Consider the following 103,069-nt stretch of genomic DNA (forward strand, 5'->3'; position numbering starts at 1 on the left):
CTCTACTGACCGGGCCAATTTGGCCTGTGCCCAGGGGCCTCTGACCGCTGAGACCTTGGCCCCGGTTCACCTGAGGGGTGAGGCCCCTGATGGTCAGAGGTCTGTCAGCTCGGGGGGGGGGGGGGGGGGGGGATTCACACATCTCATCTGCGTGTGTAAATCTGTAAGTGGGATTCTGAGTGGATTCAAAAGCTAATATCACAATATGAAGTCTCTCCTGAAACAAGTGGATTCATTGATTTCTGTACGATGGATTAATCTGCAGCAATTTTGACATGCCATTAATTGTTAAGGCATTTTAATAATATAAAAATAACTCTCAAATGTGAATATTTAACTTAACATCTTTGTATTTTGACTGATGGTTGGACAAAACAAGACATTTGAAGACGTCACCTTGGGCTTTGGGATCTCATAATAAGCATTTTTCACATTTTATTGACCAAATAATCAAATCTTTAATCATGAAGATAATCTGCAGATGATGAACTCTAATGGAAAAATGGTGTCTTGCATAGAAATAACTGAACAGAAGTATTAAGATATGTAATCAGAGCTGGTTACAAGCAGTCATGTCCGTTATTTAATTTAAAAGCTACTCTGCCAATTTGGTAAATCCATAAATATGTTTATAATTTTATATTCTTTTTTCTAATCCTTATTTTCCCCTTAAGACGTTTGGCACAACATCAGGAGCACACCACATTGAATTTCATAACAAAATAAGTTGATGACAAGTAAACCTTTGAGTCCTCCTGATTTGTTCAGTCATTTGTATTAATGGGTGATATCTGCTCTATAGCCGCACATCAAGGCACAAACCCACAAATGCAAAAGAAGCAAGAAAAGCAATTACGATAAAGAGACTTGGAAACAGCAGTTGACAAAAAACAAAGTCAGCAGAAGATCCGCTCAGTCACATGATCTGCCTCAGCAGATGGAGCCGTCCAGCTGCCGACATGTTTACGTTCAAATTAAACATTTTTATAAACAGTTCAAAACAATTTCATCTATGATGGCTTCAAAGTTTTTAACAAGCAAGAGTTGACACTTTCTCTCGTAAAGACAGATATTACACTGTTCAGAAAACAACACACCCGGAATGGAAGTTTGTAATGTTTCAAGAAAGGCACTCATAAATATATAGAAAAGACACATTTCTTACTATCCTTTGACTGCTCTGCTGCTTTCCTGTCAATAAAGCTAATTTGAATTAGTTTTTGACGAAGAGAAAAAGTGACAAAGAGAGAGAGAGAGAGAGAGAGAGAGAGAGAGAGAGAGAGAGAGAGAGAGAGAGAGAGAGAGAGAGAGAGAGAGAGGCTTCACCTCCCTCCACATACTGAGAGTGTGAGTACGTGTTTCTTACTTTATCTGTCTGGACCAGATGTCACCAGATGCCTGCTGCTGCCAGCCTATCTCCGCCCACACACACACACACACACACACACACACACACACACACACACACACACACACACACATGCACCAGTAAAACACATAGACCTTCTGCCACTTATGACATGCTATACCTCCTACACGTCGTCCAATCTGCAAACTAATCTCACTGCAGACACAGGTAGTTGAAAATAGCCTATATATACATGAATGTGGAATATCATTGATTGCACCAGGGAAAGAGGAGACCAGATCTGCTGTTTACGCCACAGCAAATCGAGGATTGACAGACTTAGATATACTTTGACAATGACAGAGAGAAAGAGGGTGAAAACAAGAGTCAGAAAGCGATGGAGGGAGAAGCGAAACGACAGAGAGAGAAAAGAAGGGTAATGCATCGACGAGAAAAAAGGTCACCCCCATGTGAAGGATTTAGATGTAACAATAGGAGATAACTATCAAACAGAAGAGTGGAGATTATAGGGATGTCACACTAAACCAGGCTTAAACATTATTTGAATGCATTTTAAATTACATTTCTTGAAAATTTTGACGCAGTGGAGACACTCTGTGACAACTCAACGGTGACATAACGCCACCTTTTAAGTCGAAAATGTTGAACTCAGCAAACATTTGCATTTACACATCCAGCAGACTTGCAGCAACATTAGCATTCATCTGGCCACCAAATAAAAGTTCAATGCTCACTCTCCTGTTAGCTCTATGTTGGTCTCCACCGGCCCTGAGGGCTCTTTAGCTGCTAAAAGCGTCACTAAAAGTTCGCTCCACTAGCTAGCAGCCGTTTGGTGCCGGTGCCGGTTGTGGACGATGGGTCCATCAGAGCTTTTAACAGAATACAACTGGGCGTTGCGCTGATGAGAGTTTTGGGGCGTAAAAACAAAACAATAAGCTGAAAGGAGCTTAAACACTCAATAGAGCTGAAGAGAAGGCTGAACATTTTCTCTCAGAGCATTCACAAAGCAACGTGACCCACTGTTACTATATGAATCATATTCTTTTTACTATTTCAAAATGCAAAAGTGTCTCTACTCAAAAGTGGACTATTTTGAATACCAATTGCATATAGTGAAGTCCAAATGGTACATTGTGACTGTGGCCACTTCTGTACGCCATCGACTCCCCTTTTTAATACACCGATGCTCTCCAGAGTAATAAGAAAGAGATTGCTTTATGCCAAGAAAAAAAAAAAATAGGGTCCAGAGCATTTAAGTCCTGCTGACTTGCTACAAGACTCCAGGAAGTTAATGTGTCCAGCCGCAAAAACAGTAATGGTCGTTTTTTAGGATAGTTCAACATCTTTGCGATATATTTGTCATGGTATTGGGTTTTGATTAGTTTATTTTCTGTTTTGTTTTGAAGTGACTGTGAGGAATTTAAGTTTAGAAGTACAATAGTTTGATTTAAAGCACACCTAAAGAAAGTATAAAATATCATATGTTCACAAAATATTCACTTATGAAATGTATAATAGGTTTACAGTATATTCACTTGTAAAGGATAGTACAAGTGTAACATATATTACTTACAAAAGTGTTAAACCACACAATCTTAATCAATTGAATGTATTAGACTAGAAGTATAGTAGTTGACTGTTTAGAGTAGAGAGAGGGCAAGGAGAGGAAGGGCGAGAGTTTCAGAGTTTTTCATGACCATATATGGAGATGTGATGGGTCGGAGGTGAATCGGCGCCGCGGGAGACAGGACGGTGGTCAAGCGGGGGTCGGATGGACGGAGCTTTTACGAGGAGGTGGACCAACGGACATTACCAGGATCATCATATGGACCAATGGAGAGCATTGTCTGAGGCCAGGAGGAGACAATTGAATTTTAGCCAGCCACTGAAGTTGTTACTAGATTTTGAATGTAAACCGTTGACTTTTGGGTATTAAAAACATTGTTCGGAGAGACGCTATTCAGTTCTTGGCGATCTTCTTTACTGTAAACTGGCGTTTGTTGGCCGGTTAGGGGGGGAGAGTGTTTGAACTCGGTTTCGCGATTCCTTACTGTCGACAGTGTAATTCAGTTTGTAATTGTCTTTTTAGCATTTGTGAATTATAAATACTTTTTCATTGTAAGCCGGATCCAGCTGATTTTTCTTAGCGTGACTTCGTTGCTCAAACAACAACGAAAGAGCGAGAGGTCCGCGGCCTCCTGCAAGGAGAGGTCCCACTCCATTACATGACCCGCCTCTTGTGTGCTGTGTTTGGTTGTACTTCCTGTCTTTTGTCTTTTTCCCGCCTGTGTTCCACCACACCTGAGTGTCATTGGTTGATTGGCCCCTTGTCTATTTAGTCCTCATGTCAGTGGCAGGTGGTCTACAGTCCTGCATCCGGCCCTCATCTTCCTCGTTTGGTGTTCCTGCCTTTTACTGGTTTACCAGCTTTTGTTATTAAAGCTATATCTTTCTGTTCACTTCAACCTGCCCGCCTCAAGTCCTGCATCTGGCTCCTCCTGTGTTAAGACTTTATCTGACAATATTTGGATTGCTGGCATTGACTCCCGCTGACACTATGTATTCCCAACCTAAGCTTGTTAGGTCGGGACATACATAGTGAAGACGTGCCGTGGAGAGCTTCGTTGTTTGCAGCTAAGTGTCTGCAAGACGAAGGATAATACTTCAGACAGATGCAGACACCTGTCACCGTCTGGGGTGAGGAGGTGGAGATGGCGCAGTCACACGCATTTTTTTTTTGTAGCTTCACATCAACAGTTTGGACAGATCTGACAACACAGATTCACTCTAAAAGAAAGAAGACAGACAAGTGGCCGTGTGGAGTTCAGCTGACATCAGTATAGATTCATTTAACTAGCATTATTATGAAGCCCTGGACCAAAACTGACCAACGTCTTGGCGAACAACTCCCAATGTCTTGATGCGCTTGTGCAGCAAGAGAGCAGCTTTTAGCCGATGGCTCAGCACGCGAGGCGGTTCGTAAAGGCGCTGGATTTTCAGCACCACTGTCTTCTTTTTTTTGAAGAAAGTTGTGCCACCGACAGCCTTGATGTTTTCAGACAAGAAACCCACCGACAATGGAACCAGATGCAAAGCATCAACAACAATGCGGCTGTTAGGAATTCAAAGGTTTCTTCGACACCGCTCACCATGAGCAGACGCACATTTACTGACCACGTGTGCCCTTGGGACGGAAGAGAATTCAAAGATTCTATTCACAGCTGCCAGTTCATAAGATGCCAATTTCACAGAAGCTTTTCGGTGTCATCCATGAAAATTGAACAAGGTCAAATAAAACTTCTCAACATCACTCTCTTTCTCATGCATCAAGTGTGTTACCAAATGGGGGGAAAAAACAAACATATAATGGTTAGGAGGTGAAATCCTCTTTAATGCAAGCAACACACTGCACATCTTTACTCCCCCCCCCCCCCCCCCCCCCCCCTCCCCCATCTTTGATTTACACTGAAATGATAATGCAGTCTCATTAGCATCCCTTTTATGGTGTCATTTTAAGGAATTTAATCTATAATCATTGTGATGCATTGCTTCAGGCTTCTTGAAATGATAGCAATTAATTTCACAATTTGAATTATTTCATATGCCTTCAAGAGAGCCAACAGCCAAGGTGTCTTTACCCCTATAATTATCATGGCTCAGCGTGATTACAGTGAGCATCCTATGTTTTACGCTGCTGCCAACCATGTTTAAAAGACTTCATGAGGTAAATGGTCCTTTTCCTTTTTCTTTCCAGGAATCCAAAAAGTTTCTGTTTTTATTGAATTATTTATTTATATATTTGACTTTGCAAATTGTGCAGAGTGAAAGAATTTAGTCCACTTAAATAAACGTCCCTGAACATTTTATTCAGTTCACCTTCTTTAAGGTAAACAAGGACGTGTAAATACGACAGAAAACACAACGCAAGCAGCAGCAGCAGCAGCAGCAGCAGCAGCAGCACTAAACACAACCGCTTCCTCAAGAAATCCATTTGAATCTTAATCTCAGCAAGTATACAACAAAACATCATGGGTAAATAGAGTGCTTCTAAAGGTTTCCATGCTAAATCAAAGGCAGAGCCAGAGTGTGTGTGTGTGTGTGTGTGTGTGTGTGTGTGTGTGTGTGTGTGTGTTTTGTCTCTACCGTGCGGATATAGACATTTATGCAATGAATCACACACTAAATCATTTTTATTTGTGCTCCTTGTCTCAGAAAGCGTTTTTTACTTTTTAATAGGCTGACTTCAAGTGTGTGTGTGTGTGTGTGTGTGTGTGTGTGTGTGTGTGTGTGTGTGTGTGTGTGTGTGTGTGTGTGCACGTGCGCGTGCGTGCCAGGGCTCATGTGAGTGCATGTACTCAGTCATGTGTGTGTGGCTGGAGGCAGAACTGTGAGTGCTATTAGACCTGGATATTGCAGCGGTAGCTCATGGGAGCTCAATACACTTCAATGCGTTTGTCATATATTTATCAAAAACGGAGCCTAAACGTAAAATGTAAATCACAAAAAAAGCTTTAAAGTGCCATTATCGAATCCAGCCCTGGGTCAATTTATATGCTATACATTAAATTCTGCAGCTTCAGTGTTTTTATTTTTTTCCTAACGACTCTCAAGGACAGAGTTCTTTCTTACATCCACATTTGTTACCTGTATCTCCACTTATACACAGAGCAGAAATACTTCTCACACTCCTATCCAAACATGCACTGTATGGTTTCCTCTATGGATCAGCATTGATTCCACATCTTGTTAAAAACACTGTCCGATTTCCATTCAAACTCATTGTGTTGTTGGTTAATTTCTTTAAAAGAAAAAATAAGTTACATGAAATCTAAAGTAAAGAAGTGAAAATGAAACACCAATGTATGGTTTACATTTTGTACTAGCGTGTCATTTGCAAGTGCCATCCTCGTTTCAAGTGTGAACTGAATAAAAGAAATGCTATTTTCAGCCATAATTATCTGTATCATGCTTCCACCCCTGCTTCTGTGAATTGTTAGACAGAGACTCATAGTTCATAGCAGCCAGGAAGTTATCCCCAAGTGGATATTTGCCACTGTATCAATGAATCACAGGTTGATTTCACCTCTCACAAGTTTCCCCTCTGAGACGACAAGTACATCCTTTAAAGGCACACACACACACACACACACACACACACACACTGTGCTACAATATGTTTAAACAGGGTAGAGTCAACCGAATCTCTTAGTGGTATATGCAGATTGGCTTCTGCTTCACTTTTAAAGGTTTTGAAATATTGGTCTTTTGTTATTTCTGCCGCCATCACAAAATGATTGAGGTGGATGGAATGTAATGCGTGGTGCCCAGCAGTGAGCCACCGAGGGACGGAGACCTCGTCAACGGTTAAAGTTACAGACAAATAGAAATCCAGAGTGAGACCATCCAAAATGTGATCAATCATGATTTCTGGGAGCTCATGTCTTATTAAGTTTGCACCTTGCTGCCTGCTTATAAACTCCTTTGTTTGCTTATTGTTATTGCTTTAACTGTCTCTGTTTTTACCATGTAAAGTGCCTTTGAGTACCAAAATAAATATGTCATTATTATCATTATTAATAACTATTGCTCTAGAAGTAGTCGTGGTATCTCCAATATAAACTGTTCCCAGTGTGGTCTGTGTGGGCAGATCGATCTGAAAAGTATCAATACCACAGATGCAAAGTCATGTTTTGAGTAACAACCATTTGGTATTCACCATTAGAAGCTGTCTCACATTTTAAGTGAAGAAGAAATGCCTCATGCTCAACAAACTGTTCAGTGGTATTTCAAATATATTCAGAAATGCAGATATTTATTTCTCTGCTTTTCATAATAAAATGCAGTGAACTGATTATTTTTAATATTCTTTGTATAAATGCCTTTGTTTGAAATCATAGCTGTGTGACTCTCTGCATGTCTACATGTCTCACTCTGAAGTCTGTGCTGTGACGCTCAGACAGACTATGTTCATCCATATTCTAATTAAGACAAAGTAAACCGGGACATCTCCAAAAAAAAGTCCAAATAGGGCAGGCCGTTTACAACCCCAGTCTTTCATGTTGTAATGAAGGAGACGAGACAGGACGTATATGAAGACAGAGAGAAGAAAATAAATAAATAAATAAAGAGCACCAGAGAGAGAAAGAGCGGAGGACGGACCACAGATGAGAGAGATATCGGGGCTGGAGATGGACAGAGAGTACAGACGGAGTGAGACGAGCCAGAGCAGACGAATGAATAAACTTAGCAGCAGTTAAAGGATAAAAGGCAACAGAGAGAGAAGAAGAAAACAATTACAGTACTTAACAGAGGAGAGAAATGGAGTGAGGAAAAAGAAGCAAAAAAAAAAAAGAAAAGAAAACAGATGCAGAGGAGGAAAACGGAGAGTCAGACAGAGAAAGAGAAGGGAAAGAGATGTAGAAACGAGGATATTGATTGGTTAAAAATGCATGAGGTGTCTGGTACACAGCGCCCCATTGCTAATGCCCTGTGACCAGACAGTCTGAAGCAGAAGCATCATCTCTCTGAATAACTGTACATGTTTTTATATCACGCTGTCAGTCGGTGAGTCAGTCGGGCAATTGGAAACACGGCGAGTGATGGTGTTAGTTAGATAGTCAGTAGATAAATTAGTCACACCATATGATACGTGAAAAATGAATCACCAATTGAAACCAACGCTCTTTCTGCTCCCCGCTGTTTTAAGGCCTATTTTGTATTTCTCTCAGCTTTGCTATTAGTGTCACTGTTACCCAGCTTTATTGGCTTTTGTCTCTGTCTCTCTGACTTTAAGGCTTTTACTTTTGTGTTTTATAACGTAGTTTAAGCAAGATTAAGAGTCGACAGCCATGCTAGCTGCTCTACGAGGCTGCGCTCCAATGACGCGGTGAGGCGTCAACCAATCGTATGATTTAGTTTCACCCTGTTCCGTTCAATTTTGATAAAATGCTCTAACCAATTCCCCAGTGCTATTTAACGGCATGACGACGCCAACGAGCGCTCGAGCAACACATTCAACGGCTAGTTGTCGACGATGTTTCATGTTTTCATGCACACGTTGAAGTATGAAAGCTGAATGGACACGGCAAAATAAAAACAATACATTCTCAGTTGCAAAAAAAAAGGTTTTAAATGCGAATTGTTCCTTCAATCTTACTGACGCCTGCTTAATGTCGCTGACGTTAATTGGCGGAAGAATTGGTAGAATAATTTCACCAAAGATTGGTGAAATGATTGCTTTTTCTGCGTTTATTTTATGAAACCATGCCCGGTATATGTAACTGTTTTATAAAAGCAATCAGCAACTTAAGGCTGTGATTAATGGGGTTTATTAATTGCTTGAGTCTAACATAATAAATAAAAATTACTGAATAATGTTAAAAAGACAACTGACCTTTCTCTGGGTAATAGTGAGTCAGTTTACAGGTATTATTAATCCCTGAGCTCTAATTGTTCTTCCTGACACTGTGACTTTAATTTCCACTTCCTTCCTGCTCTCTGCTGTCTTTCCATCTGTCCGGCCTGCCTTTGCCAATTCTGTGTTTACAAGTGTGTGTGTATGTGTGTGTGTGTGTGTGTGTGTGTGTGTGTGTGTGTGTGTGTGTGTGTGTGTGTGCATGTCTGTTTACTGTATACTCTCCAGTTTGTTTCCAGGTCTGTGAACTTGCATCGAGACAGCGTGGTTTGGCGACCAGCGACCGGCGACCATAGTGAGTGCCAATGTGACAGAGAGAACCGCACGACCGGCAGACCAGAGTCAAGATGAGAGCAATATCCCTTCCTAACCGAGCCACAAAGCCAACATCACTGCAGAGGGCACACGGGCCACTCAGGTGCGTGTTGGATACATCCACCTGGCCTGCATTCCCATCAGTGTGTTTCCTGTGAAGAGTTGTTCACAGCCAAATATGTTTGTTAAAGCTGGCTTTGAAAACAAAATGAAGAGCCAACACAAAATTAATTTGTGGTTGGAAATGTCAAAATGTGTGAATGAAATCTTGGAAAACAGTTTCTATAAAGTCTGATGTAATAGAAACACATTTGTTAGAATAAAACTTTCAAATGGCAGACATTTTTCGCTCAAAGCAACTGCAGTGTCTTGCCCAAGGACACTAAGAAATGTGGACACGCAGAGACAAACCACCAGAATAAAATGGTAAAAATGTGACAGATTCAGATTCAGTCATTTTCTATTCTATTCTATTGTATTCTATAAATAAACTGTTGTTGTAAAAAAGCCTGCAGGCCCGTTGGATTTAGCAGATTTCGTGTTAATACACACATCAACTCCACCGGTTGACATAATTATCTGAAACAAGAATTTTTTTTCTTACCAGCACAGGCAGACTACAAACAGTGTGTGTGTGTGTGTGTGTGTGTGTGTGTGTGTGTGTGTGTGTGTGTGTGTGTGTGTGTCTTATCCCATCAGTAGTATAGCTGTGGGCTGGTTTACATTTGCATAATGAAGTCAATAACACTGGCCTCCTGGGAGGGAGAATGGTGACATTATTACTAATTTAATAAGAAGAATTGAGTGAGTGTGTGTGTGTGTGTGTGTGTGTGTGTGTGTGTGTGTGTGTGTGTGTGTGTGTGTGTGTGTGTGTGTGTGTGTGTGTGTTTGGGGAGGGAGGGAAACAAAGATGGCGCAGGACAGCGTGTGGTAGAGAGAGAGATAGAGAGAGGGGAGGGAGGAAGTGAAAGGAGAACAGGAGGTTAAGGGAAAGAAAGAGGGAGATGGAGATAGAGAAGACCAAGAGGTGAGAGTGGAAGGAGGACAGAAAGTTAGAGAAGCAGAGCGGGCGAGGTGCAAGGGGAGAGAGAGAGCAGGGAGACGAAACACAAGGACAGGTGAAGGAGTCATTAATGAAGAAGCAGAGAGTCTTACGGAGAGACAGAGATGTACGGTTGATGTGTGACTGTTTAGTTCTTCACCTCTGTTGTAATCACAGACTCGGTGTCCTCTGGTAGCTGCAGCCCTGGGGCAGCATCACTAACACAGAGCGTGAGTCTGGACCCAAAAAACATGTGTGGTTGAAAACCACGCAGAATTTGTATTCATTTATTGAAATCATTTTTTGCAGCCTGTGGTGGAAGAAGTATTCAGATTTTTACTCAAAGGAATACTTCACCAACAAAATGACCTTATGTATATTATTCACCCCGTGTTACCTTGAATTCTTGATAAAAAAAAACAAAAAAATAAAAGAACTGAGATGAATTTAAGTAAATACTGGCCACAAAACAACTCATGCAGTTTAAGTCTCATCTATTCAGTCGGATGCTCACACATGCATCTTACCTAAAACCTTACTATTCAAAACATTTCAGACATTTCTGTTTATACGACAGGGTTTTAAACGAGGCCCCCGTTTACTTTCATTCTCAATTTAAAGTTGATCGAGGCTTTTATTGATTCTCTGTTCACCGTGGAGCCGTGCACAAAGTTCCTTGCAGTAACTTAAAAGGCCGTTTTCTTAGGGTCTCCACTTCAGCAGCACTGACATACACCACACTTTCTGATTTCGTTCATATCTATATTCTGAAGATTTTTACCGACGGGTTTGCTCATATATCATTCATAGCCTGATTAATAGAACATTCGATTCCTAAAAACATGGCGAAATTTTTTTTTTTTTTTACGGCTGTAGACAGCCTTTTCTAATGTATGGAGTGATAAAAAGAGATATCCATAATCCCCTCTGTGAAAACCTTTGACTCTAATATGTCGAACCAAATGAAACAAGAATTTTTAACCTGGATTTACCATATTTATTCCCTTCTGGTGTTACCGTGAAAATGACACCTGTAGATGCACATCCCAGTGTTTAATACCTCTTCTGTCAGGTTGGGTGTAGAGCTGTGCGTTAAGGGTGTTAACGAACTTCATGAGCCGATAACTATAGAGGTGTAACGTCTCCCACCCTGAGAGCTGCAACGAAACCTTTTGTCACTGTTTGTTGTCTCTCATCACAGAAGATACAACCATCTCGTTGATTTACACTTTAGATCAAATTTCACTTGACGGAAACTACAAATGCTTTCTTTCTGCACATTTTTATTCAGTCCAAATATCGTTTCGTCTTCACAATATTTTTTTTATGGCTCGTCAAGCGGATTATTACATGGAGTTTTCAGTTTTGCTGCTTGAATCCAAGAATATCTGCATGTAACTCATCCAATCACTTGAATAAATAGACATAATGTATTGTCCTCAGCTTATTGTATAAGTTATCATAGATACCGTAATTGCCTCAGTGGAAATATATGTTTATTGTTAGGAATAAACAGGAACTTTCAGTGTTTTATGAATCGTAACTTCAACAATAGGAAACCACATCATGACATTAAAGACTAAAGACATTAAAGATTTGGTTAATAACTGAAATTGAGAAATAGTCTGATGCTGATGTTTTGCTGCAGAGATCACGTATTTTTGGAGGCCAACCCGGAAGTAAGCGTTGCACTGGTTCCCTCAACGACAGTATTTTGGATTATTGGAGAAAATAATCTCTGTGACAAACTCAAGTTTATGATGTTTGCAAGTTTTGTTGAGCAAAATAATCTTCACAAATTAACCCCATTTTTATGATTCGCGAAGCATGAAGGCAAAAGTCTAACACTAGGCTATGGGAGATAAGGATGTCAATTTCAAACTAGTCTTCATGATGACGTTCTCATTTAGCCACTTGTTAACAACCGCCATTTTTAAGACATGTAAAAATTCTCGAGAGGGGTATTTACTGACGCATTTTACATCGTAGAACAAAACTTTAAAATCTCTTCATCTCGTGTTCAGCACAGACCTTATATCAAACATTTGACCAAAGACCCATCCAAAAAAACTCACTGACTATGAGACGAGGGAACCAGAAGTGCAAAAATACCAATTTGCAGGTTTTCGGTCTCATTCCTGCAGCACTCTAGAGTAGATCTAAATGTAGGTGCACCATTTTAAGTTCTTCATCCTTTTCCTCTTTGAGTTGTTGATGGTGAAACGAGTTGTACTAATTCTGTTATATTATATACATTTATTAAGAGTATCATAAAATGTACAGATATGGGTTTGTTTTTCTCAATAGGATGGTAGAAAGAAACTATCAATAATACTGAGGAGGGCCTTGTTTTTGCATGTGTGTGTGTGTGTGTGTGTGTGTGTGTGTGTGTGTGTGTGTGTGTGTTACGTCCTCAAACCCTCAGCCCCCTTCTCTGCGCCCTAAATATAAAGCGGTCCAGTCCACCAGCTGCTGTCTGTATCTCTAATTATAGCCTCTGCAGCGCAGGCTCCCAGGGCAAGACTGGGGGTCAGGTTTCTCCTTCCCACTGCACACACACACACACACACACACACACACACACACACCCGTTTAAACTGGGCCTCAGAAACAGGTTCTGACAGGACTTAAGAACTCGCATGGGGCTCAACTAGTTTTTAATCCACTTATTTACTCTTCACTATGACCTCTGTTTGACAACGCAGGGTGCTTCAGAGGAAATATGTGTCCACTGGATGAAGTGCAAGAAGAGGAAGTTTAAAGATCTTCATTTTTCAAGTTGTTGCCAAGGGCACAAAGTGAGGACATTTGGGTTTTCTGTCGCCTTAAAACTACTGGTGCTGTTGTTGTTGGACGACAAACCAATTGTTTAATACTGTCAAATCATGCCATGACATTTAATGAATGAAAGAAAGTCATGATGGCACTTACGCACAGGTGTACGAGACTTTATTTTAACAGTGGACAGGTCAGGAGGTGAGGTCAGGAATGGAGTAATGGGCCTCTCAGAGGAGGACAACTGATGTAGCATCAGCTGTTAGCTGCCTCCATCATTATACCATGTTCAATAAGCTCTGTGTTTCCAAGACACACAGCACAGGAGACTTGTAGACCTTTTTCTCTTCACTTCATTCTTTTCTTCTCTCCATCCCTTGATCTTTTGCTCTCACGCACCCAGTTTTCTTCCTCTCCACGTCTCTGCCCTCTCTTCCTCCCCTCCCTTCACTTCCACTATCTCTCTATTTTGGACTCTCGGAGGGGGCAGGGTGACTCTCAGTAGGTCACTTCTCCCTGCCCGTCTCTCTCTCTGTCTCACTCTCTCCAGCAGCTAAACCAGCTAGAAACCCAATCATCTGAAACTTTCACTCAAGAATTTCCTGGATAAATTTTCAAGACTTTAATTATTAACAATAACAATAGAACATTCCAAAGAGCTCTTTACTGGACTTCCTTACATTTTCTCCCATGGGGAAGGTTTTAGTGTATTTTTAGAACTCGCTGTGCTCCAGCTTTATTACAATTGCTGTGTGCGCTTTGCGCGTCGCCTCCGTCGTCTTTTTCCTCACAATCAGCCGGGGCCAAAGAGGATTTAACGAAGGAGTTGCATGCGCGTTTCCATGGTGACGGTGCATTTCCCAGAGCCTTTGAAGGACTGAAGGTTATCACTGAACATCCGGCAAACTCAAAGCCCAAGGTACTGTAAAAATCCATGTCGCTCTGGCTGAACTTTATAATAATGATCTGATACTGACGGCACTGAATGCTGGCGGTCTGCACACAATTATTCTTTCTTATTGCCATTTACAATATCTATTAAAAGTTAGCTGCTACTAAGAGCATACTCCCAAACTTTAAAAAGCATGCGCTAATGACCATTGGTGTTATAATCTGTGAGCTGCAATATGAATATTTGCTCCTGCTATTATTTGTGCTGTTACACATTAACTTAAGTCACGTTCAGTTATCTTCATATTGTGTTTTTTATAACTTTGTAAAGGGAAATAAACTTTAAAATCACATTGTTTCCTTCATGACTAAGAGACTGTAGCCTGTTGCTCTGTTGCCACTTGCAGATATAATAGTGCATTTCTTACATTAAATATATGATGAACATGTCAAAAATGATTCAATTGACCAGTTAATACGTCCTGCACACTGTCGATACAAAATGTTTTGAAAAAGCAACATTTTGCTCATAGACTTTTGACTAGAACTCCCAGTTCACTCTTCATTCTCCTCACCTGTTAAGCCAGTGGAATGAATCATGTGTACAGTACTCCTTCCTCCTTAACATAGATTAAGGCCTCAGTGTAGATGTGATTTTAAAGGCTTAGAGTTTAGATTTAGATTTAATGAGAAAAGAAATGTCTTTTTCCCCCCTTATGTCTTCTTGGGATCCCTCAGATGTGTCTGGGGATCCCTTGGGGGTCCCGACCTCGAGGATGGTAACAACCGCATTAGAAAATAGTCTCTTTGATGTGATCTTCTAATGATCAACTTACCTTTTTCTTTCTCTCTTTTCTTCTCCTCTGACTGTGCCGTAACGCAATTGCACAAGTATAATCCAGAGGAATGTAAATCCCTGCTTTCATTTTTTTTTATTTGTGCATGTAAGCAGCATTAAAAACAATAAAATGGTGAAGTCTTTCTTCTAGAAATGAATTATTTTATCATCTTATTCTTATTCTCTAACGTAGTATGCTTCTAGCTGTGTACTCTCGGGGAAATAAAGAAGTATTTCTATCCTTAAAAGTACCAATTTCACAAAATACTGCATTACGTGAATGTACTTAAAGTATCAAAAGTAAAATCACTCTTTCAGCTGTGACTGTTGCATTTTAATACAGTTTGTAGTTTAGTCCAGCGGGTTCCCAGCCTAGGGGTCTGGCCCCTCTACAGGGCCGCCAGATGAATCTAAAGGGTCCTGACGCGATTAATGGGAACGGAAAGAAGTAAAAAGCAAAGTTCTGCTACAAACATTTATATTCACTTTTTAGAGCTTTTTCTAATCTTTGATTATTATGAAATATCAGATCAGTTTTCCTCTTTTGGCCTTGAAACTGTTTTTTGGGGAAACTCGACAATTTATAGACATCCGAAACATGACAATGTGTCGTAGTCTATAACCGTATCATATGTTTCAAATGTGAAATATGAATCAGTAACCACAGTGGGAGTAAAAAGTCATAGCAGTAAAATGTAATGCAGTAGAAGCATAAAGTAGCATTTACTCACAATACTTGCTGCACTGAAATGTACTTACTTTCTACCACTGATAACACGATTACTTCATAAGCCGCACCGTGCCTATTTGTCATTAAGTTACCCAGATCAAGGCGATGCATTCACTTACTCACACTCTCTCCATGCCGCCTTTTGGCGCCTTTCATTTGCCCTCAAACACCGGTTAGTCGCCTCCACCCACACCGTTCTAATCCTGTGCATTCCTCTGGTGCGGAGGAGGCGGCGGCAGCAGTTGGTGTCCTTGTGTGTGAAGATCAGCTCAGCACTCTGTGGTGACAACAGGTGGACTGGGTCATCAGGACACACACATACAAGGAGAAATGTTTGCTTGACTGTGACTCACACGTTGACAGAAAACTATAACACACGGGCTATGTAAGAGAACTGTTCTGTGATTAGACGCTTCGAAGAATAGTGGGGAAGTGGGTGATTGCACAGTGCAGCTTTTTCTCTTCTCGAGGGATCAATGTGTTGGCCTGAACGTCCGTCGCCAGGGCCTTACAAGATCAATGGTCAGCTTTTATATCACTCATGGACCGGCACTCTTAGCTCGACTTCTGAAATAACACACACACACACACACACACACACGCGCCGGCTGTTGTTTACCAGATCAATGGTTAGCTTTCTTGAATCACACACGCACACGCAATTGCACATTTGAGTGTGCGTGGGCTGAATTATGTTAAATTGATTTTGTGGATTGTTATAGGTCAACCGAGCAGAGACCAGCTGCTGAATCAAAACACATTGCATCATGCAACCATCCTGGACAGACAGACAGACAGACAGACAGACAGACAGACAGATAGATAGATAGATAGATAGATAGATAGATAGATAGATATATAGATTATTTCAAATTGAATATACTACCTGCTTTGGTTACAGGTATGCTTGGAATACAGTGTAAGGGTCTTCAGGGAATGAAAAGAAAGAGAATTGCATTGTGGTAAATGTAGGATTCAGGATTCTTTTTGAGGATTGAAAGGAATAAATGTTTCGATATTTCGACCCTTGCTGCATTCATTTTGATCATTCTTGCTCCATTCTCTCACAAGCTCTTAACTTTGACAAAGTACAATACTAAATTGCTGCAATAACCCTTGAATTCATCATTAATGTCATCGGATAAAGAATAGAGTGATTACTGAATGGAGTCAGGAGTAATGCTGTAGCAGTGAAGTTTTGTCAAAGTACAAGAATAATCCATTCCTGAATATCCACTACTGTAAATCATTGAACATCATTGGCCCAGCACGGGAGTACTGGTCTCAGGGCATTTAATATAGCTGCCATAGTGTAACGCGTGCTCTGCTACTGATGGGAACTTGGAGGTATACGTGTACGGGAGGCGGGTTGTTGGTTCATGGAGGGTTTACTCGGGGCCCGACATCGATGTTTTGCCCTTGGGACCCCTAACAGGTTAATCTGGATATGCCAAGGTGCTCCGGCTTTTTGTACCGAGCTCTATACATGTTGCTTCATTCACTGTTTAATAGTCTTGTGCAGTCGAGCACGCTGTCTGGGTTTGAGTGCACTGGCTACATTTCAGGCGATGATACGGGCAATTTACTCAAGTGGAAGGCTGCATATTGAGAACAAGCCTGAACTGAGCCTTGAGGTACATATATTACATAATGAGGAGCGAGGGAGACATTGTCGCAAATCTACACTCAGCTTCTATTAACTAACGGTGAAGATGAGAACCATTAGAGTCGAGACCGCCAAACCACCACCTAATTCTATCAACGAGATTGTCATAACGATCTGTGTTAAATGCCTCAGCTGGACCAGCATGGCATGCAGGACTCACGCGGATCTGCACCCTTCAGGGCCTCATTAATACCCTTGAAGAAGGGCATATTTCTTCCCCTATTTGAATTCAAATCTCCACAACGTGTGTAGCTATCGCTTTATACTTGCAGATATGCCTGCCTTTATACCTGCCTGGCTCTCACAAGCTGTGTGAGAGCCAGGCAGGGAAACAGAAGGAAAAATACATCATCTCAGTTCATCGCATTATGCCGCATAATGAACAACAAACAACCTAACGCGGGCACGTAATCGCGTCGTGGCGTCCCGCTGCCATACGATGATGAAAACTTTCTTTACAGAAGTCATTTGTCAGGTGGATCGGATTTTTCAAAGTGTGATGGAATTTAATCTCCTCAACACCTCCCGTAGTCTCGGTCTATTCTCTCTCCTCCTCATGACTCTCATCCTCACACAAAGAAAAACATCGGTGTGAATAAACAGCTGCTGTGGGCGTTAATCAGAAGAAGTGGTATCATGGAATGTAGCAGACTTGCCTGTTGTACATACTGTAGCTATTACTCATGTTAAGCACGCATGCAGGTATCAATACCAGGACATGTGCGTATCAACACCATCATGGGCTACAATCCTGTGTTTGATACCAAAGGATTCAAGGAAAAGACTTTCCACCCCCCACTACTCCCAAGGTTTCTGTATTTTATTTTGAAATTTGGCAACAGGTGTTTTATTTCAATGCTAATCGTCTTTCAATGTGTCCTCATCGAGCACACATCTATACCACCAAAGCCAGACAGCTTGCTGCTGCACGTCTATTTCTAATCCTAATCTTCTAAATCAGATGCTAATTGCATTGCCCTCTAATTACTATCGATGTTTGTACTGACATTTTTAGAGGTGAGATCAGCAATTTTAGAGAACATCAAAAAACTACTGTCTCAGCAAAAAAAAAAGAAAAAAAGGTTACACTGTGGGATATATATGGGACAAGAAACTCATCAAAGCTAAAAGGGCATATTCTGATAAACTGATTTCAAATGTACAGACTCTTACTTACAAATTCAATTACAATATTCAGAGTATTATAGCAGCAAACAGCCATTGTCAGTGTAAAGACATAGTGGATTAATGTCTATCTGAGCAGAGCATCGAGTCGCTCTCCCTCTGTGTGTTGTATTCAGAGCTTGTGGCCACTCTCCGGTTCTCCAGTGTGGTACTAAATTGCAATTTTAAACATGTTTATAACGGCAAGCTTACAAAATAATTCTAATCTCATTACTCTAATTAACTTTAAGCTGTGTTAGCTAATTAGCACATAGGTTTTTTTTTATGTTATCCCACTCTATTTGCAGACCACAGACGTTTTCTTTTGCTCGTGGTTTCATTTTGTTTCCAGGCATTTTTAATTGTTATTTCAAAGTATATCATTTTTTTCGGTCTTTCAGAAACTGAGCCTACCTACACTTTTCTTTTTCCCACTTTTGTTTACTTCTCGAGGTCCATGCCTCACCTCAATCAATCCTCTCAACCAAGCTAAGCGATATTGTTAAGAAAAGCAGTGGGAAACATGATTCTCCTCTTTGCTCTCTTCATTTTGTTCTTTTCTTTTAGTCATCATGTCCGACTGTTTCAAACCCCCTCTGTCTCTTTCTGTCCTCAGCCCTTTTTCAACAATGAGCAGTCAAAACAACGGCGGGGGTGCGGACCCTCCAGCTCGGACCAATCAGAGGACATTTTTGGACGACGTCATTTTGACCTTTAGTTCACCGATGGCCTGGCTGCTGGTTGTGGCGCTGGTCATCACATGGTTCGGAGTCGCCATCGTTCTCTTCGATCTACTCGACAATAAAACTCTGACAGGTAACATTTACACCTTAATCTTTTAATAGAGTGTTTGCATTATAAGTAAAACCATCCGTTTTACCTTTCACCAATGATTATAATTCCATCATAATGTGATTATAATGTGCGTGTAATGACATTTTCCCTTCAACTCATTTATCCCCATTTTTCACGTATAATTTGAGCATCCATTATTTCATCGTCATTTTTTGACAAACCTCTCGGGCATTTTTGAAGCAGACTTCAAAAGTGGACGGCGCTCTCAAGAAGGTCATCATTTTCAACGGCCGTGTGTTGAGTCGGATGAACACGCACTTCTGCGCTGCTTTAACGCTGGTTGTGTTTAAAGTAACACATGGTGTTGAGTGTTTCGCTCCACTTGGCAGACGTTTTGAAAATGTGTGTCATCTCTGAGGAGTGCATTTTCTCACACTCGCATTAGACTCTAACATCAATGAGCCCATCAGTTGACTGGTCTATGTACCAGTGTAGTAATACAGCTGTGTACATACTGCGGTCCATCCACTCCTTCTCATTTTCACTTAAACGTCACACACTGGTAGAGTGGAATGAAAGGGAACTTCCTGTTGCTTCCATACATTGCCTGCCGAGGCAGCTTTACTCCCTCAAATATTTCTAATCCTAACGTCTCCAGCTCAGAACTTGATAACTCCAGTGATCGTCTTTCGTTTTCTGCAATCACACCTTAATTGTCATTAGGGAAAATTAATTTCCCTTAGAATGCACCAGTGCAGCAGTCAAGATCTCCTTCAAACATGTTCAGTTCAGCCTATTCACTGGCACCCTTGATCGGGCTTACAAGGCTCCGCACACCCTTTAATTTACATTTTGGAGATAATGAGAACTGTCTGATTGTAGCAGAACAGGAGAAATCAACAGAGAACGACCGCGCCGCACTCTTCAGCACGTTGCTTTGTTTCGGTAAACACAGAATCTGGGTTGTTAACTACCTCAGAAATCAAAACACTGAACAAAAAAATGTCACGTTGAAGTGATCATTTAGGTAAAACAAACATTTTTACACTTTAGGGAATACTGAACACAGAATTCATTCTCACATCTGTCCACTAAACGTGAAGGTACAGTAAGCCAGAAGTCGGCTAGCTTAGCTTAGCATGATGACTGGAAACAGGAGGAAACATCTAGCTTAGCTTTGTGTGAAGGTAGCAAAATCTGCCAAAAGCCAAAATGACATGTCATGTCTCATTGTTTCATTCGTACACAAAACAAAGTCAATTCGGTCCACAGGAAAACATTCAACATATTCTTTATGGAGAATTACGTTTTCAATAAGAAATTCACATTTATTTTAGTTTAAAAGTACCAAAAGACTTTTCGTATGCACCGTAGCGATCTAAATGGACCCGACCCACAAAAGGTCAAACTGCCTGCAATCTTACAACCACACAACAGGAAATCAATCCCTCTGATGTTCTACTCACATCTGCTCCTTATCACTCCCACCACTACCACACATCGCCATGTTTTTGGACTATCCAGCGTGAGGACATAGGCCTGCCTCGCACATCCAACACACTCATCTTTAACTCCTCTCCTCACTCTCCTCCCTCCTTCACCCCACAACCACCTCGTCACCTCTTCTCCATCCTCATGCTGTCAATCACCTGCCATCCCATCCAAAGAGTACACATCATACTGTGACGACCCCGTGTGTTTATCTTCTGGTAAAAACAACAACAACAACAACAACAACAATAGCAAAACCACTAACAGTTTGACTGCACTGCTTACTAGAGTGTTGCCTGCGACAGGTTGGAGACTATCAGGATGTACATGATCTAACTTATTGTCCCTTTACTCATCACTAAATGGAAGTTTACAAGCTTGTTAGCTCAGTTGCTAACGGGACAATCACGTTAAATGATGTCTTATCTCCAGTTGTAGATACATTTTGTATCTTTAATGTATCTCTCATAAACGTCAATGAGACATCACGGAAAAGGATCCTAATCGTCTTTCTATTGGCGTTGTTTTCATGCTTAGCAACACGGGGAAAAAAAAGCTAAATTTGTGTATTTCTAGATTCCAATTTCCTGACTATTTCACAAACTGCCGTGAGGCGGTTGGTATTCTCAGCACCTGTCTTTAGGTGTGTGACAATTCAAGTTGTGTGCCTGTGTGACTTTGCATGTAGCCTATATCTGTGTTTCCTCTGGACCTGCCAACAGTCATCAATGACTAAGAAGCCTTGTGATACACCGGCTTAAAAATAGACTTAGGTGTTGGGTTACGACTATTGTGTCTAATGATAGCATTACATCTGTCGGCCTGTTGGGAATTTTGAATTAAATCATACGTGCAATTTTGCCCATATAGACATCGATATAAATTACGGATCTTTTCTCTAATTTAAGAAAACGTTTCTCTCAGGTTAGTGAGGAAATACACCTGGAAAGCAAAGCGTTTTCTGAGGTAAATATTTGCAAGTTGACAATGACAAAACGCTGGGCTGCAGTTTTAATCACAAAGCTTTTCTCCCATCATGACATTTCAATAAAGGCCAGCGTGTGTAAATGAAACAGCAAGGAGACATTCTTGGACAATAAAGAAGAAATGCAATCCTCCCTGTCGTGAAAGAGCAGCGATAGAGTCGTGGATGTGTGTGTGTGTGTGTGTGTGTGTGTGTGTGTGTGTGTGTGTGTGTGTGTGTGTGTGTGTGTGTGTGTGTAGAGAGAGAGAGAAAGAAAGAATAGACAAAATAGCAGCAGAAAATTATACAGATATAGAAATGGGGAGACAGGAACACACACTTAGACATACTATATAGAAAAATCCAGTACAGCACAGAGAGAGAGAGACAAAGCTGCAGCACAGATTCATCAGTCATCTTATCAAACCCCTGTTCTTTATCTGACAGAGAGGCAACTTCTTAATGCATGTGATTACTCTTGAAAAGGGAACTTAGATTGAGACGGTTGCAAATGTTACAACCATCGAGCGTTTATTACGAGGGTGTTACACTGCAAAACCTTGAGGTATCCACAAAACACTCTCCTACGTCAGTGTGACAGAAAGAAAGAAAGAAAGAAAGAAAGAAAGAAAGAAAGAAAGGAGGATGCAAAGAAGGAAAGAAGGAAGTATAAATGAAAACAAACAAAGCTCTGAATCATTTAGCTTTCTTTATCAAGCTCAGATGCTCTTCCAGCTACTTTATTCTCTTCTCTTCTGAGAGGTTTTTTCAGAGTCCTCTGGGTCTCTTTTTTTAATTTTTAATTTTTTTTTTTATCTTTGCGGCACAATTTGTATTTCTAATCTCTTTTCTTTGTGCTTTATCATTTTGATGTGGTGGCTAAACTCCACAAAACTAAAGGTAGAGAGAAGCGGGCAGAAGAAAAGAGTCACAGAATGAGAACATGAAAGTAAAATAGATTTATAAAAAAGAAGAGAGAATAACGGAGACATGGAGTGAGTTAGAGAGAGGAACAAAAAGAAAGAGAGGGCAGAGAGGCGTACGGAGGAGAGAGACTGAATGAATAAGTAAAGGCAATAAAAGGACGGGAGAGTTAGCGGGGGGGAAATGCTAGCCTTCTATTCCTGGTGCTTCTGTCTGGAGTGCCAATCAAAGAAATGTCAGTGCATTAATCAGCTGTTTATGAGGATGCATTATACGACTCCTCCACACTTAGCAACAAACAGGCACAAAGCTTCTTCCACCTGGGAGAGGAAATATTTGAGAGATCAATTAATGAGAGCTGCTGCTGGGGCAAAGCAGTGGTGAATAAAGCAACCCCGTCTCCTACAAAATTACTAAAATGCTCATTTACATTTCAAGGGGAACATATTTTCCTCCCAGATAGCCGTCACAGTTTTAAACTCGTGGTTAACGGTGTAAATTGAAACAAAACAAAAAACACAAAACTGCTTCGGTAGGTTTAGGCAACACAACTACTTGGTCAGGGTTTTTTTTTCTTTTAAGAAAAACATCATGGTTCGGCTTAAAATGACTACGAATCTGACACAAATCTACGACTATAGTTGTGTTCAGGCGGCAAAAGTCAGGAGACAGGAACAGTGGTCGCCTGGGTGAGAGTCCTGTGTTTTTTTAACCTTTCCACAAACCCCAATTCTTTCCCTATGTTGAAAATGTGTGATACAGTGAAAGCAAACGTTATCCATGACAAGAAATGCAGTTTAAATAAAGTGTCATTAGTTATTTTTAAAGTATCACATTTAGAAAGCTGGAAGGAAAAGGCTGAATTTAATCAAACTTTTTACACTTGAGTTGGTTTTTGCTTTTGTTAGGAGATGTTAATGGTGTTAATAAGTCGTCAATAAGCACCACAGGCTTCTCACTGTCTAATAAGCCAACAACAGTTGGTTAACATTAGTAATGTCATACGTTAATATTTTTATGATTATGCAGAAAGTCTGCTGTTAATAAATGGATTTTGCTCTGGATTTTCTGCAGCTGTCAACCGCTTTGTCTGATTTATTAAAGAGCTAAAAAAAAAAAAGCTGCAGAGGAGGATACATTCAACTCAGCCTCATTACCGATCTATAAAGCATTAAGTGATCTATTAACCATAAATAAGGGCAGTCGTTGCAATCCTTTACAAAGATTGCTTTGTTAGGAATTTGTTGCAATTGATGACCCCTGGAGTGAAAAATAATAGTTAGCGTGCGACTACTTTATTTGGTGGTGTACTATATTTGGGCAGAAAGAGTCAACAGTGGAAATACTGATAAAAGTGTGTCGGGAATGTTTAAAACTTGGTTGAGTTGTTGCCGTTTCTTGCTGTGGTCTTATCCAGCATGTCGTCAAAGTTCTAACATGTTCCGTAAGATGAAAAGTGTGTTTTGTGTGATGTTTTTTTTTCTTTTCCATTAAAGCAGTAAAACAATATCTCTAGAGCTGTATGTGGCTGTGAATGGTTCGATGACGGCTGTTGATGGATTTTATGGATTCTCTCATTTGGTGTCTTTTTCGCTCTCTGATTCTTTTTCTTTCCGCTCTTCTCATTCTGTGCCTCCTCGTTTCCTCCGTCCTTCTAACTTTGACCCGGAAATCGATCTTTTGAAGGATGTCTAAGTCACTAAAATGCATCAAGAGGAGAGAGGAAGCTATGAGGGAGGCAGGTGTATCTTCGCAGAAGACTTTTTCGGCACTTGTGACGTCTAAAAGAGGCGTGACACACATCTGGAATGTACAAACGTTGCAAATTGAATTAAAAGTAAATATATAAGTTGCCATTAACACTGTTATGCTCATCTGACAGAGAAGATGAAATACAGCTGTAGACTAAAACAACACAATGGACAGAAGATGCTCCTGTGCAACAAGTCATAATTGACATTGCTTTAAAATGCGTCCAGACGTCCCATTTTGTTAATGCCTCGACTTCTCTCTCCTTGTGTGTCTTCCTTGCCTCCTCCGCTCGCATCTTTAGGAGGGAGGGTCTACAGCGCGAGGACAGGAGGTGAGGAAAGGAATCGAGGATGCACAAACTGAGAAACGAGGAGAGCGATTGCTCTCTCTTCAACCTCTATACTCTTCGCTTGCCGTCACGCTGTCTCTGTTAACGCCGTGTCCCTCCCCCTCAGGTCTCCCTCCTCCCTCTGCCGTCGCTAAGAGAGGTTTGAAGGCAAGAGGCAAGCAGAGAGCCGCCATACATATCATTCACTCCTTAGTAGTTAAATATATGCGTCAGTCAATATTTCTCTCACTGCGACCTGCTGTGACCAAACTGTAGCGTATGAACACCTACACAGGCATTTTATACATTCTGTTAAATACTGCACTATCTTTATATCTTGTTCATTTTTCTGTTAAATTGTGTCGTGTGTGAAGTGATTTCAATATGGTAGTTTTTGTGGCTGTACTTTGTAGTTTTACTCGTTAAAATATCTGAAATATTTCACAATATCCTACTGTTCTGTGATTTACATTGTTTTACTGTATTCTCTTTAGGTGGTTTTCTTCGTCCAATAAAATCAAGCCCCGCTGGGGTCCCTGCTGATGTCACATCTCAGGAGAGCACTGATTGGTTGGAGATGGTATGGACTTTTGCAGCCAGTTTGGTAGCTCCTGATGCTGAGGAGGAGGAAGGTATTCACCAGCTAACTGAACCCCTCACATGTAAGAAAACATCACCTCATGCTGAGTAACCATTTACTGACAAAGAGAACTAATATCACGACTGACATCTTATTCAGGATTGACATGCACCGAATCATGAATGAAACATTCTGGTTATAGAATGACTATTAATCAGCATGGAAATGTAATGAAAAGCAAACTATATGCTCAGTGTGTGATAATCCACGCTGTGCAGATAATAGCAATGGTGGAGCTGTCAGAATTTAATCACTCACTGACTAACAGAGCTATAATGAATATGACGCCCTTTTAACCCGCTAAATTGTGGAAATAAATCAGCCATAAAATAAACTTCCCATCGTCTTCTTTGTTCAATTATCAGAACCAGCAGGCCATTTCAAATACCGCTAATTAACTGTAGTGAAAACTTGATCTGGAGTGCTTTTTATTTACCAATACTTCTGTCACAGTTGGAACTGGGACTGGTGCCAAATGCAGACATTAGAACGCAGCAGATGAATCCAGTGATTTATTGTAAATAGCTTACAGGCGGTGAGTCCAAGTGGTAAACAGGGAACAGGCAAACCGAACACAGTCTTGATGACAATCTGAAAATGAAACAAAGAAAGTAGAAGGGTTGACGAATCCAGCGAACGTTTTGTTTCCGTTTGATTCCAATACAGGGCCAGAATCGCCAATACCAATACTTTTTATAATTATAAGCGGCTCAGGCTTATATGTACTTTCATATTGCTTCCAATGTTAATTACTTAATCGCATGCATGTTAAAACACAGGACACTTTTCTTATGATTGTAAATTGAATGTGCAAAGATGAAAATTATAGTTCTTTGGATTTAACAAAGTGCAAATATATATCTAAGTAATTTTTGTGCAAATAAAAGCAGTTAACCAACATTCACAGCTGTGAAATAGATCCAAACAGGCTCCTCCTCCATTCAGACATCATGTGTCAGTGGGAGTAACGCAAATGTGGTTTGAATGCACACAACAGGAAAACAGCATGAAGCAAAGAGTACAACGAAACTTGATTCTCACAGATAGTTCTAGTCTTCAAGTGGGTGTGGAAGAGAGCTCTCTTTTGTGAATCGATCCTCTTGATGCTAGAATCGATCTTTAAACAAGACGTACTGTAGTATCGATAGTTCTTGGATTGATCCTCCCTCCCCTACCAACTAGCTGCCAGGTTGTTTTTATATTCATACGGCTTATGAACAGGTGTGTTAATGGATGTGGGAGTCAAGTGATGGGGAAATGAGGGAAAGTCCATCTGGTGGACGAATGGAAAATGGTTTTGATTTGAGTAACCACAAATGTGTCTTGAGAGGAGACACATTGGGACAACTCCAGTGACGCTTAAAGATGCTCTTATTCAGATTGAGGGGCAGAAATACATTTCAGTCTGAGTTATTGTATTGTAAACATAAGGAGCAGTTAATTTTCAAAGGAAGAGGTTCAAGGCCAAAACAACAGCAGGAAGACAGATGAAAAAATAATGATGTTGTGCCGGTAGCTTAATATTCATTTGTATGGTAATATCAGCCAAGAAACTGCAGTTTGGGGTCTAATATTTATACCTGCAATAACTGCGATTGATGAAGTATACTGGGGCCGATGAACACCTCATTTTCTCCTCTGGCCTTCAGCTTTCCACTCTGAGGAGCTCTGAGCAGGAGGAGCGTGGAGGGAGGACACGAACGGACAAGTATGACGAGCCGGAGAGAGGAAGAAGGGATCTGAGGAGAGGAGGAGGAGAGGACGTAAAGAAACAGGGAGGAGGAGGAGCATGTACAGGTTATTGTTTCTGTCTGGTGTTAACTGGAATTTTAAAATTAAGAAACCATGAAATAGTGCAACAAAAACGCCATTATGGTCTCAACCATATCTGTATTCTGCACATTGTTTTCTGGATTTGCTCTTTAAAAAGTACTCATCTTTTAAAAAACAGTGTGATGATAGACATATCACAAAGATTCTCTGAGTTCTTCATAACTTTTTGCAGGTTGCATCTCGTAAAATGTTAAAGATCATCAGAAGAAAAATGTCAGAACTGTAATTAAACAAGTGAAGACTGTTGTTAGACAATCATGACAATAAAAAAGAAATAGAAATCTTTATATGTGTCTTTTATTTTTTTTCACCATGAATAGAAATGTAAAGCTTGATTTATTTCAGTCTTTTCTTTATTTTAAGGGGCTCATTTTATTTTTTAGAATCCTTTGTTAATTCTATATTTATTCTCCCCATGCTCTTTTTTACACTGACCTCATTTTGGATTCGTCAATTGTTACTGTAGATTTGTCTGCATCTATCTACTACTATGATATTATCTTGAGGAGGGCCTTTTCCACGAAGACCGTTTTTGTGATAGAAATAAAGCACACACACCGTTTAGCATTTCACTTCCTCTCCAGTCTGTACGTCCGTCTGCGTAGGAGGTGGTCTGAATTGGAGATGACCAATGACGAACATTCCCCCCCCGGGTCGACACCAGGTAAGTGATGAGGTACAGTAAGAGCAAGACGAACGGTTGTGCCAGGAGGAAGCAGTCGTGGAAGAGATAAGGATCAACTCGCCTGCAGGGGGCATCGGGCTTGTGACTCCAATACCGAGCTTGAACGTTAGAAGCAGATGATGGCGGGCGACAGAGAGAAAACACGCAACGGCAAATTCATAACTCTTCTTGAAATAAAGAGGGCAGCGTGACCCGCAGTTAAAAGAAAACAGGACTGAATAAAGGAGGTGAGAACATAAGAGAAACGGGCTGCAAGCCTGAGCATGAGATCACCAAGATATAGGAATACCTTTATATGCTGCAACCTCATGAATACTATGAAGACTTAAAATAATGAGAGTGGGGAAGTACTGCATCACAAGAAAACATCTTGGTAAAAGTACAGATGTGCAGTAGTTTCATAATAAAGTAACAATATTCGCTATGCAGTGTAATATATCATTGGATCATTATACTTGATGTATTAATATGTAAGTAGCACTGTTCTACTTTACTACTTCGGTAGTTTGTTCCTTTTTATAGACTGTTCATATGTTTAAATGAACAAAATGTAAATACATTCACGTTCAATTGAAATACAATGAAATGAAATCATAATGAAATCATAACATGATTACAGCTCGAATGGATTGTAACGAACATAACTTTTTACCATTGTGCCTTTCTCTGTTTACTGAAATGTGATTGCTGATGACAAAGAAAAGCGCTGTGTCAGCTCAATCTCTCCCTTTGTGATTACGGTTCGGCATCCATTGTTGTGGTTTTCATATCAAAATGTAAATGGTATTCAATTTCATCAACGAGATAATGTGATGGGATAAGGGCGGTTAATCTTTGAATAATTGACAGAAAATACTGGCACCCACACACACACACACACACACACACACACACACACACACACCTGCCTTTAGATTCCCAGCAGTAAAAACAATGAATAATGGATCTTAGTTTTTTCTGGCCTGAGGGAGAAGCTTTTAAACATAATTTGTTGCTTTAATTTATTTACACAACCTGGCAACCCTGGCCCCTCAGGCTACAGTGGGTGCATTACACAGCATTGAACCACCCAGGTCGGGGTATGGCACACATGTGTGTGCACACACACACACACACACACACACACACACTCACGGAAAAGTGCGTGTGACTCACACATCTTCACCAGGTATGACACATAATCTTGTACGTCTTTTATGCAAATTCCATCTCTGAGACGATCTGTCTGTTTCACACATTCACAAAGAAACATGTTCGTGCTAAACATTTTATGATGGTGCAGACATAAAAGATCACTGTGCTAGCACCCAATCGAAACCACCTGTCTCCAAAAAGTGTTTCGGAACTTCATTTTCACTTTCAAAAACTTTTAACAACATTTTTTCAACAGATCGTTGAGTATTGAGTCGTTCCTTTTCGTAGTAGTAGTTACGTGTCGCTGAGTATCAGAGTTGTGTACATTCACACGCTTCTACAGAGGAACACTAGAAAGCATCCTGGGAACATTACAAGTAGGGATGGTTTGCGCGTGGCACAGAACATCACAGGTACCCATCTACTGGGCATCAGTGATATCAGTGAGGTGGGGTGCCTGCGCAGAGCCCAAATGATATTCAAAGACTAAAACCAACCCAACAACAGCCTGCTGCTGTCTGGCAAGCGATACAGATGTGTCCGCTGTCGTACCATCAGAATACAGAGCAGCTTCTTTCCTCGGGCTTTATGACCATACTCAACTCATCCTCTGTACTCCACCACAGAAAAGATGAGTTTGTTTTTTCTAATGAAGCGCACAGGGACTTGCATTTAGTTGTCCAACCCTGAGTTGTAGAATGACAGTATTTTAACCTTGAATGCTCAAGCGCACATCAACATGAGTTGATTCATGATATCTGAAGTATAAAACCAACAGAATTCTGATTACAAAATCAGGCAAGCTAATGAGACTGCCACTAAAAGCCATTTTAACTATATGTGTAGCATGCAAGCTGTCAGCAATAGTTAGTAAGACGAGGTTTTATCTGGAATGGCAGGTGCTCTTGTGTTTTTTCTTACTGCAAGTGTCAGTTTGGATTTGACAAAATCAAAAAAAAAGTGTTTTATATTAACTGTAGAAAAATGGGTGACGTGTTAATACCTGCTATAAAATGCCGTCAGGGAAAAGTATGTATGACAAGATTATACTTGACAGGGGAAGAGCAAAGAACAAGTTACAAAACTCTGAAGGAAGCTGCACTAATGATCCAGCATACTTCCTCCTCTTCTTCTTCTTCTTCTGGGTTGCCAGATTTAGTTCTTAACCCGTCGCCCGTGCTGACAAGATTAGACAGCAGCAGCTGTGGAGGGCTGGTTGGGATGCCAGGTCCAAACTGTCGCTACAGCAGTGTAACATATGTTCAGTTTCTTTTTTATGTATAAGGAAAAGTGTGTGTGTGTGTGTGTGTGTGTGTGTGTGTGTGTGTGTGTGTGTGTGTGTGTGTGTGTGTGTGTGTGTGTGTGTGTGTGTGTGTGTGTGTGTGCGTCTGCGTGCATCAAGATTTAGCACTTGCCGCGCTCTATGATATGTTATTCAGGATTTTTCATCCTTGCATGTGCAGAAAATAACTATTTAACATCCAGGACATATATCGTGAAACCCCACATGTTTATAGTTATGTTTAGATTTCAGACAGCAGCCTTTTTAATATCTTCCGTCCGGAAATCCAAAACAGATTTTGGGATCAGCAGTGCCACCAACCTTTGATTACACTCACTCCATGATGAGTTTAATGTTGCCAGAAGTCCAGAGTGTGTTTACAGCACCCGCCTGTGATCCCGCTGAGTAGTGATCATAATCACAATAAGCTGTTTACTGTACATGCCTCATCAGATCCCCAACATTAATAATTCTTGAAACCGTATCAGGAATAAAGCACTAAGCACCAAAGCCAACATTTGGTTAGATAATGAGTTTTCAGGAGCCTACAGGCCGGTGTTACAGTAGTTATTACTGTCCCAGTAGGAATTAGGGAGATTTTTGGAAAGCGGGAGTGCCTTGCACAAGGGAACAGTTTGACATATTGGGAAATGTGTTTATTTGCGTTATTGCAGAGTGTTAGCTGAAAAAAACGATGCCACCCTCAGTATGCTTATATAGAACATGAGCTAACAGCTGGTTAGCTTAGCATTGCCTGCCTCTTGATCCAAGGTAACACAATTTACCGACCAGCACCTCTAAAGCTCACTGATGAACATATTGAATGGCTTTTCTTTAATCCCTGTGAAATTGACACTTTGTGGTTTACTGGGAGTTGCTGCTGGACTACTTTTTGGCTGAAGTTCCTGCGCCAGGCCAGGAAATAGTCTGTCGTAAATGTGTTGTTTTGACAACCAGCATTCTTGTAGGTATTGTAATTTTCCTTGTGCTATATCCATAGTTTGGGGATCCTTTTTAAAATCTTCTCAGCTGAATTTAGTGTTGAGGTTCAATCTTTTTAAAAGCACAGCACGGCATGGTATTCTCTACTTTCCAGACATGGAATAATAAGACAGGTACCGTCAAACTATTTAGCATTATACTCACAAACAAATTCAATCCAGCTCCTCATACAACTCCATGCAACCTAGTGGTTGTCGGTGAAATGAGAAGGATATTAAATTCCCTCGTGAGGTTTGTCAACTTGAGAGCGCTTTTTCAGTCACCGCGGCTGCAAAAGGTAATCTGTTTCTCCATGCTGCTGTCGTGATCAAAGGGATCACACTCCCATGACTATCACACGCAACAACCCACACAGACACATGGACACACGCGTGTGCACGCGCCGACACGCACACACCCAGAGGCATGCGCACATCAAACACACATGGACTTTTAACACAAACACCGCGACTTACAGTCACACACACAAAGCAAATCTCACTACCGCTTGATGTTGTGTGTTTTCTTTAAGGAGCTTGTCTCATGCTGGGAAAATGGCAGTGCGGGAATGGACACACACACAATCACACACACCAGTCAAGAACACACATTTGAGCACATTCTCACGCACCAATACTCAGAGCAGCTGCACAGCAGAATCCAACAAGAGAGTGAATGATCAGTCGAAGCTCCCACGCCATCTGAAACTGCATTCAGAGAGAAATTGTTTCATTTTCTTACATGTTTTTGCAACCATCCCACATCTAACACAGTACAAATAGACATGTACAAATAGACATGTAGGGGAAGACTTGTAACTCTGAAGCTGCTTTTAATTTTCCTTTACTTGAAATAAATGAAGACGTGGCTCCAGTGTGTTTTTTTCAAAATGTGCACAGGCTGACAGCCTGAAATATTCAGTATTTCCACAAATGCAGTGAGGACTTGATTCACCAGAGAGGCATTTAAATGAGCCGCAGAAAATACGAGGCGAATACAGAAGGTGGTTGTATGTTGGCGGTTGTTTCATGGATGTTTTCTACCGGCAACCAGGCCGATTGTTGTTCCAAAGATGTGCCACAGTAAATCGTAGATGTGCTGCTGCAGGTTTGCAGTCGACACCATCCACTGTATCAAACCCCCACCCCCTCCCTCCCTCGCAAGGGACTCTACCCAACCCTCCTTTCATGCTTTAGTCATCCCGCCTAGGCTGCTGCAACATCCCTCCTGGCTCGACTCCCAAAGCACTCTTTAGCCCTTACATCCAGAATTCTCCCTCACCCCGACACACACACACACACACACACACATACACACATACACACAACCACACACACACACACACACACACACACACACACACGTCCCACAGTCCCTGCACTGGGCTGTTTGCTTCGAATACAAAACTCTTCTGCTCAAACCTCCAGGCCGCAGTCTAGTCGCGCACGTCGGCCTGTGATCTGCATTCTGTCGTTAGCTGCCACTTAGCTTCACTCTCCCTGCAGCAGGCTGGTTATCGCTCACCCTCCACTGCCCCACTCTTCCTCCTCCTCCTCCTCCTCGTCCTCCTCTCTTAAAGGTGGAATAACTTTACTACAGTCAGATGAGCAGCGACACTCCCTTTCCATCATAACCTCAAAAACTCTCTCTTCAATACATAAATCACCTCACCTCTGACCTACATTTGATGTATATATCTATTTGGATGAGTGGATTGTGTCCAGGGTAGTTTACTTGTAAAAGACAGAAAACAGCGCTGACAGGTAAGGCTACATCCACACTGACACGTTTTTCGTTTAAAACCGGGGTTTTAAAACATCTACACCGTCCACACGGGCGTTTCAGCATCGTTTGTGAAATTATTTCCGTCCATACTGAGCCTGAATATCACATGCTATTCACGTAAACTGGGCATGCGGGTGCCGGTGTAAAGAGGAAGTAGACCGTTTGCTTCGTTACAGAAAATACAACAGTATTATAGTACTCTTTAATAATTAATGGTAGTGCTTGATACTTAAGATCTTCCTCTAAAATCTATAATATAAAGTTTTAGAAGTTTTATTTTTCCAACTTAGTAGCAGGTCTTGCTCTATCTCTCTCTCTCTCTCACACACACACACACACACACACACACACACACACACACACACACACACACACAACTAATTTACTTCAAAATGAACACTTACAAATCAAAGTTTACTAGATTTTGGGTCAATAAATTTGGTCATCACGTCTCTCACTCATTTCCTCTCGGTTTCCTTGTCGCCTGTTCTTACACTCGTAGCTGGTACACTGGTGGCTGAAGTCCCTGTTGTACCGTAGAGCATTTTGTGCTTTTGCTCCTTAACAGTTTCTGTGTGGACTTCACAATAGAACAATATAAGCATTATTAATAAGAAAAGCAAAGGCCTTCGTTTTGTGTCCGGGTGAAGACTGAAGTCATTTAACTCTTCCTCCTCTCCTTCCTCTCCTGGTGACTTCAATCACGAGGAAAAAAAGAGAAGCAGGTGAGCGCATGCTGCAAGATGAGCAAGTGTTACTTCCTGTGTACCCCTAGGCACACCAAATAACACCGTATAACATAACATCAGAGGGAATGAGGAAAAGCATGAGAAAGAGACAGATTGAGACAATAAGTATGATTAATACTGCAGGCAGACCTACAGTTTGAAGCAGTTCATATAGAAGAAAAAAATGTACAAAGCATGTTAACTGTCAGCAGGCTTTTATTGTGAAATTTCAACACCATGATTTATTCAAAAGTTAAGTGATTTATCTTTTATCTTATGAGAACTCGTGTTGAGAATCTTTTAGTGATCCTCTGATTAGTGCTGTTAGCATTTAGCTCAAATCACGCTCAACAAATTCCCCAGTTTATTTGGATCAGAGGCAGAATGAATAATTTAACATAATTAAAAAGTATTACTGTATTGTGTTTCGCCATGTGAACAGATGACAACAGGAAATAAAGAAAACAGAGTGACAATGAGCCACCAGTGTTTCTCTGCTGTTGCCTAATCCACCTCCTCGTTCAGCCTCGACTCAGTAAAGCGAAGGGGAGGGGGTTGCTATTTAATCAAAAAAGTGTCACATTAATTCAGACAAATTCAAGCAATCTAGTTTTCTAATAAAGCTGTCATATTTGCATCCGGTGACTTACACTCACCATCGTTTTAGATTAATTCCCGTCACAACCTTTTGATTTATGAATGCATAATAACTGAGGGCAATGTCTGTGACTGTGAGCAAGAGTGTGTGTTTGAATTTGAGTCTACAAAGCCCTGACTTTTAATCTAACATGTTGCCTCTGCCTCGATGAGAGAAAATCACATTTTGCAATAATTGAGCGTGTTAAGAGGGAAAGATGTGACTCCTGGTGTGAGGGAGCGTGAGTTGCATCATTGCCTCCCTGTTTTACAGCAGCGTCTCATCTTTCCTTATCTCGCTGTGGTTCAAATCAAAGGATCCGAAATGCATGAGAATGTCTTCTTCTTCTTCTTCTTCTTCTTCTTCTTCTTCTTCTTCTTCTTCTTCTTCACTTGACTTTAGCTTTCTATTCCTTGAGTAAAACATCCAAAGGTTAACGTCGGCTCTGTCGATTATGCGCACAAAGCGAGACGCATTGTTTTCTGTCACTGTTGCTAGATAGTATTTAGTCTTTTTTTGCCAGCTGTGGGGTGAAATTGCAATGTAATCCCTAATTTGCATAACTGTAGAGAGTGGCAAAGTTATTCATAAGACACATTTTTGATTCCCTTTTGGATTTCATTGGCTGTGACAGTTGTTGGTTTTTAACCAAATAATTTGGATTTTCTTTGCAATAAATGACAATAAAAGGGAATTCCTCAGCTGGTGTGGTATGGCTCAATATTGCATTTTATCTTCTATCCCTTGAGTTCCTGTTGTTTTGCTTTCTTGCAACTCGATTCCACCTCCCTGAAGGAATATTATTAGATAAACATTTGTCTCCTCCACTTTGTCATCTCAGGAGGTCTCGCCAAACGACTGTATCAGCGACTGCCACAGACAACCACCCACACCTGTTGCGTTATTTGCCTCTACGCTGCTGTTTCCACTTCCCTGCTGTTGTGTTAAGCAACTGAAGTGGACCCGACGGACTTCACAATGTGAAACATAATCTTGTTATCGTGACTCAATTCAAACTAAACAACAATGTCTCTGATCACACACTGTCGAATTCTAAGCTCATCCCCAAACACTTCTGCCAGTGTCAATTTGCTTTGTGTTTACTTTTGTGTTGAAGCATTCACAATCAACTCTGCGCAGCAGAACAGAAGACGGAGCAGGCGGAGGACATGATATTAGCTGAACAAGTAGAAGAGAGATCCAAACAGAAGACGGTGGATCTGCTGTCACTAGTGTGTCGCTGTTTATGTCTCCCTCACAGGAGTCGTGGAGGATTTGACCCAATAAGAGTCTTGACAGGTAATCAGGAACTCAACGGTGAAGCCCCTGAGTACATTTATAATTGCTCTGCCCTAATTCTAAAATTGCTGTCTTTGCTTCACTCCATAATTTGGGGGAGTGGATTTGGAGGGAGGCCTGACGGGACGGGCTGTCAGTGTTGCTGACTTTCTTGCTAGTTGTAGCAACTTTTAGAGTTAATGCTGCTTGCAACTTTCATTGGGAAAGAGTTGGCAACACTGGGCTGGGTTTTCCAGTTGGATCACTTTTAAGATGTGGTGTACTTTTGCTAGTTTATCACGATTACTCCCTCTGCCTTTAAGATCTTAGTTATTGCTTTTAATACTCTTGTTTCTGTTAGTCCCATTCACGTCTGTTCTGGACGAGGGCTGAGTTTCTCAGACCGCCGTCTTTTGTTGTAGAGGCCAGGCTTACATTTTTTCTCCTCTCTTCTTCAAACAAACTTTTATCAGGAAGCTTATCCTGATTTTAAATCAGTTTTTGTTTTTGTTTTTATTTGACCCAATTTCTTTTAAATTGCAATATTGGATTTGGTTTAGTCTGTTTTCACCCGTGATTTTATCATTTGTTGATTGTAATTCGTTGACTTGTGTGAAGCAATTTGTAATTTGGGTTTGGAAAAGCACAATATTATCACTATTAGATCAACTTATTCAAATTCATTTAAAAATAAATCTGACAGATTCAGTCTTTGCTCTTTTCGTTTGATGTCATTTCTCTTTCATTTAATTGTGTTACTCGCATGAACTATCCTGTTCATGTTAGTCTGGAGGCTTTTATTGTGAAGGACATATGTTTAAAAAAAATGCACCATAAATAAACCCTTTAGCCTCTTACTCCGAATGAAACATGTTTGATATAATCTTGATAGTCATAAATGAGATCGGAAAGTAGGACCGAGACATCTGTCTGTGTTAACTGTTGGCTCCGTCCTTAAGTCTGCGGATGCGCTGCTTGATCTGAAAATCAGGCTGGAGGCCAAATCATGCTCCGAAACTTCTCCATTAAGATTCCTTCATTTTCTGAATCACACAGATGGACTTCTGATGTCTGATTACCATATTCTAGCTACTGCTTGTAACACGAATGCCCCTGAACCAACAGATGGTTATACAACTTTTTAGTTATTGATTAAAGCCAAAAAGAGTGAATATGTCACAACACTAGTTTGTGTGTGTCCCATATTGCAGATACACCTTTAACCGGTCTATTGACACGACTCATGTTTATATTCTGTTCAAAGACACCCCTGAACCTCATTTCAAAACCATCTGTAGTCAAGTTTTCCCTTTCTCCAACTGACTTGCATGTTATTACACGGAGAGCGCTATGCTACACTGTCAGATCCGCACAAAACTGTCTTTTATTCCACTGTCATACATGAAGGAGACTAAGCAGAGCCACCAGGAGCCGCCTCGCCTCCCTGCAGAAAGGCACCCGGCGGAGAAAAACACTTCACCTACTGCCAGTGTCTGCCAACAGTGTCTGCTCCGAGACCAGACTCAGCTTCCAACACCTGCACACAAACTGGTGAATGACATTGGACGCAACAGACAAACACAACGTCGGCTTCCGTGTCTTTGCTTTTCGTTGTTTTTCAGCTTTCTACACAGTGGGTGACTGTAAAAAGAGAGCTTGTCTGAGGCCACAACACTGAACTACCATGTTGTTAGTGTCACTCCCTCAGAGGCTCAAGGCTTCTGGAGGGAACATAGCTGTCCAAACCTGCAAACAAGCAACAACAGATTGCATTTTTTATTTATTTCACCTTTTATTTTTCCAAGTTAGATAGATAGATAGATAGATAGATAGATAGATAGATAGATAGATAGATAGATAGATAGATAGAAAGATAGATGAGTGGGTGGGCGGGCGGACGGACAGACAGGCGGGTAGACTTGTAGACGGGTAGATGGGTAGGAGGTAGGTAGATAGATATGTAGGTAAGTGGATAGTTAGTTAGGTAGATAGGTAGATAGATAGATAGACAGAGAGACAGACAGACAGACAGACAGACAGACAGACAGACAGACAGACAGATAGATAGATAGATAGATAGATAGATAGATAGATAGATAGATAGATAGATAGATAGATAGATATACAAATAGAGCTTTGACAGACAAAGCAGCAAAAGAAAGACAATAAAACAACAGAAAGCTCAACAGTGAGGCCCAACAAAGCACAACAACTAAGGTAAGAGTTAAACCGGGATAAAACAGTACAGTAGATGAAAAGAAGAAAAAAAAACAATCAATACGATAAAAATAAACTAAGAAATAAATTGAATAGAATAATTTAGTAAAATCAATAACAAAAATAAAGCAGCGACGACATCACATAAAAGCCGGTCTGTAAAAATGTGTTTTAAGAAGTGATTTAAAAGCCTTATCTCCTCTGGCAGGTCGTTCCAAAGCCGAGGGGCCCTGAAGGCAAAAAGCACGGTCACCTCACATTTTCAGCCTCGACTTCGGAAAAATGACCCCAAATATTCATAAACTGTACAGCTTTTTTTTTTTAAACTGAGGATTGTTGGTGTCTCATGCCATCCACAATATTGATACATCCTTACAGAACATTGAGGATCAGTTTACAAAACGAAACGTAATGTAGCCGAAGATCAAATGACACTGAACCATCTGAGGAGGTTGAGATTGTGCAGAGTGGTAATAAAAAGGTGCAGAGTGCTGCTCCCTGCTGGCTTCGCTGTATACATGAACATGCTGTGAAACGATCTGAGTCAGTGAGTAGAGATGACAGTTTTATTCCAGTAGCTGGCGGTAAAGAGACATTTTGAATGCGCCCATTTAAAAAAAAACAAAGAAGAAGAAGAAGAATCAATCCCTTTAACTTTCACTTTCTTTTCACTGTAAACGGGGATTCTTATGATATACTACATAGACTTCTGATTTTTTATTTGGTTAAATGATTGACAACTAACTCCTAACGCTTGATGATAATTGTCGAAGTCAATCATCTATCGTGTGATCCGATCAGTTTAAAGGTCTCTTTCTCTTTCTCCTCCCAGCGTCTCCTGTCTCGTTCTTTCGGTTTAATTCGTCTACGCAGCAGGTTTGTGTCCCAATCTTTCACAAAACATGTCAGACCAACACCAGAAAAGACAGAAGCGATGTAGTGCAGTATAGAAAGTGAAATCCAGTGTGATGAATGTGCCTTTTCTTTCTGCTTTTCCCACAGGTAAAGTCATGTCGCGTTTACTGGAGGAAATAAAGCAGATCGACCAAAGAGCAGCTGATGCGTTGAAACGTAAGATATCTTTTTATTTATTTTTACACAGAGGATGATTAGATCAAATAAAACACTTTTATAAACACAGCTGACTGTTAAACTGTCACATAGGCCCTTTTAATAGCAGACATTTTTCTTGTCATAACAGGGTTAACACAGGTGTAATTGATCCAATTAATGAAGGCCCCATTCTATTTAGTGTGTCACAGCCAGCATGTACAATACCAGGGCCCTGGCTATAATACATGTTATTAATGCACCTGTGTTTATCCTGTGATGACTTAGATGCTGTGAAAAAGGGCCTATTGGTGCTGGAAACATAAAAACAACTTTGAAAAATGAGGTGAACTGAATTTAAACCAAAATCAGGGTTCCTGAACATTCTCCTATTTTCATTTAGCTGAGAATGAACTTCAGTCTATCTATCTAGTTGTGTTGATCTGTGCTGTTCTTCAGCACTGAAGAGTGGGAACCCTGCAAAGTGTTTCCAGCACTGACCCATCTCCTCACCTTGTTTCTGCAGGGGCAGATTTACACACCGACTCAGACATCCAGGCGCTGACTCGAGAAGAACTAGTTGAGCTGTTTCCTGGAGTTAAGGATATAAAACTGAGAAGGACCATCTTTGACGTAATCCACAAACGGGTGAGCTAACAAGTGGGATTAGAGAGGGATTCAAATAAAGATAAATAACATGGATAGAAACTAGTCACTAGGATTTGTAAAAAGATTGAATGTAATATTATATTTTTGTTTCAGCAGCCAGTTGAACAGCTTCTAAAAAAACTGAAGGGGTTCATCCCAACTGAGTCTTTCAGGGGTATGTACAGCCTTGATAGCAGTTGCTTTCACTTTCACATTATGACAGCTGTTTTGTTTGTTTGGACCATGAGAGTGGAGGCAATAAATGTAACCGTGCTAATATTGTACAGGGACCAAATGTCCCGATTTGTCCGGGATCGTTCTACCAAATCGTATCATTTTTCACCCCAATTAGAATAACATTAATAAAGATTATACTTTATCATGTATCATGTTCAATCACTAGTTTCAGTCTTGAAACTAGTGATTTGAGACCATAAACTCATGTTTCACTCAATATTTACTGAGGGAATACATCAAGTGAAAAGTAGGGCCGTTTTCTCATTGACTTTCATACGATCAGACTTCTTTTTGCATCCGGAGGAGTCGCCCCCTGCTGGTCAGTAGAGGATATAAGTTTTAAGACACTTCCACATCGACTTCGTTCGGTAGAACCGGAGGTGGCCGCCTGATTTGAATATATGGCCACCCTATTATATTGTCATCCAGGTTCTGACACGCACAACCCGGTTCTCTCTCTCCAGCTGCTCTGACTGACAATGGAGTCTTGGTTGATTACCTCCGAATCCTGAAGGACATGAAGACCCAAACGAATAACGTCCAGAGTTTCCTTGAAGCTCACATCAGCCTTCTGGAAGAATTCAGCAAAAATCAGCCAGACCAGGAATCAGCCAACTGTGGTCCAGTTAATCACCACACTGGTAGCCATCCACCAGAATCACAAAGTAAATCTATCTTTCTTTTCATATGTTCATGTCATATAAGATTTTCAAAAAATTCAAAGGTTCACTATCTGGTAAACATCTGGCCACCCTGCTACATATAGGTGTTAAGTTAGTATGATTCATTTACATTTTTGCAGTCAGTAATTGCATTATGCCGTTTTCCTAACAGAGTCTTCATCAGGTCCAAGTGCTTCAGTCCCCGGTGTTGGTGTCCAAAGTCATAGCCGACCTGGAGGAGCACAGGGTGAACCTCCCTCTTTTCTTCACACATTGTGGACCTTTGCACAACAGCTGCTGAATTTTAACATTCAGACACCAAATGTGGTATTTACTTTTGAGTTAGTTTTGGCCCTGAAAAGAAAAATAAGAATTCAGTGATTCAAACTTTCATTTAGTCGATGTTCCCACAGTGTTTTATGACAGGGAGGATACTCTTGGAACCATTTTTCCCCCAAATACTCAGATTTTTTAGTCCAGATAAGCAAAGGTGACCTTGGATCATTATTGAACCATAACGGTGCAATTGGCCTCTAAATATTTTTACATATAGATGTTATTTCTTATTGTTATTATGTTGTATCCTAACAGAGTCTTCGTCAGGTCCAAGGACTTCAGTCACCCGTGGTCCAGTGGAGCTCCACAGTGGCCAAAGTTATTGCCGACCTGGAGGAGCACCAGGTGAGCGCCTCTCTCTCTCTCTCTCGCTCTCTCTCTCTCTCTCTCTCTCTCTCTCTCTCTCTCTCTTCTCTCTCTCTCTCTCTCTTCCTCTCTCTGTCTCTCTCTCGCTCATGTTTCATGAGTAGCATCCAGTTTGAGGTTCCATTACAACTCAACATGATGGTCTCTTTAGGGGTTGAATTTTTGAATTATGTACAATACATTTTGGAGTCAGTAAGTACATTTGCACATTTTATGTTACAGACTCTTTGCTAGGTTCAGGTACCTCAGACGTCGGTGTTCAAGTGGGGCCCCCGATCGGTCCACAAGGAACACAAAGTAAATATAACTTTCTTCCTCTTCACACTTTCATGACGTATAAGATTTGTTCATGTTAATGTGTGTTCATGTCTACAACAGCAGCCCTGTTAATGTGCTTCATTTGGTTGAGTGCTGAGATTGTGTGGCTGAAAATAATTGAGCTTTAAATGTCTTCCATGTCTGCCGGGCCTTCTATCGACACATTTTAAAATACATAATTATCCTTTTGATAAGGAATTACCTTTTAATCCAGTGAACTGTATCATACACAAAGCCCACAGTGGGGTTAAGTTGTGTATTAGGGAATAATATCTGACTGTGGACCTTTGCACAGCAGCTGCTTGAAATACATTTCAAAGGTTTTGAGACTTTTACTAAATATAGAGTACCGGTTAAAAGTTGTGGAATCACCTCTTATACTGATTTTTCTTCTTTCTTTTAATAATTGTTTTTAATTTTAACATTCAGACACCAAATGTGGTATTTACTTTTGAAATAGTTTTGGCCCACGAAAAGAAAAATAAGAATTCAGTGATTCAAACTTTCATTTAGTCGATGTTCCCACAGTGTTTTATGACAGGGAGGATACTCTTTGAACCATTTTTCCCCCAAATACTCAGATTTTTTAGTCCAGATAAGCAAAGGTGACCTTGGATCATTATTGAACCACAACGGTGCAATTGGCCTCTAAATATTTTTACATATAGGTGTTATTTCTTATTGTTATTATGTTGTATCCTAACAGAGTCTTCGTCAGGTCCAAGGACTTCAGTCACCCGTGGTCCAGTGGAGCTCCACAGTGGCCAAAGTTATAGCCGACCTGGAGGAGCACCAGGTGAACCTCTCTCTCTCTCTCTCTCTCTCTCTCTCTCTCTCTCTCTCTCTCTCTCTCTCTCTCTCTCATGTTTCATGCGTAGCATCCTGTTTGTGCAGATTTTGGAATACATTATTAGCCTTATGATACTGAAATACCTTTTAATCCAGTGAATTGAATCATACACAAAGCCCACAGTGCGTTGGGGAATAATATCTGACTTTGGACCTTTGCACAACAGCTGATTTGAAATCTAATTCTTAAGTTTTTGGGACTTTTGATAAACATATGCTGCCGTTCATAAGTTGGGGAATCGCCTGTTATACTGATCGTTTTTGTTCTTACTTACAACAATGTTTTATTTTTTATTTTAACATAGAAAAAAGGGGGCGAACACTATTGGAACCATGTTTTTCCCCAAATCACCCTTTGATTTTGAATGTGTTCTCCGGTCCAGGAAAGCAGAAAAGTGACCGTGGATCATTGTTGAACCACTACAGAGCATTTGCCCGCTAACTATTTTGGGAACTTGTTTTTCTTTTTGCCCTCTGTAGTCTAACTCAGTTGTTTGATTAAATGGATCTAAACTGTGATTCATCAGTCCATAGTACGTTCATCTGATATTCCCTGATCCTACTCCAATAGTGCTAACCCAAGACTAAAACATCACTTTTTTTACAAACTCTTCATACAAAATATCACCTGTTAAGAGGACTGTCTCAAAGGAACAGCCTTTCTAATGTGTTAGTTCTGCAGACTAATGTGTCAGTACAGTGTCCTAAAAAGAAGGGTTAACTAATACCCTTCCTTATTGAGAAACTGTTTATTTCAGCATCATGATAAGTGTTCTTATGAGACATTGTCGCTGTTTGTTTGAAACAGAAGGCATCAATGAACATAAAAGGACCATTCAAAGCTTTATCTATTTGTTTTTGTCAGGATCTTTCTGAATTATCCATCAAAAATATTTTACGAACAATTCTATTCTTGTTCTTTCAAATGTATAAATCTGTGTCACATGCACAACCATTTCTCTTTCTATAGCCACACTGTACAAGATGGTTGTCAGCGGTAAAACCTTTGATACCCACCTGAAGCTGATGGAGAAAGTGGAGAAGCAAGTTCAGAATCAGATCCGGCGTTGTGACGACAGTCAGGATAATAAGGTCACTTTTGTCTTCTGTCCGATCAGTTCACGCATTGCGTCAGATGTTGAGGCAGCCATGACTGATGTTAAAGGTAAGGGAAGGATTTTTCAGCGCGTTCATATTGAAATGGAATTTTGCATATAATCTGTTTTACAATTTGGCTTTTTTCCTTTTAACAGAATTTTGAATTACAAAGTTCTTTCTGACTTAGATAATCAAAGGTTAGTCGTCAACATATTGATGTGATGGACAACAGAGAATCTTTTGGTCACTCTCATTCTCTCTTTGTCCTCAGATGATAAACCTGTCATTCTGGTGTTGATGCACCACACACACCAGGCCAGGCCCACATCTATGAAAACGTGGCAGGATGACAAAAGAGTTGTGTTGCATGTCAACGTTTTCTACCATGAGACGGTTGGATTACTGAGGTGTGAACAAAATGATGCTGCCGTCACTGAGATACAAAACAAATTACTGGAGAGCTTCATCCAGAGAAGTATTGATACCAGTGGAAATGCCCAGGGTGTGGGTGCTGACCAGAGGGGTACTGACCACTGGAGTACTTTTACCAGTTTGTTTTCAGGTAGTAGAAAATAGTTATAATGGTATTCCTTCAGTTCATGTAATGGATTGCATCAACAGCAAAAAATAAAACACATTGAAGAAAACATTATTGTATCATCTAGCCACTGGGGTATGCCCAGTTGGTTTAAAGGTAGTACAAATTAGTTATTGTGATTTTATAGATTTAAGGACAAAAATGTTGAATTGAGTATTTGAGCTGCTATTGATCATCAGACTTATCTTACAATGAAGTTAATTTCCTTAAATCAAATGTCCAGAAAAGAATCAGTTCTCCAGTTGCTACTGTTTCTGTATATATTAGGACAATTTGTTTTCAGGTTTTAAAAAATAGCTATAATGGTATTCCTTCAGTGCATGTAATGGATTGCATCAACAGCAAAAAATAAAACACATTGCAGAAAACATCATTGTATCATCTCAGCTACTGATTATAGTCTAATGATAATTGTATTCTCACGGGTGTAAATAAACAACAATAAACAAAGAGTTCTCTGCACATTTTCTGCTGTTAAATTTTGTAACTTGGGTTTTGTCAATTCTTCAACGCTCAATTATCGGTCAGATTTGATAGATTTAAGGACAAAAATGTTGAATTGAGTATTTGAGCTGCTTTTGATCGTCAGACTTATCTTATAATGAAGTTAATTTCCTTTAATCAAATGTCCAGAAAAGAACAGTTGCTGCTCTTTCTGTATATATTAGGACTTAAATTAAGCGTTAGGAGTTTCACAAAGCTCAGTAACTGGCCAAAGGATGACCTTTGTCTATTTGTCTAGAACAGATACTCTACAACTAATGCAAAAATAAAGATGAAATATAAACATGTTTGCTTCAAAGCATGAATGTGCAATTTTGCTGTCCCTTATATAATCGTGTTGTAGAAAGTGTATGTAAGGTGTGGTGATTAATATAACTTATACTCTCAATAAAATGCAATTATGTGTGTAATCATATAGTCTGCTGTCCTTTTTTTATGGCATCGTAATTGTGATTAACGTATACATATTGCAACAATAGTCTGGATATATGATTTTATAATGAATTACTTCAAACTTAGCACATTTATCAGGAACTCAACGGTGAAGCCCCTGAGTACATTTATAATTGCTCTGCCCTAATTCTAAAATTGCTGTCTTTGCTTCACTCCATAATTTGGGGGAGTGGATTTGGAGGGAGGCCTGACGGGACGGGCTGTCAGTGTTGCTGACTTTCTTGCTAGTTGTAGCAACTTTTAGAGTTAATGCTGCTTGCAACTTTCATTGGGAAAGAGTTGGCAACACTGGGCTGGGTTTTCCAGTTGGATCACTTTTAAGATGTGGTGTACTTTTGCTAGTTTATCACGATTACTCCCTCTGCCTTTAAGATCTTAGTTATTGCTTTTAATACTCTTGTTTCTGTTAGTCCCATTCACGTCTGTTCTGGACGAGGGCTGAGTTTCTCAGACCGCCGTCTTTTGTTGTAGAGGCCAGGCTTACATTTTTTCTCCTCTCTTCTTCAAACAAACTTTTATCAGGAAGCTTATCCTGATTTTAAATCAGTTTTTGTTTTTGTTTTTATTTGACCCAATTTCTTTTAAATTGCAATATTGGATTTGGTTTAGTCTGTTTTCACCCGTGATTTTATCATTTGTTGATTGTAATTCGTTGACTTGTGTGAAGCAATTTGTAATTTGGGTTTGGAAAAGCACAATATTATCACTATTAGATCAACTTATTCAAATTCATTTAAAAATAAATCTGACAGATTCAGTCTTTGCTCTTTTCGTTTGATGTCATTTCTCTTTCATTTAATTGTGTTACTCGCATGAACTATCCTGTTCATGTTAGTCTGGAGGCTTTTATTGTGAAGGACATATGTTTAAAAAAAATGTACCATAAATAAACCCTTTAGCCTCTTACTCCGAATGAAACATGTTTGATATAATCTTGATAGTCATAAATGAGATCGGAAAGTAGGACCGAGACATCTGTCTGTGTTAACTGTTGGCTCCGTCCTTAAGTCTGCGGATGCGCTGCTTGATCTGAAAATCAGGCTGGAGGCCAAATCATGCTCCGAAACTTCTCCATTAAGATTCCTTCATTTTCTGAATCACACAGATGGACTTCTGATATCTGGTTACCATATTCTAGCTACTGCTTGTAACACGAATGCCCCTGAACCAACAGATGGTTATACAACTTTTTAGTTATTGATTAAAGCCGAAAAGAGTGAATATGTCACAACACTAGTTTGTGTGTGTCCCATATTGCAGATACACCTTTAACCGGTCTATTGACACGACTCATGTTTATATTCTGTTCAAAGACACCCCTGAACCTCATTTCAAAACCATCTGTAGTCAAGTTTTCCCTTTCTCCTAACACTGACTTGCATGTTATTACACGGAGAGCGCTATGCTACACTGTCAGATCCGCACAAAACTGTCTTTTATTCCACTGTCATACATGAAGGAGACTAAGCAGAGCCACCAGGAGCCGCCTCGCCTCCCTGCAGAAAGGCACCCGGCGGAGAAAAACACTTCACCTACTGCCAGTGTCTGCCAACAGTGTCTGCTCCGAGACCAGACTCAGCTTCCAACACCTGCACACAAACTGGTGAATGACATTGGACGCAACAGACAAACACAACGTCGGCTTCCGTGTCTTTGCTTTTCGTTGTTTTTCAGCTTTCTACACAGTGGGTGACTGTAAAAAGAGAGCTTGTCTGAGGCCACAACACTGAACTACCATGTTGTTAGTGTCACTCCCTCAGAGGCTCAAGGCTTCTGGAGGGAACATAGCTGTCCAAACCTGCAAACAAGCAACAACAGATTGCATTTTTTATTTATTTCACCTTTTATTTTTCCAAGTTAGATAGATAGATAGATAGATAGATAGATAGATAGATAGATAGATAGATAGATAGATAGATAGATAGATAGATAGATAGATAGATAGAAAGATAGATGAGTGGGTGGGCGGGCGGACGGACAGACAGGCGGGTAGACTTGTAGACGGGTAGATGGGTAGGAGGTAGGTAGATAGATATGTAGGTAAGTGGATAGTTAGTTAGGTAGATAGGTAGATAGATAGATAGACAGAGAGACAGACAGACAGACAGACAGACAGACAGACAGACAGACAGATAGATAGATAGATAGATAGATAGATAGATAGATAGATAGATAGATATACAAATAGAGCTTTGACAGACAAAGCAGCAAAAGAAAGACAATAAAACAACAGAAAGCTCAACAGTGAGGCCCAACAAAGCACAACAACTAAGGTAAGAGTTAAACCGGGATAAAACAGTACAGTAGATGAAAAGAAGAAAAAAAAACAATCAATACGATAAAAATAAACTAAGAAATAAATTGAATAGAATAATTTAGTAAAATCAATAACAAAAATAAAGCAGCGACGACATCACATAAAAGCCGGTCTGTAAAAATGTGTTTTAAGAAGTGATTTAAAAGCCTTATCTCCTCTGGCAGGTCGTTCCAAAGCCGAGGGGCCCTGAAGGCAAAAAGCACGGTCACCTCACATTTTCAGCCTCGACTTCGGAAAAATGACCCCAAATATTCATAAACTGTACAGCTTTTTTTTTTTAAACTGAGGATTGTTGGTGTCTCATGCCATCCACAATATTGATACATCCTTACAGAACATTGAGGATCAGTTTACAAAACGAAACGTAATGTAGCCGAAGATCAAATGACACTGAACCATCTGAGGAGGTTGAGATTGTGCAGAGTGGTAATAAAAAGGTGCAGAGTGCTGCTCCCTGCTGGCTTCGCTGTATACATGAACATGCTGTGAAACGATCTGAGTCAGTGAGTAGAGATGACAGTTTTATTCCAGTAGCTGGCGGTAAAGAGACATTTTGAATGCGCCCATTTAAAAAAAAACAAAGAAGAAGAAGAAGAATCAATCCCTTTAACTTTCACTTTCTTTTCACTGTAAACGGGGATTCTTATGATATACTACATAGACTTCTGATTTTTTATTTGGTTAAATGATTGACAACTAACTCCTAACGCTTGATGATAATTGTCGAAGTCAATCATCTATCGTGTGATCCGATCAGTTTAAAGGTCTCTTTCTCTTTCTCCTCCCAGCGTCTCCTGTCTCGTTCTTTCGGTTTAATTCGTCTACGCAGCAGGTTTGTGTCCCAATCTTTCACAAAACATGTCAGACCAACACCAGAAAAGACAGAAGCGATGTAGTGCAGTATAGAAAGTGAAATCCAGTGTGATGAATGTGCCTTTTCTTTCTGCTTTTCCCACAGGTAAAGTCATGTCGCGTTTACTGGAGGAAATAAAGCAGATCGACCAAAGAGCAGCTGATGCGTTGAAACGTAAGATATCTTTTTATTTATTTTTACACAGAGGATGATTAGATCAAATAAAACACTTTTATAAACACAGCTGACTGTTAAACTGTCACATAGGCCCTTTTAATAGCAGACATTTTTCTTGTCATAACAGGGTTAACACAGGTGTAATTGATCCAATTAATGAAGGCCCCATTCTATTTAGTGTGTCACAGCCAGCATGTACAATACCAGGGCCCTGGCTATAATACATGTTATTAATGCACCTGTGTTTATCCTGTGATGACTTAGATGCTGTGAAAAAGGGCCTATTGGTGCTGGAAACATAAAAACAACTTTGAAAAATGAGGTGAACTGAATTTAAACCAAAATCAGGGTTCCTGAACATTCTCCTATTTTCATTTAGCTGAGAATGAACTTCAGTCTATCTATCTAGTTGTGTTGATCTGTGCTGTTCTTCAGCACTGAAGAGTGGGAACCCTGCAAAGTGTTTCCAGCACTGACCCATCTCCTCACCTTGTTTCTGCAGGGGCAGATTTACACACCGACTCAGACATCCAGGCGCTGACTCGAGAAGAACTAGTTGAGCTGTTTCCTGGAGTTAAGGATATAAAACTGAGAAGGACCATCTTTGACGTAATCCACAAACGGGTGAGCTAACAAGTGGGATTAGAGAGGGATTCAAATAAAGATAAATAACATGGATAGAAACTAGTCACTAGGATTTGTAAAAAGATTGAATGTAATATTATATTTTTGTTTCAGCAGCCAGTTGAACAGCTTCTAAAAAAACTGAAGGGGTTCATCCCAACTGAGTCTTTCAGGGGTATGTACAGCCTTGATAGCAGTTGCTTTCACTTTCACATTATGACAGCTGTTTTGTTTGTTTGGACCATGAGAGTGGAGGCAATAAATGTAACCGTGCTAATATTGTACAGGGACCAAATGTCCCGATTTGTCCGGGATCGTTCTACCAAATCGTATCATTTTTCACCCCAATTAGAATAACATTAATAAAGATTATACTTTATCATGTATCATGTTCAATCACTAGTTTCAGTCTTGAAACTAGTGATTTGAGACCATAAACTCATGTTTCACTCAATATTTACTGAGGGAATACATCAAGTGAAAAGTAGGGCCGTTTTCTCATTGACTTTCATACGATCAGACTTCTTTTTGCATCCGGAGGAGTCGCCCCCTGCTGGTCAGTAGAGGATATAAGTTTTAAGACACTTCCACATCGACTTCGCTCGGTAGAACCGGAGGTGGCCGCCTGATTTGAATATATGGCCACCCTATTATATTGTCATCCAGGTTCTGACACGCACAACCCGGTTCTCTCTCTCCAGCTGCTCTGACTGACAATGGAGTCTTGGTTGATTACCTCCGAATCCTGAAGGACATGAAGACCCAAACGAATAACGTCCAGAGTTTCCTTGAAGCTCACATCAGCCTTCTGGAAGAATTCAGCAAAAATCAGCCAGACCAGGAATCAGCCAACTGTGGTCCAGTTAATCACCACACTGGTAGCCATCCACCAGAATCACAAAGTAAATCTATCTTTCTTTTCATATGTTCATGTCATATAAGATTTTCAAAAAATTCAAAGGTTCACTATCTGGTAAACATCTGGCCACCCTGCTACATATAGGTGTTAAGTTAGTATGATTCATTTACATTTTTGCAGTCAGTAATTGCATTATGCCGTTTTCCTAACAGAGTCTTCATCAGGTCCAAGTGCTTCAGTCCCCGGTGTTGGTGTCCAAAGTCATAGCCGACCTGGAGGAGCACAGGGTGAACCTCCCTCTTTTCTTCACACATTGTGGACCTTTGCACAACAGCTGCTGAATTTTAACATTCAGACACCAAATGTGGTATTTACTTTTGAGTTAGTTTTGGCCCTGAAAAGAAAAATAAGAATTCAGTGATTCAAACTTTCATTTAGTCGATGTTCCCACAGTGTTTTATGACAGGGAGGATACTCTTGGAACCATTTTTCCCCCAAATACTCAGATTTTTTAGTCCAGATAAGCAAAGGTGACCTTGGATCATTATTGAACCATAACGGTGCAATTGGCCTCTAAATATTTTTACATATAGATGTTATTTCTTATTGTTATTATGTTGTATCCTAACAGAGTCTTCGTCAGGTCCAAGGACTTCAGTCACCCGTGGTCCAGTGGAGCTCCACAGTGGCCAAAGTTATTGCCGACCTGGAGGAGCACCAGGTGAATCTCTCTCTCTCTCTCTCTCTCTCTCTCTCTCTCTCTCTCTCTCTCTCTCTCTCTCTCTCTCTCTCTCTCTCTCTCTCTCTCTCTCTCTCTCTTCCTCTCTCTGTCTCTCTCTCGCTCATGTTTCATGAGTAGCATCCAGTTTGAGGTTCCATTACAACTCAACATGATGGTCTCTTTAGGGGTTGAATTTTTGAATTATGTACAATACATTTTGGAGTCAGTAAGTACATTTGCACATTTTATGTTACAGACTCTTTGCTAGGTTCAGGTACCTCAGACGTCGGTGTTCAAGTGGGGCCCCCGATCGGTCCACAAGGAACACAAAGTAAATATAACTTTCTTCCTCTTCACACTTTCATGACGTATAAGATTTGTTCATGTTAATGTGTGTTCATGTCTACAACAGCAGCCCTGTTAATGTGCTTCATTTGGTTGAGTACTGAGATTGTGTGGCTGAAAATAATTGAGCTTTAATTGTCTTCCATGTCTGCCGGGCCTTCTATCGACACATTTTAAAATACATAATTATCCTTTTGATAAGGAATTACCTTTTAATCCAGTGAACTGTATCATACACAAAGCCCACAGTGGGGTTAAGTTGTGTATTAGGGAATAATATCTGACTGTGGACCTTTGCACAGCAGCTGCTTGAAATACATTTCAAAGGTTTTGAGACTTTTACTAAATATAGAGTACCGGTTAAAAGTTGTGGAATCACCTCTTATACAGATTTTTCTTCTTTCTTTTAATAATTGTTTTTAATTTTAACATTCAGACACCAAATGTGGTATTTACTTTTGAAATAGTTTTGGCCCACGAAAAGAAAAATAAGAATTCAGTGATTCAAACTTTCATTTAGTCGATGTTCCCACAGTGTTTTATGACAGGGAGGATACTCTTTGAACCATTTTTCCCCCAAATACTCAGATTTTTTAGTCCAGATAAGCAAAGGTGACCTTGGATCATTATTGAACCATAATGGTGCAATTGGCCTCTAAATATTTTTACATATAGGTGTTATTTCTTATTGTTATTATGTTGTATCCTAACAGAGTCTTCGTCAGGTCCAAGGACTTCAGTCACCCGTGGTCCAGTGGAGCTCCACAGTGGCCAAAGTTATAGCCGACCTGGAGGAGCACCAGGTGAACCTCTCTCTCTCTCTCTCTCTCTCTCTCTCTCTCTCTCTCTCTGTCTCTCTCTCTCTCTCTCTCTCTCTCTGTCTCTCTCTCTCTCTCTCTCTCTCTCTCATGTTTCATGCGTAGCATCCTGTTTGTGCAGATTTTGGAATACATTATCAGCCTTATGATACTGAAATACCTTTTAATCCAGTGAACTGAATCATACACAAAGCCCACAGTGCGTTGGGGAATAAAATCTGACTTTGGACCTTTGCACAACAGCTGATTTGAAGTTTTTGGGACTTTTGATAAACATACGCTGCCGTTCATAAGTTGGGGAATCGCCTGTTATACTGATCGTTTTTGTTCTTACTTACAACAATGTTTTATTTTTTATTTTAACCTAGGAAAAAAGGGGGCGAACACTATTGGAACCATGTTTTTCCCCAAATCACCCTTTGATTTTGAATGTGTTCTCCGGTCCAGGAAAGCAGAAAAGTGACCGTGGATCATTGTTGAACCACTACAGAGCATTTGCTCGCTAACTATTTTGGGAACTTGTTTTTCTTTTTGCCCTCTGTAGTCTAACTCAGTTGTTTGATTAAATGGATCTAAACTGTGATTCATCAGTCCATAGTACGTTCATCTGATATTCCCTGATCCTACTCCAATAGTGCTAACCCAAGACTAAAACATCACTTTTTTTACAAACTCTTCATACAAAATATCACCTGTTAAGAGGACTGTCTCAAAGAAATTCTTCTTTCTCACCTTAAAAGAATGAAAGACCATTGAAAAATATAGAGCAGTCCTCTGTACCCAATCACGCTTTTGTGGCAGGAGATTTTAAACCTTTGAATGATTGTGTAAATAAATCTGACTGATTGATAATGTTGTGTTTCTTATTAGGAGAGTCCTTCACTGATTTGTCTCCACGGGACCTTGTGGAACGTAAGTCAGTGTATGATAATTAGACACAGTTAAAATTGAGGTTGTTGTCTCTCCTGGAGCCTTTCTAATGTGTTAGTTCTGCAGACTAATGTGTCAGTACAGTGTCCTAAAAAGAAGGGTTAACTAATACCCTTCCTTATTGAGAAACTGTCTATTTCAGCATCATGATAAGTGTTCTTATGAGACATTGTCGCTGTTTGTTTGAAACAGAAGGCATCAATGAACATAAAAGGACCATTCAAAGCTTTATCTATTTGTTTTTGTCAGGATCTTTCTGAATTATCCATCAAAAATATTTTACGACCAATTCTATTCTTGTTCTTTCAAATGTATAAATCTGTGTCACATGCACAACCATTTCTCTTTCTATAGCCACACTGTACAAGATGGTTGTCAGCGGTAAAACCTTTGATACCCACCTGAAGCTGATGGAGAAAGTGGAGAAGCAAGTTCAGAATCAGATCCGGCGTTGTGACGACAGTCAGGATAATAAGGTCACTTTTGTCTTCTGTCCGATCAGTTCACGCGTTGCGTCAGATGTTGAGGCAGCCATGACTGATGTTAAAGGTAAGGGAAGGATTTTTCAGCGCATTCATATTGAAATGGAATTTTGCATATAATCTGTTTTACAATTTGGCTTTTTTCCTTTTAACAGAATTTTGAATTACAAAGTTCTTTCTGACTTAGATAATCAAAGTTTAGTCGTCAACATATTGATGTGATGGACAACAGAGAATCTTTTGGTAACTCTCATTCTCTCTTTGTCCTCAGATGATAAACCTGTCATTCTGGTGTTGATGCACCACACACGCCAGGCCAGGCCCACATCTATGAAAACGTGGCAGGATGACGATAGAGTTGTGTTGCATGTCAACGTTTTCTACCATGATACGGTTGGATTACTGAGGTGTGAACAAAATGATGCTGCCGTCACTGAGATACAAAACAAATTACTGGAGAGCTTCATCCAGAGAAGTATTGATACCAGTGGAAATGCCCAGGGTGTGGGTGCTGACCAGAGGGGTACTGACCAGAGGGGTACTGGCCAGAGGGGTGCTGACCAGAGGGGTACTGACCAGAGGGGTACTGGCCAGAGGGGTGCTGACCAGAGGGGTACTGGCCAGAGGGGGTACAGACTACTGGTATACTTGAACCAGTTTGTTAAAAGTTAGTAGAAAACAGTTATAATGGTATTCCTTCAGTTCATGTAATGGATTGCATCAACAGCAAAAAATAAAACACATTGCAGAAAACATTATTGTATCATCTCAGCTACTGATTATAGTCTAATGATAATTGTATTCTCACGGGTGTAAATAAACAACAATAAACAAAGAGTTTTCTGCACATTTTCTGCCGTTAAATTTTGTAACTTGGGTTTTGTCAGTTCTTCAACGCTCAATTATCGGTCAGATTTGATAGATTTTAGGACAAACATGTTGAATTGAGTATTTGAGCTGCTTTTGATTGTCAGACTTATCTTATAATGAAGTTAATTTCCTTTAATCAAATGTCCAGAAAAGAACAGTTGCTGCTCTTTCTGTATATATTAGGACTTAAATTAAGCGTTAGGAGTTTCACAAAGCTCAGTAACTGGCCAAAGGATGACCTTTGTCTATTTGTCTAGAACAGATACTCTACAACTAATGCAAAAATAAAGATGAAATATAAACATGTTTGCTTCAAAGCATGAATGTGCAATTTTGCTGTCCCTTATATAATCGTGTTATAGAAAGTGTATGTAAGGTGTGGTGATTAATATAACTTATACTCTCAATAAAATGCAATTGTGTGTAATCATATAGTCTGCTGTCCTTTTTTTATGGCATCGTAATTATGATTAACGTATACATAGTGCAACAATAGTCTGGATATATGATTTTATAATGAATTACTTAAAACTTAGCACATTTAACCACACCACCCATGTATTTTGTGTCAAAATATTTGTGTACAGTAGCATTCAGACCAATCAACTTCAAGTTAGAAAATTACACAGTTTTTCTGTGCACATTGGTATCTCTTACTCAACTCTGCACCAAAGTGTCTAAAATACAGATGTTTTGACGGACAATATTTCATATGCAGTAATTATAGATGAATATTTTGTGTTGAATTTTTCAAAATAAAATTTCAGTCCAACTAAATGGGTGACATTTTTAGACACCAAAACTTAATTGAATTCCTCCAAGTCAAAAATCACTTTATGTGCTAAACATTCGCTATGTCAAGCGACCGATGCTTTTACTCTGGAAAGAGAAAAGCTATTTTGCTCTGAAAAACCAGGCCGGAAGTTGGACATTGTTTACAAACTGCTTCCAGTCGGCATTCCAAGTTAGCGCGTGCTGTGGAGTTGAATATTATTTCCCGTTATTTGTTTTAACTTTTTTTTTTTTCCTGACAGTCTGCTAACAACGAGCTTTCTGAACCAACAACGCAATGACAAGTCACCAAAAATGATATTCCGGTTAGTGTCGCTAATTTGCTGCACAACAGTTGGCTAACTGTTAGCTTACTGCATGGCTGTGTGATTACTTTAAACAGGTGTTGGCTACAGGGAGGCAAAGAATGCCTGTACTTGGACGCTTCTCGTCGGTAACTACCCCGAAGAGAGTGTTAGGCTACTGTTATCTGTTTTGCGGCCAGGTTAGCTGTAGTTAAGCTAGCTTGTTATGTCTCTGCAACTAGCCAGCTGTTAGCTAAAGTATGTCACACTTCGCTGTGTGTCATGCTCCTCGGTCGCGTTCTGTTGAGACCGATTATTAGATCGACATGTTCAAAAATCGTTCGTTTACAGAGTTAATTTGCTGTCAATGAACTCCCACTCCGGAGGCTGCATCCCACATCCACCAGTCACTACTGTAACGTCACCGCGCTGAAGCTATCTGCACACGTGTTCCGACTAAAGGTAATTCAATGAAAGTAGTTAAAAGAAAGAAACAGTGCAATATGATGATGGTTGTGACCTAGCTTGCATCGGTCCTCTTTGTTTTAGTCCTGTCTGTATCAGCGGACGGTGTGTGACATGCAGCCAGCCAGTGAATCCTATGGCAAAGAGACCACACCTGCCTCAGGTGAGGGTGAGGAGGAGGAGGAGGAGGAGGGTGGTGAAGAAGCTGTGATTAGAAAGGAGAGTGGGACAGAAGATAAGGAGTGGAAGAAGATGAGTCCAGGTCAGGTGGATGCAGTCACCATGGAGGTCCCTCAAGACACCAGAGCCTCCACAGAGCCAGGTGAACACTGCAATTAAAGTCCAAGAAGACTGTGTTTTATTATTACATCTTTAATCCTCCTGTTCAGATTTGCTACATTAGATGGAGATGCAATTGTGCAGTATGTTAAAGTAAAATAATAAATAAATGCATCGTCCAAAAAAAGTCTACATATAAAATATGTTAATGTTCCTCACACATGTGTATGAGTGCTCTCCTATTCATGTTCATACATATACAATATGTGTGTCTGTTATATTGTAATCTACCTCTCAAGCAGGATCAAGCGAGAGGAAGATGAAGAGGAAGATGAGGAGGGTGAGGCAGAAATTGAAGAAGAAACAGCTCAAGTCGGCTGAAACTGTGGATACTTTAATGTCGGAGCTTCCGTTTTCTGTGACCAGCCCCACTACATGGAAAGAGCTTGCATGTATGTATGTTCTTAATATTATGTCTTGATGAACTTTAGAATTTTTTAAATGTAAAGTTTGCTCGCCCCTTTTCCTCTAGTTTCCAGCTCAGAGTCGACCCAGAAAAAGAGGAAGAGGAAGAGAGGAGACAATGGAGGGCGAGTGGACAGTGAGGAGGACGCAGAGAAGAAGAAGAAGACAAAGAAAGACAGCCAACGGCCCAACTACTTTGTCTCCATCCCCATCACCAACACACAGGTGATGAATCACTGGTCTGGTCACTTTGCTGTACTTGTGCACATTGTGTCCCGTTTATTACAAAACTGCAGATACTATATCTAAGCTTTGCCAGTTCATTTTCAGTTGATCAGCCTATCAATGAATCGCGTGATTGTCTCACTTCTAATAAGTAGCTTCCAGATTCCCAATATCGTTAGGATTTGTAGTAAATTGGCCAAAACATACAAAGACGCTGGTGTCGTCCTCCATGAAAAACATCCTTGTGGGTTGCTAAACTCTACTAGAGAAGATAAGAGAACCAGAAACCCTTTAACTTATCTGTTCGTAGAGAAGACTTTGATCTGTTCTCGCCAGTCTTTTGATGCATTTAGTGTTTGACACTTGGTCGTGGTCAGTGAAGCTCGATCTATAATGGGAGAAAAACGTTCAAGAGTCAATTACCTGACAGATGATGACACTGAAGTCCTAATGCTTACTGACTCAAAAGCTCCTCTGAATGAACATTGATGGTCCTCATCTATTGACGCCTCATCTGTGACGTTGAACTGCAGAAGTTGCCCCAGTTCCTCCTCCGTTCAGTTCATGTGTGTGACAGCATCTTCCGGCTGCTGCTAATTAAATGTATCCAATGACAGATCAGTTCAGCTGTGAGCGAGGTCCAGGAGGCGGTGCTTCAGCAGGAGCCCCGATTGGCCAAAGCCATGCTCCCCATTCCAACTCTCCACATCACGCTGTTAGTCACTCATCTCGCCAGTCAGGAGCAAGTAGACCAGTGAGTGGACGCACACGCATGAACACAAACATGTATTGAGCCGTCTAACTGAAGAGGAACATGTGTCCTGTAATTTGCAGAAATCCTACATTCTGAAGAGCTTTCAGTTTGACCGATTTAGTTTTTTTCTTCAGGTCAGCTGAGATGAAACGGTGCACACCAAATTGCTTATAATTAGAGCCATAAATTCACAAGCACAACAACATGAACACGTGTCGTTACTTGAATGCCAAACGGTCCATTAACTGGTGAAGTCTGAGCTGGTTCAAAGTTCAGATAGTCAAACAAAATGTATTCCAATACTGTGTACAGCTCGTGTAATACATGTGATTGCAGACCACCATGTATATATTGCATTATTGATCTGTCCCCCTCTTTATGTACACACGCATGCGTATGATTACTAATACGCTTTTTGACATACACACACACACACACACACACACACACACACACACACACACACACACACACACACACCTCATTACAGATAATCTTATCCCAGTTTATGATGACATTTAGGATTGTCAGTATTACAGAAAATCTCATTTTAGGTAAGAAATGTAGCTTTTACAGAACCGTCCTGATTAAGAGAATCCCAATTTAGGAATCCTAAATTAGGGTGACATAGAGCCTGTCCTTAATTAAAAATAACTGCCAAAAATGGCAGCAGCACTGTTGTGAGGTCCGTATGGCAATGAAGGTGAGGAACAATACAAACACACATAATGATTGGAAGGCTACTAAAACAGTTTAATGACACTTTAAATTATTGTATATATTAAAAAAGGTTTCCTCTCCTCCATCGATATGTTTACATTCAATTAGATAGAGCAGGGGTCACTAATAGGCGGACCGCGGTCCGGATCCGGACCCAGACGCCGTTGTATCCGGACCCTGGACCTAAAACCGTTAGATAATTGAGAATTATTACATTTTGACGGAGCGCCTATATTTTAACCGGCGCAGCTTTTCTAGCCTTTACGGTACTCGGTCAGTGGTCCAGGAAACAAACCGACCAATTATATGCGTTGTAAATCACATCACGTGATGCAGCTCAGTCAATCAAATATGGGCATTCTGACTCGAGTGAGATGTAGACACACGGGGCTGAGACGAGGAAAGAGAACGAAGGGCAGGAGAATAATTACGTGAGACAGAGAAGTTGTTTCACATGAAGTTCTCCAAAGAGAGAGAAGTGGTCAGAGAGACCAGAGAGACCAGAGTCTTTAACCAACAATGAACAGACTCTTTTATATATATTTATATATATATATATATATATATATATATATATATATATATATATGGCACTAAATAGCACAAGTTAGATATTATTGTAATGTTCCAGACCTTTGCATGAGGAGATTTTCTCAATCTGGATCTTTTGGAATTTTAATTGAATACCCCTGAGATAGAGGCATGACAGGACGAGTGCCGATTGAAGAATCATATTTTCAGTTCTAGTTAGGGTTTGAGATAGGATTATTGCAAAAGGCATTGAATTTATGAATCTAAAAATACGGCCTTAATTGGTATCAAAATGTCTTAAAAAATGCTAAGATGTGGGAAGTAGGATTATAACAATGTTTTTTTTTTCCTGACCTAACAATTTAAAATGTGACCGTAACAAAACACCATCCATACAAGTCAAATGAGGGAGTAGGAGACTTATTCCGCACAATGTTGGCGGACTCTGAAACTGCACTCCGTTCCGACAAGACAGCCAAACAGTTAAACTTTGGATTTTGTAAAATTGGTCTTAAATTCTTAAGCGTTAAACTGTAGGAAGGCTGGATAGGAACCGGCAATGAGTTGAGGAAGTGCTTTTATTGTAGGAAGATAGTTTATTTTTTCTTTGAAACTTTAAGATCAGACGAGCCGTTTAAGATGTTTTTCTGTGCTGCACATTCAATTTCTTTGGTGACTAATCGTTATCTGTTCTGTAACTTAGGATAGAGTAGAATTAATTCTCTTTTTTTTTTTTTTTGTCCTGGACTCTCATTTTCCTTATTGCTCCCCCAGAATATAACACACTACAGCTAAAATACTGAACTTCAATTAGTTCACTGCCACAGTCAGATTTCCCATTCAGCCTTTGTGACCATGTACATTATCACAACACCAGATAGCCAAACAAGGCCTTGCTCATGTTTGTGTTGCACAGACATAAATTACTGCTTGAAGACGGGGATGCAGAGTTCTGCAGTGACTAATTACCAACGTGTCACGTTAGTGCTGCTCCTGTCTTATCTCTTCCTCTCAGTGCTTTCAGGAAAACCTGTTTATGCCTGGAAACGTTCTAGGTTTGGATTCCTCTAATGAAACACTGCTGAAGGAGGACGGTGCCTGAGGATAGCATGCAGTTTATAATGAAGTCTGAGGCTTTTATTACAATTAATAATCAGAATAAGACTGCCAACTTTAGACAGTTTGACATACGTTTCATTCCTTTACATTGCAATAAAAAAAAAAAACTAAGTTGTGACGTGAGTGGTCGTATTGTCCCACTTAAGTTAATAGTCTAATTGCTTATATTTGTAATGCTATAATCGCCCATATACAGACAAAAATTACTAACCAAAGTAGTGTCGCCATTGAGGAAAAATACTACCAATTTCTAGTATTTTAGGTAAACTAAAAGAACTGAAATACTAATTCCCATGTTGAATATGTGGTTATAAATAAAAAGTAAATTTCATATTGTTTAATAACACAACTCAATGCAGCTCTGGAACGTGTCGGCCATGTTTATGTGGCGATACTGATGCTTAATCTGCATCACGCAGAAGATTGTGTCATTAGTAATCACTAGATTCACTCGTTATGTAATATGAGAGGGAGGGAGCGAGAGGATTAAGTTGTGAATTTGTGTGTGTGTGTGTGTGTGTGTGTGTGTGTGTGTGTGTGTGTGTGTGTGTGTGTGTGTGTGTGTGTGTGTGTGTGTGTATAAAGTAAATTCACGTGTATGTTTCCTTATAGGGCGGCAGCTGCGCTGGCTCAGTTCGAGCCGTCATTGGCTGAGCTACTGGGTGGGCGGGACCTGGTGCTGCCCTTCTCAGGGATCGGTCACTTCAGGAAGGAGGTGGTGTTTGTTGGGCTGGCCCCCGGACAACACAGACACACACTGGACAGCGTGGCAGGTCAGTGTCACTATATTACATTCAGTTCATCATAGTAGTTTTCTAAGTGCTACTCGTGCTGATTGTTAGAAGAGGAAACATTTCATCGGAGGATGTTAATGTGATACGGTACGTTCTCTTTCGTGTCCCGGTGGACGTCTGAACTCGGGGGTCAGCTGAGGACTACAGCCGGTTGGAGGATTTGTAGTCTTTGTTCCGGATGCTTGCTGACGTGGGGGATTTGCTATGGGGGGGTCACAGATTAGACCGCTTTAAGAGAGCGTGGGGTATATTCTGGGGGTTGTCGGTGGTAAAGTGAGTGAGCTAACTCACATTAAAAGTTCACAGGAGGTCCAAGTCTGCCTTTTTCTTGAGGAGATGCCTTAAGATGATCTTGTGGGGAGCAGGTAGAATGATTTGACCGCACATGTGGCCTTTCAGTCGGGTCCTGCACTATAATATAACTCAGTCAGAACATAATGGATGTCGACGGATGTAAGCTCTACTTCTTGATAGTCAACCACTTGCACTCATTTGATATTGAGTGTAACGACATCCTCTTTGTGTAAGTGGACCTGGACAAATTATATTGTATCTGCATGTGTGTGTGTGTGTGTACCTGCATACTCTATTCACACACACACACACACACACACACACACACACACACACACACACACACACATCTGGGGTTGTGCATGTGACATGCATTCATTCATCTGGTTACATCCGTCATTTTTTATCTGTACAAGTGTGTGGGTGTGTGCAGAAGCGTTTACATGTGTTTTTGTGTTGTGCCTTTGGCAAAAACACTAATCTAGCATTTCTAAGAGGATTCTGTGCTCTTGCAACACCAACACACACACACACACACACACACACACACACACACACACGCACACACGCTCATAATTGCTTAATAAGAAATATGCAGGCAGGGATTTGTAGAAGTAGACACGTGCTTTTCTGTGCACAGGCTCAACAGGAAATTTCCCAGCCGCTCATCCGGTGTATTAACTGCTCAGATCAGAGCAAATACTGCATTTGGCATATTGGTGATGGCCGAGACAAATCCCAAAAGGCATTTCATCTCGAGGCTTGATATGAATAGGAAATGCAGTAAATTAATCTTTTGAAGAGAAAGCGCTACGAAAGGGCCGAGGTTGTATGTAATTACCACAGCTATCAGGTTTAGTTTAAAAGTCTGAACTCATTATGTGAGGCAGTAGTGATGTGCTTTTCATACCAAATGACCAGGTAGTGATAGAGGGTGTGTCTTCTTCTTGTCATAGACATTCAACACGCATCATAAAAAGTGTTAAAGTCTGGATCTGTCCCATCAAACTGTGGCTCTTAGCTGACACAAACACAGGCAGACCCTCCACAACTGACCCAACCGAACACAATCAAGCGTCACCCTTGAGTGATGGAGTGCGAGCTGCAGCAAATGTGAAGTGTGTTGAGAAACTATTAATAGGAACCAGTTTTGCTCAATTGCTGATTTCATCTTGACGTTTGGAGCGGTGACATTTTGCCTTTACGTGGCAGTGGTTGGGCTTTAAAACGGCCCAAAAACACAGCAACACATCTGTATAGTCTCATTCTGAACACCTGTATGACCTGCTAAACAGAGGCAGCATGTCGACATTTTACTTGTCAAACAAAAAGAGCATTCATAAAGAACGGTGCCAAGTAGATTTTTTTTTTCCCCCCGAAGTTTTATTAATATTCCTGACGTGAAAAATGAAACGGCAACATCAGAAGATAAAAGCCCGTATTGTTACCCTTGGAAGAGCAATAAAAGGATAAGGCATGAAATCGGACTCTCCTGTCCTCTCGTCTGCTCCCTCCACCACTCTTATTGATTATCTACTAACCTTTCTCTCCCTGTAGAGCTGCTCTACTAAAAATACCTTCATGGTTTCCCTCCAAACCTCATCAGCTGGTGTGTGTGTGTGCGTCTTTGTTTGTGTGCGTTTGTCCTTGCAGCTCTTCTAGCGTTATGTGTTCATGTGATATGAGAGTAAAAAGCTTCCGACACACATTCTCTGCCGTCTATGTCTGCGCTGACATAATAACTGACGTTCCTCTTTGGCTTTCTCAATGAAAAATGGTTGCTTATATAACTTTTGCTCTTGTGTTTGCAGATTTGTTGCGGAGCCATTTTGAGGAGCAGGGTCTTTTGCAAGAAGGCAATCGTGGGTTTGAACCCCACCTCACCATTATGAAGCTGTCCAGAGCATCAAAACTACGATCCCAGGTGTATAACACACACACACACACACACACACACACACACACACACACACACACACACACACACATACACAGACTGAGCTTATATAGTGAGGGAGACGCTCAGTAAATTAGCATGTTATCAACATTTTACTGCCAATATTTAACAGATTGTAATGTTTTTTCTTCATTATCTTCTACAGGTTTGTAGCTTAATTCTATTTCTTTAGCATAGGCATGTCAGAGAAGTGTAAGAGAAATAGAGTGTGTCGCTCCCCACTGGGGTTCTGGGAAGTTCTGGCGTTGTGCACAGTAGAAAACACTTAATTGATTTTACTATAAACTACTTGAACTGTAAGACCAAGTTGTGATTTTAAGTTATATTCAACAATTTCCGTAGTTGCATAATAAATTAATTTTAATGAATACATAAGAGCATTAAGTTGCTCTGGCACAGCATGGTTTTGTTTTTAATGGATAATGTCCACATAGATTTGCATCGTATCACTTACTCCAATTAAGCGTTCATACGCAGTCACAGTGCCAAATTCAGGAACAACACGCCTGCTGTGGTATTTATAAAAGAAACTGAATGTATACGATTTTATAGTTTTTGAGCCGTTATATTAGGGTGGATTTGGGGGAGAAGTTACACAGAAGTAGGAGAAAGGTATATATGAAGAAGGGAAACAGAAAATGGCGGAGTGATTGAGAGAATGAGTATGAAATGGATGAAGATGTAAATTAGAGGGTCTAGAGGGAGAGGACAGGAAGGAGAGCGTCTATCTTTTGTTTGTGACCTGTTGACATTGTATCCTGACTGGCGTCTGCTGGGCGGCTTCTTGTCCTCCCCAGGCCAATTGTTTATTTTGATGTATATATACTGTATGTGTGTGTATGTGACATTAACAGTATTTTCTCTTTGTCTCTCAGGGTATAAAGCGTGTGGACCCGGCTCTCTACTCCAACTATACAAACAAGTAGGTGCTTGTTCTGTAACCATTCAGACAGCCAAGCACACTGACCAGTGCAGTGGACATTATTTGTCCATTCTGCATGTTTTAGTTGTAATAACGTCAAACAGGAAAGACCTGCCGCACTGTTTGCATGAATCCAATTTGAACTATTTCTTTTAAATCAATTTTGTGACTCACTGGTGTTTAAAAATTCTTCAAGACCCTGTGATTGTCTTTCCACTTTAAATGTTCCTCACTTTTATTTGCGTAACACTAATGCATAATTATTTTTTTTCTCTCTCTCTCAACTTGCAACACTCAGGTTTTTTGGAGACCAGACAGTTGAGCGGGTGGATCTTTGTTCCATGTTGAAAAAGAAGCAGCAAGATGGATATTACCACACTGAGACGACACTACAACTTGGTTAGTACGCACACACACACACACACACACACACACACACACACACACACACACACACACACACACACACACACACAGAGACATGTGTGTGTACGCAGTATTTGGCGCACTGTTGACCCCCAGAGGGCGCTCTCTGCTCACATACAGAACAATGAGTTTCTGTCGCAGTGGGACAAAATTGGCATATTTTGGGGAAATATGTCGCTGTAATTGTTGTTTTTTCTGCCAATGATGTTGGATGATAGATAAGACACTTCTTAAGTTAGTGTAAATTTGTTAATAACTTGCATCCTAGTCAACAAAGGTGTGCTTGTTGTGTGCCTGGGAGGTCAGTTTTAAAGTAAGTATATAAAATAAACTTAATGTGCTTATCAGAAGCTAAAAGAGAAGCAAACTGGCCTAATCACACAACATGGAGATACTCAAGAGCTCATTTCCATTAAATCATGGCTGCCCAGCTCAGACATTACCAGCCTGCCAGTTCTTTCAACAGTTGCCAGTGTTGTTGAATAGCAGCTCTATAGTGGCTGCTGAATGAATGTGATGCTAATGGGCCTGAAGTTGTGGCCATAATGAATTCAAATGAGTGGAACGGGGTTCATGTTCTGATGTGAATTTCCTGAGGTCTAGTGATGAAGCGTGGAGATAATGGTTCACTTTCTGTCACATATTGACGTTGACCCAGTAGACGTTGTTGCTGTGTAGCTCCACATGAACTCCAGATGGCACTGTTGACCACTGTCTGGCTTGGGTTGAAGCCAGACGGGGCGATATCAAAGTGCTCTCTAAAGGAAAGATGATTGATGTTATGAATGTATCAGTCACAATCTGGTTTTAAACGGCATCTCTTCCAGTCTGGCCAAAGCGAAACCAGCAGGGATGTGAGATGCAACAAGTGCTGGTGCTTCGTGACTGTCGTAAGCCAACATCGATTGACAGTGATGATGGCAAATGCAATGTCTACTGTTTCCTAATGACAAGTGTCTGGAAGAGAAGCAAAAATCATTGTTTGTAATCACATTTTAATCATTAAACTGCTTTGTTACGATTCAAATAGGAGCGTGGAAGTAGAATATTGAAAAAGGATGCTTTGTGGCTTTTCTGAGGCTGAACAGTTACATAATCTATTAAAACCTAAAGACTCTCTGCTCACAGTTAAATAGCACATTACTGTGGTGTAACAGTCCCTTAGACTGGAGGCAATAGTGGTGGCTTTCTCAGGGTCTGTAGACCAAGCTAGCTTTTGAACTACTAGCTAGCTTAGTCTGTGGTCAGTCTATCTATGGGTTAAATTCAAATGTACCAACACACAAACCAAAACAAAAAAAATACTTTTATGCTACCTTTAGCCAAAATACACTTTAATGTTGTGATATTATGACTTTAGTACCTTTTTATAATTTTAGTTTTTAAAGGTGCAATATGATAGATCTGGCCATAAAAAAAACGTTATCAACAGAAGCGGTTACAGCGTCGACGTGTTAAAGACGTCTATGTATTGTGTTGCAGAGACATCTACTGAAAGTAGCATGCTAAAGCTAGCCCCAGCCCGTCCCGTTTCGTAATACCACTTGTACCTTGAGAGAGAGAGAGAGTCACTATACATCAGCAAACTTTCTGTTGTAGCCGTTACACAGGTGAGACCCAGAGCTCCACCAGCCAGCTGTGACTTCTGGCGCTGGGGTTCGCATTAGCTCAATGCTAGCTGCTACAGCTAACCGCTAACTGAAGGTCCGTCTCTTAAACACAGAAGTAGCAGTTCTACTTTGACTTAGCTCACAAAGTTTCAGCAATTTGATTGAATTTTGCGTGTCCTTGCCCTGTTGTTAGTAAATACTTGGCTTTACTTTTGTTTTTACAGCTGGTGACTGTAAATTTAGATTATATGTTTCTATTATAGAGTTGACATTCTGACGCCTATTGGTTTTGAGCATGTGTCCAATTCTTAGACATATCGCACCTTTTGAAAAGCGGCAGTGTCAAACATAACAAAAACATCAAAATCATGCTGAGCGTGCCTTTTTTTTTAAATCTTATTTAGGAAAACAGGGTTTATGTGCATCTTTCTGGCTCACCACCAACACCCACAAACACATGAATACATTATCACACTGTAGCGGGATTAGCGTACACCTCCAAGTACGCATAAACCACTTGACGGGGACTCCTAAAATCCCACTGTAAAGGAGCCGCACTGATTGCCGTGAGTGTCTGAGAGAGAGAGAGAGAGAGAGAGAGAGAGACCGACGGAGGCTGTCAGCATGGGTGGAGCTAGGCTGTCACAATGTTTTGTGGATCACTGAGCTGTCTGTGAGAGACAAAGAGCGACAGTGTGTGTGTGGGAGTGAGCGACAGAGCAGGAGGATGTTTACCTCACACGTCTGAAGTGTTTTTCATAACAATATATACATATATACGTTTAAGTGCATGAAAGGTGAAACTGAGCAGTGCATCCAGTTCTCTGATGTTGTAGTGCTCTGTGGAGGGTTTCTTGTGGTTGTAGCAGCACTAGACCACAGAATGTTTGGTTTAAACAGATCTGTGATGGATGTTCTCACCGTTCTCCATTTTGCTGGAATTTATGTAATACGGCGCATTTTCTGTGGAGTGAGCGCAGCACTAGAGACAATTTGGCCTTGTGTGCTCCGATTAATTTGGCTTGCAGTCAACACAGCAGTCATGATTTAGTTTTGATTGAAATATCAACTGTTTGCTCCTGGTGTTCTTCACTGTGAACCGGCTCTAAAACGGACATATTTCCTTTCTAAATGAGTGCCGTGAGGTGTTATGCTAATGCGAAATAGTGCTTTTGTAAAAGTAAATATTTGGACAAGAAGTAACTGATGAATATTTAAAGACATTTTAAACAAACTTCAAAGTGTTACATTAGAGAACCTTGTAGGGCTTTGGTTGTACTGTTCACTAACTTTGTATACAGAGACTGTGTGCGTTTTAGAAGAACTTCTACCACTTTGTTCTGGTACAAATAGCTGCTGATAATTGCTCATGTTTGCCACCTTAGATAGATATTGTTGTGTTAAGAGGCTTTCTAAAGTGAGTCTGGGAGCTGCAGAAAACACTACCGCTGTTGTCCACAGGGGCCGCCAAAATCAACACAAAATGAAACCTTTTTTTTTTTTAATTCAAAAGTAACTTTTGCACCCTTGTTATTGGGGAAAAACTGGCACTGCTGGTTCAGCCAGATGTACGGCACAAGTTAGGCTACCTTCCGTAGTTGTTGACTGAATATGTCCTCAAACTAGCGTGGACAAAACCTACGTTTTAAGAATGACAGAGCTGTAAATGTATGTAGAATAAAGCCGTGATGAGCAGTACTTTAGCCTCACTGCCAATAGGCTTATTGTTGAATGTAGACATTGATGGAGTGGGTAATAAAGAATTATCAAGCTGTGTAAATTCCACCAGAAAAGGTCATATCTCTCGGTTAGTTATTGCAGATTTTATCCTCCTCCACGTCCTTGTTCTTCACACGGAGGTTCAGAGTGCTTTTTTTTCTGGTGGTGCACACTGGTCAGTGTCTGATTATGTGTGTATATGTTAATCCTATAATCCACTGTACAACATAATCCACAACAGGGCCTGTAATACACAACCTAGGGTAGCATTGTGTGGGGATGAGGGGGGGGGGGGGGGGGGGGGCAGAACGTATGGATGGTGAGAGAAGAAAGGGTGAAAGAACAAGACGGGAGGTTTGGGGATTTTCTCATCAAAGTTATAATCATTTAAAGTGTTGACACTAGTGGATTTGGCGACACCTGTGGCTAACGCGTTAACAGCAAGAGCTCATGTTGTTTTAACATGAACAGCAAAGTAGTTAGTGGTAAATCAGTAAAATAGAAGCCTGGATCACATGTTGCATCATGACACCATGACTGTTGTCACATGCTTCGTGCTTTCATGTCTCTCTCTCTCTCTCTCTCTCTCTCTCTCTCTCTCTCTCTCTCTCTCTCTCTCTCTCTCCTCTTAGTACTGAGGAAAGAAGTAGCATGAAATATTGTGCTGCCGCTTCTGTTTAGACAGACGGATGAAAGTTTATACGTCGGAGCAGAAACGCATTTAAGTCTCATCTCATTCTGGTCCCACACGCTGCTCTGTTGGCTGTTTAACGTAAGCAAAAAGAATGGAGGTAATTAAAGGAGCGCGTGTTTGTGAGATGTATAATATATCAGCTGCTGTGATGACAAGTCCCATCACTTGTCATGTCACTTCTAAAGGACTTCTGGGTAATGTTTAAACTCCATTCAGTTAGCAGGAAGACGTTTTCTCTGGAAAGTTGAAAGGCCAAAGACAATTTGGGAGATGGACTCGAAAAATGCCGTGTCACGATGAACTCCTCCTTCCTCGTTTGTGTTCTTACACGCAAACACAAACGGTCGGTGTGACATTTGCAGCTGATCTGCAAAGTGGAGAGAATTATTTTTTTCCGGTAGACCGGTGGGTGCAGCTCCTGTTATGGCCTTTTGGTATTCACACGTATAACGTTAATACATGCATAAATATGTGCACACAAACAACGAGCGAAGGTGGTTTTGTCGCTCTGCGACCGTCTTGGTATTTTTACCGAGATGCGGTCGCTCACTTCTGTGCGGACTGAGCTGCTCGGCTGCTTCCTGTACGACGGTGTCTCTGGCGGCGCTCGTTTTCCAGTCGCCAGCCATGATGATTTGCTAAATTTGCATTTAAGTGGGCTAATTTATTCCTGGAGGAAAAAAATTGAACTGCAGCATTTGGAACACCAATATTCTAGCAGTTAACGGTTGTTGAACCGTGTTTAAGGATTGTTGAGGCCTTCATTGTGACATGTAGCGTGACAACTCGTTGGATTGGTTCAGAGTTGACGCACACCAGACCACCGTAAACAGGCTTTAAGTGCTCGCAGAAATAATGATGACAGTGCTGACGAGGGAAAGCGTCTTGCGTCTCAATTTGAACCATGACCTCTAAACCTGCATGCAGGGTTTTGTAGGGAGCTTCTACTGCAGTACGGAGAACTAAATATACATTTACTCTATTTTTATGATATAAAAAATAATGATGCTCTCGAAATTAAAAGAACCATGGCTGGGGGAACTGGATTAAAAGGATGAAATTGATTTGATTAAAAAAACATCTGCGTGAAAATTGGATTTTAAAATATGATTTCCAGTGCAAGCACCGTAGAGTAACTGCTGATTAATTAATGGGACTTGATGTCATTTCATAGCTTCAAAGGAAAGTACTCTGTAATTTAACAGGCGTAGAGCTATTTTATTTATTTTTATATATATATATATATATATATTTTTTTTTTTTTTTTTGAAGAGGCTTGATTAAATGTTCATTGCAACAATTAGAAGTCTGTGTCATTGGCTGGCCTGATGTAGGGTTAAGTCTTATCATTTAGAATATGATTACGAGAGTCAGAGATTTTTCCCACTTAGTGAAAAAGAACCTAAATGTCAACAAACGGTTGGAAACATCTGCTGCACTAATACGATTGATTCAGCTAATTTAAAATAATCTATGCACAGCTTGTTTGGGTTTGCTGGTTAATAAGCCACTCAAAATACATAACACTGCCAAAGTTACTAATTTAGTTGTTTGTTTTTTTTAAATTATATGATTACGAGGCGGAGAAACGTGTTCCCGCCTTTCCCTTTTTCTGACGGCGTTTAGTGAATGTCGCATTGACTTTAAACACACCTTGACTGCATTGGGCCGGCTGTGTCACACTGTGCTGCAGTCAGAGCTCGCAACATCTGCCCAACAACAGCCCGACAGGTGTGACATTTGCTTGTTTTTGCCTCGCGTCGTAGCGGAAGACGACCGGCACAACATCTGGGACCCAAAGACAAAAAATATCATGTAGCATAGGTTCCATTAGCATCTGTACGACAAAGCCTGTGCATTGTAGTCTAGTGGCTTATGTCATGCTATCTAAATCTGCAAACAATAAGCACCTGACAAGGATAAGTAGCTGAGAGAGGAAAGGAGCACAAGGGAAAAGGCTAAAGAAGGGGACAATACAGCAACAGTGACTTAGCAGCTAGGAGGGTGGAAGGACAAGAGAGAGAGATCGAAGAGGATAGAGTGTGGATTAAGAGAGATTAAACGCAAATGATGAATGAGTGTAGGGAGAGGAGAATAGGCTAGCAGGAGCAGTGGAATTAAACAGAGCAGATGAGACGAGCAGATAGGATGGCCAGACAAACGGCGAGAGAACATTGAGAGTCTGATTGAAGGTGACATTAAACAGGCGAGGGAGTGGAGCTCTGTTATTAAAGGGAGGGCCGAGGAGGCCGAGGAGGGTCACGGCAGACGGAGGAAGATTGGATGAAAGGTTTAGAAAGGAAGAACGGTCCCTCAGGTGATGACAATGAACCCACCACAATATTTTCCTCCATCTGTTGCTAAACAATTTATTCCAGTGTTGAGCATTCTGGAAATGAATTCAGAATAGTTCTCTCAAACATTTTGATAGAAACTAATTATCTACAACTGTAAAAAAAACAAAACAACAACCAGCTGTGAAAACTAGATGTACAAAAAAATTTAAAAACTAATCAAACCCAATTGGAGGCTGTGTAAACATCGCAAACGGCCTTGAGATTGTGGTAGAAATGCAAACCCACAAGCGTTTCGTAACGGAGAAACCCCCACAGCCCTAAACGGCATGATTGATTCGGAGGAGCTTTAACGACCTGAACAGCCGGGATGAGCAAATAGAAATACCACAGAGCAGTCGGTCACTTTCACGGCAGCCAACTGAATGGATGGTTTGTTTACTGGAGTGTAAGGGAACATTGGCGGAGCATGAATGCATGTTCACCGAATCAGTTCAACGCAATAAACCACTAAACGGCAAAACCAAAGCCGGTAGTGTGACGTGTTCAGTTAAGCAAACGGGCTTTTAATGATAATAAAGCTGCAGCCATAACTAAAATAAGAGAGTTATTTAAGTTGTCCGGGTACTTTAACGGTTAACATTAAGTAGACGGTGGCTGGTTGGCTACACCGGTTTAACTGTTGTAAACGGTCTTGTAGAAATGCTGCACACAGTCTGAACATTATTCACAACACACTCACGGGTTCTTGTTTCTGTGCCGTGTGCATCCCTTGCTGTTGTTTTTGTATGTGCATTTATACGTAAGTATTACAATAAACAGTGAGGCATATTACCACCAGAGCAGACTGAAGGCCCTGTGATCTGCAACATGCAGCTCGCTGTCTTGTGCTCTTTGTGTGCATAACCTGTCCTGTGACCAAGTACTGAGGCACTGTGAGTTCACCTTCAGCCGAACAGAGTCAACACTGTTACAGTGCTCTCTCTCTCTCTCTCTCTCTCTCTCTCTCTCTCTATCTCTCTATCTCTCTCTCTCTCTACCTCCCGTTCTCTCTCTACCTCTCTCTCTCTCTCTCTCTCTCTCTCTCTCTCTCTCTCTCTCTCTACCTCTCGTTCTCTCTACCTCTTGTTCTCTCTCTCTCTCTCGCTACCTCTCGTTCTCTCTCTCTCTCTCTCTGTGTGTCTCTCTCTCTCTCTCACTACCTCTCGTTCTCTCTCTCTCTCTGTGTCTCTCTCTCTCTCTCTCTCTCTCTCTACCTCCCGTTCTCTCTCTACCTCTCTCTCTCTCTACCTCTCGTTCTCTCTACCTCTTGTTCTCTCTCTCTCTCTCGCTACCTCTCGTTCTCTCTCTCTCTCTCTCTCTCTCTGTGTGTCTCTCTCTCTCTCTCTCTCACTACCTCTCGTTCTCTCTCTCTCTCTCTCTCTGTGTCTCTCTCTCTCTCTCGCTCTCTCTGTGTGTGTCTCTCTCTCTCTCTCTCTCGCTCTCTCTGTGTGTGTCTCTCTCTCTCTCTCTCTGTGTCTCTCTCTCTTATAAAAGTGTGCTGAATGTGGCTCTTAAATGTACTCATTGGTCTACTCTACTGGGTTGATTAGTGATTTAGAATTAAACGTGCAGGAAACAATCGTGCACTAAAGTTAAAACATCCTGGTTATGAATGTGCTAATAAATAATAATATAACCTGATTCGTACCTACCATTTAAAAAAAAAAAAAAAAAAAAAAAAAAAAGCACAAATCAATTAGATGTGTTCATGTACACATATGAGAATAGTATAATTGACGCTCAATAGCAATTCGGCCTCGTCAATGACGACACTCGAGCCCCTCAGATAGCAGAGGATGCAGCTGCGTGTGAAAAGTGTCAGCTGTGAGCTGAATGCTGCTGTTGGAGACGGACCTCCATTGTCTGCTCACACAGCTGAGCTCGTGTGCTTGTTTGCTTTAACGTCTCCCTCGCTCTTCACACTGACGTCTCCTCACCCTCCGTTTGTCATCCCTCCTCAACCCTGCCGAGCGGAGGCGTGTTCTAGCGAGGCCTCCTCTTGAGGGCTTCTCGAAGCGTCCCTGGAGTCCGTCGGTGACTCGTTGTTTTACTCGAGGCCTCTGGTGAACGTCGATGTCGAGGAGGCCGTGAACCTTCTGATAGAAGAGTGTCGCTTGTCACCTTTTGACCCGCATCCTCGTCCACATAGTACGACACTTTGAAACCATCTAGTAAATATTATTTTTAAAGATTAGATGTTGTTTTTCCTCCATATTGATTTCAGTTGTTCCAACATTTACTCACATTGGCATTATTGCCAGACAGATGGAGGGTTTTTGAGGTCAATATCGATCTTCATTGATTGATTTGAGATTTTAAAGAAATCTGATAATAATGGTGATATGCGCTGTGCAACATCAATAAACATTTTGAATTTTGCAACCAAAGAAATCTACAGTGCAGATGAATAAGAATGGGGAATGGTTGTTTCTAAACATATCTGTGGGGCATTTTTGTACCACATTTATCAGCTGATACATATTATATTATAAGTAGATCTGCATTGAGCTAATAGCCGAAGGCATCATTCTTTCATAAAGTGAATCATTGGGGGGGAAAAATATCCTACTTTCTTCTACAAAAGGCGAATTCATTTCTGACGAGTTCTTGAGCGATCCAGATGAGTTTTTAGGTGCTTGCGACTGATGGTCTCTTTTGACTCTTAATTCTCCCATCATAACTCCATTTCAGCGATGGCAAAAAAAAAAAAATGGATGAAGCTCAGCATAATTTTTCTTCTGCTCTCCGCTGTCGATGAAGCTTTCAATCAGCGCTAGCGGCTCATGCTGCCAGACTAAACCGAGCTCCGACTGTGAGCGCTCGTTTGAGGCCATTACATCACAGCCAAGTGCTGAGCTGAGCGAGAGAGAAGGAAAGTCGGCCTTTTGTAGGCACCACAACATACATTACATACAAATGGCTCGGTTACATTCATTATACAAATAACCAAGCGATACTGCCAACGCGGCGCAGCGGGATAAAGCCTCGATTGAGGTATGGTGATGAGAATGAGGAAAAACTGCTGCTGACTAGTCAGTTATTGTTGGTTGTGTATGGCTGCACCAAAACACTGAATTATTCACCGTTCACTCATAACACTTTGCTGCTCCTGTGTGTTAACAAAGTGCGATGAGGAATTTCTGACACGCAGCATGATTAGACCGAACAAGGATTTATGAATGAATGGTATCACTCATGTTGGGCTTGGGAATCCCTTATTTTGGCGGGTCAAAGGCAAGACTAGATTTAGCTTACAAGCTAACGAGATGGGCTATCAGTAGATAATAGACAAAACTATCAAGTTAATGTTAATGCACTTAATGCAATTCTCACCTTGCAAAAATAAGTAAGAATAACCTTTACACATGTCTCAAAATAGTATTTTTTGTTTTGTTTAATTGTTTAGGAGTATTAAATAACCAGAAGAACCAGAGCTCTTTCAAGGCAGGTGGAATTTAAAGAAAATAACTGAACCAACCCCAACAGCGTCCGGTCAGGCTCAGTGAGGTTCAGGATGTGAATACCACACTGCACTATCTATTATTCATTACATTTGCAGCATTTTTCGAGTGCACCGCACGAGATAACAAAATAATACGAGACCTACTGCATCTAAATGTCAAACTGCTCACGGTGTGTCTCCCTTGACCCTCACCCCTGACCTCCCGTCATCTCAACCACACTTGACATTGAAATTAACCTATTTTTTGTTTTTATCAGGAACTTAATCATTTTTTTTTTGTCAGTTCTTTGGGAATATTTGGCCGCCACAAAAGAACATTACAGGTCTCATAAATAACAAAGATACATGCAGCAGGCAGCAGCTGCGGCTTTATTCTACGACCATTATTCAAGCCAGGATAACGAGGGGAAGGTGGAGCCTGGAGCCCCCCCCCTCCCCCTCTACAGACACACACACACACACACACACACACACACACACACACACACACACACACACACACACACACACACACACACACACACACACACAGTAGTGTCTGCTGTCTCTTCATATATACTGATCCCTTTTCCGCTTCCACACACACTTGCTACACTGGTGAGCATGCTCACTCTGTCTCTGTCTTAAATATACATTTACTGAAGCTCGCTCCCACAACACGCCCCTCCTACTCTGTCCCCTTTCAGCAACACACACACACACACACACACACACACACACACATTTCACATTTCACATTTTCTATTTTATAAATACCCCTCCTCCGCTTTCCCCACTTCAAACACACCAACAAATTACACTCTTTTTGTCTTCTACACACACAAGCTCTCGCTCGCTCTCTCTCGCTCTCTCTCGCTCTCTCTCGCTCTCTCTCTCTCTCTTTCTCTCTCTCTCTCTCTCTCTCTCTCTCTCTCTCTCTCTCTCTCTCTCTCTCTCTCTCTCTCTCTCTCTCTCTCTCTCTCTCTCTCTCTCTCTGACACACACACACCCCTCCTCCCTGTGCCAGTGCAAAGTAGAGCAAGAGCAAGGAGCCACTCGTTTCATTTTTTCCTCGTCTGCTGACTTGCTCGCTGTTCTCCGGGCTGCACGGAGGGAAAGGGAGTTTTTTTTTGTTTGTTTTTTTGGTTGCCTCCATCCTCACCGGGTCCGTTTGTCCTTCGAGGAGGGTGGAGGGGGGGAGACAGAGAGTGACACAGAAGGGGGAGACGAGGAGATAAAGAGTCTCTGTGAGGAAGCAGGACCCTCGCTCCATCAAGCTCTCTTCGGGGGGGAAAAGGAAAAAAGAGGGGGGACACAGAGGGGAAGAGGAGGTGAGGGAAGGAGGCGCCATGGGTCAACTGTGCTGCTTCCCGTTCTCCCAAGCGGAGGAGAAAATCAGTAAGTGTCTCCTTCTCCTGCCACCGTGCGTGGGTGTGTGCATTGTTGGACAAACCAATTGGATTGGTGTACTCTGTGGTGCTGTCTGTGGAGAGGGACTGCATGCATGCAGCGTGGGAATATACCGTACACTGTGTGTGTGTGTGTGTGTGTGTGTGTGTGTGTCAGCTGCTTGTGTGTGTGCGTCCATGATGGTCCGTGACCTACAGATGGACAAGGAGTGTTCGTGTGAGAGAAGGGTGACCATGCGCTTCTCTTTGTGTGCGGTCGATACGTGTGTGTGTGTGTGTGTGTGTGTGTGTTTGTAGAGTGACGGTCATATTCCAGCTGTGGAAGTCAGTTGCTCTGTCCGGCTTATGAAGCCTGAGCTTCTGCAACAAGATGACTCGGTTGCCTTGTTAACTTTGTCATTATGTTCTTTAACCTCATACGAATTAGCCTCCAGGCAACACACCCTTCGAGGTGCTCTTTGCTCTTTTCACATGAATCGCTCGTAAAGCCAATTGTTGACCATGTTTCCTGTTTGCTAGCTTTTCTTCTTTGTTGATGTATTTCTTTGCGTGTCACATGGCGCCGATCAGCAGGGTGGCGTGAAACTGTTGAAAGGTTGTGAATTGCATTCCCATGTACACGTACCTGTGTGTGTGTGTGTGTGTGTGTGTGTGTGTGTGTGTGTGTGTGTGTGTGTGTGTGTGTGTGTGTGTGTGTGTGATGCAGACTCCTAAAACATTACTCTATAGTGCTACTAGTGGTAAAGAAGTTCACAGGGAAGCTTTAAGCCATCGGTGGCTTTTAAAGGTGCTACGTTCTAAATTCCGAGCATATCTGTTGCGTCCACATGGCTCTCAACATGGCGATTGGCTGAGCAGCTTAAAATGTTTAGACGTGACATCTGAAATCTGTGAATTTATCTTTTCTTGGACACAAGATGTCTCCTACTTTATTGAGAAGACCTTCCTCAGTGTTTGCGTTTCTTTGTTGGATGATTACCTTCCAAATTTCTCACAATGCCACAAAACCTCAAATCTCAAACTCATATTTAATGTGAGCGCCGAGAAACTTTCCTCCGTCAACAGATGACTGTGAAAACAACACAGTGGCGCTCGGAGCAACACACACATTTAAAGTGACTCTCACGGGTTGTCTACATAACCATGAGGCACAGATCAGCCAGATATCGCCTCGTGTTGTTTGAGCGCCGATTGTTATCGAAACACTTGTGACACTTTATCGGTGAAAGGGAAATTAAAAATGGATAAATAAAAGACCAAAGTAAGGGGCGAAGTACATCTCCCGTAAGATGACAGCGAGGGCGATAACTTGGGGCTCCGCTTCAGCTCACACGGAATGAAATGAGCTCTAGAGGATAATTACCGGCGCAGCTCGTGGTTTAAATACAGCTTTTTAGACTCTCATTGTTCTGGAGCAGCTGAGGTCTGGATTCATTACTCACTACTTTGATAATCTAATAATGAAGAAAGTATAAAAAGATATCCAATCTCTCTTTTTCTTTGCATCCCTACATGTCACCTTTTTAATAATGACCATTGCGAGCTACTTCTCCTGTTACTTCAGCGTCGGGAGGATTTTGAAGCGTGTGGAATAGATTATCTTCGGTGAAAGGGACGGCGTCGGTTGATTGGGCTAGAATTCAGTCTCCCTTGTTATGTCTGGGGGAGTAAATTGGATTAGTTGTGTGTCCCAGTTTTCATTCTAGTGCAAGAAATTTATCTTATTAAGATTCTTAAACCAATAAAAAAAAAAAATCTGCAACTGCCAGGAGACAGTTTTTTATTTTGAATCAAACAAACTGAATACACTTGTGTCGTTGTCGAATCATTTTCCTGTTAATTAAAGGTAGAAAAATACATGTTCTTCATATTGTTGCTGCTGCTAACCTGTTGGTTTAATCATTAATCCAACCGAGCACAGTGTGTGTGTGTTTACAGGCTGTCAATAAGATCTCCATCGCGCTGATCCTCCGGTCATAAACGCAGACTTTGACACCGGCTGTAATGGCGATCCTGAGTAAAGGGGGTGAAGACAGAAATATTAAACTGGGCTACACGATGCTTTGTGCACTCTCTACCTCCTTCCTGTGTTTCCCCCCCATGTGTTCTCCTCTTTCTCTCCCTCTCTCCCTCTCTCTCTCTCTCACCGCTTGCAGCTGCATTGCTATAAACAGTCAGGCCACTGTGCCCTACTTCTAAGCGGAGGGAGATGGAGGGAGAAGGGGGAGGGGGGGGGGGGGGGGGAGTGATGCGATGCAGGGATTGAAGGCTAATGAGGGGAAGAGGAGGGAATGAACTTTTAAGTTAAATGGTGATATTGAGACAAAGACAGAGGAGAGGGAGGTGAGTGTGTGTTTGTAGGTCAGCTGCTACCCTCGTGAGCACAGCAAGACGTGTGTGTGTGTGTGTGTGTGTGTGTGTGTGTGTGTGTGTGTGTGTGTGTGTGTGTGTGTGTGTGTGTGTGTGTGAGTGAGAGAGAATTTAACCATGACTAATATGACAAGGTGTCACACAGTGGTGTTAGCGGTCTCTGCAGAGAAACACACTCATGCACACAACCCGTCACAGTCGGGTACTCGATATGCACACACACACACAAACATACATGCAAATAAATCCTATGATTTTTTTTTTGGGATTCTATCTTCGTCATCGCCGCATAAACTGCAAAACTGAAAAGCATTTCAGAGAGTATGTATACTCTGAGAATATTAGAGCTGTATGTTGAAATATATACGACTCATGACCACAGAGTTATGGCTCTTTGAATTTGTCACTTGTCACTCTGCTGTAGCGCCACCTAATGGAGAAATGCCATGAGAATTTGTCACATATTCATCATGTGTTGTTTAGATTTGGTTGCTATATATATATATATATATATATATATATATATATATTACAATTTACTGTATGTTTAACTTTATTGTCACTCTAACAAAAGTTCTCAAAAATAACTTCATGGACAGTTGTAGGAAAGCGGTAGAAAGGTGTCGGCTAGAAAACCACAGTGGTAAGCGGTGTGTTAATGTCTAATGTAGGGCTGCAGCTAACAACGTCTTTTATTATCAATTAATCTGTTGATTCTTTTTGGATTCATTGTTAAGTGTATAAAAACTCTGAGATCTCAAGGTGACGTTGCCACATGTCTTTTGTTGGAAAAGCAACCGTTCAGAAATCCAAAGATAAAGCAATTAAAGATGATATAAGACATGTAAAAAGCAACATATCTTCACATCACAGCAGCTGAAACCAGAGAATATTTGCCATGTTTGCATGTTCAAACAGTTTTAATGATTCATTTAATACGTAATGATAATTGCGTTTGATCATGAAGCTGCGTAAACAATCCAGCCACTAATTGTGCTGATGTCCTCACGCCTCCTCCCTGTAGCTCACTGGTACTTTGCGCTGATGCACATGGACAGTCCGCTCTGTTTCCAAACAAACGTGCGCCGCTCCTCTCGTCGCGTTGTTTTGCTTCGTGACCTTTACTCTCGCTCTTATCGTCGTGTATTTTGCCCTTCTTATAACAAGTCAGATAAAGGCAGCTCTGCCCCTCGCAGAGAGACACAGCATGCAGTAAGCCAATGAAGGGAAGGTGGCTCAGCCTCAGTGAGCTGCTCACCTGCTTTAACGACATGTAGCAACAGAACAGAAACAACCTTGACCAGACGGGAGGCTTTTGTTTCATTTTTCCTATTTAGCTGTCGAGGTTTGAGGAAAAAAAAAATGGAAACTGTTACAAATTCAGATTGATTCAGAGAGAGAGAGAGCAATGCACAAAGAGAGAGAGAGAGAGAGAGAGAGAGCGCTGGTGGAGACAGCAGAGACCACATGTGAGGAAGAGGGGGAGAAAGATGAGAACGAGGAGGAGGAGGAGGAGGAGGAGGAGGGAGAAGAGCGAAGAGCGAAGAGCGACGGGAAGAGATGCATGCAGCTTAATCCTTCCTTTTTTCTCTTCCATACAGTCCTGACTCTTCTTTCATTCCGGCGTCTCTCTGTGTTGATTATTTCTCGTTCCTTTGCCACGCCGTCTCCTTTTTCTAAGAAATATAAAAGAAAAAGCACTGAAATATCCACATTCTCTGCCTGTGAACGTGTGAGTCTGATAGCCAGCTCCAGCTCAGCGAGCCGGGTCTCTGAGCAGAAAAAGGCCAAACCTGAATGCGGACCGACACAGTCCTGACACAGAGGCGGGGAGCCACAGCTGGGCTTAAATTACGCCGCTCATGCCTTGAAGCGTGTCCAGGGGGAATAAGGGACTCGGGTTTTGTTGTACTGAGACAGAAGCAGCTCTGCGTCTTCTTTTTTCTTTAAAGGTCCAATCAATAAGCTTCGTCTCCCGACTGTTTGATTGTGCCGAGGTCTGACTCGGTCACAGCCAGAGTCTCACTGCTAAGACACGTTTCAGAATGAGGCCGGAAAACAGCCGGAGCTCTTTTATAAAGCTATCCAGCACATGCGATGCTACAAGGGAGAGGCATGTGATTCCATGTGTTGCTTTATTTTCTGAAACAATCTTAAAAGATGACAAAAAAAACAGTAAACCCCCGACAGAAACCACACCATCACATCAAATCAGCTCCACACAGCGGGGCTGTGCGGAGCTGATGGAGCCCAGTCAGGCCTTGTTATGCTCCTGTAAGTTATCTAACAGACGAGGCTGTGGTGCTAGAGGAGCTTGAAGCTGTCCAATCAAAGCGTAGTGTGTTTTTCAGTTCACGCTAGAAAGGTCGAGCTGTTTTGTTTTGATCCGCGGGTCAATCGGCGCCCACGGGCTGCACACCTGTCCAGCTGCACTGCTGTAACGTCTGCGTCCGCTTTCACACCTCTGATGCTCAGAGAGCCAGAGCCACGCTTTGTGTGTTTTATTGAATAAAAAGACATTTTTATCTGCACGGCTAGAGGGACGGCAAAGTCGGTTCAATCCGTCCACCGCTTTGGTCCAGAAATCCCGAAATATCTCAACATCTATTCGATGTGTTGCCTTGAAGTTGTGTACACACATTCATGGTCCCCGGAGGATGAATCCTTTTTTTTTTTTTTAACAGCGCCACCGTCGGATCAAAAAAAACTTTATTTCTCGAATACTTTTGTTTACAACCAAATTCTTTGCAAAACTATTGACATTCCCATCAGCCTCAGCTGTACTAATTAGCAAATGTTAGCATGCTAACACGCTAAACAAAGATGACGAATATGGAAAATATTCCAACATTATGCCTGCTAAATGGATGCTGCATAAACGTGAGCCTGTAAGCATGCCGACAGTAATACAAGGCACGTTTATCATACATCAGTATCAGCGGCTGTATTTTGAACGAGTTGTCTAATGGTCCTATTGGGGAGGTCAGTAAGTAGTACATTGCCACCTTACAAGAAATAAACGCGTAAATGATATTTTCTAAGTCTGACACAAAGTTTTTTTTTTCAGTTTTGCCGTCTTATTCTTCACATTTGGTACGTTGTTGTGTCTTTTTGCCCATGATGATGTGGGTTTCCATGCGTCTGTCATCATAGTCAGGTCAGAAAGATTTATTCAACCAGAAATGTTCATTATTGCCACATCCATTTACTCTGTTCTGTGCGATATGAAGGCGCACTATCGGGTAGCTCATCACCCTCTTAAGCCTTCAGAGTAATTCGATGGGGATGATGAAGCTGTGAGGAGGGACGAAGGCTCCGTGTGAAATATCATGGGGGAGAAAATAGAGCTTTGATGGCGTTCGTCTCGAGTGAGGGATATATCGGCCGTGAAATTGCTGATCAGTGCGCTGGTGAAGAGGAACAGACTCGGCTCGCTTCTGGGCACCGACACCCAGAGCGCCATTGTTCGTTCTGGCACAAAGAAGAGATTGTCAGAAATGCAATTATTTTTCGTCTGTTGTAATGCAGACTCATTACGCCAAGTTTTAGGGAACGTTGTCGAAAAATGAGTGGATTACAGAGCTGCAGAATCGGCTACTCGGGTTCAGCTCAAGGTTTATTGATCCGACTTCCTGCCGCTAGCCAAATGTTTAATTAACCGGATTATTCTCCATTAAGGTTACTTCTTAGCGCAACAATGTCCTGATGTCGTTTGGCATTTAGGTGCATCTGTGTTTGCTGTTAAACGGAACATATTTCTCTGATAAACCCAAAGTAGCCTTTCCTGGCATTCAGTGCCGTGCACATCTGTGTTCCTGATCTCCATGAGGTTGGTTTCTTGAGTAATAATTCATAAGGAACTCTCCCTCTGTAACCCTGTAGCCTGAATATGAGCTGTATCTACATGTGTACAGTGTGATTGTAAATGGGTCGAGCTGGGCTGCAGTCTGTATCTCGTGACTGAGAGAGTCTCTGGTATTTCCTCAGGAAACCACTTCACCATCAGTAGTCTTTACCCCCCCTCTCTACATACCCCACTGTCCTTTTCTTTCCAAGGTCTGTTCTTCCCCCATTTCTTCTCATCAGCCCTCCCTCTCTGTCCTCATAAAAACTGTCTCTCTCTCATTTTTTTTTATTCATTTTCCATTTCGTTTTTCTGCATCCAGCCTCCATTAAAGAGATCTCCATGTTGTGCACAGACGCCTTCCTCTTCCTCTTCCCCTTCCTCTTCCTCACACCACATACTGTAGTGTAGTCCATCGCCTCCTCTTTGCCTCCCTTTTTTCCTCCAGATTCTTCTCCACCTCTTCATCTGCCCTTTTCCCAGATACGCTGCATTAACGATCTCCCTAAAGCGCTGCGACAGAGTTTTAAGGAAATCTGTTCATTTTAGAGCGAGAGGAAATGAGTCATAGCAGCCGATTATTAGGCTGGATGTAAACATAATCAGTTAGACTGCTGTGTCCAATGGCTTTGATTCAAGTCTTTAATGGATTATCACGGCTCCTTTTGATACTGCATGTAGATGTGATACCTCAGCTGGAACCGAACATTATAAAGTGCTCCCTCCATCACGGTACAAGTACAAAGTATTGAAAGCGGCTGGCTAAGAGTTTTGGCAGACTTCAGCAGAATGTCGGCTCCGCTCCAACCAGGAAGTAGACTCTTAGTTATCTGGAGAAAGAAAGACAAATATGTGCGTAAGTGAGTTTGAAGTCATGATGTTAAAAGGTTCTTACATAGCACAACATAAATCACAGCGGAGCAGCGCTCGGGAGAAGAGAGCCGAGTAAAGCGGAGCAGAGACGCTGGGAATGCAATGAAATAACAAAGCAGACACTCGGTAGTCGTCGCTTAACATTGAACAGTCTCGCTGCTCGCTGACAGAACAATCGCGTTCCCTAGTACAGCTTCTGTACACCGACAACCTTTAGAACCTTTTTTGGCCGTCTGAGCGACTACAAGCCCAGAGACAAAGACAGAGGAAGCAAGGGTGGGAAAAAAGGGAACAAAGTGGAAGGAGAAAATAAGTCCACAGCTCTGGTGGACGAGCTAAATGCTAATACCAGCATGCTAGAATGTTCACAACAATTGGGCCGATGGTAAAAGGGTTTTTCATTTGATAAATTATGATGATATATAATTATGAATTAATTGATAAATAAACTATAAACGGGGCAGCTGTTTGAGCTAAGTGCTAACGTCAGCATGCTAACATGGTGACTTTGAGAGAGGTGTAACATTTACCATGTTTAACTTCTTAGTTTAGCATGCTAACATTAGTTAATTAGCACTAAACAGACTAATGGGAACACCATTTGAATGTCTTTGGTTCACAGAGTCTTAGTTGGACAAAAAAAACAATTGAAGACACCGAGGCTTTTGAAAAAATAGTGATGGACTTTTTTTAACACATGTTGTGTCGTTTTATAGAACAAACAACCAATTGATGATTCAAGGAAATAATTGGTAGATTACACAATAAAGACAATGATCGTTAGTTGCAACCCAAGTTGAGACATTTCAGTCAATCGACAGACTTGAAAACACAATCTGGCACGCTATTGTTGTTGGACAGAAGACGGCGTATCCTGGACTAATCTCATTTCATAGGTTTAACCAGATTCTACTAATTGGCTTGGTTTGGCACCATATGGCCGATGTATGAGAGCATGTTGTAATCCTGCTCATTTAAATCTCTTTCTGACGTTAACTGAAATCTCAAATTTAGGGATTGGCGATATATCAATATTATTTTGATATTGTGACATTAGACCTGGAGATCGTCGTAGATGTTTAATATAAAAATATGGTTTAAGTGTTGTCTTCTCCTGGTTTTTAAGGCTTCATTACCCAAATCTCATTTTGGAAATATTTTGTAAAAGCGCCAATGGACAGTAGAGGTATTTGGTCATAAATACTGTAATACTTTGGACTTACTTTTGGAGAGAGAGAGAAAGTCAAACCGGTGTGAGAGAAGAGCACTCAGAAACACAAGAGGTAGTGAAAGCTGCCCGAAAAAATATGGATGTTAGTCAGAACAACCGCCGGTGTCGTTAAAAGTTGAAGTGCCTGTCTGGTTCTTATCCCGTCACCATGACAACACTGCCAGTAAAAAAAAAAAAGAGAGAGAGAGAGAGAGAGAGATGTACAAATGGAGGGAGTAGAAGATACAGAAAGAGTGTGAGAGTTAGGATGTAAGCATTAAGAAAGTGTGTGTGTGTGTGTAAGATACTGTTGAACAAGTGTGTGTGTGTGTGTGTGTGTGTGTGTGTGTGTGTGTGTGTGTGTGTGTGTGTGTGTGTGTGTGTGTGTGTGAGTGAGATACTGTTGAACAAGTGTATTTGTGTGTGTGTGAGACAGATATATGTTGAGAAACAGATATCCATGTACCTGTCAGCCATGTTGGAATCAGTCTATCCACAGTGAGAAGGGCTTATCTCTGTGAGTGAGTGAGTGAGTGAGTGAGTGAGTGAGTGAGTGAGTGAGTGAGTGAGTGAGTGAGTGGTACAGAGGGCGGCTTTACTGCCATCATAAAGGCCAACATGGAATAAGCGGTTAGAAAACTCATTCTCACAAACACACACCCCTTTAAAAGATAAAGACACAGAACAGACCTTTGACACGCATGCAGAAATTCCATGATAATACTGTATTATATCATATATATTGTATCTGAATAGGAGAGAGGAGATGGAATCAGAGATATGGTCCTCGTATGTCATTAATCTTTCCATCTTAAAATCAGCCAGCAGTTCATTTTCTAAAGCGCTGCGTCATCTGAAACACATTCAGACGTGTGTTCATGTGTGTTCATGTGTGTGTTCACCTGACCGTTCTTTCACCGCACTAAGTAACTTCTTCAAAATGCAGACTTGTGTAATAAATGATGCTCTTCTTGTGTAATAAATGATGCTCTTGTGTCTGCCGTGTACTCGGCCCCATAGAGTGCACACCTGCACCTTATTTATACACCGCAGAGTCTTGCAGCTTTTGGCAGTGTGACAGCCTGTGGAGTTGGATAACAACATTTCTTCAGAATATTTGTGCATCCATTTTGGTCCTCGTGTGACCTGGGGGTCCAAACCGAATCTTGAGAGAACCCCCTGCTGGCTAGCACTAAAGTATCTCCCTCGTGTTAACAGACAAAGAGACTTTCTGTGCTGAGTGTCTGAAATCCACGAGACAGTCGAAATATCTTTTTGATCTAATATTTGATGTTTGTGTTGCAGATTTGAACCCTCTCCATGCCAAACGGTTAAGTACGTATGTGTCCTTCTTCTTATCACATGGCCGGGTCTAATTAAAACCTGGTCTGAATCTGATTGCAGACTAAAATTGCATAATTTCATGAAATCTCTTCAAAGAATATAATTCAGGATGATTAATGATGTGATTACTTTTATCAACCTCTGGATTACCGTGATTATATTGATTACAAGAGATCCTCCAAATGATCACAGGAAGCATGTGTAATCAAAGGACTCCAGAAATTATGGCGAATCATCATCAGTCTCTACTCATATTGGGGAAATCGCATCACATCTGGTGTGTTGCTCAACAGTATTTTAAAAACGGCCGGTATCTGCCAGCATTCGCTTTCAGCTGATGTTGTATTTCTCATCTATAATCAGCACCCTCATCAGTTTAAATTCAGTTAACTTAACCTAAATGATCCAAGCTTAAAGGGGAGGTGGGGGGGCGGTTTATGGAAGCAAGACAGGAAGTGACTGAGAAGACTGTCCATTAACCCCCCAACCCCCCCACCCCACACACGCACACGCACACGCACACACACACACACACACACACACACACACACACACACACACACACACACCGCTGTAGCTTCCTAATAAGGAAGGACTCAAAGGGGACAAGGATCTTCTTACAGCGATCAATACAGTATCACATTATTTCTACGTCAATAACAAAATGTACCCATAAGCTTGTGTCCACAGCCCTAAACACTGCATTACTTGCTGATATTTGCCTTTCACATGTTTTGAGTATTTGCATACAAAGAACATCCAACCCTCGACGCTTTAATAACTTCCTCCACCACACGATGAGTCATGTGTCAATAAAGTATGACAAAGGCTGGAGAGCAGATGAAGCAACATCAAAATCAGGTTCTCTAGATGAAAGACAATCGTGTTGTGTGTAACTGTTGGTTACACAAACAAGGAGCCAATCATAAATGATGACCGCAATTAGTCCGACCGACAATTTTTTCAAATAATGAGATGTTTGTGTGCTGGGCGTGCAACACCAGGAAGACCGGTTTTCAAAAACCTCACAGAGCCCTAAATATGTTACGGTCACATGAACTCCATTTACGCTTGGCATTAACGTGCAGTCTGCGTCTAGATGTCCCATCTTGACGAGGAGAAACACATGTTAATGCACCTGTATATATGCACATCGGACTGGCCGGGCCACATCTGGAGGTGGTCGGGGTGCATTGTGATTGGATCTCAGCCAGGTGTGGATACAGTCTGTGCAGCGTAACCACAAAAACATCCACCTCACTCCGCCTCTTCCTGCTTAAAATATACAGTAGGACGTAGATAGCATCTCTTCCGTAATGTCAAATTAATGCATTTTATTGCTTCCCGGGAACACGCCAAACTTATTTTACAAATCCACTATAATATAATTGAAATGTGTCTGAAACGGTCCGATAGTGCCACAAGCACCAGTTTCAGTTGACTCGGCTTAATTGGAAATACCAACATCTAAGGATTTCCACAAACGACTGTGTACGGGTAGATAAGTAAGGCCGATTCAGAAGAAAGTCAGTCTGCTGCAGACCTGAGGGCAAAGCTATCGTATCAAACAGCGGTCGGAGGTGTGAGTCACTCAAACTGACGGGCAGCCCCCCACAACACCGCGTTAGCTTCAAATCAATTCAGATACCAACGGGAAGCTGATTGGAGCACATGGAGGCCGTAATTGGATGAGTGAAGAGTGTTCATACGCTGGCCGCTGTGATGAATCCGGCTCTCTGTTCGGCACGCCGTACCGCGGGCTGAATATTTGGCCTGAGTAACACAAATCCATGGATACATAATGCATGTGTCAATAGTACAAGCTGGTAGTGATAGTGAAATTCTGCGGTAACAGTGACAGGAATGTATTCTTGGCCTCTGAAGTCGATTTCAACCGAGCAGAAAATCTGGAGGATAAAAAAAAAGGGGGGGGGGGGATAAAATACCCACAGCAGAGCCTGTGCTCACCTCATACAAGTCCTCCTGGTCAGATGTGTCGTGTAGAGTAGGAAGGAGCATTTCCACTGATTTAAGAGTCGGTTTGCTCACAATGTTAATGACAAGTGGACCCTTCAACCAAAGCCGCGGTGGCCGTTTAGAGAGAGCGAAAGGAATGAACGGCTACGGGTTGTTCCCCAGACGACGAGGTTTGATTAAAGTAATGCATTCTGAATTTATAATGATAATACCGGTGTTGCTTTCACTGCTTAAAATGACAAACCGCGCCGGTGGTCGGTCGCATCAGCTGTCACTACTTACCGTAATTTCCGTTGATGTCTTACTTGATGGCCGGTTTGCGTGTTCTCTGCAGGACGGTGTCTTCACTCAGCCAAAGATTGTTTTTTGAATTTAGAGAGTTATTGTAGTCCCAAGAACTCCCAACAGAGGTAAACATATCCAGTGAATTTCACATTTTCTAGAAGCTTTATTCATATATCAATAATTTAAAAGATAAGAGTTATCTGTAAAATACAGAAATGTTGCTTCTGTGGCGTTGGCATTTCAAATCCGATGCCTGCAGCGCGTCATATGAAAATCAATTCACACGCGTCAGTTATCGCTTTGCGGTACTAGAGGTTTATAAACTCAACAGGGCACCTTCAAGGATGAAGGATGATATGCAAATAATAACAATAAACAATAAGGCTGTGATTAACAGTAACACTAGGTTGGTAAGAAAAGCACTTCACAATGTAAAAAAAAATACGCACTTTATTACGCTTTATGGATATATTTCTGACCTCCTCATTCGCTGTCTCACTCCAACTGTATGAACCGTCTCCTTCGATAATAAAGCTAAAAAAAAGTGATTTCAAACGTTAACACGCCTGTGGGCCCGGCTCTTGGCCTTGGTAGTCAAATGGTGGTTAGAGTGTGTTTTTGAACCACTGCAGTGGGTGGGAGGGGGGGGGGGGGTTCTGGCAGACTGGATGGTTGAGTGATTCTCTATTACTCTCTTTCTGAATGGCTGCTTAATGCAGGCTGTCAATCTTCCAGCCCGCCTGTCTGTCTACATGAATTATTGACTGTCTGCCGGTCTCACTCTCTGTCCTAACAGGCTTCATGTTTGTCTGACTGCTCTTCTTCCTCACTGTGTTAATTGTGTCTTTGTTAAAGAGTTTCACTCCGGGAGGTTGATTAAATCCAAACTGCATGTATAGCAGAGCAGAGAGATGGTGTTATTAACTCTACTTGTCACATCAATCTCTGGTTGCTGCATTCAGTCTATGATGAGTGAGTGCAGACTCATTTATCACTATCAGATTAATAGATATTCATTTTGAATATAAGAATGAAATCAGCCTTCTTAACATATGAAGAGATACCCAAACCCCACGGGGGGGGGGCTTACTGTTACAATCAGAGTGTATGGCGTTAACAGTCACTTTAGTTAAGCTTCTGAATAAAATGTCATTTATATGTGACATATCAGTTCATGGCGTAAACACGGTGGGAAATCCACAGTTTGATGTGGGTTTCAAATTACAAATTTACATTATTGTTTACATTATTGTTTATTGGATTACTGCTCCATTGAAGATGCACACTCAAATATATGTCCTGATTCGGGGTTTAATATCAGCCTCGTCTGCGAACATAACCGCAAAGATTCAGAGCTCCAGAAACTTAGATTTTCAGTTTAAAATGTTTAAAACCATATCAGACTTATAAGTTACTCAGATACATAATTCAGTATAGGTAGAATGCTATTTATTCATTTCCCAGAGTTCTTAGCATATTACTTAACTTATTATAAAGCTGAACTAATCAATTTGTATATTAACAATGGGGAAACATTGAGTAGTATGACAGATGTTGCTTGTAGTGATTAATCCCTCCGCTCCACGGGACGCTTTAGTGTCTTGCAGCTCATTGTTTTGGTTTTGTGGCCTTCGACTTTACCTTTTCGGTTCGCTCTCATCAGCGGTGTTTTGGGGAGAAAAGTTCAGTTAAACCAACTGTACGCTACCTGTCCAGCACCAAAGTTAGCCACTAGCTTGTGAGCATCGTGGAACCTTTAGCAGCTAAACAGCTGGATAGATCCCCCAGATGTTGGTGGTGACCAAAATCAGAGCTAAAAGATGGCCTTACATCCGTCAGGTGTCCAGTTGAATGATAACGTGTTAACAATATTGTTCTATTGTGCTTGTTTCAACACAGGTGGGCGTCGCCGGTCTGAGCCCGACGAGGCGGAGCTACTGAGGGTGAGCAGGCGATTGGTCGAGGACGCCGTCAATCGAGCCTTGCAACAGTTCAAACAAGAAACTCTCCAAAACGGGGGTGGGCCCAATGCCACGGCACCGCAGCCCCCGGGAAACACCGAGGACACCGCGGCGAAGACGGACACTACAGCTAACTCCACCACAGACAACAGGAAGTGACATCATCGGACTGAGGTACAGAGACTGACAAACCAGCCGCCCAGAAAACATCAGCCCGGGCCTGGCTACCCAGGAGAAGGGGTCAGTAGTCCCTGGGCTCAAAGCCTGAACCAGCCAACCAGTCAGCCCAGTTTGCTGACTAGCTAACCCAGCTAGTCAACTACAACGGCTAGCCAGTCATGCCAGCTACCTGCCCAACTGACCTAGCTTGACACAATGCTATTTAAAATAGGTAACGTAGCTCGAGTTCAGGTGAACCTCCCAACAGGCCAGCTCGCCAAGACTGTTCGTTAAATTCACTGCATCTAACGGCAAGGGCGTGGTCTCCTCGATCGCCCCTCAGCCGTCGGTCTGCGTTTGCACATCAGACCCAGAAAACATCGGTGAAGCACTCCTCCAGAGACACACATGTAGGGTTCACTTTGACCTGCCTCTCACCAACTGCCCTTTTAGAATACAATCATCCTTTGTAGTTTGGTTTTTAGCATCACCTGCACTTAACATGGGACTCAAAAACCTTCCTTCCTTCTCCTTAACTTTATTGTTTCAGGTGAAGAAAATCATTTCCTTTTCCTTTGTTTCCTCTTAAAAAAATCAGTGCTGTCTTCAGTTACAAAAGATTACACATGTGCTCTTCTTCGTGGTTGAAGGGGATTTGTGCTGGTATGACTTTGTTGTGACGGGATTCTTCAAACTTCAGAGTGAGATGTTGGACTTGCTCTGTGACAGTTTTTGTTGCAGCGAGTCTGTCTCACAAACTTTAAACTTCCAGCATTTACTTCAACTTTTTTTTCCACAAGGTGTCTGTGTGCATACCACACCGCATCTTTGTCGTTACTCTCAGTTGTTATAAGTGATCTGGCCTCAGCTGTGCTTTTAAATATGCTGCATTGTTTATTTAAAACCTAAAAGTGCGTTTTGCCGATGCATCACTGAGACAATCATCAACTTAAGATCAGTTGTGAATTCTGTGGGAAGACATTTTGACAAAAAGAAACTAATCTGGACAGTGGGAGTATACAGACTGCTGTCACTTTAACTTATCTCCGCTAATAGCACTAACTTTACAAAGACGGATTTGGAGATGCTCATCTGCTGATGATAAAATAACTCTCTAACAAAACACTACAAGTTGCCACGAAAGCATCTTCCACTGAATGAATGCCAAAACCTTCATTACAGACCTGCTTGCTTGTCTCAATGAAAACTACTTGACAGGCTATTACTACTACTATTACACACAGGCATTAATTCCATAACTCCTGCTTCCTGCCTGATCATTTATAAAGGAAATAGATTTTTTTTTTGTTTACATGCTATATTTTAAATAAATTTGAAGCAGCAGCGACGTGCACAGATGACCTTATTTTGTGTTCAATTCATTTATAAATTGTTGGGTGTGGCTGTTTGAGGCTCGGTGTTCACTGGGAGTTATTCGCGCTGATCTGAGGAGCTTTTATTTTGTAGTGCTGTACATCTGAGAGCATTTACAGCCGAGCAAGTTCTTCAGACGTTGGGGAGGTTAACTCGGAAAATTGCTGCTGTCAGCTGAAAACCCTCCGGCTCTTGATTTCAGTGTTGTGTTTTGTTTTTTTGTTAAACTTGAAAATGAAATTGGCATTTCGTGCTCTGCATTTGACCCCAGAGCTCATGAAACACACAGGCGTACCGTGTCAAATTAAGGACGACTGTCTGAATTTATTTTGAGGTTCTCAACTGACAGCAACGTGATGATGATGACGATGATGATGATCCAGCTGTGATATAAGCGATTGGTTCACTCTCTGACATTAAATATGTTATTTTATCCTTCCTATCTATTATTTATAATGTGTTGCTGTCGCTCCTGAAGAAATGAATGAGAAGATATTTGATTTTGAAATGAGGAAAAAGAGCATTGTTTGCATTCAACGGTGGTAAAGCACAATGATGAATTAGCTTCTTTTTTTTTTTTTATTGTCTTTGCTTTCACTTTTTAAAGAGCAGGTAAATCAAATCACCTCTGTTCAAAGTGGCCTTAAGTCACGAAAAACAAGTTGATTTTTCTGTAAGTGCTTAAGGTGACAACGCATAACTAGCATAACACAGCTATTTTTTAAGCCAGCGGGCGATTGGGTGACGACGGCTCGTTTTGCCGAAGTCTCTAAATGTAAACCTGCGGCTAAAGAGTTTGATTCTTGAGTTAAATGTCAATAATCGTCCGCCATGAAACACAATTCATGTAAGTTGTGTTTGAAAATGAATTCCTGAGTCTCTTTACCGGCTCGGATTTCCTTCTAGTGCGAGCAGGTGTGAGCTGGACAACGTGCTCTCGCCCCTGTGAAATCCACTTAAGGCCTGCGGCTGTGGACTCATTGAAACGTCAACAACGGCTGAATTCTGTCTCACGGTGGACTGTGATCGATTCTGTTTTGATCTTTTATCGTCACCGGATCCTTAATCTCCTTAAACTCCCCTTTAATACACAAATTGTCCTGTTGGCGTGTGTGTGTGTGTGTGTGTGTGTGTGTGTGTGTGTGTGTGTGTGTGTGTGTGTGTGTGTGTGTGTGTGTGTGTGTGTGTGTGTGTGTGTGTGTGTGTGTGTGTGTGTGTGTGTGTGTGTGTGTGTGTGAGAGATGTTTGATCAGTGGTTCTCCAGAGAAATTTATGTCTCTATCAATCATGAACACTCACAGGTGTGTGTGTGTGTGTGTGTGTGTGTGTGTCTCTACGAACGTCTGTACAAATTTGTCTTTTCTGTTGGTCTTTCCATTTGTCCGTGTGTACGTCTGACCGCGTGGGTGTGTTATTGTACCTTGTTGTATATCTTGTTCTGCCATATTTGAACAATAAAACAGGATATGAGATTCAAAACCAATATCCCTCTCCTCGTCTCCTGATTTCAGTCTGGGTGCACAGGAAGGACCGTGTTGTTCACAGATTGTGTTAAGTACCTCGAGTAGGTTTACATCGAGACAGAGATTATTTGAAGGTTGCCGTTGGCTTCATGCGTCTTCGAACGTTGCGTCATGAGGATTTGTAAGAACTGTTAGTGAAGAAGTTTGTGCAAGCATTCGTTTCCTGGGTGTCATGTCCATTTTGAGGGTAATAGCAGGCGGTAAATTCACCAGGCAGTATTTTAAAAACAACGTATCATCCTCAAAAATGTGCTGTTTTATGAACAAATGCATCAAGGTGGATCCTAACTAAATTTTAAACCAATGTTTACACCTATATACAGACGTAAAGGCTCTTCATCCCCTCTGTAGACCCACACAGGTGAGATTAGACCCTCTATTACCGTACGTTCTCAAATAGTATTTACCTCGATGGAACAGAGGAACATGCTTATTATAGTTATTTCTAACGCAAACTCGACACTTCCTCCATGTTTTCCCTTTTAATTTGAAAATAAATCTGCAGGAAGTGAACTAGTTTAACTGACGTTAGCTTTGAAAACAATGGCAGAGTGGAATGACTGGACTACATTGGTGAAGTTTGACCTGAATTATCTGTGGGTCTCGTGCTGGCTCATTATGCTGACTGTGCGCTGTTTAAGTAGGTTAGTAGATAGTAATGGAGGGACGTCGTTCCACCTACTCCAAGGTGTGTATTTATTGTTACACACAGGTGAGACTAGACCTCTCCTTGATTGACACCTCCCTCACTCTCTTGTTGTCTTTGTTGCACACGTCGGTGTGGGGACAAACTCGCGGAGGACTTGTCAGCTGTTTCTTCTCTGAGGGTAATTGGTTTCACAGGAAAACAAAGGACGGTGTCACGTCAGCGTTTGCTGAGAAGAAGGTGAGTTAATGATCCGGGGTGCAGCAATGACTCCTCATGGCCATCAGGAGGCAGATAGATGAGTGAGTTTCTTTTTTTTTTTTTATCCATACAGCTGTTTTACATCTAAAAATTGAAATGATAGGAGACAAGTTGACGGAAATGATAATAATAATAACAATGTTTTCCTGACATTCAGGAGGTCTGAAGCAGAAGTGATGACTGCAGCCTCACTGTTGCACCTGCGGCGCTGATATTATGGGGTGAGTAAACATACATTGAAGTGAAGGCTACAGTGTTGCCGTTACTGCATCTATTCTTTAATCACCTTTTAAATAAACGCGAGAACGTCGGTGTGAAACGGGGTCACCGGGGTGTTACTACCGTGAAACCGCCGCCAGCTCTCTCACTTCACAGCTTCCCTCCACAATGTGAGAATCTGTTGAATCACATGGAGTGGCGCTGCACGGCTGACGAGTTAGTCATCAGCTGACCTGTACGTGATATAGTGCCGTGATGGCGGAGTGATTCATGCGGAGCTTGGCTGTGAGACTTCACAGCGTGCCGACTGTGAGAGGCCGCTGTGATGTAACCGGGGACTGAGAGCGGACGGATCGCCTGTCCAGCAGCAGTGAAGTGATCTGGAGGACAGGTGACGTCATCTCGGTTCATGCGGACGCTTGTTCTGCTGAGTTGGCAGATATAACGTTTCCGCCATAAAGATAACGTCAGATTTATATACATGATCACACCCCAGGCTTTCTCCACCTTACACTTTCTTGCATCAACTACTGTAGAAGGATTTTCTTCATTTGAGTATAGAATGTAAATATAACACTTTTTTTCTGAGGAGGTTTGGTTTCATCACTTTGTCTTTCAATTAACATATCCTTAAAAAAAACCAAACAGACATTATCCAATCTCTAGAAGTATCTTTTAAGAAACGTGGATCCATTTGTGTGTTCTCATCTCATCACATGATGCATTCTTTGGTAATTACCATCTGCTGTTAGCCCGTCATGCCTGCTGCGTCTCATCATGAATGGAAATCAATAAAGTGACTTGTGCTGACTATTCATAAAGCCCATGATAGGACTACGTGTATTTCTTCTTCTGTAGAGAAGCGTGTTACTTTACTGTCCGTTTAACCCTTTAATGTTTTTCTGGACGTATACTGGACAGTGTGAACACATGAGCATGGCGCCTCAAACGTCGAAAAATGAGGAAGTCAGAGTACACTTAAAGGGGCGCTCCACCCATTTGAGACACAAAGGTCAAACGGCTGAATAATGCCATCCATCATCTGGAGGGAGTCTGATTCTGCGAGCCACGCACTACATACTACAATACATTCACTGTGGTTCAGCATACTGCTGTGTGAATAAACAGTAGTATGTATTTTTTTATTTATTTAAAAAATAGATTAAGCCTCACTTACATTGAGGCGTTTTTGACGTTACAGAGCTTTCCGCCATTGTCGGTTATGAACATTGTTGTCACTGCCGCGTTGCATTGTGGGATATTTACTATACTATTGGTTTTATACTACGGTTTCAGACATACTAAAAATACTCGCATACACATGCTGAGACACACTGATCACATCGTAGCCAGCGCTCAAAGTCCAGACCAGCTGATGTGACTGTTTCCAACTTTTTTTTGTGGCGTTTTTAGAATAAAGTGATGAAAGAAAAAGATAAATACAAGACAGTAACAAAACTTGGTCAGCGTCCACGTTCAACCTTGTGCCTCTGTTGTGTTGTGCAGTGTGTGTTTGTGCCCATAGGGTTGTTCTCTGCTTTTGCTCTGAAATATCCTCCTCTTTTCTATTTCTATTTTAGTCTCAGTTCTATCTGGCACCATCTGCCGTGTGTGTGTGTGTGTGTGTGTGTGTGTGTGTGTGTGTGTGTGTGTGTGTGTGTGTGTGTGTGTGTGTGTGTGTAAAAAAAAAAAAAAAAGACAGGGAGGCTCTATATTCTGCATGTGTGTGTCTGGCCAGCGTACATATCGCCTCATAGATCTCGGTTGTTTTTTTCCTCTCATAAGTGCCAAATCTGCACAACTCGGTACAGTAATAATAATAAAACATGAAAATCGTCTCGCTGTGGGTTGGAAGCTGGCAATTATCACAATAATAATTTAAAGAAATAGAAGGGCAGGCAGAGGGAGGGGGATGGAGAGCCATTCATTGTGCTGAAGAGCCTCGGCTGCAAGGTGACTCAAACATGACTGGAATATGAACAAGCTACCCCCCCCCCCCCTCCCCCCCCCCTCCCCCCCCCCTCCACTCACCCACATACAGATACACTCACTCTGTCATTCACCAAGGAATGTACAAATTACAGCTCTCTCTCTCTTTCAACACCAGCAGCATCTCACACTATTTCCAACTGAAGAAGTCTCCTCAGCTGACATAACACAATGATTAGAAACTGATTGATACTGGAATTTTTACTTGCACCCCCCTCCCACTGTGACTTTATTAGCAGAAATGGAATATAATATTCATAACTGTCAAGTCTCGACACATCTGGGATCGGATCTTGCTCTCATTGGGTTCCAATCGTCCAGAGCACACGCCGAGGTGGACTGGCTCGCACTGAGGTCGGATCTCAGTGATTCTCCGATAGCACAGAATGGACAAACTGAATACGACACACAGGTTTATCTGACTACTGAGCTGTGTGCGTCTCACACTGGAATGTTTATTCTAACACTGGAATAAAAGTTACAAGCGTGTTTTCCCTGTCTGATACCCTTAGATGTAAACTTGTCTTCACCAACGGGGGCATGTGTTATTGTACATGTTACTCTATACTTACAACACCAGTACAACATGTATGTATCGCTACATCTACTGTATATTCAGTAGTTTGGTATTGTAGCATAAAGATCTGGAAGCAGGGGGAAACACATTAACTTACTATATAACCCACACACACACAAATGTGCATTACAACAATATCAGTGGTGCTGCTATGCAGATTTTACATTTTGCTGACTCCATAATAAGTCTGTACTTTTATATTTAACATTTTACTTATAATGGATTTTTTTTTTTTTTTTTACTTTTCTGCTAACAACAGATAAAGTGTTGGAACAATTAGCCTCACAGCCTGCAGCTGTGTTACGCTACTCTTGTCACCTCGCATACTGTGCACAGCGGTTTTTTAAACCACTGTGTTTGACAAACTATAATAACACTTTCTAAATTACCTCTAAAGCCATTTTCTGCAAATGTGCTGTGATAAACAGCTGCTGTCTGCAAGACCAGCGCGGGTTTGAACAATGCGTCTGCTTAGTTAGCATGTGTGTGGAGCTGCAGCGGTCTGTTCCCTGACGCTGCTCCATTGTCTCCTTCTGCTTTTCTTATCACAGCAGAGGTTGTGTTGTCTGTCAGACTTTGTGTATATGTTGTTAAAACCCACACTTTTTTTTTTTTACTCAATGTGCCTTTTTTTGTTGTTGTTATAATCGGCTCGTTTTCAGTAGACAAACACATTATACACCTCAGCAGTCCATTATACACGCAGTAAATTAAGCATGAACAGCGCATCAGCGGGTCAAAGTGCATACATGTAGATATTTAAAAGCGCCGCTTGTTTTTAATGAATTTAATTTCCATCCAGCAGTTGGAAAACGTTGTTTATGACGCAGCTTGTGTGAGTAAAGGAGATTGCCGGGTGAGTGGGGTCAGGTGTTTTTTTGATGTTGTTGTCTGATTGTTTGAAACTGGTGAAGCTCTCTAGAGGATGGCTGTGAAACACTGGAGGAGGGGTTTTGACAGTTTGTTTGTGAGGCTTTTCCTAATAGCAGTTCATTTGAGTGAGGTTTTTGTCTGCGCCAAGAAATGTGTGATGGATATTTGTTTTTCTTCTGCTGAATAAATATCGTTTTCTGCGTCTGGGTTCTGTAGCTCAAGGAGTGTAACTCAGGGAGCGGTTTCCTAAATATGTGGCCGCATCGGCGGAAAAAGACGAAGATGCGTTAACCCTCATCCATGCAGACCCCGGAGGTACAGTTTATCATATCTCATCATTATTTTCTTTACTCGGATGCGTTTAGGTTTGATAACTAGTGTGCATGTAAACACAGTGAGGAAAAAGTCCCTTCAGGTTTGTTATTGAGCCGACGGATTAAAGGACCATAAAGAAGACTTTGTCTAAACCCATTAATGGATTATACTTTTAACATCACTATTGATTTCTACCTTCAGTGTTGCCTTGGTTTCAGTTCATGGGAGATCAACTCGCTGATATAATCCATCAAAGTGAACATATAGCTGCCTTTTTTCCCTTTTTTTTCATTTTTATATTAGGGCAACTAATTAACGCCGGAAACTGTTTAGAACACACTCGTTCTGTTGGCGTGTCCAGGAGCTAATGGGGAGCTGCTTTTGTTTAGAAATGATCCCTGCAGCCACGGGCAATAAAACATGATAATGGAGCCGGGTAACTGTCCCTGTGCTGCCTGGAAGCTAGAATTCAATCAGAAACCTGCGCCGTGCTTCGGGAAAATGGTTTGTCGTAATGTGAAAGGACTTTAAAATATATTATCCAAGAAACTGCTTGTATGTTCTGAGCCTCAGATAAGCCATGAATGTTGCACTTTGATTGTAGTGTGTGTGTGTGTGTGTGTGTGTGTGTGTGTGTGTGTGTGTGTGTGTGTGTGTGTGTGTGTGTGTGTGTGTGTTGGTGTGTGTGTGATGTGCACAATGATAAGAAACGGGAAGATGGCGACATAAGGAAAAAGAGGATTTATTTAATGGCTCTTTCAAAGGTTTAATATTTATATCTCACGGCTTCAAAATGTGATTTATGTTGACTGTTCATAACCGCTGCAATTTACACTGCAGGGAAATGTCACCAGCAAATTACTCTGTGGTGTGTGTGTGTGTGTGTGTGTGTGTGTGTGTGTGTGTGTGTGTGTGTGTGTGTGTGTGTGTGTGTGTGTGTGTGTGTGTGTGTTGTTTGTTGTTACTGACCAGGCATGTCTGTGAGTGACTACATGTGTTAATGAGCAGCAGAAACACAACATTGAAAGCAAAAAATAACTCTATTTTGTGATCCTGTTAAAGCTCACAGTCTGATTATTTCTGTTTAAATGAAGCCTTTAGAGCCGTTGGTGAAAACAGACTCCCTTCAGACTTCCTATTGAGCCACATGAACAGATTAAAGGACCACAGTGAAGACTTTGTCTCAGCATATTAACTACAGATGGATTATACTTTTAACATCACTCTCTTGACATTCCACCTTCAGGGTAGCCTTGGTTTCAGTTCATGGCAGTACAACATTAAGATCAACTCGCTGATACAATCCATCAAAGTGAACACATAGCTGCCTTTTTTCCTGTTTTTTTTTTATTAAGGCGACTAATTAACACCGGAAACTGTTTAGAACACACTCTTTGTTGGCGTGTCTCGAGGGCTTGTGGGAAGTTATTTCTGGAAACGATCCCTGCAGCCGCAGCAATAAATCATAACGCAACACTGACAAAACATTTAAAAGGATGCGTGTTAACCGTGATTGATTGCTTATACGGAGCAAGTTTGAAAAACCTTGCAGGGTAATTTTCTTTGCGGTGCCTGGAAGGTAGAATTCAATCAGAAACCTGCGCTGTGCTTCGGGAAAATGGCTGGTTGTAATGTGAAAGGGTTTAACCAAGAAACTCAGATAAGCCATGAATGTTGCACTTTGATTGTGGTGTGTGTGTGTGTGTGTGTGTGTGTGTGTTCATAGTGGCTTTGTGTGCACAATGATTAGAAACGGGAAGATGGCGACAGAAAAAGGAAGCAGAGGATTTATTTAATGGCTCTTTTTTTGTCTCATGTCCTCCTGCAGTGAAATGTCACCAGCAAATTACTGTGTGTGTGTGTGTGTGTGTGTGTGTGTGTGTGTGTGTGTGTGTGTGTGTGTGTGTGTGTGTGTGTGTGTGTGTGTGTGTGTGTGTGTGTGTGTGTGTGTGTGTGTTACTGATCAGGCGTGTCTGTGAGTGACATGTTTGACTACATGTGTTAATGAGCAGCAGAAGCACAACATTGAAAGCAATAAAATCTATATTTGTTGATCCTGTTGGAGCTCAGAGTCTGATGTTCTTTTGTTTTAGTGTAAATGAAGCCTTTAGAGCCGTTGGAGTCGCAGCATTGAAGATGGCATCATAAAGTAATAATCCTTCTGCACTCTGCTTTCCCTCAATCAGGATAAAAGTCAGATTCATAAAAAGCTGCTCAAAGTTTTAATCCCTACTAGCGAGACACACGCTTGCAAATGTGCCCAAACATTCCCGCCCCATGCAGAACCCAGGCATAACGTATCTGCAAATATCAGCTGCTGTCTCGCTGTTGACACTGTAGAAGAAACCTCCAAAGCCACAAATGGGCCGAGTGCACAAAGAAGTGTTTCCCCGAGTCCAGGCTGCTTCAACGCACACAGACACACACACAAACACACACAGACACACACACAGACACACACAGACACAGACACACACACACAGACAGACACACACAGACACACACACAGACTCACACACACACACACACACACACACACACACACACACACACACACACACAGAGAGCAGCTGCACCGACATACTCCAACCTCTTCTCAGCAGACAAACTCTTCGTGGATCATGTTCAAGCTTTGTTTTGGCCGGAGAGCGTCTCGCCAGCGAAGAACTAAAGACCCTCAGGAGTTTGTTTTTTTTATCTGCACGTCTGTCTTTGCCATTTCACACTGTACATTCTGTCTCATAAGCACTCAATCATAATTTCTTTGGCAAAATTGCTGTTTTCCATTGTTACAAGTTTCAATTCGTCCTTGGGCTGCTTTCAACCCTGAGAATTCACCTAGCAACAGTAGATGAATGAGGAGGAAAAGGTTGTTTTCCTCTCCCATCTGGAGACACAGTCGTGTTTTCATGAATTTTCAGGACATTACATTGACTTACATTCATTTCCTGGAGACTTACCCTAAACCACTACCAGCCTAATCCTAACCCGTACCTTAATCTTAATCTAAACATAACCACACACCCTAACCTTAAACCAAGTCTTCACCCTACATTCTTATGATTTACATCATGGGTAGACTTACAGTTTGTCCCCAAAAGGAGGGCATGTCCCCACAATACGACTCTGTAATCAAATATATGTCCCCACAAGACCACATACACACACTCACACACACACATTGCTAAGTAGGTAGTGGATTGAAAATGGTTTACAGTCACAGAAATTAGTCACCAGCACTAACACAAGTGAGCCCTGACTAAGCACTGAAAATAAAACACTTAATGCACTTTCAGTTGTGTGTGTGTGTGTGTGTGTGTGTGTGTGTGTGTGTGTGTGTGTGTGTGTGTGTGTAATATGTAGCGGGGTGATTAACGCCCTAGTTATTGTGTCAGCCCAGCACAAAAATAAAGCTTTCCTTTTTGTTCTTGAATCTCTATTCTTCACCTTTCGTATTCCTCATTGGCAGCATCTTCAGCCGCGTCAACACGCTGATCCCACAAACGTATTCTGTGTGTCATGGCTTTAGAGGTTTTGGGAGAACAGCGGCTCTAATCAGCTGGAGACACGCTGCTGATCTGCAGTCTCAACTGGGACGCAGTTACAAAGCCCATTTGCATGGAAATGATAGATTTCTGTCGCTGCACTGCTTTGAATATTTAGTGTTTGCACAGAAACAGAAACAATAAAATTCAATCTGTAATAGTGCTGTTTGAGATTTAAAATGTGATGACAGTTATTAAACTCTTACAGATTATGACGTGTTTAATCATGAATATTAAATATGGTGCAGGAGTTGAAACCGTCTTTAGGGAGCTTTAACAAACAAATACAAATAAAAGAAGGGCGTCATCTCTGTGATACAATACAATCGTCCACTGGGGCTTTATAATCTATAGATTTTTGGTATTTGTAGCCTAATGTAATGCATTTATTATCCATAGATGTATTCATATTGTTCTTTATATTTACGCCATTTGATTGCAGTGACAACCCGATGCGTCTCTCTTCGTCTTTGTCCATCTGTCTCTGTCCTCCACAGAAAAAGTAGTAATCCTTATTGCTGTGCGGTTAACGGCAATTATGTCAGTAATTGCTTCCCCTCTGGCATCATTGCTCTGCACAGCATTCTCCAAAGACGCACACACACACACACACACACACACACACACACACACACACACACACACACACACACACACACACTTATCTGGAGTCCCATCTTACTTTGACTTCTGCCTTGTTTTGGGTGCGTCTCCACCATGGAGCAGGTGTGTTGTTTTTAATTGTGTGCCAGGAAGGACAATAATTAACACCCAACACCAAGGACTACACTTTGGTCAACCTATCACTCAGCGTTCCTCCCTGTTGCTTCACACCTGTTCCTTTCACATCCCCCATCCATCCTCTTCCTCCGTCTGTCCGCTCCTTGTCAAAAACAATAAGATCATCAGACGAGATTCAGAATGATGGGGTGAAGAGATCATCACGCTCACACACACACACACACACACACACACACACACCGAAATACTTCAAATCAGAGAGGCAGGCAAACCCATCAGACCGCGTTTGAGGGGGAATAAACAAAAGGGGGAAAGATGCTGTCTCTTTGGACTTAAAAATGAGAAAACAAATCCGTTGAGTATCTGAGGGTTTTTGACAGAACAATATATTCTAAAAGTAGCAATAAGATGAATATTTCTGATGAATCTATTTAAGAAAGTGATGACCTACAGGACTAAAGTAAACTTTAAATATAGCTAATTAAATAGATATCATTTTGGGGTTCCCTTTGTTGAATAGACTAAAGTTTTAATACAACGAAAAACATTTTCTCTAGTGAGTGTAGTTCAGTATTTGTATATTTGTGTACACGCTGTAATAGCAGTATGTGATAAGGAATGTGTGCTTAATTTGATAAACAGAACACTAAAATTAAACAACAATGAACATGAGGAGGTTCAAGTTATAGGAATATATATATATATATATATATATATATATATATACACAAGATATATATATATATATATATATATATATATATATATATATATATATACACAAGATATATATGTATATATATATATATATATATATATATATATATATATATATGTTCAATACAAGATGACACATTCCCACCTTATACCAATCCATCTCCAGCTCCAGCTCCTGAACCGTATAAACTGACATGCTATATATAAACACGGACTTCCCACGCAACGCTAGCAGAGCTGAAACGCATACGGACCATGCTGTGATTATTAAAAACTCCTTGTGCTTCCGCATCCCACAGGCCTACATGTTGCCACGTTGCATTTAGGGCCGGAGTTTAATGGGTGAGCCACAGGCCCAGCAGCACAGGAGATGACCTACATCTCAGCCGGGCCTTATAGAGAGATCATGCTATGACTCACACACACACACACACACACACACACACAGAACGAAGAATGGGATTAAACGCCCAGAGAACATGGCATTAGTTGTGATGTGGTTAAATCACGGGTGACCTAGTATACAAGCAACTTTAACGAAGAGGAATAATGATATTAAGCACCATGTCGTCAAAACTAAAATCAATATATCTCTACATAAAGCTGCCCTCCTCTAAAGCCACAAGGAATGACGACTAAGAGTTAAATTTGCAGCGTCATCACGATGGAGATCTCCAGAGATGATCGGGTCTCTAATGTGCTTCAGCTTGCATAATGTTCTTGTGATTCAGTTACAGCCGACCCGGTGAGGATGTAATGTAATTACAAGTAGGAATGATTGATTATCGGTCTCAACGTGGTTGTTCTTCTGCGTCTTTCATCGGGATTCAACTACAGCGCTGAGGGGAATGAGAGCAGCCGTCAGCGTGAGACAATGAAGGGCTCAGAGAGACTTACTGAGGGTCTACCAGGCTAAGACTTGATTAGGATGGAGGAGGGTGGAGGTACGGCCTGACCCTAACCTGACAGTGACCGCCCTGTTGGCTCTACAGCTTCATGATGGATGGTGTTCAAACAACTTAATACTCAAATATATATATATTTCTATATGTGCATATATATATATATATTGCTATTAGAGGGCAGCAGAAACGAGTTGTGAACACAACATTGACATATTATCACCCATTAAAGTTGTTAGCAAGGAGTATTTCAAACATTTTAGATGGTGTATTTACACATCCAGCGGTTATGGAGCTGAAATAATGAATGAATCTTTCATTTGGGGTTGTGTTTCTGGCCACATGTCGAATATC

At 41.3% G+C, this 103,069-nt stretch overlaps 4 protein-coding genes across 12 annotated transcripts; all 4 read left to right on the forward strand.

Annotated features, from left to right (window-relative positions):
- Nucleotides 1-13,443: 13,443 nt before the first annotated feature.
- On the forward strand, nt 13,444-27,216 carry trdn (triadin). Of its 3 annotated transcripts, none has more exons than XM_068708872.1 (6): nt 13,444-13,834; nt 18,821-19,020; nt 24,432-24,461; nt 24,586-24,633; nt 24,953-25,120; nt 26,748-27,216. In XM_068708872.1, the coding sequence occupies exons 2-6, from the start codon at nt 18,834-18,836 to the stop codon at nt 26,768-26,770; spliced, it is 456 nt and encodes a 151-aa protein (XP_068564973.1). In that variant the 5' UTR covers nt 13,444-13,834; nt 18,821-18,833; the 3' UTR covers nt 26,771-27,216. The 3 variants fall into 3 exon arrangements, with proteins under 3 accessions (XP_068564973.1, XP_068564975.1, XP_068564974.1); XM_068708874.1 differs by having other exon boundaries at nt 24,953-25,090; XM_068708873.1 differs by lacking the exon at nt 24,432-24,461.
- An 11,082-nt stretch (nt 27,217-38,298) lies between these two features.
- On the forward strand, nt 38,299-44,734 carry LOC137871192 (uncharacterized). Of its 3 annotated transcripts, none has more exons than XR_011102784.1 (11): nt 38,299-38,534; nt 38,661-38,729; nt 39,235-39,356; nt 39,471-39,531; nt 40,058-40,258; nt 40,428-40,502; nt 40,847-40,936; nt 41,180-41,254; nt 41,982-42,071; nt 43,095-43,419; nt 43,494-43,561. XR_011102784.1 is itself a non-coding variant. In XM_068708875.1 (11 exons), the coding sequence occupies exons 2-11, from the start codon at nt 38,669-38,671 to the stop codon at nt 43,796-43,798; spliced, it is 1,275 nt and encodes a 424-aa protein (XP_068564976.1). In that variant the 5' UTR covers nt 38,299-38,534; nt 38,661-38,668; the 3' UTR covers nt 43,799-44,734. The 3 variants fall into 3 exon arrangements, 2 of the variants coding, with proteins under 2 accessions (XP_068564976.1, XP_068564977.1); XM_068708875.1 differs by having other exon boundaries at nt 43,095-43,289; nt 43,494-44,734; XM_068708876.1 differs by having other exon boundaries at nt 39,474-39,531; nt 43,095-43,289; nt 43,494-44,734.
- A 2,956-nt stretch (nt 44,735-47,690) lies between these two features.
- Nucleotides 47,691-54,203, forward strand: LOC137871193 (uncharacterized). Of its 3 annotated transcripts, none has more exons than XM_068708878.1 (12): nt 47,691-47,926; nt 48,053-48,121; nt 48,627-48,748; nt 48,863-48,923; nt 49,450-49,650; nt 49,820-49,894; nt 50,239-50,328; nt 50,585-50,659; nt 51,387-51,476; nt 52,362-52,403; nt 52,776-52,970; nt 53,175-54,203. In XM_068708878.1, the coding sequence occupies exons 2-12, from the start codon at nt 48,061-48,063 to the stop codon at nt 53,573-53,575; spliced, it is 1,413 nt and encodes a 470-aa protein (XP_068564979.1). In that variant the 5' UTR covers nt 47,691-47,926; nt 48,053-48,060; the 3' UTR covers nt 53,576-54,203. The 3 variants fall into 3 exon arrangements, with proteins under 3 accessions (XP_068564979.1, XP_068564980.1, XP_068564981.1); XM_068708879.1 differs by having other exon boundaries at nt 48,866-48,923; XM_068708880.1 differs by lacking the exon at nt 52,362-52,403.
- A 529-nt stretch (nt 54,204-54,732) lies between these two features.
- On the forward strand, nt 54,733-91,890 carry LOC137871194 (A-kinase anchor protein 7-like). Of its 3 annotated transcripts, XM_068708882.1 has the most exons (11): nt 54,733-54,870; nt 55,201-55,311; nt 55,399-55,636; nt 55,893-56,045; nt 56,126-56,283; nt 56,901-57,037; nt 60,020-60,180; nt 62,307-62,419; nt 63,328-63,374; nt 63,673-63,773; nt 88,813-91,890. In XM_068708882.1, exons 3-11 carry the CDS (start codon nt 55,429-55,431, stop codon nt 89,031-89,033), a joined length of 1,299 nt encoding a protein of 432 aa, XP_068564983.1. In that variant the 5' UTR covers nt 54,733-54,870; nt 55,201-55,311; nt 55,399-55,428; the 3' UTR covers nt 89,034-91,890. The 3 variants fall into 3 exon arrangements, with proteins under 3 accessions (XP_068564983.1, XP_068564982.1, XP_068564984.1); XM_068708881.1 differs by having other exon boundaries at nt 54,733-55,311; XM_068708883.1 differs by having other exon boundaries at nt 54,733-55,311; nt 55,896-56,045.
- The last annotated feature ends 11,179 nt before the right edge of the window (nt 91,891-103,069 follow it).

This window comes from Cebidichthys violaceus, unplaced genomic scaffold, assembly GCF_023349555.1.
Source record: "Cebidichthys violaceus isolate CVI_PGR_0920_01 unplaced genomic scaffold, fCebVio1.0.p SCAF_14, whole genome shotgun sequence".
In the NCBI taxonomy this organism is placed as follows: Eukaryota; Metazoa; Chordata; class Actinopteri; order Perciformes; family Stichaeidae; genus Cebidichthys; species Cebidichthys violaceus.

Excerpts from the sequence above, each read along its gene's own strand:
- trdn (XM_068708872.1), top strand. The coding sequence starts at position 18,834 with ATGAGCAGTCAAAACAACGGCGGGGGTGCGGACCCTCCAGCTCGGACC. Across the intron at positions 24,462-24,585 it reads CTACAGCGCGAGGACAGGAG|GTCTCCCTCCTCCCTCTGCC; the intron begins GTGAGGAAAGGA and ends CCTCCCCCTCAG. Across the intron at positions 24,634-24,952 it reads GAGAGGTTTGAAGGCAAGAG|GTGGTTTTCTTCGTCCAATA; the intron begins GCAAGCAGAGAG and ends TATTCTCTTTAG.
- LOC137871192 (XM_068708875.1), top strand. The coding sequence starts at position 38,669 with ATGTCGCGTTTACTGGAGGAAATAAAGCAGATCGACCAAAGAGCAGCT. Across the intron at positions 38,730-39,234 it reads AGCAGCTGATGCGTTGAAAC|GGGCAGATTTACACACCGAC; the intron begins GTAAGATATCTT and ends TTGTTTCTGCAG. Across the intron at positions 42,072-43,094 it reads CCGACCTGGAGGAGCACCAG|CCACACTGTACAAGATGGTT; the intron begins GTGAACCTCTCT and ends CTCTTTCTATAG.
- LOC137871193 (XM_068708878.1), top strand. The coding sequence starts at position 48,061 with ATGTCGCGTTTACTGGAGGAAATAAAGCAGATCGACCAAAGAGCAGCT. Across the intron at positions 48,924-49,449 it reads CCCAACTGAGTCTTTCAGGG|CTGCTCTGACTGACAATGGA; the intron begins GTATGTACAGCC and ends CTCTCTCTCCAG. Across the intron at positions 49,895-50,238 it reads CCGACCTGGAGGAGCACAGG|AGTCTTCGTCAGGTCCAAGG; the intron begins GTGAACCTCCCT and ends GTATCCTAACAG.
- LOC137871194 (XM_068708881.1), top strand. The coding sequence starts at position 55,429 with ATGCAGCCAGCCAGTGAATCCTATGGCAAAGAGACCACACCTGCCTCA. Across the intron at positions 56,284-56,900 it reads TCCCCATCACCAACACACAG|ATCAGTTCAGCTGTGAGCGA; the intron begins GTGATGAATCAC and ends ATCCAATGACAG. Across the intron at positions 57,038-60,019 it reads AGTCAGGAGCAAGTAGACCA|GGCGGCAGCTGCGCTGGCTC; the intron begins GTGAGTGGACGC and ends GTTTCCTTATAG.